The 121,896-nt window shown below is 45.8% G+C and overlaps 10 protein-coding genes and 2 non-coding genes across 23 annotated transcripts; 6 read left to right on the top strand and 6 right to left on the bottom strand.

Moving 5' to 3' along the window:
* Positions 1-7,777: 7,777 nt before the first annotated feature.
* LOC118510347 (N-alpha-acetyltransferase 35, NatC auxiliary subunit) lies at positions 7,778-11,003 on the bottom strand. The gene is made up of 11 exons (XM_036052040.1): positions 10,857-11,003; positions 10,647-10,783; positions 10,431-10,576; positions 10,142-10,365; positions 9,816-10,050; positions 9,688-9,726; positions 9,498-9,618; positions 9,238-9,419; positions 8,974-9,168; positions 8,121-8,900; positions 7,778-8,050 (listed from the first exon to the last, which is right to left on the bottom strand). Exons 1-11 carry the CDS (start codon positions 10,892-10,894, stop codon positions 7,907-7,909), a joined length of 2,241 nt encoding a protein of 746 aa, XP_035907933.1. The 5' UTR covers positions 10,895-11,003; the 3' UTR covers positions 7,778-7,906.
* Positions 11,004-11,299: 296 nt separating this feature from the next.
* LOC118510334 lies at positions 11,300-15,970 on the top strand. The gene is made up of 6 exons (XM_036051992.1): positions 11,300-14,047; positions 14,107-14,148; positions 14,214-15,213; positions 15,271-15,422; positions 15,489-15,659; positions 15,734-15,970. Exons 1-6 carry the CDS (start codon positions 11,400-11,402, stop codon positions 15,891-15,893), a joined length of 4,173 nt encoding a protein of 1,390 aa, XP_035907885.1. The 5' UTR covers positions 11,300-11,399; the 3' UTR covers positions 15,894-15,970.
* A 486-nt stretch (positions 15,971-16,456) lies between these two features.
* LOC118510372 (fumarylacetoacetase) lies at positions 16,457-18,459 on the top strand. Its single transcript, XM_036052097.1, has 4 exons — positions 16,457-16,776; positions 16,849-16,932; positions 17,004-17,739; positions 17,909-18,459. Exons 1-4 carry the CDS (start codon positions 16,696-16,698, stop codon positions 18,256-18,258), a joined length of 1,251 nt encoding a protein of 416 aa, XP_035907990.1. The 5' UTR covers positions 16,457-16,695; the 3' UTR covers positions 18,259-18,459.
* LOC118510361 (glutamate decarboxylase) lies at positions 18,421-34,393 on the bottom strand. The gene is made up of 7 exons (XM_036052069.1): positions 33,943-34,393; positions 33,784-33,865; positions 28,787-29,026; positions 25,091-25,659; positions 24,933-25,000; positions 22,651-22,729; positions 18,421-22,010 (listed from the first exon to the last, which is right to left on the bottom strand). The coding sequence occupies exons 2-7, from the start codon at positions 33,845-33,847 to the stop codon at positions 21,492-21,494; spliced, it is 1,539 nt and encodes a 512-aa protein (XP_035907962.1). The 5' UTR covers positions 33,848-33,865; positions 33,943-34,393; the 3' UTR covers positions 18,421-21,491.
* On the bottom strand, positions 29,248-29,320 carry Trnaa-agc. The gene has a single exon. It is a non-coding gene; the product is annotated as a tRNA-Ala (tRNA).
* A 3,815-nt stretch (positions 34,394-38,208) lies between the features above and the next one.
* On the top strand, positions 38,209-44,144 carry LOC118510385. The gene is made up of 4 exons (XM_036052136.1): positions 38,209-38,422; positions 39,238-39,476; positions 40,355-40,482; positions 42,147-44,144. Exons 1-4 carry the CDS (start codon positions 38,417-38,419, stop codon positions 42,410-42,412), a joined length of 639 nt encoding a protein of 212 aa, XP_035908029.1. The 5' UTR covers positions 38,209-38,416; the 3' UTR covers positions 42,413-44,144.
* A 431-nt stretch (positions 44,145-44,575) lies between these two features.
* LOC118510367 (uncharacterized protein F09G8.5) lies at positions 44,576-65,968 on the bottom strand. Of its 10 annotated transcripts, none has more exons than XM_036052078.1 (11): positions 65,807-65,968; positions 64,794-65,253; positions 63,110-63,175; positions 50,083-50,191; positions 49,727-50,005; positions 49,361-49,441; positions 48,549-48,662; positions 48,120-48,209; positions 46,703-47,028; positions 46,532-46,625; positions 44,576-46,454 (listed from the first exon to the last, which is right to left on the bottom strand). In XM_036052078.1, exons 2-11 carry the CDS (start codon positions 64,871-64,873, stop codon positions 46,344-46,346), a joined length of 1,350 nt encoding a protein of 449 aa, XP_035907971.1. In that variant the 5' UTR covers positions 64,874-65,253; positions 65,807-65,968; the 3' UTR covers positions 44,576-46,343. The 10 variants fall into 10 exon arrangements, with proteins under 10 accessions (XP_035907971.1, XP_035907973.1, XP_035907972.1 ...); XM_036052080.1 differs by having other exon boundaries at positions 46,541-46,625; XM_036052079.1 differs by lacking the exon at positions 65,807-65,968 and adding an exon at positions 65,660-65,794.
* Positions 65,969-66,512: 544 nt separating this feature from the next.
* Positions 66,513-70,347, top strand: LOC118510339 (ribosome biogenesis protein BMS1 homolog). The gene is made up of 3 exons (XM_036052010.1): positions 66,513-66,672; positions 66,737-70,008; positions 70,075-70,347. The coding sequence occupies exons 1-3, from the start codon at positions 66,615-66,617 to the stop codon at positions 70,294-70,296; spliced, it is 3,552 nt and encodes a 1,183-aa protein (XP_035907903.1). The 5' UTR covers positions 66,513-66,614; the 3' UTR covers positions 70,297-70,347.
* A 129-nt stretch (positions 70,348-70,476) lies between these two features.
* On the top strand, positions 70,477-73,574 carry LOC118510348 (lebercilin-like protein). Of its 3 annotated transcripts, none has more exons than XM_036052042.1 (6): positions 70,477-70,713; positions 71,408-71,606; positions 71,675-71,931; positions 72,001-72,220; positions 72,283-72,447; positions 72,522-73,574. In XM_036052042.1, the coding sequence occupies exons 1-6, from the start codon at positions 70,691-70,693 to the stop codon at positions 73,431-73,433; spliced, it is 1,776 nt and encodes a 591-aa protein (XP_035907935.1). In that variant the 5' UTR covers positions 70,477-70,690; the 3' UTR covers positions 73,434-73,574. The 3 variants fall into 3 exon arrangements, with proteins under 3 accessions (XP_035907935.1, XP_035907936.1, XP_035907934.1); XM_036052043.1 differs by having other exon boundaries at positions 70,478-70,884; XM_036052041.1 differs by lacking the exon at positions 70,477-70,713 and adding an exon at positions 70,953-71,343.
* Positions 73,575-73,726: 152 nt separating this feature from the next.
* LOC118510394 (DNA-directed RNA polymerases I, II, and III subunit RPABC2) lies at positions 73,727-74,376 on the top strand. Its single transcript, XM_036052150.1, has 2 exons — positions 73,727-73,864; positions 73,933-74,376. Exons 1-2 carry the CDS (start codon positions 73,836-73,838, stop codon positions 74,297-74,299), a joined length of 396 nt encoding a protein of 131 aa, XP_035908043.1. The 5' UTR covers positions 73,727-73,835; the 3' UTR covers positions 74,300-74,376.
* On the bottom strand, positions 74,359-76,373 carry LOC118510355 (protein downstream neighbor of son homolog). Its single transcript, XM_036052056.1, has 2 exons — positions 76,041-76,373; positions 74,359-75,981 (listed from the first exon to the last, which is right to left on the bottom strand). Exons 1-2 carry the CDS (start codon positions 76,271-76,273, stop codon positions 74,433-74,435), a joined length of 1,782 nt encoding a protein of 593 aa, XP_035907949.1. The 5' UTR covers positions 76,274-76,373; the 3' UTR covers positions 74,359-74,432.
* Positions 76,374-87,875: 11,502 nt separating this feature from the next.
* On the bottom strand, positions 87,876-87,948 carry Trnaa-agc. Its single transcript has one exon. It is a non-coding gene; the product is annotated as a tRNA-Ala (tRNA).
* Between the last annotated feature and the right edge of the window lie 33,948 nt (positions 87,949-121,896).

Here is a 121,896-nt window from a genome sequence, read left to right as displayed (position 1 = left end):
TTGGCTTGGGGTTTCTTTCCACTGCCCGGGTGGAAGAAGCGGGAGTGATTATGGAGTTGCGCTTCAATGTCGCTTCCCGAAAAACCAGAACACCCGACACACCCGCCCGCGGTCCCAACCACCGGACCAGTCGCTTATTTTATGTGACTGCAGGGACAGGAACACAGCATTCTACGGTGCCGGTTACCGTACGCTACAACACGCTTGTGTACTTGTAATTTATTTCCGTACAATATTTATTTAACATTCGCATGTACACGCAGATTACGTGCATCTGCGTGTGTGTGAGAGAGTTTGGGAGGGGGGGGGACTGTGGGGATGGCTTTCCGGCATGTAAGTGTGCGCTTGTGCCCCCCTATTACAACAGCTGCCACGCTGTTCCGTGTAGCATGTGTGACCTGTCCTGTTCGATGTTTATTTTCTTCAACTTCCCTCGATGCTGGATTTAGCTGGCCAGGACTTATAGGCCAACAAAGAGGGATTCCCTCTGTGTGGCTTTACAGGAAAAACAGGCCTGTTTGTCTTAAGATGTTGTCCAATTTCGTAATAAAAATTAACCAATTTAACCACCTTTAACTCGAGCTTTAAAAGCTTCAAGTCAGTCACTAAAGCGTCTTAAAGTTTCCATACTCTACAACTGTTCCACACACACACACACACATGTAAAAAGGTCGGGTTCCCTTCCTATCCGGCATGCTAATGGATGAAAGCTGGCTGATGAAACAGTTTCGCTAGATGATGATACCTGATATGCATGTCGATCGTTACTGTCGTGCACCTAATCGCATTAGTGGTACGCGCAATCAGACATCTACACTAATTGCAATTTATATCCCTCTCCCTTTCTTTCCCCCTCCCTTTCTCCCCACACATTCAGCCACATGTAAAGTGTGCAGCAGGACAAACGGGCACCCTATTGTGTTACCTCAAGAAAACGGAGAACCGCTTCGTACCACCACCTCTGTCTGCGTGGCTTTATAATGATTTCATATCAGAGGGCGCATTGCACACACACACACACGCACACATAGAAGAGAGGCTTGCATTACATGGGGCCAGGCCCGGGTGACGCTTCATGTTCATGGTCGGTCCATGCCATGCAAGTCAACCCAGCAAGTCAAAAAGCATCAAACGTATCCGGCCGTGTCCGACCGTGCTCCGGTTCGGGAAAAGGTAGCCAGCCAATGGTGGCCATCGGCTGTAACGGCAAGGACAACGACTAATTACTGTGTGACGCATCTCTTGTCTTTTCCCTGCTTGCACGTATGAAGGTGCGCTTTCATAATCGCTATGATTGGAATGATCGATGAAGCCCTCTAAAGGGGGAGAGCGTGTACTGAAAGGAAGGGGAAGATGAGTGGTAAAAGGTATTCAAATTTTCTCTAGACTCTTCATGAAATGTAGTCGATGTTGAAAATCTTTTCAATCAATATCCAAATGGAGATCCTTTTTTACCTAGAAATAAATCCAGCAAGAGAGAATAGCGTTCTTGGCGACATTCTTGGGATTTTGTGATGATTTGTGCGTTGCTGATCAACCACGCTCGTGATTTGAGCTCGAATGATGGTGATTGTAGTAATCAATACGAATTCAACAAGATACAAGGACTCACCTAAAATAATTTCGGAGCGGTCCGAGGTGGCCGAGGCAAACAGCGGTGCCAGCCTTCACACGCAGGACTTGGGTTAAAAGCCGATCTGGATCGCCTTCCCGTACGCAGGGCTGACTACTTTGCTACGGGTAAAATCAAGTCGCAGAAAGCCAGAAATGACAGGGCGAAACCTTGCAAGGTTGTAGTGCCATCAATCCCATCCCATCATCACAATAATTTCGAAGTGTTTTGTTGTATTTTTGAGACCTCACACTCACAACTCCTTTCGTGGCTATGAGTCGTCAATACTTCCTGCAGTTCTCCTACAAACCGTGCTGTTATATTGCTCTACCGATTCCCAAACTATCCAGCAAAGAGTCATTTAAGGCAAGGAAGCTAGCAATTGAACCTCGAGGAAGCAGCAGCAAAGCAGAGGATAAGCTCTCGTAGGATCAAGGCCTATGCCAACCAAAGGAACTAGAGTTGTTTCTCTTGTTTCTACGCTAGCTTCTAGCAGAATTAAGTCCATAACGTTCCCAGTCTCTACAAGCGACTAAACACCGTCGATTAATCTGAAAATATTATTCTAAATCAAGAGTCTCTCTCCACATCACTTGCTATGCTCATGAAGATAACAACACACTTACCCCCTTTAGAAGCCCTTTAGACGAATTAACCACCTGCAAAGGAGACGACTTAGGACCAAAATTCTACGAATCCTCGCCAGGATCTTTGGGAAAACTTTGAGGAATTAACCTTCATCAGTCTAATGTACGTAATTTGCAATGGTCAGTTCCACAGAATATTTCATCGATTCCGGAGCTTATTCCCATCTGATTGACGTATAGCCTAACAGTTCGGTCCAGCCGAAAATTTGCACAAAATTCCACCAACCACCAGTTGTTAGCCCTGCTTCCCAACCTCAACCCAATCCGATGCCCGAAGGCAACAAAAGAATACACCGAAAATGGTAATGAGTTGCGGTTTTCCGATTGTGTCCATCAATTGTTGGAAAATATAGTTATCCGTACACACACATACACACATCAACAACACACGCAGTGAATTACAGGAGGAATGCAGCTACGCACAAAACGCAGCACCACTTCGAAATTATGCATTTATCTTCACCTGCTCCTGCTGCTCCCACGTGGAGTGCTCCCCCCACACAGAGGAATGTCCAGTCACCGTGCTTACCGCGCACCGTCGGTATGGGTATGTGTCAATAGCTAAACGCTTTATCAGATAATGATAATAATTCGATTTACGTAACGTTTTCGGAGACCGGAGCCCGGGTTCCAGGTCCCGGCAAAACCCCGCTCGGAATCCTCACTCCTCAACCCCATTCGCTCAACCGCACACGGTCGCAGTGAACGGTTATGCGTAATAACAGCAATTGAACAGCTTCTTGTGGCGTTGGGCGAGTTCGGGAGCGCAGTGGACGACGTTTCCCTTCGTGGCCAATTCTCGTACGGTGGCGACCGGAAGCGGACAAATATTTGCATAAAATAGCTTCGGCTGAATCACACACACACACACACACACACACACATGAACTGCCAGGGATGGAGTCTGATCTGGCAAGCTCTTCACGGCCGAGCATGGCGAACGGCGCGAATGTTTGCACAACGACGATTTTCGCCTTTTCTCCCTATCCTGGAGCGAACGTTGTTTGTGAACGTTTGAGCCACTTTGTTGTCTTCGGGTCTTTTGCTGGTTGCAATGCGAACCCTCCAGGACATTCGGCATTTGCATCACAATTAGATATAAACTAATTCAGTGGCTGGCCTGTGCCGCCGAACTCGTACGCGAGCGGAGTCACCGTGTTAGAGCTGGCGTACGGCTGGCATATGGGAAATGACATTTGCCATTTTGCATTACACTTTCATTTTCCCCTCATGGAGTCCCTCACGTGGAAGACACAAACGAAGGGTCATGCAGTAAGTGGCTGCTAGCGTTTAAGCTTGGAAGCAGCCTGATGCTCGAGGCCACCTGTAGTTGACATTTCACAGAAGATAGAGGGAGAGAGAGAGACTTCTCGTTATGGGAACTTGAACTTTGTATCAACCAATCCCAATCCCAAACCCAATTCCCATACCAACATCACTGTAATGAGTGTTGTTTGGCTGGTCTAATTAGGATTGTGGACATGAATGCTGCCGAATGCCTTCAACTCCACCAAACAATCATCAATTTGAGGTACACATTTTAAAATCAATCATTCACACACAACACCATCCCACCAGCCGATCGGATACGGTGAATTCACCCGCGTCGAAAAATTATCCAATTGCACTGGAAATGCGAATGCAAACCCGCCTGGAACCGATGCGTCCGGATGCATTAGGCCGTAAATTGAAATCGTAAAATGATAAAAGCGTGACCACCGGTGAGGCGAGTCTGGATTTGTCGTCCGGCCCAAATCGTCGGTTCGATCGTCGGTACCGGAACAATTGGGAACCGGCGGTGGCCTCTCCCGTTAATGAGCCATAGGATATCCCGTTTAGCTCGTAATTACAAAACCAGCACCGCTACGTAACGGTGGGCACGAAATTAATTGCCCCAAGCCCTGTCCCGGTGGTCGGTCGATTTTTTCCCCGACAAACGGCGCAGCGAGTGTGCGTTCCGAAAACGGGCGAAAAAGATTTATCGATTGTGCCGAGCTCCAGAATCGATTGCACATTCAAAACCTTGCGATCATCGGTCCGGGTCCAGAATAAACCAAAAACTGGCGGAGAATTGGAATCTTCGAACCCGATGTTGTTGATACGTGTCGCGCGCTAAAGTTCGTCGCCGTCGTATCGTTAAATCTGATGGGCCCGCTAGCCAGCACACCGACCACGGTAACGGTCGGTGTCGCGGAACAAGTCTAATTAATTTATCATCATAAATCCATTCGTTGGATGGGCCGGGCTGTGAAGCGAACGCCGAACCGGTAAAGTTACACCAACGGAACTGACTGCATAGCAACGTGTGCGAGGTGTGGCTTTTATTGCCAAACAGGTCATCCTGGTCCTGGACTCGGGAGCAGCATCTTGATGCAGATTTGGCAACGCCGAACCCGTGTACATCGGAGATATCGGGGAGAAGGATATTGAAATCTAATTTACTTGCCACACGTTGCCATCGCAACCATGCGCTTGCTTGCATTTTCCCACCTTTATTCAGCCACTAATCAGGCTTAATGAGTTTCGTTACATACAGCTATCGGTCGGTCGTCGGGAAGGACGGCGATCGATTGATCCGATCATCTGCTTGAATGTTGCGATTTTCCTAGTTTTTCGCAGTGTTTTTGTTTCCCGTTCGGTGAATTAAAATTTGTAAAAGTCCTTTCAATATTATCCACCAGCAAGCACCTGATGCTCACAGCTCGCGGGCAAAGCCCATAACCTCCAAAATGCCACGATTATGCAAAGTGCACACTGGCCTGTTTTAGCCGGAGAGGAATTGCGTACACTGCGTCCAGTTTCTGTAGAGCCACCCTTATTTTTGTATCGAAACTGTTTTACTCCCGGGATTTAAGTCCTGGATCCTTCCTTCAAGAGAATGCGTCATGTCACGGCGTGTTGGACGAGACCTCCTAGACAAGACCTCTTGAACGAGTCCTGATGGACGAGACCTTTTTGGTGATACCTCTTGGATACACCTCTAGAATGAGACCTCATGGACTGAACCTATTTGACGAGACCTCTTGGACGAGACTTCTTGCACGAGACTTCTTGGAAGAGACCTCATGAATGATACCTCCTGGGCGAGACCTCTTGGACGAGGCCTCTAGGATGAGACCTCTTGGACGAGACTTCTTGCACGAGACTTCTTGGAAGAGACCTCTTGGATGATACCTCCTGTGCGAGACCTCTTGAACGAGGCCTCTAGGACAACACCTCTAGGATGAGACCTCTTGGACTGAACCTCTTAAACGAGACTTATTGGACGAGACCGCTTTGATGATACTTCGTGGACGGGACCTCTTAAACGAGACCTTTTTGACGCGACCTCTTGGACGAGGCCTGTAGGGCAATAACTCTACGATGAGACCTCTTGGACGGGGCGTCTTGGACGAGGCCTCTGGGACTAGACCTATCTGACGAAGAACCTTGGACAAAGCATATTGGATTAGATGTCTCAGATGAAGTTTCTTGGACGAAACCTCGTAGACGTGATCTCTTGGATATAATTTCTTGGATGAGACCTCTTGAACGAGCCCTCCAGAACAACATCTCTAGGATGAGACCTCTTAGACGAGGTGTCTTGGAAGAGGAATCTTGGATGAATCATATTGGACGAGTATAATAGAAGAAGCCTCCGGGATGTGATATTTTGGATGAGATTTCTTAGACGAAGCTACCTGAATGAGACTACTGGACAATGCATCTCTTGGACGAGATTTCTTGTCCCCTCTCGACAAGGGCTATGAGAAATTTTAGCAATGTTAGGCTTACTAATACACCTGGCTCTATGGAAACGGGACGCAGTGTATTGCTTGCGTGGGGCAAAAATAATTTCCACTTCACGCACGCCCCCCACGCATACACGCACTAACACACACACACCAAAAACCCATAACGCACATCACCATCATTCGATGATATGGATAAAGTTCCACCAAAACTCCACTCGGCAGCAATTATCGTTTATTCGTAAAGTGCAACTTTTTCTGCCCGCCCAACCTTGGAGGCCGTTAGCAGCAAAACAGTAAAGTGATATTAGCCTGTCGAACACGCATTACACTCATATATATACACATATACACCCCGGAATCATCGCCAACCATATGGGGCGCAGCACTTTAGACTTTCGCCCAAAAGGGGACGACCAAAGCGGTGCAGCTGATAGTGAAAGTTGTAGCTTGCGAGGGATATGACGCTCGTAGCATCTTTCACCCTCGGGTTTAAATGCAATTATTTCCAATTGAATGGTGATGGTTGGTTGGGCCGGTGCTCTAAGCACGAAATTGTTTAACAACATTTCAAAACTTGCTTCAGCTAACCAGACAATTATTGGCATTAAACAGTTCGACTTACAGCTCGTTTCCATTAGCCACAGTGCAACACCAGTCGGCGAGTCGGTTCATTAACATGCATGCAAAACTAAACCAACCCGAAACCCCGGAGACGTTCCGCTCCTGCTTCCTGTACCCTCGAGCTAATGGCCATAAAACGTAACCGATTACCATGACCGTCCGTCTGTGTGTGTGTGTCTATGTGAGACGGTCCTGGTGGAATTCCAGGATAAACTAAACACCCTGCATCTAAGACTCTGGTGTTGGTGGGTCGGTGGGTCACAGCCAACTTTACGACATGACGACACGATACGAAATATTCCCATTCCCATCATCATCATCATCCGCACAGCACACCCCCCCGGCAGCTCATCTGGAGACTAATAAAATGATACATTGCAATGCAAGCTCTGGACGGGATGAAAACTTTCGCCCATAAACGCGATACAGGGATCATTTCGGTGATTGAATTATGTGTGCCCTTCTCCTTCTGTCCTGTGTCGCAACCGGTTAAAGCCGTTTGAGATGGGTAGGTTTGACCTATTTCAACCGCTGTACCGCCCGGGAACCCTCGGATGCAGTAAATCTTTATTTTCATAGGTTAATCCGAACTCATTTGCATTTGCGGCTCAAGGAGGATGGAATAAAACATTCCCCAATCATGGATCCATTGGATTAACGAAGGTAGAAGTAGTTTTCAATAGTAATTGTATCATTACATGAGAGGTGAAGGAATATGAAGGATTCTCAGGGCAGGCCAAAACTTTGGGAACCGACCGCTAGAAGTCGTTCCCGATCTTGACATACTGATCAATTTTAAATCATAGGTTTGAGACTCTTCTATGTAGCAGCAGCTTTCCAAGGAACCAGCGACCATGTTCTGGATTTTTAAAGTCGTCCATAACTTCGCCTGTCTTGGCGAAGTCATTCAAAGGATCTCGTACAGAGAGACGGAAACACCTTATAGCCCAAAGGTCCTCATCGTCCAAAACTTAAACTCGACAAGGCTCCGAGAATAACACCGAACATCCTAACCTGGGGTTGACTGAAGGCGACACTATACCGTGAGCGGTATTGAGGTCTCCTGCACTAGTTATTGAGTAGTAGTAGCAATGAAAAAGATCTTACCGTTTTCTCACCGGAATCGTATACTTTCTCGGCTTGATTCTAATTCGATCGACGTCTTGATTTCGAAGATTTCCACCCAAAAATCGATTTATTCACGGGTATAGCTTCCTACTGAAATAAATTATAGCTTGTGACGAGCTCAACTAGCGAATCGAGGACCAATCCAGTCCACAGATATCGTCCTTTCACTTTCTCTGCTTAATGATGGGAAAGTATCGATGGCAGGAAAAGTCAAACTCGGGCGGCAGCTTCGACTGCCGACTGTGCCCACTGGCCAGCAGATTCATCATGACAAAGTTCATCTTGGCCACCTTCACTATGTCGTGCCACTGTGGAAGGGGGAAAAATCGTAATTTAGTTAAATCCTAACATACTCCAGCATTACTTCCAACGCAATACCTCCTCGTCCGGGTTGGGAAACGTTTCCAGCAGTGTACGGGCCTCGTGGAAGTGTTTCGCCGCCGCCGCATACAGCTCGGTCGCCGGCGACTGCAGCATTATCATTTTCATCTGCCTAAACTCACTGTACGGCATCGGGGGCGGTGTGGTCAGGTTCGCGAACGGCGCAAACCGATGCTCGAACCGTACCTGCTCGTTGTCGAACATTGGCAACGGTTCCGGGATGCGACCTTCCTTGATAAAGCCGGCCAGCGCCTTATAGTACCCACCGCACAGTGTTTCCATCGCTTCGTTGAAAAGAATTTCCTTCACGTCCGTTTTGGCCTTGCGCTTCTTGGGCTTCGGTTTCTTCTGGCTCGCTTTGAGCGCTTTCGGATCGGCCGAGTACTCCTGCTCGGCCAGGAACGTTTCCGCGCGCGTTAGCGCCGATACGATCCAGCTGAACAGGTACTGATACAGATACCAGAAGATGTACAGATACTCGTGCACGCTGTACAGCTCGAGCTCTAGGCCGGCCAGCAGATACAGGGACATCGCCCGCAGACAGTGATAAAACACCCACGTGCCAAAGCACGCCAGGTGGCGGGAGTTTTCGCTTCTCGGCGTGAGCGAGTGTAAGTACACGTCGACCCGTTCCGCGCCGTCCTGCAGGTCGGCAAAGCCGAGCAGTATCCAGCCGAGACTGTCGCGCTGCCGGGCCTGGTTGTACCCGCAGAGCGCAAACAGTGTGTAGAAGCTTTGTTCGTTGTACTCAAAGAATGAGTTAATGCAGTTGATCGCCTGCAATGAACAAATGCATTATAAATACGAGCTAAGAGCTCGACAATCAGGGGAAAGAAAGGATACGACATACGAAAGGATTGTTGTACAGTGGATTGTCCGGGCGTAGTGCCGGTGGGGCGATGAAAGCCTTAACCGATTCCTTCAGCACCTCCGTGAGCGGTTTCACACCGAACACCATCCGGCCGACCGGTAAGTACAGCGTTTGCGGTATACTCCGCGACAGCAGACAGGGAGTGAACTTTTTGTTAAAGTCCATCAAAAAGTTCTGAAGAGAAAAATCAACATTTGAACAAGCGGAACGATGCAGATGTCAGCGCTCGCAGGTAAAACTCACCAGCGCAGCATGGTAGCTGGTGCAGTTGATAATTTTGCACCCGTGTTTGATGCGCTGAATTAGATCCGCCAGGTATTGTATGCTAAGGTGCCGGTCCTTAATTTTCGTACTGCGAGGAAATGTCGGTGGCAGTAAGCGTTGGTTGACCATCATGGAAAAGCCCATCGGGTTCGGTGCATCCGCTGGAAGAAGGACCCGAAGGATAGACGAACGATCGCTCGTGGAAATTACTGTCCAGCTTTAATACAAACTGTACTTACATCCTTCCTCTGGCTGTGTCCCTAGTTCGATCGACTTTTCTATCGCCTGTGCAAGCTCCAGGGCTCCATTCAGTGCTTTTACGATGTCAATCATTTCGGTCTTCAGCGAGACGGTCGATTGCTGCAAAAGAACGATCAAAACTGGATCAGTTTGGGCAAGTTTTTGAGCATTTTTGCGATCCTAACATACCGCTGCGACTTCTTGACCATGCTGCCAGGTTGTACCTTGCTGTAGGGACACAATAATTCAACATTCAGCTACATTTTACACTCTCTCTCTCTCTCTCTCTCTCTCTCTCTCTCTCTTCGTTTGCTTACCTTCAGCGGATACAATCCCACCAAACTGAACAAAAACAGGCGAGTGAAACGAACTCGTGCCAGCAGTGCCTGCAGTTCTTCCTTCTCTCGCTCATCCTCGGAGTCTTTCGCCTTCTTGATGAGCTCCTCTTCTGCGGCTTTTAGCATGTTGATCGCTTTCGTCTCCGTCACTTCCGCACTCAGATTGTAATCGAACGAGCTGTGTTGAAAGTCTTCCTCCTCGTACACATTAGCTCTGTCGCGATAGAAAAAAACATAACAAATAAATTCGTAAATCATCTCCTCTTCGGGCTTTACCAAAGGGACAACAGGTGGCTCCACTTTACCTGACAGCGAAATTTCGAATCAGATTAATTATCTTCTGTATAGCGATCGAGAACGATTTGATCGTTTTGCACTCGATTTGGTGCGGTTTGTGCAGATACAGGCAGGTTAGCACCGTTTGAGCCATCGAGTGTCCCTCGAGCCAGGATATCGTGCACGAGTACACCGCATCGATGATGCCGATCGATTCCCTCGGCAGCAGATTGTTAAGCTTCAGCTGCCCGGTCTGAAATGCGATAGAATGCTGCCATTATCATCGTCGCTGCAACCCGCCAGGCGTCAACTGCTTACCTCGACCGCTGTATCGAACGTAAGCGGTGTTGCTTCCCGGTTGCAACTCATGCCAGCATCCATTTTCGGGTCCATCATTTCGATAGCCGACATTGCCTCCAGCAAACCGAACATCGAGTCATGCACAAGCTCTCCCAGTTTGAGCTCTACAAGAAAAGATAGTGAAAGAAAAGACAAATAGTGGCGATACAGCAGCAACCGCATGCTCTTGCTTACCTTTGACGCAGTCGAAAAAGTCCTTTGTAATATCAACAAATTGTGCATCATCGTGCGGGGCAAACTTTTCAGTGACCTTTCCCACATCAGCCTTTGATGGTACAGGTGGTGCAATTTCTTCCTCATCTTTCGAGGGTCTGGAAAAATCAATGAAAACACTTTAAGTTCCAAATACTTTTGGTAATATCCACACCAGGAAACAATATTCACCCTTCGAACAGCACTTCTTGCACTGGATTTTCGTTCATTTTGCCAGGAAATGAGAATTATTTTATTACAGAATTTACGAATGTAAAATAAAAAACAGGATCGTGCCTTGGATGGCTGTCAAACTGTGTTCCTCACCAAAACAATCCATCGCACACTGGAACACGGCACGAAAAGGACACATATTTTTTGCCGTACCGTAAAATACCTATCACGAGTTATTTTCTAAAATACAAATAAATCGAGCTTGATTTATTGAAATTTTTAATATTCCTGGAAATTGCATGAGAAAGCTTTTTTGTGAAAAAATAAATAAAAGGAAATTTTGAAACAGTTTCACCCACTGTGCGAATGTGTATACGGAGCCGAATGTTGTTTACCTTCTCGCTGTCAAACGATGTCGTACACACACAGCCAAAAGCTACGCTTACCTTCTCACACACGCACACTACCGTACCCAGAAGCCGCATGCTCGCTCATCTGTCAACGTAAACAAACAATCGCCCCGACAAAAACACCCCGGAACTACGCTTTCACCCCCGGAAAATGGGTTTTAAAACAAAGTTTGTGCAAGATTTATGCACAACCAACACGGAAATTTACGAAGAAGTGATACAGTTCGTGCTGAACGAAAGCATTTTTCTGCAGAATGTACAAAACCTGCGGAAATCGTCGCTCGAAGCGTTGGTGTACGTGTTGCTCGTGAAACAGCGCGGAAAGCTACCCGGAACGATGCTTAACAGCGACCAATTCAACGTGCAGAGCATCGTATCTCTCATCAATCTCAACTATCTACGACTTCAGCAGGATAATGAAAGCTTCCGATGGATTTTAAGTGCCCTAACGCTGATGGTTTTGATCGAGAAGGATGAAACCGATCGCTCACAGTTGACCTCAATCGTTGATACATTTGATCGCGAGTTGCACGAAATGCCGCTCTACTACGATGTGCTGCGAACGTTACTGATTTTAGCTAAAGAAAACCCCGAGCTCATCCCCGTTTGCCGTGGACTGGATGGTGAGCTGATGGTTCGACGATTGGCATCGGAATCGAGCGTGATACGAATGAAAGCCCTGGCCTGTCTGCAAACGATGATGGAATTCAACGCCGGTCTGTACCGACAGTGGCTGGCACTGCTGCAAGATACAAAGCTCTTGGCCGAGAGCAAAGTTTTCATGCTGCACCAGTTGATGGAGACCTTGCTGCGGCTGCACGATAGAAATGCTGACATACTGACCACGTTGCAGTCGGATCACGTTTGGTGCATATGTATCGAAAGTTTCACCACCAAGCACCTCGTAACGCGAAAGGAAACGTTAGCGTTCGTACAGTACGCTATCGGATACGCGAAACAATACGGGAAGAAGCTAGTGGGCCAATATTTCCATTGGTCCGCCGAGCAGGCCGAATCGGACCGTCTCAGCAACGCGTGGCAATCGTTCGTAACCGTTGTGGAAGCGTTGAATGAGTCCCAAACGCATCTGATTTTACCAGCACTGGAACTGCTTGGCCGGGTAGATCCGCTCGCCGTCGCGTGGAAAAACGTCCTGCTTCGGTTGATTCTACAGCACGAAAACGCTCGTGTTGTGAACCATGGATTGCACTACTTTCTCAAGAAAAGATCGTTCGATCCCACGGAAACGGAACTGGAGAAACAATTTCTGGACACATTCAACCGGATGGCTGTGTTTGAACATGTGCCGGAAATGGTTTCCAATCTCACCGAGTACTACAGCACACCGGAAGCTTTCGTCTATCTGTTGAATACGATTCCAGACATCGGATGGAACTCGGTACCGTACTACTGCATCGTGAGCGTGATACACAACCGAACGAATGGAGCTGATCCCGTCTCAGGAGCGAGCCTTTCATCGCTGATAAATTGCGTGAAAATATGTCACGACGTTAAAAATGTTTCGCTACGATACATCACTTTCGTTTTACTGCTCAAGAGTGTACCACGCTTTGTGGAAAATGAGCAAGATTCGCCGATTCTGCTCACCTTAGTGAAGGAAATCGAGAAGCATTCATCCGTATTTACACTCTCGTTGGACCAATTCCAGAATGAAGTAGGCTCCACGTTCGGCGATTATATTACGACCGATACGCTAATGAGCTCTTTGGAAAATGTAACCGTTACTGATACGTTTTTCATCAACCAACTGTTAGTGAAGCGCCTTGAAGCGTTATCCGAGCTAGAACAGGATCAACTCCTTAACGCATTGCAGCTCTCTAATCAACCGGTTTATTTGAATTTGTTACAAAAGCTTCCTGAGCTACGAACGACCCATTTGCAGCATGTTACCCGCATCATTCACACCACAATGAGCAACCTGATGAAAGCAGAGGAAACGGGACAAAGAATCCCTTCCAGCGTATTCAACGTACTGGCCGAAATGATCGGATTGATGCGATCGTCTACCGAATGCCCCAACGAATGGAACGAGCTGCTAGCGTACACGGGCAAGCTAGCAACCAAGCGCCTGACATCCTTCGATTACGAACAACCGGTTGCCATAGAAACGATTCAAATGACGCGCCTGCACGCTGTATGCATGGACGAGCACGTGCTAGCGAGCAAGTTTTACGATGCAGTTTCACTGAAAGACCTGAAGGACAGCTTTCAACGCCGTCAAACGACGGAACCTCCAACGATCGATGAAGTGTATGGAATGATTACGGACATTTACCTACGCCACTACCAGGCCCGGGAACAACGCGAACGAACGACTGCAGCGGAAGACGATTGGTCGAAACTGATCAGTTTACTCGACGTTGGAAACATCCACGTTTTAACGACGGTGATTGAAATTCTTCACACCGACACAGGATCGGGAGAGGATGGTTACGATGCGGGACGATTTACCGTGGTGGATCGTTGCTACAGGGAAATTCTAAACTACCGCAAATCGGATCATTTCATGAAGCTTATGGAGAAGTTCGTTGAAATGCTGTTCAAACCGTACGCTCGTATGACCGACGAAGCGGATCTGGATGCGGTGGAAATTCATCCACGCGTTACCGAGTACGTCTGTATGTTCCTCGAGCAAGCGAACACCATTTATGGGCTGGCCAACATTGTGTTCGAAGCGCTGTTCCAGGTGCCCGTGGCAATCGCACTGAACTGGGGCAGTTTTGGGAAGCTGCTGCTGCAGGGCATGATTTTTGGGGATGTGCCGAAGCGAGATCAAAAGTAAGTTTGCGCCCCACTGTCTGGATTTGGATTGTATTTTTCTTTTTTCTTTCCTCCAGGCTGGAATGTGATGTGATTGATCGGTGTGGGCTTAACGTTCCGTGAGTAAACGAAAGAGTTTTATCTGCATATCGTTCAGCGAATAATTTAAATTCAATATTTTCAGCTTCAAACACCGCTCACGCTACCTTTCCCAAGCGGACGCCCGAGTACGCGTGCTTTGCGTTCAATTCCTGTACCGCATCGTTAAGGCCAACCATCCGGACGCGGTGCTCTTCCTGCTCAAACTGGAACGCATGCTAATCGAACGGTTCGCACAAATTACGAAAGCGAAGGAACGCTACTATGCCGATTCCATCACCCATCGGCAAAAGCTTCGCATCGTGCAGGCCCTTTGCGTCGTGCTCAAACTTACCGGCACCAAACCGTACCCGCTGCTGGAGGTCATGCTGTACGAAACGAATCAACCCAACATCAACTACCTCATCGAACTGATCGTCGCGGACAGCGCGATCGATACGCTCACCATCGCCAACTCGCTGCGCAACGAGAAGGTTAAAGTGTCCGGCATACAGTCGGTGTTTGTCATCCTATGGTTGCGCTGCTGCCAGTCGAATGTGCTCGATGAGCAGTACATCTATCTGCTGCTGCCCTGGACAATGGCACAAAACTTTTCCACCCGACTGTACGCACAAATAACGATCAAAAAGCTGATCGTGAAGTTCGCGACCGACCCGCACGGTGAGGGACCGTTTCGGGAGATCTATGCCGCCGTTAACAGCTACCTGCGGCAGGGCAATGTGGAGCGAAACATTGAGAAGTGTATGAAAGATTTTCGGTTTAACAGTGTGTTTGATTACGGTAATCTGCTCACGATGGAAAATGTGTTCCACAACGTACCGAAAGTATCGGGCGCGCCCGGGGAGGATATCGTTGGGACGGCCGTCCTGCGGGACTGCTTGCAAACGCTCGGGCTGGGTGAAAGCAATCTCGGCCAAGCGCTTGAGTTTGAAGCGCTACAAACGGAACGGCGTGAAAATCTGTTCCTCGCCCAGTCGATCGGTGGGACGGACTTTGTGCAGCGGAAGATCGTTCCGCTGAAGAGCTTGGAGCCGAGCCAAGAACTGCTGCTCGGTTTGCCACAACATCTCTGTGTTAAAAAGATGGTAAGTAGGAGGAAGCAGATAGGTGAAAGATCGAAAATTAGCGCTTGCTCCCTTTAGGACTCCACCGAAGGATTAATCGTGGTAGCGAGCCTGGTAAATCGGGCCCCCAATCTCGGTGGACTTGCGCGAACGAGTGAAATCTTCGCCGTAAAACAGTTCGTCATAAACTCGCTGCAAGACATCGATAACAAAGAGTTTCAAGCGCTTAGGTAAGTCCAACTCGGATGTAAGGGTAAGCTTAATTTAACGCTCATTTCGCCCTCACCCACCTGTAGCATGACGGCCGAGAAGTGGCTTAATGTGGGAGAGCTAAAAGCCCACAAAATAGTCGAATATCTGGAAGAGATGAAGGGGAAAGGATATGCGATCGTTGGCGCGGAGCAAACGACCGGCAGCAAACCGATTCAGCAGCTACAGTTCCCCAAAAAGTGCATCCTCGTGTTGGGGTACGTACGGCTGTTGGTGCGGTCAAAGAATTTTCGATAATTTGTGGCCATTATTTTTTTTAAATCTCTTCCAGACACGAAAAGAATGGACTACCGGCCGAGATTATACGACATCTGGATTTGGTAGGAGAAATACCCCAGTTTGGCGTGGTCCGATCGCTTAACGTGCACGTTACCGGAGCGATCTTCATGTGGGAGTACGCAAAGCAGCATCATGTCGTCACGGAGTTGTGAAACAAACGATCAATTGGTGTGTAGAATAATAATGAGAAAGAAAGGAAGGGTTTGACTATAAATGCTAAAACAAGAAATTGATGTCTAAAAGCCCAAGTTTGTATCTGGAAAGAAATCCGTTCTATACTTTGATGGAGCGTTTGTGTCGGTCAAAAGCTTGATCTGTAACGTCGCAAGCCGTTGAGACAAGCCTCCGAAAGCGAGAATGCAAATGAGCTTATCTCCGGTTGACTGCGCGACGCTCTGTTCCCATGCGATAAACAACATTAGAAGCGCACATTCCACACGCGATCTCACAAACACCACAATAACCGGTCTCACGGTTCTAGACTAGTGATGGGCGGGTCGGAGCCATCCGCAACCTGTGCCGGAATCGTTCGGATCGTATTCCTAGTTCCAGCGAGTTCCCGAACTCGCTGCGCCCACCGGTCGAACCCGAACCCACGGCTCGAATTCGCGTATCCCTTGCTGAACCTACAGGTTGAACTCGATTCCGGCTCGATCCGGTTCGAAAGAACCGTATCGACCCATCACTATTCCGAACTCACCTCGTAAACAAGTTGTGCCGTCCTCCAGCTCCCGTCATCATCTACGTCGTCACCGGTTGTGTGTGGACGCGCGCTACCCGAGCTGTACGGTCGGATCTTGTGGATTTCGATGGTCAGTTATCTACCGAGACCGCTATCGTAAGGAAGCAAACAGAATAGCCGCCCGCTTGTGGTTGTCGACGCTAGTCACTGTGGTTTGTGTCTGCATTCCCTACTTCTATCGCTCCGTGCCTGTGCGTTCTTCCAGCAGTACCATGTCGTTTGTTGCCGTGCCACAGGGAAGTGATTTCCCCATCGAAAATCTTCCTTACGGAGTCTTTAGCACCGCTGGCAATGTAAGATATTAGAAAACAAAAGTTATTAAATGTAAAGATGCTAAGCCTTCGTTTTTTTCCCCCCTTGAATAGCCTAAGGCTCGCGTTGGAGTTGCGATCGGTGAGCAGATCCTCGATCTTTCGGCGGTTGTGAGCTTTTATCCGGAAAGCGTACGGGTAAGCACAGTAAAAGACATTCCTAAACAAAGAAATAACAAATCGCCCATCAATCCCTTCCCCTTCTACAGAATGCCCTTCAAGCGACCGTGCTGAACGATTTAATGTCACTGGGCTGCGACGCGTGGGCCGAAGTGCGACGCATCACCAAGGAACTTCTGCTCGACGGTTCTGCGCTACACAAGGATGCCGCCCTTCAGGCCCGTGCGCTGGTGCCACAAGCCGATGCGAAAATGCATCTTCCGGCCAACATTGGAGACTATACGGATTTCTACTCCTCGATCCATCATGCCACCAACGTCGGGGTTATGTTCCGTGGCAAGGAGAACGCCCTCATGCCCAACTGGAAGCATCTCCCGGTCGGTTACCATGGGCGGGCCAGCTCGGTAGTCGTGTCCGGTACACCGATTCGCCGTCCGTACGGCCAAACGCTCCCGGTGGACGGTGCCGAACCAGCTTTCGGGCCCTGCCGCTTGTTTGATTTCGAGCTCGAAATGGCCTTTTTCGTCGGTGGACCACCAACCGTGCTGGGAGAACGAGTGTCGGTGGGGGACGCCGCCAAGCGCGTGTTCGGCTTCGTGCTGATGAACGATTGGAGTGCACGGGACATACAGAAGTGGGAGTATGTGCCGCTCGGCCCGTTCACGGCGAAGAATCTCGGCACGAGCATCTCGCCGTGGATTGTACCGGTGGCAGCGCTGGAACCGTTCCTGGTCGACAACTTCCCGCAGGATCCGGCTCCCTTCCCGTATCTAAAGCACGAGCAGAAGTTCAACTTCGACATCAAACTGGAAGTCGACATTAAGCGTAAGTCGTGTTCTGTGCTGCGACGCGAGCGAGCTAATCCGGTTCGGGAGCATCGAAAGTGAAACCTGTTCTGGGCGCGCGATCAGTCGCCGCGCATTTGAATACATTCCGATTCTAACGTGTTTCCCTTTCTTCCCATCTTTCTCGTGGTTCTGCTCGTGCGCAACAGCGAAAGCAACGGGCGTAGCAACGACGGTCTGCCGCTCGAACTACCGAAACCTGTACTGGACGGCGTTGCAGCAGATCGCCCATCACACGGTTACCGGGTGCAATCTGAACCCGGGCGATCTGATGGCGTCCGGCACGATCAGTGGCGATGCGTCCGATTCGTTCGGCTCGATGCTGGAGCTAAGCTGGAAGGGCACGAAACCGGTTCCGCTGGGTGGTGGGGAGTCGCGCAAATTTCTACAGGACAACGATGAGGTCGTAATCCGCGGCCACTGCTTGACCGAAGATGGGCTGAGGATTGGGTTCGGATCGTGCGTCGGTGTGGTACTTCCGGCAACACCGTTCGAGTGATGGCCGAATCGTTACCGGTGGTGCATATATATATATTCCAGTTTCAGTTGTGCATGTATTGGGAAATGTGATTGAAAGACGGAGAGAGAGAGAGAGAGAGAGAGAGAGAGAGAGAGAGAGAGAGAGTGCTGCATGCCATCGTCCTTTTGTTTCCAACTACGATTTCCAATACATATATTATACGCCTTTATTAATGCATTATCCTTCTTCGTTTGCACGATCTTGTTGCCATCTTTCGTTGCTTCTTCCATTTCCGTTCATTCGTTTCGTTCATATTCAGTTTTATTTAGTTTCTTTTCAACAACACATAACATCTAGGTAAGTGGGGGGGGGGATTCGTTTAATGTTTTCTGTTATTGGTTTTTATCTGTGTGTTTTTCTGTTCTCTTGAGTGTGTTTTCTTCTATACTTGTTTGTTACTTTTTTTCTAATGACACCACAACCTCGAAAGGATTTGGGGCCTGCTATTCCTGGCTCCTTCCCTCCGTGACTTGAGTTTGAGACCCGTAGCAGTCAAAGCCCTTCGAGTATGAGGAGGCGGCGGTCTGGTCTGGATGGGATTTGAACCCCGGTCCTGCCCCACTGTTTTGTTACTATTACGGGGCAAAGGTGTCCATTTTCTATGTGATTTTTTTTGTTGTTGTGTGCTTTCACTACTTCGGCTGCTGTTACTTAAACATTACGACTGTTGCATTCGACTATTGCATTGCGTTCGTTGGCTAATAATGTCCCGGCTCTCGTGTGGGAGAGACCATGGAAGTTTTGCGGAAAGGATAGTAACACGTTAGCGGCGATTACATGTCTGGAGCTGTATTGCACCAATTCTCGTGTATGTAGCTGTCCGTAACGCAGCCTTACTATGTTATACCTGCGATGCTATACCGGATAGCAAAACGGAAGCGAACCTAATAGCGCGTAACCTTTGCATGTGTCAATTGCTAATCGTATGGCGATCGTTCTTCCGTCCCCCTCGATCACGGTTCACACGGTACGATTAGCATAAGGAGCTACTGCATTGTTTTCGTCTACTTTTGCATAATTCACTGTTTTCACACCATTATACATTACATAAAACGATTCACATCACTTTCGAGATGAAATATACAGACAGAACGGCTGTTTGGGTTAGGCGACCTGGCGGCCGCACCGTCCCCCGTCCCAGCAAACGAGCGGTATCTGAGAGTGAGCGCGAATCGTCGATTAATTAACATTTCATTTGAAGGAAGACTTTGTGATTTTGTCGTTCGTGTTTGTTTGTTTGTTTGTTTGCTTTTGGCTTCCTGCCCCTCCGTCCTCAGGCCATACCCGGCACGGACACGGAGCGGAAGCGTGACTTAAAATTAGAACTCTACTAAAATCATACAACGCTTGCTTGGTGGAGCTTGCTGTTTTGGAGGCTGACGGTGTCTCTACTAATCGTACAGGGCCTCCACGTTGGCACGCGCTCCTAACCACTCTCTCCCATCATTCATCGCGTAAATGCTTGTAGCGGCGGTTAAAACGTATTCTAAATAAAGGAACGGAGCTCTGTAACGGAACGGAAAGTAGCTAGCCTTAAACCTATGCGCGTAAACAAATACAACAGGAAGGGATGCAACAGATTCGTGCGACTGGCGAAACACATTTGAATGAATGGCATGCCCATCAGTCCCTTACCGCGACTAGACTCTGGTACAACACTTAACAACCGTTCTAAAAACCATCTCGCAGATTACACTCACACACGGGGATCATTATAATCCTATCTTATCGGGGGAACCAACTCTTGTCATGTTTTTTCTACAGCACAGCTCGTTCAACAATTATTCGCGCGCATTTGGGCGATAACATTCTCAGTCAGGGTTAGCTCTGTCTCTACGTTCCATGTGCCTCTCGGATTTTATCTTGGCCCTCACTAACCGCACACCGTGTCTTTGGACATTCAGACGCAGACATCTTTCGGTTCCGGGTTTCCCTGCTCACGGTAGGAGACTTGAAGCATTAACAGACCTAGAAGCCTAATTATTTACATATCGTTACATACAATTGTCTACAGCTGAGCAGCGTCCCCGTGTCGGACACTGGGGACAAAAGATACTTAAACTTAAATGCAACACGATAACCGATAAAATGGCAGCTCGAGTTTAATGCGCAACTGGTTAATAAATGCATTCTGCTGTTGGAACACTCGAAACACTACACAATCGTCTTTAAAATGCCTGTTTAAATGCAAGGATTTGTGACCGGTTTTCCACGCATGGTTTCCCACCTCAGGAAGGATTTTGATCTGTCGGTTCCGGGGGTCGTTCCCTTATTAAGTACAGCGATGATGAAGATCGGTTTTTGGAGCATTTCTTTTAGGAGAAATAAGGAACGTCTATGCCAAAACAACCTCAACTCGGACAGACGGATCCGTCACTTTCAACTTCTTCCCGTAAAAGGCCAAATAGGGGATGGCGTGGTATGGCTTGTTACAGTTATATTCCTTTTTCTGCGTGTATATATATGTATATTGAGATTGTGTACATATGTATATATATATTTCTCTAGCGTTTGTATGCTTTGTTTTCTTTGTTGGTTGTATATATATTTCTTCCCCGCTGTTTTTTTCTTGTCGGGCGCCATTATGGGCTCAGAGGGAGAGAATTTTTAACAGTCAAGATTTCGAGTAAATAGTTGATTTCGGAATGTGTGTATGGGCTGTTACCGTTGACTAACGCTCGTGATCTAATTTCTGCAGCGCTAAACTTAAACTATCACCGGGAAAGATTTAAATGCATCCGTTTAACAAGGAAGGTGATTCCAAACCAGGTGATATGTCTTTGACATAATTTACTAAGATATAGAGAGGTAAATAAACTATTAGCAACTATCTCGTCTAACGTTGCACGTGTCTAAGTAACGATTCAAGATGGCTTCTCCAAACAAACCTCACAGATCTGTTAAGATAAATAAAGCTGGATTTGAGGGGGGGAAAAGGGCGGGTTTTTGGCATTTAGTTACGCTTCTCTCGTTTTGGCGTGCCAACACAACAACTTGGTTGAAGATATTGATATGTCTTCACAACTGATACTCATTGGTTGATTTCGATTTTTAAAATGCAACTGCTGCCCCCACGATTGAGCCGTACCCCATCGCCCAGGGTTAGGGAACTCAACCGGCGGGCGGGCAGTACGATGTGCTCAGGACGACTTCTTCTCTGCCTTGTCCTGGCGTGAACAATTTACTGTGTGCGTGTGTGTACTACTACCTTCTTACAGATCCTGACCGAGACGATCGATCTCGTTCAGCATAAAATCAACGTCCGCCTCCGTAACCGCCACGGACGAGATGATCGAGCGGAAAAAGTTCGGACGACGGTCGTCCGGCTGATAGCCAACCATCAACGTTCCGGACTGCATCATGCGCGACTTAATGATGGGACAGATCTTAGCGAGCTCCTGCACCTTCTTCGCATCGTGCGGGACGCCTCGCAAGCGTTTCGGAATGTACCAGAACGACACGTTCACGCACTCCGGTTCCATGATTAGATAGAACTTGTCCGACTGCTGCTTGATGCGCTTCACCTCGTACTCGGCCAGCTCCATCAGGTGGTCCATATGCTTGCCGAAACCTTCCGTGCCCTTGGAGCGCCACTGGAGCCACAGCTTGAAGATGTCGTTGTGCCGACCGCACTGGATCACCTTGTCGCCCGTGTCGTAGCTAATGTCGTACAGCTTGTCCGTCATGAACAGGTACTCGGCCGACATCTGGTTGCAGCTAATCAGCAGACCCTGGAGAGCGACAGGAGAGAGACAGGATAAATAAGACAATCAGCACTTCTTCAAAGTTTAATACACCGCAGTGTTGCGACAGAAGCACTCCTTGTTTTAAAAACTTCCACCATTAAAGGCAACCGTTGCCGTTGGAAACCGACACATCTGGTGTGCAAAATGCGGGCGCCTACTCAGCATCCTACCCAGTTCCGCTCGGTAGCAATCAATCGCTAGCGCAAATAACTGCCAGCTCACCGAAAACATGGTTCATCAATTTACGGACGTGTTCATCATCAGCAATGGCCACAATTGCCGAACCTCCGGAGGAACGCCTGGGATTTACGGATTACGCGACTAAACTTTCATCTTCGTCGGGCGTTGGAGTTGATGCCACGAAAGAAAAAACACTCTCTGCCAACTTTGATCGATTTTCTCCGTGTTTTTGTTTTTCCCACATCGCCTTTTGCCACAACCGCCGTCATAACGATGGGTAACGTATTGCGCAAATTAAATACGCCTGATTTATGAGGCACGCCCGGTGTTCCCGGGGGGAAAAAAAAGGTTTTCAAAGTATTCTTCTAGCTCTCGGGCGAAGCGCCAGCAGTTGTACAACTATTTCAATCACTGTAAATGTAAAATTTCCCCTGACGGTACTTACATCCTCCTTGAAGTGAATCGTCGAACACTGCAGCAGTGCACCCATCAGCTTGTGAGGGTTCCATGTGATCGAGTCGCATCTGGAAAAAGGGAGAGCAGAACATAAGGGAGGTTAGCAGTTTCTCCCTTCGGTGTAAAAAGAGCTGACATTTACACCGGCGTGTGTTGCGTTGAACATATAAAGAAGGGGTTCCCGGTTCCCTACCATGGCCTATGGTGGTGACAAATTTTTCCCAGCATCCCGGCAACCACACTCGCAACACCCAGAGGAGTGTTTAAGAATTAATTTTATGTACACAAACGGATGGCTACCTTTTTTATGAGCTGAGAGTGCCGAATTTGCATAAACAGTCAGGCTCGCTCGCGTCGCTTATCAGTGTTTGCTCAGGAAGGTTGATGGGGTTTGCAATGCAACTTTACTTATCAGAGCCATACGCTTTTCCACATTAATAAAATTACTGTTCAAACTGAGTTCGAAGAATGGTACCTTTCCTATTCAAGCTTCAAACTCGGCCGAAATCCTCATTCGAAGCGTTCACATCTGAGTGCATCCCAGCGCAAAGTGCTCCTGATAGCACAGGTGTGCCCATTTCTCGTGCAGGGATTAAACAAGTCAGCCAAGTAATGCTACCAGCCATTTGCTAAAACACCAGACACACACACACACACGTTCAATTCTCATAATCCTACCAGACGGGTTCTTGTAATTCCTACAGTGTATCGTGCCGGATATGATAACTCTGGCAGCGATTTTAATTATTGCAGCGTCCCACTAATCCCTTTGTGACAGGTAAAGTGGGCTAAACTGCTCTTCATTTTCCATGTTTTTTTCCAGCAATAATGGATTCCCGTTAATTACATTTAAAGCAATAAAACTTAATTTCATAAACGGTTTGCTGCACCACACGCTAATTATTTGTAATTTAATTTAAAATTTACATTTACCCCACAAAAAACAAGCTAGCCTTGGAAACTCCTCCTGGATGGCTTTGGCGCGACTCGGTGGTCTACCGCAGAAGGATTATCATAAAATTACGATTCATTTTCAAACAATTACTTTCACAGCCGGCTTTCACCGGGGCCGGGTTTTTGGGAGATTTTGCCGAGCCGAGCGAGCGTCGTCAATCTGGAAAAGCTTTTAGGCTAATGACGAGGTTTCAGCCACCGGTTGACGACTCACTGATGGAGTGGTAGTGTTAATGATTGGACAGATTTTGGGCCGCTTGTGTTCTAAGCGTTCAATTAACTTTGTGGCCTTTTTTGTGGAGTGTAAGGCTTTTGATTAATTGTGCATCAATCGAAGCAATTTGGAGTTCCAAAATTGAAGCCACTCTGTATGAGATATTTAGGGCAAATATTAAAATAAAATCGAAAAATCCTGTCCATTACTGGCACATGTCCTGCAAGCTGTTACACCGATCCCATCCCTTCGGTCTGGTGGTTCTAGAGGAATTTAATTTCGTAACAATTAGTTACAGCAGATTCCGTTCCATTCGTTCCGTTCTCGTCACGCCGTAAAATCTGCACCCGGCATGCGATGCGAGATGAACGAAAATCAATAAGCATTCCTTGGAGGGAAACTCTGTAAAGGGTCGCGTTTTTCTACCGGATGTTGCCAGTTGGGCGACCATCACTTGGCGTACCAAACGGTAACTTCCTGACTCTTTTACGGTTTAGGTAGTTTAATTTTCCTTTCGCATTTTTCTTCCGCACCAAGGGAAGCACATAACAAAGAAAAGATTTTTCCATACAGACAGGACTCACTCTGTAAAGTGAGCAGCATAGCAGCATAGGAATTGAATGCAAACGCAAATGCACATCATTCGGGTCCGGCTTCTTCTGCCGCTACTATCAACCTGCTTCACAGCATGACCTGACAAACATAATGCGTCCCCGGGACACATGGTGCACGACGATGGAAAAGGGCCTTCCAGAAAACAGGGCCTAGCTGTCGACCCTTCGACCGACAACCGTTTTGACAGTCGAGTGAGTGATTAAAGTCTCCTCACCGACATAATAACCTCGCGCCAACAGCTGTGACCGGGATCGGGAAATTACTTTTTTTCCCTTCGCTTCCAAACAAACGGCGCTAGAATTCGGATTCTGAACTCTACAACGCTGGCATGCTTCTTTCACTGTCAATTGTTTGCTTTCAGTGGTGCGTTTACGGGGCCGAGAAGATTAAAGCGCGTTGTTTTGCTAATTGCAGCTCTTGACTGGTGTAGAAGGACGAGTCCGGAGGAAAGGTTTGGAGAGTATGGAATGGTCCACCACCGTACGTACCTTTCGATGCCAGTAAAGCGTGGATGACGGTATTTTTGCGACAGCAGCAGTCCACCACCCCATGCGGCCTGAAATGATCGAGAAACGGGCATTGAAATGGGCTTTCAACTCGTCTTCCTTTACCACTGGCGCCTAAAAGTATGCAATCGTCTACTCACATCCACGTGGAACCAGCATTTATACTTCTCGCAGATGTCCGCCACCGCATTGATCGGATCGAACGCTCCCAGCACGGTCGTGCCGGCGGTCGCGTTCACGAAGAACGGTATCTGTCCCCGTGCCTTCCGCTCCAGTATCAATCGCTCCAGTTCCGACGGGATCAAACGGCCATGCTCGTCCGACGGTACCATCACACAGTTGTCCGTACCGAGCCCACAGACGGCAGCACACGACTTCACCGAGTAGTGGCACTGATCCGACGTGAACATGACCAGCTCGCCGGGCAGTGCACGCGCTCCGTGCTCCTTGTAGTTCGGGAACATCTTGTGCCGGGCGGCCAGGAAGGCGTACAGGTTCGAGATGGAACCGCCGGGCGCAAGAATCGAATCACCGCCGTCCCAGCCGATAATCTTGCGCATCTTCGACAGCACCACGTTCTCCATCAGAATAAAGACGGGAGCGATCTCGTACGTGAACATGTTGGTGTTGGCGGTTGCGGTAAGCCATTCGCCGGCCATCGACACCACGTCCAGACCGCACGACAGCTGATTGAAGAAATGGGGATGTCCTGAAAGCAAGCGATACTTTAATACAGTTCTATCCGATCCAATCCATCAAGCTGCTCAGCATTCGCTAAAGAAGATCCCGGGGCTTTAAGGCTTTAAGGCTGAGATCATTAATTATGGGAGTAAAGTCCCTTGTTCGGGACCGGGGTTTTAGGGCCACTGGGCGCCCAAAGGGAGCCTTCAAAACAATCACTTTTCCTGCTAAATGTTGCGTAATAATCCAACCTGCCTGCCAGTTCTTGATGAGCCAGTAGTAGCATCAGCGACACTCTATCAAATCAAGCGAGCTACCCACACACACAGACACACACACACACACACACAGTCCCATCTACTGGATGGAAAAACGATGTCCGCTTGCCATTTTATGCCCACAACCGCACTCCTAATTCTATCATTCCTCCAGAAGCGAGGCTTATGTAAATCTCACTCAACCACTATCGGACCGAAAACAGATGCTGGCCATTTTCAACATCCCTTCAGAATCGTGCCCTCAGAAAAAAAGAGCTGCCAGCAGACAAACACTGAAGGGGAAGTGTTTCTATCTGTTTATTTGTTTGTGAAAAGGATTAAAATCTCGCCGAAGTCTCCGCGATCGGAAGCACGGCAAATGGCTAATCTATTGCTGTTGCATAGCTGGAGAAGATGGAGAAGAATGTCAACAATCAGCGGCAGCTTCCCTCGGGAGAGTGACACACTCGCTTACTTACGCAGCAACTTGGAATGGGTGGATTACACTGATGTTAGGCAACCCTTGCGACCATAATCTCGACCACGAGCCCGGACGTTCGATTCAATTCTCATCGATAGCCCGAGAAGAATTCGTCCTGATTACTATTTCATCGAGCCGAATCGAATATGCGATGAGGAAATCAAAGTAGGCACTCGATCTCTCCTTCTCTCTCACTCTCGCTCTCTCTTGCTGTATCTTCCGTTCTCTTCTTTCGCCTGCGATATAGTGATCAGTTTAACAATTCTCGTTCCTGAGGAGGGTCCTTGCAATGTTGCATCATTCCGACACTTCCGGTTAGCCGGATAAGGGCCGTCGGTATCCTGCCGTGTTTGAAGTGTTGTAATTCAATTGTGGAGATTGAATTGAAGGGAGAGCCGACCGAAAATTGAGCTATTTTGTGGGTTTTTGGTTGCATTGAAGGTGTAATAAATTGATTACAAGTCAGAGTTCTAATGAAATGTTTGTGTATTTCTAATATAAACAGGCCTTCGCTTAAAATCTCGCTTGACTTCCTACTGTAGTAGCATCCCCAGAGAGGCCGTTTTTCATCACACTCTAAACTCATTCATCATTAATTAAAACAGGAGGAGAGTGCTCTTGAGGTGATAACAAAAAACCGTAATCAATCACAACGCGCCACAATAAACACTGGCAATTGATTTCCATAACACTTGGTCGCCGCAACGTCAAGAACTCTTGGTGGTTTAAAATTCCCATTGTCCTTCGAGTGAAGAACCACCTCTTTCACACGCTCCTGTGTGGTCTCATGCGGCGAGAATTTAGCCTCAAGCATAATGGAATTAGGTGGTAATAAAATACATTCAATCTGCTACCCCCAAGGACTCTCCGACCCGACGTCCCGATGGCAACGTCATCAACGACCTTTTCTAATGGGTGAATGAGAAACTCAGGGCTGCCCTTAAAAAACATACACACCGAGAGAGCCGAACGTTCCCAAATTTAATCCTCATTCATCGTACATTAACATATTTCACTTGCCAGGCCTCACCAAGCCAAAGGTTCTGCTGTGGCTGACGTCCTCGTCATACGCATCGCTGGCACTTGCGACGCGTTGTTCCCCTGTGCTCTGACAGGAAATGTCGGCTTGCGTTTTCCCCGCTATTTATTGCTGTTTATTGATCTAATCTTGGCCACGTGTCCTTGGGATGAAAAGGGGCCCCCTTTTTGACGGTAACCAGGAATGCTGTTGAATCGGGGGAAACAGCTAGGAATTTTCTATTTAAAAGAATATGTTTGTTGTTTTTTTCTTACATTCTCCAAATTCAATAAAAGAGGAAAAGGAATTGTATTTTTATCCCAAAAGTGAAAAATAATTCAAAATTGAGAGGAAAAAATAAATCTTCCCATTCAACCCCTTCTGTCACTTTTTGACACATTCAATAGCGCGTCTGTGTCTACTACGATCCAAAATATTTTCCTCTTTCTAGTTACATCACTAGCTCTAGGGTGATTTGGAAGTTGACTTCGGTGTGTCATATCTTCATCATACGCGACTCATCCTTCCCGTTCTCGAAAAAAGGTGAAAAGAAATCAACCAGATTATGACTCTTGCGGCCAGATTTATACCCAGTTGAAGGGGGTGTCGAATTTCATCCCCCAACAATGTTTTAGCTTCCCAGCTCGAGAGGGATCTTATCTGGAGTGAAAAAAGCGGAAGAAGCTTGTGGCAGGAAGTATCCCGAAGCAACGACGCAGGAAGACACCAGCCCTGTGAGATAAGGTAGGCAATATCCGGGGACATACGTTCCATTTTTTTGCGTTGAAGATGTAATGGAAACTTCGCACCGCCGAGAGATAAGAAGGCTTGCCGAGGTTGTTAAGCACAGCTTTTCTGAAGAGAAGTTAATTACTTCTAAATGGCCAAACTAATGAGAAAGTTCCTTCACAGCAAGGTGGCGTTGTGCACAAGGTTAACCGCTTACCTTTCCCACTTCGGTAGGTTTGATAAATGATTTTTGGCACCCTCGTATCTAATGTCCTCCACATTCTGTATTCAATCACCGTACATTACGACACATTGTGAGGAAGTTCCAAGCTGTTCCGGACATCCGCTCCCGCTACACAAATGCATTAGTCCTGGACCTGTAACCATTTCGCTGAGCACGTCCAACTGTGTACGGATAAATCTCGCCAAACAGCCCAATTTGTTGTTGTTGCTCAACTCGAGCTGTACGGCTCGGTTTGATGTTGAGCCGGATTTACGTCTGTTTTCACTTATTTTCCCATTTCGTACCCAAAACCCGCATCATGGCGCCAGCTTTGACGCGCAAAAAACGGACACCCGGGGAGTTTGCCGTGTTCGGTCTGAACAATGGCCGGGTCGAGATTTAATGGTTGCGTCCGTAGCCGGTCTGTTCCGGTCCTCCCCTTCTTACCTGTCTTCACCTGATACTTGAGCGTCATGGCACAGTCCTTCACCAGCTGTTGCAGTGTGACCGCATCCTCCGGGATGTCCAGCGTGAGCAGCTTCTTCATGTCCTCCGGATGGTGGAAGTCAAGGATCTTCTCCTTCCGGTCATTCTGTATGTTAACGTAGTCGACCAGCAGCTCGGCTATTTTGTTCAGGAACTCGCGCGTTTCCGCCGAATCGGCCGATTGTACGCACGGGATGATGTCTTTAACGGGGAAAAAAGAGAGACGAAAAAAGGGAAAATTTTATTGAAATGCCCACTTTAAAGCTAATAGCTATAAGGCTAGAAGGTTTCGGGTGATTGACACTGTGTTATGAATAACTGATATTCAAACTCAAATATAGCTTCAATTTTTCATTCACAATAAACTCACCATTCATTCACCGCAATCTTACCTAACTTAAAAAAGATTGATCTTGCGGCTTTGGAGATGCCGGGTATCGATCCCGGTACCTCTCACATGCTAAGCGAGCGCTCTACCATCTGAGCTACATCCCCTGGTTGAATGGCTTACCATTGTTTTGGTACATTTGCTAACCATAACATACTTTTTCGATCACCTGAACTGGTTTAAAGCACTCGCGAACCGATTAAACGCCCCACCTTCACTGTGGGGCGAGAAAGGCGTGCGTCAGCATAAATACAGTATGCAGCGCGTGGTACTGTAATCGCGTAATCAACATTCGCGTCGGGTTGTCATGAACCTCCGCGAGTGAAAGGCCGCCAATGCCGAGACACATGTGCCTGGGTGTGGTGTTTAAAAATAGCCTCGTTCAATGTGATCAGTGGGGATACATCTAAGCAACCCATCGGTACTAACCTCCGACGGCGCTATGACTAGCGTTTTGTCAATGCGTACTAGATACTAGAGCAACAAAAAAAAGTCATTTCCTATAATATAATCCTTTGGTTATAAACTTTTGCTTATAAAGCCAGTGCAATAAATTCAAATATTTCGGGTGGCTTTAAAAACTATTCGCAGAAATCCTCAATTAGAAATTATTTGTGTAACAAAACCTTTTCGATGGAGGAAAAGAAAAACGATGCTCAGTATAAGGGGAGAACCGTCTGCTTGGTTTGGTATATTGTCAAAAACCCCCCTTGTGGAACTCGTCGGTTGAACCTTCGGCATTTCTACCACCTCACTGCTGACTCCGCCGAGTGGATTGTTCCTTTTGCGCCCCGTTCGCCCTTGCTAAACGTCAAGCTGTGACGCTCAAGAGACGACCCTGTGCAACAATTCCGCACTCGAAGGGATTTTAATATTAAAGTTCCTGCTCTCGGTACGGATCCGTTCCTGTCCCCTTTTGTGCAGAACTCAGAACTCCACCCTTGGTTTTGCTTGTGACATGGCGCAGGCTATTTATTTCCCTATTTTCGTCTATCAACGTGCTAAACAACGCACTGGGAATTGAATGCCCCCGCTCGACAGCGAAAGAATGTGTTTTATTTGAGCAATTAGTGTTGATATCGTTTTAATTAAGGATTGCCGATGGAACACACGCTAGCTGGGCTAGCTGTGTTGGGTGCAAGCGGATCGAAATGATTTCGCACTGCTGACGCGAAGGACAGTAAAGCCCAACGACCCATCATCCCATCTTAAAGCCGCACTCGACCAAAGCCACCGAAGCATCTCTCTCTCTAGGGAGCCATCACCAGCGCGGGCCACCGACCAGAGGATTAGATAAAAAATGAAGTTCAGTATTGACAGGTACAGTGTGGGTGGTGGTGTTTTCCATCGGGAAAATGGTGAAAAACGATTTTTATAGACTACGGCACTACGGTTGACTTGCCAGACCGATCCCTCTATACGTCTATCCATCATAGGGATCCTAATCCTGGTGGCGAATGAATAGGAAATTGATTTTCTTTCGTTCCCTCCAGGAGGGCGACGTTGTTTCACGACGATTGGCATCTGGTTGGGCAATCCACGAGAACCAAACTCAGATAACCTTTGCTTCCTCTGACCCATGAAGAAGAGATGACCTGTGCAGCACGGTTCTTGAACCGTGCTCGGATGCTTCTTTGTTCCTGCGATGTGCCATTTTTGGACGTCGAACGCCGAACAAAAGGATCACATCCTTTCCGAGCGGTTATCATAACTTACAGGATTATGTCTATAATGATAAATCTATTTTGCACCTTTTCGCTATTGATTTTCTCCCACTTGGCCGCACAAGTTTCTAATGGTGTTCAAAATTTGATATCAAACGCAACAAAGAAGGGAGGACTTGTGGTTCGAGATATTACATTGTGGTTTTGAAGTGTTTGTTTGTTTGAAGTGAGCTCTGCTCCTTTTTATGTCAGTTTTGTCTGTTTCCTGTTTTTCCGTGTTTTTAGTGTTTTGTTTTTCAATTTTTATTCAATTATCCTTTTAGTTTTAGTTTGTTAGTTATGTTATTATCTCTTTTTTGCCTTTATCAATTGTTTTATGCATATAATACTTTCGAAGTTGATTATAAGCGATTTTTATGTCTGGGATTTTAATTTTTTATGTGTTGTTAAAGTGTCTTAATGGTTTAAATTTTTTTATATAAAATTATTTCATATTATTATTATGCTAAGTGTATCCTGCCATCAAATCAACAGCCATGTGCTTCCAGCCATAAACTCCCAAGTCCATTCTAAGTTCCTGACATCTGTCCTCTTATCTGCCAATGCTACACCTTCATCTGCAAAACTTCATCTCATGCTTTGTACACATTCTGCCCAATACAATACAATATGATTCTTGATAACAAAATCCTTCGCATGAGTGGTCACTTCAACCGAACAAGGTAACAAACACCGTCGCCCAACCTGTCACAACCGGATGCAATCGAGATCGAGACCGGGCACGGGTGGTACATTTCTTCGCACAAACTTTCCCCCCTGGCACAAGAAATGATGATAAGCAGCGAAGAAACAAAACCTGTGGGATAGTGCGTGTCCTGCATTTTCCTGACAGGTCCAAGCGCATTTGCAAAAACCCGAGAAGCGTTATGGCTCGTGCCGTTTGGCTTCTGGTTTGTTGTTCTCGTTCGGTACAGTAGCCCTAGACCGACGCCGCTGCCTCTTGGCTGTCGCGCACGAGTGATTTCAATTATGTCTGCAACTAACGATCCGTTAAAGTGTAGATAATCGGTTTTATATCGGTAGCCAAATATTTGCGTCCCCGTCACTGTACGGTGGCGAGTGACACGCACCCGATGTACGTTGCACGACCCTCAGGCTTGGGAAATTGTCGCTTTCCAGTGCGCACCATAGATGGGGTGCCTGTCATGTACGATTTTTCCTGTTTTTCCTATCAACTGTTTCCCGTTGAAATATGTGCAACGTGGAATGCAGAACGGAAAATGGAGGGGAGAACTATTTTTCTTTCCCCGTCACTCACAACGAACCAGTCACGGTGGAATGTGTCGGGCTGCATGCGCTAGGAAATGCTCAGGGAAGCAGAATTTAATAAACGGCCACATTCTTCACATTCCTTTACGCAGTTTTCTTCCCCTTCACTGTGTGGCAATGTTTTTGGCCGCCGTGGACAAAGAGAAAACATGAGTCGAAACATCCTGTTGCCCGAGGGTCGTTATTGGACAAACATTTATTAAAGGATTCTTTACAAATCGCACGCCGAATTATGAGAAGGAAAATCTCAAAACATTCCACACAGAAATGATCCCCTAAGCATCAGTATCGCCAGCAGGAGTAATCAAAAGTGAATCCTGAAGGGACACGGTTTTACAATCCGGTTTTTGCTGTACGTCATTTGGGTGACGTACTTCCTTTGCCTTTTTATCAGTCGAGTAGACAGACAGACAGACAGTTACCCCACGCGCAACACTTCAAACCCCATAGGCAAACATTTTAATATAGCAAACATGGTTTTCCAGTGGGCGCAATCTGTTCCTGGCGGAACGGAAGTAACACTTGTGACGAAGTGCGTCAGCATTTGCTCTGACAGATGTGATGCGTGATGGCCGATTTTTTGCGTAGGCTTTGTAAGCTTCAAACGACTTAAAAACTGTTGACTAAAATAATTCTTAGTATCAATTGTTGGTGCCCTTCACTGACGTAACCGTCGTGAAGAAGAATTCAAATTTTGGGCAACCTATAGATGTGTTTACAAAACCGCAACCATTTCTGACCCAGTACAACACATGCGCATACTCAGCAAGAACTCGTTCTGTGTTATGCAACATCCAGGAACCAGTCGAAAAAATTCGCTTCCTCCCAGACCAACAACATCCGATGACGTCAATCGCATAGTAACTTTGGGCAGCCTGATTTACGCCGTCCAAGGACCATTTCTTGATTCTGGGAAACTCCTATTAGGATCCTATTCCTTAGTACGTTATTTTATATACAGCCTCTATCTCATGAAGGCCTATCTCATTGGAGTTGTATGTCGTAGCCATCCAGCAAATTAATGGAAGCTCATTTCCGATATCAATTTCAGCTGCTTACAGCAACGCACAGTTTATGGCGCATGAACCGTTCGTAAGATCCTGCGCATCGTACCAAAGCCTTCTAGAGGACCATACATGGCTTTTGGGGCATTAAAAAATCAACCTCCTTTGCACCCTTATTGGCGTCCTGAATGAAGGTCATTAAAAGAAATGGGGCTGGATTGTAAAATTAATGAACGATCGTTATAAGCCCCAGTCAGGTTGGTAAAAAGCATCGTAGTAGCCGTTTCTTTACAGCAATACTAAAGCTTTGCGTTTACAACATGGTGGGTGTAGAGTTGAGAGTCAAACAAGAGGCGCCATTTCAATCGAAGCAGGCCATTTGTACATTTTTTCTCTTCGAACACGTGGATAAGAGTAAAATGATTTTCAAATTATTAGTTTTTATGTGTTAAGCCATTAATCTATTGCGCCATTTTCTTTTCGGAGCAGTTTTGTTTTTGCTCTTATTGCTGAATTTTTCCATTGTTGCGCAATATGTCTTTCCCATGTTATGTAATGCATTCCAGCACTTACCTTTCGCTGTGAGCTTTGCCGTTTTGTCGGACAGTTTATACTTTTCCACGTTTATCGACGTCATTGTGGCTGTTTGTTTGTGCTTTGGAGTTTCGAAAGGAAGAAAACATTATATATTATTATATTTTGATAAAATTAATTTTTTTGAATTTATTCTACCTTTTGATAGCGTTTCCTTCTGGCTAGAGAGTATTTGCAGAGTAAATTCCTTCTAGTAATTAGATAGTTGTTTGACGACTTTTCACACTAGAGATTGTAACGATTATGTAACAGTTCTGCAACGCACACACACGCAAGCACACACAAACTGTGTGATACGCTATCACAACCAGGCCAGAAAATGTCGATACGCGAAACAACCCCTAACTGACCCCTAGCGAGTTGGGAAGTTTTGGGGGTACAAACGGACTTTGCTTGGAGGACTCAATTCTCAATGCCGTACGCGGACACGCACAAAATTCACCTTGCTTTCACACTCACGCGTATCAATCGCACACACACAATCACACTCCTTATCCGGACGGACCACACAGAACTGAGATCTCCGAAACAAAACCGTACTGTCCGACGTTCTCGCGAGCTGTGATGGCTGTGCAGGATTTCACCAGCGAGCAGAACGATTCTGCTGGAGCTTTTCGGGTGTCAGCCACCCACATAGAATCCTAACCGCCCAGCATCCATTACGTCATCGTTCAGCACTACGGTTGAGAGCATTCGCAGCCTGACCTGGCCGGCCGCCATCATGGTTAAGGCGGAGCTACACACCGACGTGCCGTGCGCACACCGACAAAGGATCCCCCACAAGGACACGCGTTCCCCTCTTCAACTCTAGGGGAAAGATGAATATTTTATGTACTTTGGCCACCCACGCGGTTCCACAGGATTGTGTGGGATTGTGGGGAATGGCTTCTGTTTGCATCGAAATCCACCGACGGATCGGCCGACGCCAACGTGTCAACGGTGGAAAAATGGTTACAACCGAGTTGCAACGGGTAAATAATAAATAGTAATTCTCCTCTGCCAAGAGCTACTACAAAACTGTTGGCCGACTTTTTTTTTGTCCGTATGCTGTCCCACTGGACTTTCTTTTGAAACAAACATGCTGCAGGTGTTTTTGGCACTAAGCATTTTCATCCGGGACAATTTATGCAAAATGGTGCCCACAAGGGTGACGGGAATCCTTTCACTGGAACACACATACAAAACGAGCATTAAAACGATTTAGAAAAAAGGGACGAAAAAGCCTCGTTCGTACGCAAAAAAATCGTACCACGTTTGAGGTTAGCTGTTTTCGTCCACATCCGGAACGGGAAAGCCTTTCCGGTGTCGCATCCAATTATGGTTGCTTTTATGGTTGGAAAAAGTGTTGGCTGATGGCGTCCAATGACGTCAAACGAATGTGGAGAAGAGAAAGCTCTTCATGTGGTCTATATGGCTTATCACGGTCCATTTTTTTATATGTTTCATGGTAACAATTAGGTATTTTATATTATTTCAGATACTTTTGACCAATTCAAAACTTCTATTAATGACATTTTAAGCTTCACATCACTTTGACTCGTCAGAATTGCTTTGGTCCCCGTCTAGAACTTCCCTAGCCTTCCTCCAGAGTTATGTAAATGGATTAGCGTTTAATTACTTAACTTTTCACCTTATTGCTAACTCTAGAAAACACCAATTTTCCACCCAACCAAGCATCAGTAAAGCACATCAAAAACAAGTCAATAAAGTCCACAAAATGCTACAGCAGCATCGATTCTGTTTGGCTCAACTTTAGCGCCGATAAGCGACACCGCACCAGTGACCGCATGTAAACGGATTACCATTTTACAACGCTAGCGTCCCACCGCACGGCACTATGTTTGTGCATTAGTGCCACGAGCGTTCATCCAATAATCCTGGCGACAAATTAACCCATTTTCCCAAAGCTCAAGCCCGGCCCATAAAGTCCCGGCCATCTGATGCACCAGTTCCACCGTGTGCCCAGATGTGACATCAGTGAATCAGTGGAGTTGAACTATCCTGCTCTTTTTTTGTTTTGTTTTCTGGCTCGCCATTTGCCACAGACGAGAGCACGATAAGTGCGCTACACGTGTGAGAACCCCTTCCCACTGCATACAACGAGACTGTAAAAATCGATAAAAATACATTGTGGAATTTACAAAAAAAGGAGAGAAAAAAGATAATGCAGGCAGTGCAAATTTGTACTGCGTCTAAATGGCATTAAATGACGCAAGTGGATGTGATAGCACCCTTTTCATAACACTGCTAGCTGCGCTCTCGACAGATATTGGAGGTTAAAAAATCGATACATGAGGCACCAGACGAGGAAAGTGGGCGATTTTATGAAGATGAACGCGAAATCTGATTAGGAACGGAACTTTTACGGTTATAAATGTTGGACGAATTCTTTAAGGATGTAACATTAACATGAATAGGTATCTTAATGACATGCATGTTATGATTTCTTAGAATACATTGGTTTGATTAATTTATTAAACTGTTCGAATTTATTAATTTGCTGCAACTAGTCAAACTACTCATACTACAGCTTGTGGAAGCTTCTCCATTCAAAATACCCGTCCCGACGGACGAACCAATACTCGCAAACGCCTCTGAGAAATGGACTCTGTCCAAAACTGACGAAACATTCTTTGCCACGTTCGAGAGGGAGATGCTCAGAAGGATTTTTGGCCCCGTATGTCTGGAAGGACAATGGAGGAGCCGCTTTAATGACGAGCTCTACGAGCTGTACGAGAATGACACCGAACAACCCAGCCTGTAAAGTCCTTTTAGACCGTCCATACGGACAGAGGAGGCGTGGTAAACCCAAAGTGAGATGGAGTGATGGCGTTGCTACGTCCGCCAGAACGGCGTGGATAATCGATTGGCAGACGACGGCGCTGGACCCTGACAGCAGGCCAAGACCGTGGAGCGGTTGTAACGCCGGATAAATAAGTAAGTAAATCGAACTACTCAATATAGTTTTTCTTAACCTCCGTGTTGTACTACAACTTCTATTACCTTCGTCGCTGGTACTAGCATTACTACTACAACTACTACTTCTGATGCTGCTGCAACCTCTGTTACTGTTTCTACTATCTACTACTTCTAATACATTGAGTGCCGAGTAGACACTGAGGTCCACAGGTCATGTAACCGGGTTCACATCTTCTTCAGGGCGCAGCCGTAAAATTTTGAGACGTGAAACAGGAGCATAGGAATTGAGGCCCTTGCACGAAGCCATTTATACGAGAGTCTTTATGTATGGCCTTGTCTACTACTAAGACTTCTGGGATTCTCTGCCTGACGAGGCCCCTGGCGGCCGCCAATTCCGCTCATAGGTTAGTACGCTACTGACTTCAATAACTCCTTATGTTTCCCTCAGTTTCCTCTACTAACACTACTGATTTTCTCATGGAAAATGTACCGATAGGTAGCTGAAGTCATCTAAAACTTCACCTATCTCGGGTCAAAAGGAAACCCCATAGTAAGCCTACAGATGTCGGGTACCTACTACCAAAGGTTCATACTCATAGCCTCAGGAAACATCTCCACTCACTTATGGAAACATGAGCTCTATACGAAGATGTCTTGAAGTACTTCAAATGACTCACTAGATTAACATTTGTGTAGCGTATTAGATCTGGCTGGCTCTAGTGGGTTGGTTATGTCATGAGAAGAGCACCGGACGATCAAACCAGTCTTCTTAGATGGAGATTGAGATGGAGCGATGGCGCTAATGTATTCGCCAGCAAGGATGAAATGTTGGATTGCCCGACGGAGACTCTAGGCCGTAAGTGATGTCGAGGGCTTCTCTAGACCACGTTCGCCTGATAAGTTCCTTTCAACCTTTTCAACCAACTCTTCACTCTTAAACTTGTTTTCGTGAGCAACTTAAATTGCTCAAGCACATCGATCAAACCGTTCTCGCTCGCCATTACATCACATTCATTTGCTCAAAGATAATTCAATTAAACCACTTACGATTTAACCAACAACTCGCTATCCACCACAACGGGTGGATGAGTTCAGATTTATTGATACGACAAACATTGTGCTAGGTAAGTGCTTACCTTAAAAGCTTTTCCACTCCCTCCCGTCTTCGATAAGGAAAGCTCAGTAATCGGAACAAACAATTCCAACAGCAGTTTGCTACATTTGTTTTCGTACCGCACCATATGCTGTGTTGTGCTTCGGCCTGTTCACGAGCTTAGGATAGGCGTCGTGGCCAAGATAATCGCTACGACATCGCTTCTCCTGTGTGCCGTGCCGTGATAATTGATCCCATCCCGATACGGATCGATACGGAACCGGTGTGGCTCGGCGGGACGCGACACTTATCAGCCCGCGGTGTCGGGTCGCACTGATAAGCCATTTGAAGGAGCCGTTTTAATCTCCAACCGCGGATGTGATAGGCAATCGGTTACAAAAAGTCGGCCCGTTCCCGAACGGCTCGTGCAGTGATAATCGAGGTGACCGATCGGGTGCACGCAGAACACCGATTTCTTGTTTCGCCCTACAGACCCGGCATTGCTTCAAGCGCAAGGGTTAACGAGAGTATAAAAAAGCTGCCGCTGTTTGCCAAAAACTGTGCCGCTAGAGACTGCAGCAGTGCATCAAGCTAATTAACATGAAAGTGAGTAGCATGCAGGTGGTGTTTGATCACAAAGAGACGGCGCTGTAAGAGCTGTCAAAGCAAGCTCACGGTGACAGAACAGTGCTAGAACAAATCCTTCCTAGTCTTCCGTGATTGTTGGAGCAAAGTGTGTGGAGATACTTGAAGTGATACGACACACAACACTTAAAACGCGTCTTACAAATCACGGCTTAATGCTCGGTGTCGATAAGTGGATTAGCTGGTTCCCTTACAATATCTAAAGCTTCTTCCATATTTTGTGCCGTGAAAGCAATGCTTTGGATGACAAGCACGTCATCCTTCTCGGTTCTTAATTAATATACAGAGGGTTTGTACAAATTATTTGCCATTTATTGGAGCATGAATTTCATCTCCAGAAAAGCAGCAAAAAACAAACTAACAATAGTCATTCGGGTTCCGTATTCATTGGACCATGGACTCGGTTGGAGCATCAGCTCCTAGAACTATGATTTCCACATAGCTGATCCCCCCCCCAGTTTGGTCAGAGATGGAATTCGTTTTTGTTTTTCTTTCGTTGGGATGTCAAAAAAACACCACCACGAATCGATTCCAACACTATTTGCCTTGAAGACAGTACCAAACGCGGGGCCCAAGGCAGTTAAGTTCCCGTGCTGGTGCTGAAGCAAAAGTTGATCTTTCTCCTTTGCCGTTTCAAATCGTTTTCTTTTTTTTCTTTTTGGTTCCTTAACCATTTTGTACATAAGATTTTGCAGCCCTTGTCCCAAATAATTGAATTAAATTATCCACGCCCAATCGTTCACCGTGCTCCTGGGTTTTTCCCCTTTTCTTCGCAGCCTTCGATAACCTTTTTCTGTGTGCTGGGATTGGAGTTGCTGCTGCTGGCCAGTGTCACGCATGCCCACACAGAAGGGAAGGCCAGTGCGCAGGATTCGATTGAGGTGCCGCTTGTCATTGCCAAGGATAAATCGAAGCCCGACCAGCAGCATCCACCGTCGGACGAGGCTAAAACGGACGAGCGCGCCGGAAAAAGCGTAGTTGTGAACTGGAAGCTGGCCTGCAAACAGCTCTGCAGGTGAGTAGTCGTAGAAGTTGTGTGCGCTGCATGGCCGGGAGCAATCCTTGGCCAAAGGGCGTGTGTGTGTGTGTGTGTGTATGTGAGTGCGTGTGTTAGAAATAGTAGTGACCAGGAACGGAGCGAGTGTGATTTTTGCCGGATGATAAGCTGGTGTTGTCGAATGGGAAAAGTTGGACATCCGGAGGGAAAAGTCGTTCCATGTGTCAGTGTCCGTGTGCAAAATAATTCAAATTAGATAACACTCAACGCTTTATCCTTGGGCGGGATCCTACCGCTTCTGACGGCAAAGTGTGCAAAGTGTCCTAATACCGGGAAGCCAAGGCTGGGGATGATTGATCGCTTTTCATTTTGGCACGAAGTTGGTTCGGGCCTTGTTGAACTTTTACAGATTGAATGCTGTGTCAAAGTGTCTGGTGAGGCGGAAAAATTGATTGCTTCACCTTCTTTGTGGCGTAGAAAAGCCGACGGGATTACAACTGAATTGAAGTCTTTTCAAGTAAATATTTCACAAGACTCAGATGTACACTTGTGACGGTTTTTATTGAAATATTTCACTACCGATTGGTCTCGTTATCGGCCTTCAGGGCGGCAATTACGAGCACAATTTACTGGCTACCGGTAGCGGCAATAAAAATGATACAGACAACAACACCTGAACCACAGTGAAACGCACATCGTAACGCTTTACATTCCTTGCGCGATAAACGGACGTTTGGGATCGTCGAACAGCTTCTTAGAGTAGCTCTAGACGACCAGATAAAACTGACCCAATGACACGACGGATTTTGCGCATTTTTTTGGTCCTACACAGTGTCCTGCAAATAGTTTGCGAATGGGTCAACTACATCTCATGTCTCACCTTTCTATCTCCACAGTGCAGGGCTGGGCGGTCCCAGCTGCGGGTCAACATGGCTACGCACCAGCACTTCCAACTCACCCGACCTGCCCGTGGATAAGGACACCCTGGCTGGGGTGTGTCCTGCGCTGTGTGCCAATGGGTTAGGTAAGTAAAAGTGCCCGAGAGCACGTCAATTCCCCAATACAAGTATGCGTCAGAGCAATGGGACCACGGGTCAAAAGATCAGTCCCGCTGACGTCGGTCATCAGCTGGACGGATGGTTGTAAATCAATCCGTGACCGTGCCGTGGATCTGTTCCCGATTGCACCTTATAGTGTAGATCTCAGATCAGATAGGCAACGGCGCGTGATTGTGGTCAATATCTAAATCCCTTCCAATAATTGATCGCCTTTCTGGCCCGTCAGTTACACGGGCAAAATGGTGCAAAAATGTTGTGGCGAACGACAAAAAGGGGCTCGTCTGCAGGAAATCGATCAAAGGTTAGCTATCGCCAATGATAAGCAGGCTGGATAATATTCTGGAAGATTGGGCAATGGGGTTTACATTATCAATTCTAAAAAGTGGATTTCATTATAATGAAGCGATTAACCTCATAGCATTAAATCCTAGACTTCTTCTAGTCAACGTTATCTCGTTTGATCATTTATCCAGTGGATCAATTTGAAATTCGAGACTATAAAATCCGTCGGCACATATTCTAAGGTTTCAGAGACCAAACTGAGTCTATCTAGACTGATTTGATAGCTTTATAGGGATCTTCAGAACTGCTCGAAATTTTAACTGACCTTGTCTAAAAACTGATGAAATGTTCAGAATATTTGTGCTCAGTTTTAGTAATGAAGTTTTAGGACATCTTTCCTGGGCAATTCTTTTGATCGTTTTTTTTTTTTTGTAAAGTTTGAACCTTTGGCAATGACTTCGTAGGATTCATAACAAAGACTGGAGAACTATAAATCGTTTAATAGTATGCAATTTTTTCTTTGAGATGATATTACTTTCTAGGTTAGCTGAACACAAGGAACACAATTTTTCTTCTAATTTGATTCTAAAATAACCATGTAAATGGCTCAATTTTACAAATGAATTAGATATGGTCTCATGGGGTGTCGGACAATATCGGCTATGCTACAATCAGTACTTCGCTAGCACGTCATATCACTAGTCTAGCTTATTGTTGCTAATTGATTGATTGTTTTGATAAGTAATTTAGAATTTTTCTGCACTAAGCTTGTTTAAAATCAAGGCGATCCAGTGCCCAAGGGTTCACACGGCAGGACCGGGGTTTTCATCCCGTCCAGACCGCCTCTTCTCGTATGCAGGGTTGACTACCTTGATACGGGTAAAATTAAGTCACAGAAAGCCAAAAATGGCAGGCCGAGACCTTTCGAGGCTGTAATACCACCGAAGAGAAGAGAGAAGATTGTTTAAATGGTACTATAGTTAGCGACCCTTTCGTGTTGATTTCCATTGCTCTCGCTAAGTAAAGCTGTAGAGGATTCATAGACTCAGGATAGGGTCAAATAGTTCAGTCACAGTTGATCCTCTTTGGGTATTGTAAACTAGGAGCTTCAGGATATATGACCCACAGTTTTCGGTCCCGAAGTAGCACAGAAACGACCACGAAGCTACTCATTTCCGCATTTGTAGCGTGATATGCCTCGACAAAAAAGAAGAATCTTGGCGCTTGACACCGAAAGCGGTCTTGGTGGCCTTCAATCAGCTTCAGCAAGTTCTTCAGTGATATGAGCCTAACTGAAAAACGGCGTAAAATAACCGCTTTTGCCTTCTTCTTATCCCTTATCCTACAGGTGTTTCGAAATGTAGCTGCAAAAGTTACAAGCCGAAGGTACAGTTCAACCAAAACCTCATCTGCGAGGCGTTCTGTACCGTGGCCAACGTGCAGCTAGCCGGATGCAGCAGCTGCGAAGGAACGGTCGACCCCAGCCAGGGCACGCTCGGAGCGATGGGAGCGTACGAAACGACGACGCCCAACTGGGACGAGCTGTGTTCGATGTTTTGCAAGATGGGCGACGGCGGGACACTGTGCAACTGTGATTTGCCACCGTTCTTCTAGATCCCGGGCGGGGCAAATCACGCCGAAATATGATTTCGTTCAAAATACACAAACATTCCGTTTTCCTATACACACACACAGTACAAACCCAAAACAAAAGAGACCTCTTTTAATTTTCTTCCTTTAACGAGAGCGATAATGCTCGAACGCGGATAGACGGTCGGAACGGATGCATCAGTGAGCATGCGAAACATTATCATTACATATCGTGAGCTTGTGGTGCAGGTGTGGGTCACACCCCACCGGCAAGCTCGCACACACGTTCCTGCTTGTTTGAGTTCCTTGCGTCTGCTGTCTGATTTTAAACGACTAGGATAAGGTACCGTTTGGAGCGGGATAACTTCACCCGAAACCATGAAAAAATGACAAATATCACTCGAAAAGGGCTTCCAGGCGAATGAGTGGGAGATGAAAACCAAAAACAAAACAAAAACCGGACATGGTCAGCCATGTCCAAGCGAACGTAGTAAAGTGTAGCGGTCCGTCAAGATGGGTCAGACCACCCTAGCGTGTACATGTCTTGATCTAGTTAGGCATTTTTGTGTTACAAAGTTTTAGTCCCTTTTTTTCCGGCGCGCCATCAGCGACCGAAGCTGTACACGCCCCGGAGGTAGCAACAAGCAAGAAAAGCGTCACGGCGTACCACGGGCCACCGTTGCCCCACTGGCGTCTGCCTGACGTTGACTTCCCTTCCATGTGTCAATTTGTTTAGGATTAATTCTCTTACGAAACCTGCTTTCGAGCGCTGCCAGGATGCAGCGGAACCATTTTGATTACGATTACGAGCACGTTAGTCATCTCTGTTCAGAGCTGTGCTGAAGCTTACGGTTTCCCAGTTTTTGAAACTCAACACCCCCGTTTCCCCCTTTCCTGTCATCCCGTTTTATCCACACAAAACAAAATCCCCATACAAAGAAAAGCGCGATCATCGGAAGTAGAGATCATCTCATATCATCATTGAGTAAAACAAAATCATTGGAAGAAGAAGGAGAAATCATACAAAAAGTTTGACAATTTCTTTAAAAAAAAAAATCTTACGAAAGCACGCAAACTACAGAATTGCAGAAAATGCTGTGAAAGACAATAATAAATACCAAATAAACCATTTGGCATGAGAGAGTGTGGTGGGAGATTTGAACAAAAAAAAAACACAGTAAATGCATTAAACAAAAACCCAACTTTACAATTATGGCTAAATTAAATTGAAAAACAAAAACAAATATACACACACGCACACAAAAATAACAAACTTACACTAAAACGCTTTAACTGGATATCTAAATGTTGTAAATGTTTCCCTTATTCCGTGCCCGTGATACATACAAACTCGCAAAGAGTATATTGTGTGAAACTGCGCTTTGTTTGGTCGTCAGCGGGTTGCACAGAAGCGTAAAGCATTCAATCTCGATCTCGTTCTCATCAGACAGTATCTGGAGGATACTGGCGAAAAAACAAAAAACAGGCAAACTACCAACAGAGCCGGGTGCCGATTTCGCGCAACTGAAAATGTGTTTTGGTGTACATTATTCTAATCCGATAGGAGCATTCGATGTACGCAACAATACCAGCCTATGTGTATTACATTAGACAAAGCAAACCGCCCGCTACGGCAAACGGTCACAAAATGTTCGTTCTGTGGGTTTCAGATAACAGCAAAACCCTTTGAGCCGTTTCGTAGCATCGGGTATTGGTGTAGGCAATGTTTAAATAAATGTTTACACTGACTAACTTACGCGGAGAGTATGCTTTTAGTGTGTAAAGTTTCCGAAAAAAGTGGGATAAAGTTTAACCGAAAAGCTTATCAAGCTGCTACTAAATTGATATAAGAAAAAAATCTTAAGATTATTTAAAAAAAGACCCAGTCTACCCCAAACATGCTTAAGAAAACATAAGAGTAAGAAAAAAAACATCAGAAAATTGAACCAGAAACGCAACGGATAAATTCAAATGAAATAGTTGCACTTCTCACACATAGATGGCGCTCGCACAATACAGTGTGGAACACGTGTAATGGGACAGATGTTACAGTTGCATTCGAACGGAGCAATTTTTCATACAAAATTACACATTTAACGCATTTTTATGAACATTTGTAATTACACTAACTAAAAATAAATTTCTTTCCTCCTTTCCTATAAGCAATCGTCAATTCTAACCCTCCCGTACCTTGTTATTCTATTAGTACCTTTATTAATAGTGTATGTTACAAGAGTTTCAGTTTTCACGAATTAAATTGTTTTTCTGTTTCCCCCTTTTTTCTAAGAAAACTTCCTTTGCCTCTGGCGTTCACTTCCACGTTTAAATCTCTCTTAAAATAATAATATTCCTAGCACTGTTAACCGAAACCTTTCTCCTCAACACACGCTCACACATCCCTAAAGCCTTTCGTCTTCGAAACGAGAACTTAAAAAGAGAAAGCGCAACTCAACCGGCAGTTGTTTTTCTAAGATTATTAAAACGCGCAGTAGAAAAAAAACCATTAATTCCATTCTATGGATGTTTCTGCCAGCCGGGTGGTTGTAACGGACCCTAACCCACCTAGCGCTGGATTCGGATTGCACACATCGGTCACACATTGGCCGGTGGACGGTTAAAGCACGATCAACAGCAAATTAACACCATCATCGTTCCCCGGCCAGGCCGGCATTACCATACTAAACTATCCGGTAGCAAAACGAGCAAACTAAGGCTACGGCGACGTGTATGGACAGTGCGCAGAATTGTGATGCTGTGCTAACGAAATTTGTACTGCCATCGACTGAAAGGTGGCACACGGTGGCCCTCCGTATAATCCCATCATGCTTAAGGGCCCATCCAATAAAATGCAACGCGTCTGTTCATCTCGCTTAACCCTGTTCCATTTCCTAACTATAAAAAAAACCGTACTTCCCTATTGTTATGCACACCCCGTTCGTTTAACTTAAGAAGGCAACAAGCTAAAGCATTCATTTTCCGGCGGTTCTGGTATGATTGACGGTAAGCTAGCTTAAGTAAGTAACAGACAAAAGAAACTGAGAGGAGCGGTAGGAATAATGTAGTCGCAATCGAAAGGAAAACCCTCCTCTTTTGCCATATCGAACCACGACGATTCCTGCTTGATTTTGTTTCCTTTAGTGAGGTTATTTTACATTAGTGTAAGAATTTTCATATTGTTTCTACTGTTTTCAAACTACCACAGTTTAACTACCGGCGGCTACGACTACCGTTTTTTTTTAATATTGTTGGCAAATTGTGCTTTCCTGCCGCTCCTTCTCACAGAGTTCCCACCCAAACCATACCGCACCACATATCCCCACATCGATTGCATGTATGTTCTTCAACCTACTGTAAGGTTATATTTTTTCCCCGGTAATTGTTATATTATTAAGTCTTTTTTTCCTACGCTCCGGTATACGCTCGGTACAAAAGAACTGAATCGTATCCTTCTCGTTCCCGCGTCGGCTCATCTTAAATGATTTATACAACCGCGCACTGTTACGATTATCGATTAGAGCGGAGTTATTGCTTTGAGAACATGGTTGACATCAGAAATCGGGAGCAAAGACGATCGAAAAAGGTTAAGGATATGCTACACCACGGTGAGAGTAGTAGCAAGTGGTAGCAGCGTTTGTTTCTAATTAGTTATTTACCTTACATCGCTTCGTTTCTCAGTTCTGTCTTATATTCCTTCTGTTTTCGCGGAAGACTTCGTACACACACACACTTCGGCGTACACTTCGCTTGAAGAATGGAATGAATTCTGATTATACATCCTGTACGACGTAAAACAACTGAGTGATACAATTTCTTCTGCGCTTTCGAGTAAGCTTCCATCGACGGAGTGGTTAGGAGAACGATTACGAAAAGAAAAGGTACATTAAAACCGATTAGCAACCACATTAGTCCCTCTTCTGGCGAACCACACACACAGGAGGCAGACAGGAGGATGGCTCTACTCTGCCAGCTCATCGATGCGACATCGGACCGCGTGCTCCACAACCTCGAGGCTTGGATAGTCGAGTTCCTTCACCAGACAGAGGGTGGCCGAAAGTAGATTTGAGTTCTAAAGCAAGAAGAGAGGAGCAAAGAAGACTATTATTTTCCCTCCGCTACCAGGGGCAAACACTCTCGCCGACGTACTCTACTGACAGGCCTCCGATGAACACCGGCAAAGTGGTTCAGCAGTGCATTGGAGATGACGCTTGCACTATCGTTGAACCGAGAGTCGGATCTCCTAGAGCAAAGAAAGAAAAAAAACGGATAACAATCATGAACTCCAAAAGCAGACCTTCTCCTACTCTTGCTACTCACCTATTTTCATTCCTTCGCCGATCGACATCCTCCCATTCGTCACGCGATTCTGGGCCCTTGCCGTTTCCATTTCGATACTGGTACAGCTCCCGCTCGTTCACTGTACTGCCGGCGATGCTTCGTCGGTTCTGTTGATAGTTTGATTGACCGTGGTGATTCTGTTGCTGCTGCTGATGGTGGCTGTTGGACGAGTGCTGTCCGCCGTTGTTGTTATTATTCTGATGATGGCCGGCCGGCGATGATTCGTCCCACTCGGTTAGATCCATCTGGCTGTGGCGGTAGTGGGCGGGTGGATTCTGGCGCTGATAATCCGATTGGTAGTATTCCTGTGGAAGGAAGAGTTTTGTTTGTTAACGAGTGTGTTGAAGAAGCAACCTAACTTTAGGCGATTTTTCATGCGATGATCCTGCCGTCTATCCATGGTATATCGTTCCTTTGGAATTCGTTATCGATTGATTTGGGATATCCAAGGCTAAAAGAATAAAGCATCTACGTTTGAAGAATTGTTTGTCTCATCAGATCTACTCTCAAGCGAAGAACTTGAAGGTCCTGAGGAAATTCCTATGGGAGTCCTCCAAGAGACGCTCTCTCTTTTCAACATCTGCTTCTTTGCCAAATAAGAGCCTAACTACAGTCACCAGACAGTGTTGTTCGCTCTCGGAATTCAACATACACTGACAAACTCGTGGACCTAGTGTCCTTACTGTTTCTCAACATGGGTCCAGGAGTTGGAGCATCTTGGACCAGATGAAACTCTGTGTACAATTGTCTCAGTCGACTTCGTCCATGTCTGAGCAGTGGATAACCTTCCTACAGCCATCATTAACAAATCGTAATAAATTTAATTATTTCATAACTTCCTCCTAAACCCAGCTAGTAACTCCAAAGACCACCCGCAACTTCATTACATCATCACAAAAGCAATAAAACCCGTACGCACCGCAACATCGAATCGTTTACCACTAATTAATTTGCCATAAAATCGTTAACAAACTTATAAGAAAGAGAGTGTATAGTGAGGTAGTGTGCCTTTAACTTTACGGCATCTTGTCTCCGTGTGTCATGGAAACAAAACGGGGGAAAACAAGAAAAGCGAATGCCCCCGAAGAAGCCTCCTTTCCAATCGATGCCCGCGATCGGGGCGTGTGGCGCTGGGCGATGTTTGGAAACAAAACGTTAACATAATGTTTTCATTTATCACTCCCTCCCCGACTTTCTCCTCGACTCTTCCGGGAGTTTATTAAAGGCATTCCCGGCCCAATCAGTGTACCCTAATGCGTAATGCAACTAATTACATGGGAGTGCAACCGGTGCGTACAACAGCATGATACGTGCGTACTGGACCGCATCACTTCCGTTTCTGTACCGATTCTTCCTGTTGCATCACCGTTTTTGTGTGCTCGCGCGCCGTTCTCACCTTCATCGAGTGCGTTGACATACTAGGTGCAATCGGTACCCGTTCTCGGTAGCCCGACATTGGGCTGTCCTGGTCCGAGCCTGGTGACCTCTGGTTACAGTGATGTTGCAGTGGGTGCAAGAGATGAGTGAGATCGCGGTCATTGTCGTGAGGTTATTTGGTTGGTTGATGAGTGTAGTTGTCGTTGTTGTGAAGGTGCAGTTGTTTGTCGATTAGCAAGTAGTGTACCGCGCGATGGACATGAGGAAATAGATTACATTAGTACATTCGGCTGAGTGTAACTGAGCGTGTTTTTTTAGAATCGATTGGAATTGGAATTGAAAGCAGGAATAAATAATGGAAAAAGCTCTAGCGATATCTAGCTTGTACGGATTCTTTCCCGGGTCTAATCGAAAGCAAATCAGATAAACATCAAGCATTACTCCTTACATCGTACTGCTGGTAGGAACCGCGGTGATTGTTCGTGTTGTAGTGCGAAGAGGCATGCGAGTTCGGTGCCTGTGTCGATGGTGGTGAGTAGCAGTCCCTGTTCGGAGGGCTTCGCTGTAAGAAGAACGGAGCAATTCGAACGTAAAAACAAAACACAACACATAACGACGTGCTGTCGATATAAGGAAGATAAAAAAATGGGGAAAAACTAAAACTAAACTCATCTACTCGAAAAGAGGGTGAAATGGTGTAGTGCAAACGTGCAAAAGAATATGCGAAACATAAAGCATAGCATAAAGAAAGGAAGCAAGCACATAAATCGAAAGATGAAAAACCCCAAGCATGCAACAGGGCACAGTACGCCCGGAAAGCATTAAAGCTAGTAAAAACTCTAAACACCACTATCGAACAGATGAAGTTGTCGGGTGCTAAAGTAACAAGCTGCCAACGGTAGAGCGGTTCGCCTTAAAAACTAACAGAAGGAAAACATAAAAACACACTACGAGCACCGGAGCACCGGACACAACATAAACTTGCAGCAATTTACAGCCCAACATAAACGAAGCACCAACCCATTTCCGGGGCAGCTGTTTGCATTCGACAGTGCATTCGAGTGGCCGAAAAACGGAAACGAGCCGGTGCTGTGCCGCTTGGCATGGAGTTGGTGGTTGGTCGACAGTGAGGGGGCAAAGAAAAAAGTCAAATAGCCAAGCCGGACATTCGAACGGTAAAGTACAGGATGCATTCAGGTGATTGGTAAGGATCCGCCGGTTTTTGCACAAGCCGCTCGTAACGGTGGTGCATTTTATTACCTGCAACGGTGAGGATGGGATCGAGGCCCGATCCGCCGGATCACTGATGCACTCGGATTCCGTATTTTCTGGACTCATCTGCTGCTGGCATGTGATGATGGTGATGATGGGGTTGGATTGGATTAGCACAAGACACAAGTTTTGGTTAGTTTTCGAGACGGGGACGAGGACGACACACACACATGGGGCGACATCATATGATCGAGAGTTCGGTTAGTGGCATGAAAGAGACAAACGAGAAACAGATACACAAGACATACAATTTTAGTCACGTTATTGGGCGATGGAAAGAGTTCATGCGATATGCTAATGCTACGATCGATTGGTTTAGTTGGTTGACAGTACCAAGTAAGTAGTGTGACCAACCTCTATGACAGGACTCTGCTGACGGTACTGTTGCTGTTGGGACACTGGCGGTGGCTGTTGCTGCGGCGGTGGCGGTGAAGGATTTTCGTACACCTCGTGCCGTTGCGGTTGAGCGACCGGCGCCCGCATCGCTTCGGCTACCTCCTCCGGCGTCACATCGACATTGTCCAGCTTCTTGAGGTTTGGCAACGCGCGTAACACTATCTGCCGATAGCTTGGTCCGGCACTGTCGACCAGCGGATTTTCCTCCAGCCAAAGGTATTTCAGCTTGGGAAGATTCTACGGCGAGGGAGAGGGAGAAAGTGAGATACGATTATTTCAATAAAGTTATTTAAAAGTTTCGTTTGGTAAGCTACCTGCAGATACACCAGCTCATCGATGTCGGTCAGATTGTTCTTCCTGAGGTACAACTCCTGTAGATTTATACAGTTTTCGAAATCCGCTAGTGTACTGATTCGATTAACACTGAAATGAAACGGAAACAGCAGCCAAAACAATTAATACCTTCCCTTGCAAAACCTTCCCAAGAGCCCCATTTTGCACACAAAAACATGTGTAGTTGGCCTCAAAACGGTGAACAAGACTCCCCAAAAAAAAGCATGCGGACGAGCGTGGTGCGGTTAATAGAAAACGGTCGATCGCATAACAACGGGGTGGTCTCTTTTGCTTGCTCTTTGTGCCGAAGCGACCGAATCCGCCGGCGCCACCGCAACTTCCGGAAGATCTTTGTCTGCACATCTCCCCCAAGAGCCTAGACCTAGCAGAACACACAGGCACAGGCGGGGGGGCACACGTTACTGGTAAATCCAACCCGTCTTTCTTTGCATAATTCATGATCAAGCGCAACAAGCTACTTCTACCGCAACCAGCAGACAAAGCCTGATGATGAAGACAAGGTTTTCCATCGGCATCATCGCTTCTGGTTGTGTTGAAAAATTGGGGAAGAAAAGGTTTGGTTCAAGTTCAGCTTGGGTGAATCGAGCCAGAAAAAGGTCTTTTGAGGTCAATATTTACCGAATGAAGGTTGAGAAAATGGTTACTATTATTATATTATTGTATGAATTTCCCAAAAAAAAACTTCGTGAGAAAACAACTCACAGGAAATATTAAGCTCACGATCACGATCTAGTATTGCTGTTTCCAATCTAAGATGAAAAACTAAACCCGATTAATAGGAAAAGATAACTATCATTTGCTGCAATTTTATCGCTTGAGAAATAGGCTACAACATTTGCTACAAATGACTTTGAATGACTGTTAAATAGCATTTTCACACAAACTCAGTCCGCCAGCGAGCCACCCAATTTAGCAGATATGCGTTGTCACTTAAGGTAAGTATTTTCCATCAACTTAAAACGAAACAAACCGCCACTGATTGTGCTCTGTGTGTGGGAAAACCAACCCGACCGACGAGAAAGACTCTATTCAACAGTCGTTAATGAGTTCTGGTTCGGGATATCTGGCAAATTGCGTTGAAAATCAACGCTTTGCCAGTGAGTGATTGGCAAGGTACGGAAAAATACTCATCTTCGCTTCGAGCTTTTGGCACCCAGTTATGTTTGTTCCACACACACACACACACACACACCCCACTTTTGGGGGTAAATCATTAACTATCTTTGAGGAAGAAAATGAGAGCAACCCGGTCCATCCCAAGGGAGCCGCCGTTAAGGGAAAGGGCTCTAATAATAATGTTCGCTAGTCATGCGAACTTGTCCCGGGCATTAGCTCCCCCCCTGAATGTGCTAATCATGGTGATGGTTGTGCGTTGAAAGGAAGCAGGAACTCCATCTTTAGATGGGTAAAGACCCCTTTCGTAGCCACACAACGTAGCCTCGGTGTGGCGTTTGGGTTCAGTACGATCGATCGAGCGGTTTCCCTTCCAGGTGATTGATCATCATTAGGCTTTCAGAGAGTGTTGGCAGACAACCGATAAACGAGGAGAAAGTGAACCCGTCTCTGGACTGCATTTATCAAGCGTCTCGGAAAGGCAAAGGCAGGGTTTTTTTGGTCTAACTCAGATAAAATTGCTCAATTAACTGTTTGTGAGGGCACAACTTCTGGAGAGCGCGATTCGTAACAGAATCTTTAAAGTCTCTAAGTTCAGACTAGGTTTATAGGAACTTTTCTTGGTGTGGTCTTGCTGCTGATTACGATCGCGCTTCACGCTCAGTAAAGCCAACTTTCAACGTGTTTCATTTCATTCGCGAAAGGATCATAAAAAGAAGGAGGTATGATTTATTAGGCGAAAGCTTTTCATCTCCACCTTTGAACTACTTCAAACGATCGTGCTCCGGTACCGGATCTGGTAGCGGATTTAGAGTGCAGCTACTATGAAATATGAAAGCTTCTGTGGCGCGATCTTTTGACGTTTACTCGAGCACTCTAGCTCCTTTGGTCGGATGGAATGAAAAGGGACAGAAAGCTCACCACGATCGTTTCCGATGCAATCGGATATTTCGTCCGAAGCTCACAGCTATAATATTTCCCTCCCAGCTCTCCATTCCAAAACGGTTGTTGAGTGAACAAAGTTCACCCAGTTGGCGGTAGGGTTTTTCGAAAGTTCGTCTACATTCTTGAGCGCCATTCAGAAACTTTCCAACTCAACGTACTTCTTGCCCTACTGCGACGAGGGGTCAATGGACCGAGTAGCACTGTTGCACAACATGCAGACCCCAGCGACGACTTCGGGGGGAAAAAACGCACCAATCGAACCCAACTTCACTCGAGTTGTAGTGTAGCAGCATAATTGGTTTTAGCCTCAACGACGGAGGTGACGATACGCCGATTTACAAACCACCCCGGAAATGTTTGGGCACTGATGGTGGTGCACGGCTTGCAGTTCCAGGGCAGCCGACTTTCTTAGTTCGTACGATTAGCATTCAAAGGATTGAATTAATTAACAAACCGGCGGACGTTTCCGGACCAAAAATCGATTGCTTGACGGAAACATGAATACAGCAAACACTTTTGCATCTAACTTCATTAGGCTTAATACATAAGTAATCGGATGATATTAACGTATTACATTCCATAAGTGGATTATGCCATGGCCGCTTCTACTAGCGGACACGTCTCATTTGATCTTCTTACTACGATCCCTTTAAACCTTCCGTTCCGTAACGGCTCGGACCAACCCCCGCTTTATTGGTACAATCGTCCAACGCCAAACCGATCCGATTGCCCACGTGTTCCGAGATAGTGAAAGTGATCTGCAATCGTTCCATGGGCTTAAATTATTCCACCCACCGTTCAATATAAAAATCACAATTTCTCTCACCGTTAGCCTTCCGCTAACCAATTGCCATCTTACAAACGATCGCTTCAACGAACAACCCCAATCCCCCTGATTGATTGATCGATGAATTTCATAACGAAATCCAATAAAACTGCGTCATTGGAGAAAGTACCCGATTCAATTGCTGGCCAGATCTGTAACCGTTCGGTTGTGTAATCGGCCCGCTTAGCATTCGATCTTACTGCCCAAGCTTTAAGGTGAACGACTCTCGATACTTTAAACTTCCAACTGCACACACCACTGAATGTAAAAATAAATTTTCCTGCTGGCAAATTCATAATGAGTTGCAACAAATGGCCATTATTTTGCTCCAACCTCCTACGGTGCCCTCTCTAATGTTGGCTCATAAAATTATGTTTGCAGCCCAACCCCGAGGGAAAGGCCCAACCGTACATGGAGAGGCGATGACACAAACACGGGTTGGCAGTGGTCCCGAAAAGGCAAACCATAACAATTCTATTCTGTCTGCCTTCCTTTCCGTTGGGCTGGGAAGCAAGAATTTATAAACCCAACCCAGAGCGAAGGATAATTGAGGCTCTAGCATCATTATCTATGGTAGATTAAAAATTTATCGTAACATTCTTCGCGGACTTTGCGATGGGTTGGGTCGTGTGTCACCGAATCGCGACTTTATGCCTGTTTTGGAGTAAAGGGAACTAAAGTTGCAGTTGCACTTCTCCAAGCGTGCAAACTGCAGCACGTCAATGCTGGTTGATTTCCGGAGAGAGCAATTTACCGACATCCGAGCCATCATCGTTCCTGACCATGTCCGGACCATGCAGCCGGTCGTGTTCTCTCATGCAAAACCACAGGAATGTGTGGGAGAAGAGTGACGATCGTGTGTGTGTTTAGCCGAGCGCTTCACAGCAGACGTTTTGTTGAGCACTTTTATTGGTCCGCTCTTCGGCAAAGGGCATAAATTATGCATGGCATACATTCGGAAACAATATAGCTCTGGAGGTGAAGAAGTGAAGATGTTGCTGCTACCGTTGCTCTCAATATGTGCTTTAACGTAGGTTAGGTCGGGAAAAGCAGTCTGGCTAGGTTTCCTCAGGAAAGTACATTTAGTTGTTGCTCTTTAAGTTTGCTAGACTACTTCATATGGACTTCCCTGAAGCTTCCTGAACTGATGTTTAGACATTATGATCTTCAATAATGATAGGATCTGACTCACAAGTTACACCATTAATACCCAAACACGAAATACGAATAATATTCCTCATCTAGACCTTCGTACAACCTTATGAAGTTAATCTGTCCAATACCCAACCAGCCATAAAAACAGAATAATCTCATCAGCCCGAATCGACACACAACAACGGCTCACCTGCATCCGAGCGGAAGCTTTCACACCCACCTGAGTGGACCTGCAGCCCCAAAGTCCAGTGGCAACTAGTACACCAGTACAAAAAAAAGGGGGAAAAGGGTTACAGCATTTACATATCAGCTGTTAACAACAACTATTCTGCATCCGATTAGCCCACATCTCGGCTGCCAACGACCCTGAGCGGCTAAAACCACTTCAAAGGCGAGAATGTGACGAAGGAGACCCCTGAGCACAACCACAAAACAAACTTCACTTGGGAAGCTTCCAATTCCGGTCAACTTTTCCCTGTGCCCGCAAGCACCAAAAACCCATTTTTAGTGACTTCATAATTTAAGTGACCTTCGAACGCCACTTCGGCAAACTTTGGGCTTCAAAAACGGTTGTAATTGTATGTTTGCATTATTTGGAACGTAAACACCCACTAAATCACGGTACCCTTAATGTACATACCGGACTAGTTTCCAGCTCAGGGTTAACCAAATAATAAAAAAGTGGGCCTCCCACTAGCGGTGTGTGGTTGAAAAAGCGCGACCGCATGGACAGGCAACTTTTTAGCTTTAGACCTGCAACCGCAAAGGTCAGTGACACATGGCACGCAATTTTTCAACGCCACCCCTCCCAAAGAAAAACGGGTTTTCCCCAGAGCCTAATAACTTCAAGCATAACTCTGCAAAACGAAGCATGGAATGTTGTAAAGGGCGACAGTAATTGCTGAGGTACCTTGTTCCTACACGCGGGAATGACACAGTTCTGACACAGTTTTTGTTCCACTCTTCACGAATTCTCGTGTCATATTCCCAACAACCACGGCGTAGGTAAAAAGCTTTATCTGAAAATAATTACGTTTGCGCTCGGTGTGCGTGCGCTCCGGGGTTTCGTTTCATTCAAGAACTCGCCAGTGTCCCAAAAAATCGATCCGTACACAGACCGTAAGTAGTGAATATCACCGTAATGTGATATTCATAATTCATCAGTTGAATCAATATTTTCCTGTGCTGTTTAGCTTTCTTTTGCGCCCACGATCGAACTCCGTCCGCGGACATGGACATGGGAATTTTGTGCCTGAATTCTTGAAATCGTTTTGAGCAGCCAGGTGATATGGAGAGAGAGAATCCTGGTGAAGCACCCATCCGTACACTGATTGATGAATGTCCTGGGAAAGCAATGACAAGCCGGTGTTGCCCCTGTTGGACGGTTTTTCACTGTGGAAACTCATCATCTTTTCACGCACCATGTACGCGATGATGGATATGAAAATCATTCCTAATGAGTCATGCTGCTCATTAATTCAATCTATACCGTGCCTATTTATCAATGTCCTCCCGAGGAAACCATTACAAATTGGGCTGAATTAAGAAAGGATTCGAAAGGGGTTAGATTAATAGTGGAATTTAGTGGCTTGTGGATTTATTCGCATAAGACAAGATATGCTATAATGGGCGTTCTTCTTCTGCTTCTTTCTTGGCCTAACAACCTCCTAGGTCAGGACTGCCATTTCTGGCTTACTAAACTTATTGATACCGCATAGCTCACTACCGTAGTCAGTCCTCACTACTGGGGAACGGTCCGGATGGGATTTGAACCCCGGTCGAGACCCGGAAGACCGACACCGTTGTCCTCTCTTCCATCGGGCCGCTCCACTATGAATCAACTATGGAATATCAAACATGGACAAATTAAATAGAACTTCACTTAGCACTTTGCAAGACTCTAGAACACAGTGTACAGTGTGGGCTCAAATGTCAACTGGACCAGGCCGAATGGGAGTCCTGACCCTTACTCAGACTCAGACTCATTCCGCGTACTGCGAAATCCACCCTTGACTATGCCTCTCACACGCAGAATTATGTCTTGACCATGGATAATTGAAGTCATAAATAGCCAAACGTCATACCCATATCACTTCAAGACCGACAAATGATGTCTGATTGATAAGAAATGTATATCCTCTACCTCACAGTAACATCGAGTAATAACAGACTACCGGCGCTACTAAGCCTTGCACACATCCATCATGCATCCGCTTCCGATAGCGTCCAAGTAAAACCCTTCTCACGTGCGTAAACGAACATACTCCTACGTGCACTAAATTCATTTTACATGTACCTCATACCACTGCAGACACTTCTTGGAGGCAGGCAACAAACAGGGACGGGGGAGCTACTTATTTGCATCCAAGGCCACTGCCGTCTACAACAAAACCACTCTACGATCGAGGAGGATCGGCATCGGAATCGATGTCTTGGATTACTAATTGTGGCAACACATCACCACCTACACCGCCTTCTTCCCGCCCGGTGCTTTCCGGTCGGGCCCGTTTGCGGCGCAATAAAAATTCGCGATCACATGTCGGCGAGGAAAAAGAGAAGGAAAAACATTGGTATGCAAAAACAAAACAAAACCACCGACAGCCGTACAACGATGATCGCGCCCGTCGATCGCGTGCCACAGCGTGCTGCTGGTCGCGGATCGCGGAAAATGAAACGAAAATTCCACGATGATTGTTTATGATGTTGCTGATGCTGATGATGATGATCGACGGAAGGTGTTTAATGCTTGATTGATTGATGTGCGGATAAGAAGCGACCATTGAATTGGGGTCAGTCTGGTATGTTTCATTCACAGAAAAGCCACTCCACCGAACCGAGTGTCTTTCCGTTTCCATAATGAACTGTAAATTGCTTGTTAACTGTCTCGCGATATCGTTAGCTTCCCTCGTCTCGGTCCCCGGTTTCGAGTGCTCTCCACCAAATGACACGTCTCACGCACACGTTTAGACGACGTAATGCAAGGCACCTACCCCGTGCGTCCAGGTCAGACACGCACAACACACAGGACAGTGTCAAATGTTTGGTGAAACAAATTAAATTACGATCGATCTACTGGAAGCGACACCGACCAAAGTGTTTTCTTCTAGCCCGGCTGCAAACTAAAGCGAATTTCAACCATGCATAATGGATCTAATGCAATCGACACCCTCGGCCGGCCGGGAGACTTTGTTGTCTATGTTACTTCATCCTCGGGGTGGAAAAGCTTCACGATTTTATGCTTGTGTCTCGACGGTTTCGTAATTGAATTGCTTAATGCTTTTTGCCGACTTTGACTTCCTCCCATGGTGCTATGGGAAGCTTATTAGCACGCTCAGTTTTACGGTCACATTGTGTTTCATTGCAGACCGTAACAGACAAAAACATAAGCGCCATTGTTTATCCACTTATTTTAGGTTTATCTTCAAATTTAGACATCTTACTGTAAGTCCCCGATTAAGGATACTTCTCTTCTGCCCAAAAAAGGGAAAAGTTTATTTACCGGGTACTCTTAAATTAAAGTTGAAAATAAGTTCCCAACAAAAATCTTACCCACGTCAAATTCTACGTCAAAGCTTGCCTGCGACAAACCTGTTCTACACCTCACGTCCAAACCTGGAGCTTGGCCCGTACCATGCGGACCCTCGCTCGGATCGACCAAAAAAGGAAAGGATGTTGGATGGTTTTGCTGGGCGGGTTTGCGTCTTTCGCCGTGTTTCAAAATCAAGGTTACCTCCTGGAACCGGAATCCATCCAATAATCCGTCCCCCGGCGTCTGCCCTCTCTTTTCACCCCTATCATGCCGGCGAAGCATATTTGCGTATCTTGCGTGGGTGCGTCGTACAGCAGAGCGTACCTATCGCCGCAAAAAAAGGTGTCGAGATCTAGTCGGTTAACTCTGTTGACTCATAGCTTCGCGACGTTGTTGCGAAGTGGAGCCAGCGCAGCACTAACCTAACGTTTGGTTGGTTTCGGTTGCGAACGGAACGCAAAACCACAAGTAAAATAAAATAAAATGCTTCGAAGCAATTGCGAACCGTTGGTCGGCTCCTTTTCGTTAGAGTTTCTTTCGGAATTGCCTAAGGAAAGGAATTGCCAACCACGAACAGGCAAGGTTCCCCTCTATCAACGCACACTTTCACTTGCACCGTTTGACACTGCGCTAGGGCTAGGCAATAAAAAGCTTAGGAAGACGACACACCACCAGCAACAAATGCAAGACATTCTGTGGCCGGTAATGGAGGTCGGCCGCAGCATAAGAAGAGAGACAGTGTGCCTTTGCGCCTTGCCGTGGTTTGGTTTGTATAGACGATGATTTTAATATCTTGGTCCCGTATTTCAATGGAAGCCTTTTTTTGCTATTCATTTATTCATGGTTGGATATGTATGCAAGATAATTGCAAACGTAAGCCACACACACACTTGTGGGTTTCTTGGGTGTCGTAGGGAAGCTAAATAAAATGCTCTTTATATGGAGAAAGGGGAGTAGAAAGATAAGCATAAAAATAAAGCAGTGTAATAAATAAGTTTAACGCCTTCATAGACCGCACCATGCGAGAGGAGCGCTGCAATAAGCTAAATCCTTAGACATGGCTGTCGTAAAATAAATGATCTCTGTTCCCCAGCTCTTTTTGAGCCGCCATGATTATTTGCTATTCCAACTTGACTACTTAATGATTAGGTGAGGTCCTCCGATAGAGGTTAGCCAACAATTTCTCCTGATCAGCCAGTCTGGTTCCTGGTTGAGTTAGTTGAAGCTCAGAAGCTTGAAGCTGAATGTCAGTCACGGATTCTGAGTGATTGGCACATTGATTTGATTGATTTGTGATTGTCCTCATCGTTCAGACACATGCCCTAAGCCCAGGATCAACACTTCAAATCGATAAAGCCTTCGAGCAATTAATCCGGAAAAAACTTATGAACAACTTAAGGATAATCTTATGAAGCATACCTAATAATAAATTCACAGCTAACGAATAAGATCGAAATATCTGTTAATGAAGGAAAATGAAAATAACAAATCCATCATCAAAAAAGGCCATAATTGGTGTCTTACGCCTATAATTAATATTAGCTGCTCAAATATATACACACCCTTATCGCTTGCATACGTCCGCCTCAATCCATCAATTATACCTTAACTCCATTAATTAACAACTTTAAAGAATTATCATTCCTTTCTTCATTTGTGCTTTTCTTCCCCAGTGCCGCATGTGGTTCTCATTTTTCCTGGCCGTTCTTTCTTCATAATCACGAATCAGGTGGTACCCCCTTCGTAAGTCGTCTCCACTCGATTCCTCATTTCCTAGTCAGCAATTATCATTATCAATGCTTCTCCGACTTTGCCAACCACACTGATATCGTCGGTTTCCATGTTTTATCGCAAGCGAACCGTACCATCACCTCGTAACGCTTCAAGCTACACACCGAGGGGAAGTCGCTCAAGCACACCCAACGTATAATGTCCACCGACGGAGTTCTTGTAGCTTCGGTACTCTCTCCGCTACGCACCAGGAAACTTCAACACAACAACCATCCCCGAATGATGAATTTCCCATTTTCCATCCTGCGAACGCTAATGCATCTCATTTGCCGCATTTAAACAACAAAACGATGCACGGAGTCAAGCGATGCTCAGATCCACCCGGGGAGATGCAACTCGCCCTTCGATGGGTTTGCTTTTCATTGCTTTTTACCACTTTTCTCCCTTGTATTTTCACACCTAGCCATCGCAGAAGGAAAATCGGACAACCAACAATGTTTTTGTTCCACGTTCCACCGATGTGCTTGAGCCTAGGAAACATACTTTCCTTTACACTTGCATGAGACGACATCACTACTGTTTGGGTGATGAAAACGGGAAAAATGGAATGTGATTTGGCCCCGTTTTTCCCCCTTTTTTTGCTGATCGAAAGGAAACGATACGTTAAAGCAGGTGTTTATTTTCTAATGGCAATGAGTAAGCCTTTCTAGCCTCTGCGCTCTATTCAAATCTGCAACACAAGCAGGAATAGGCATTCAACATTTTCCACTGTTTTTTTTTCGTCCCGAATAAGGACTTTTTTTTTGCTCCCTCAACCCCTTAACTTCCCATCACGATTACTCGCCTAACCTTAATTACACCTACGTGTGGACAGCTACGTCATGGGAGTGCTACTGGCTTTCCCTTGTCGAGTACAGACTTCGGTCAGATTTATGCCACCAGCGATCGAGAGTAAATAAAGCTCCGAAAGCTACGGCGATTGGCGGCCTTGGGTTTTTATTTCGTTCTGTGGCGATGATTTGTGGCACACCGTAATGCTAGCTTTCAATTTGCATGTAGGTTGTTATTACTTGCCCCAGAAGTTTCATATTTTCAAGGCAAAACTTTGCGCGTTCGGGTTCGGGTTTTTCCGCCACTGATTTTCAAATGTCAATCGTGGATTTAGCCACAGCTTTAATACGGTGTTCCTTTCCCTAGATTTTCCTTAAAGAGACATAAGCTACTAATCGAACAAAACACAAATATCCTCTCGCATCGGGAGCATCCGTATGTCGTTTAATAGGTCGGTCCCTGTCCTGCCGGCGAAAAGCCAGCATGATAAATGATGGCACCATCAGGGCGTGCCATTTGGAGCACGTTTTTACTGTCACCCTTTTTTTCCTCCACTGGCTCAAGCAAGCATTTATGCCAAATGATTTTACATCGCCACCGCGAACTGGACGGGCAGGCAGAAAGCATCAGAATGAAGTTGCCAACGTTTCCCTTTTTTTGGGTTGTATTACAATCGATCGAACCCGACGACACCGATTCCGCAAGTAGTTTCATGCCCTTTTTCTCGAACATGATTAAATCAGCTAAAATCAAAACGAAAACATGAATTAATTGAAAAGCGAATTGTGAGAGTTAAGCATTTCCCGACATGAAAGACAAGCTCAATCTGTATTCCGGCCACAAAACCCGGAAAAAGGGGTGAAAGTGAAAATATTCTAATTTTCTCTCGCTGCAATGCGTGCAACTCGTTCGTTCACTACACTTCGTATGGGAAGCAAGTTTCTGCTGGAATTAATATGAAAAAAACGCTATCATCTGGGCGCACAAAAACAGCGACGACGGCGAGTAAAATAGAAAGTTGTCGTTCGGCCGGAAACAATTTACGCGACCATTTTTTTACTCGGGTTTTTTTTTCTGCGCGTAACCGACGACGACACAGAGAGTAACCTTTAGCCATAACATAACCCATTCAAGTGATGCCACACTATGGGACACGCTTTGTACAGGAAGTGGATGAAAGCATTAATGCACTGACATCATCGGGTGGCCAACGGTCATAATGTCAAAAGTGGTAGTAGAGCGTCGCCTTCATTTCTGGGATAAATTTCCTACAAACTCACCCGTCCACCGTCCAACGATGACATCACCGGCTGCGAGGGACCAACAGTCCCCCGAAACACCCAACACGCGAATCGATCGGAAGGTGGTGTTTTAAAAATAAGGTAGATATTATGGTAGGTAAACGGTACAGGAGGACCCAGAAAAGTAACCATTTTCTACCTCCAATACCCAGAAATGGGGAAGTCTGTGAAACAACCCTCGAAACGAGTGGTCTAACCACCACGCAAAAATATTCAATGTGCTTAGGTGTCACAGTGTCCCCAGCCGCTCAATAAAGCCCCCACGTAGGGACAACATGTTTGGTAATGTCCAGGTCCAAAACAAGCTGTGCAGGGTAATGCGGTGAGTATTGGATCAACCGTTGGTAGATATTCGAGGTTGTTTCGAGGGGCAACTAACGTCCACATCGGCCTAAAGCAGCAGTGAGTCCATTAAATTAAAATAAACTATCGAATGCTGTACTTGATGTGCGTATTTGGGCAAAAGGAGAGACAAACAAAAAAAAAAACTTCGACAGACACGTGCCAGAAATTGTGTTAAGTACATTCATACATCGAGATGATGTCACTGTGGGGGGTTCTTTTGCGCGGCAAGAATAATTACGCAAACCTTGGACACCATGGGGGAGAAGGCAAAGAACCAAGCTGCACTTAGCTTAAGTAATATAGTTCTCACCTAATAAGAATATGCAATTTACCCTCTCCCGTGTGAGGACATGCACAAATGCTAATAAATTTATTAACAAAGGATAGTTTACTGGAAGCTAGAAGCGCTCGCTGATGTCTTGTGCGAATTAAGAACAGTATTGCAGTAAGTAGACGGCTGGAGCCACTTAAGTCTGATGAGTGTCATGCAAGCGTAAGAGCTTGTCACAGTTCAAAAGGTAAATGCTCCATTGTTCTAGCCAACGTCCGCGTGGCACGGTGGTGAAGGAGAGATTTCACTCTGCAGCAGGCAGTAACACGTCATCTAACGTGTGCAAAAATTGTTTCGTGTACGGCCAGGGAACCCCTTCTTCCCGTGACTTTGATTAACCACACACTCTCTTTTGGCTTAATTTAATTCATATCCACTTGACTCTCAGCTGAAGCAAGCAAATTGCCAACGAAGCGTTTAAAACTATGCAGCAAAAATTGGGGGCCCAAGTCCCTCATCACAGCTTTAACTTCTTCTTAAGGGAGGCATATGCTCAAGAACCATCGCCGTTGCGTGACTTGATTTGGAGCGTTTGGAGTGAGACTTTTATCGCAAAACTTTTGGCCCTCGCTCACAACGGACCAGAGCACGGAGAATGGCGTGCGGCGTGTTAGTTTTGCGTTTCACCCATCACGTTCCGCCTCCTCGTTCTCGCCACTCCTGTGACATTGAGGCGGTTCTGGTGCTTATCCATTAACGCGGGGCTGGGGCCCTCCGTGAGTTGCAGTTGCGGGCGATCACATTAGCAAAGAGTGAACCGTTTTCGACTAATTTGAGCGTTTAGAGGCCATCTTAACACTGAGTGATATTGGGGAAGCGAAACCATGTCCTTTCCTTTGGCGAATTACAGTGTGCAGGACCTGGAGATGTTGGTTCTTACCTGAAAGCAAGCACTTCAACACCACGCATGCGTCGAATGATGGAAACGTCGCTCAGTTCGCTACCCCTGGAAAGAGAATAAAAACACACAGAAGCGATTAGTAGTGATTTACGCTATCAATGATCGTGGCTTTTTTGATAAGAAATCGCAAGCAAAGCGACACTTTGTCGCTAGGAATTATTAGATACAAGCGTTCAACTTCCTAGCTGCTTTACTGATAAGACGCGAAGACACTCAAGTGTAAAGTGCCTCAGGCTGTTGTCTTTACAGACAGTGTTCCTGACAACCATCGATATCGAGGAACAAATTGAAGCATTTATTTGCTTCTGTTTAGTGATAATGTAAATCAATGAGTGGATATTAATTGTCGTACTGGAAACCTATCTCGACGAAGACAAATCCGATCAGTTTTAATCCATCGATCATAAAATGTCACGTTAAATAACTTCCAAAAGCTGGTATCTGTTGCAAAAGGTTACTCCTCTGCTGGAGGTGGTGGGCTTAACTTGATCTTGATTGATGGCATTAAGTCCCGATCGTATCGTAGACGATCAGAACATCCATCGACATATGTGAGAATACGTTTTCTTATGAGTGATTTACATTCGACGCTATGACTCAGGCATCGATCTGAAACCGAAACCCTGACACGGCTTATGAAATTACAGCCATGTTTCTAAGACATTTTCCAGTGCCCGTGATCGTCTCGTCTCGCGGAATGCAACTTCCCGAACACAAAACCGGTTGAGGAGAACATTATTGCTACAGTGTAGGCATTGCCGTTTGGCTAGGGGGGGCTAGACAAGTTTTCATTCGACGATTTTTCGCTCCCTCTTTTTCAACTCCACCTCGAGTTCAAGCTGAAGCAGTATTAAGGGCATTTTTGCTGAGACGGGAGGAAAAGAAACAATTTACCCATTCGCTTGCAGATCGTGATTTTACGATCGATTAATAATGGGTCACACCCTGCGCATAAAAAGGCATTCTAAATTTAAAAGTTTAAGCTCATAAACACGCACCAACTATCTTAACTTTTTAAACTATCTTCTAGCTCTTCAACTTGATCAAACAAATTCCCGCTTCATCCCTTCAAGTGGGGTGGAGATGGAAGATAATGAAGAGGAAGCGGGGGAAAAAAAACCCGTTGCATTCTTTGATCGGTATCTCGCATATACGGGCCCGGCTGGGCATAGTACGGACCGGTGGCGAAGAAAGGGATAAACCGGACGCGCAACGGAAAGCCGAACACATCTGTTGCGAATGGCAACCACCGCCGTCCGTCTAATGAACTTCCCATTGAGATTATCAGTGTTTGTGTTGTTTGGCCGTTCCAACGAGCCCCGTCGTTGGAGTTGGTCTGGTGGTTCCTACTTCTCCTACTGCTTCCCAACCCAGCGAATCATCATCATACATAACGGTACCGTTCCGAGGGGGGTTCTTCCGAGCATGATGTTCCCTGTAGCAACGTGTCTCTCTTTGGAAGATGTTTTTGTTTCCAAAATATTACTCCCAACTCTTCGACTTCAAGTTTTGCTCTATCGTTTCATTCACTTTTGGGAAACCAAAAACTTGTACCTTTTTTTTGCGGCTAAGATTTTTTTTTTCTTCAAAGCTGAAGAGGAAAAGCATAATTTGTAATGTAAACAAAACACAGCATATGTGTGTGTAAGGGCGAATTACTTACCAACAGTTGAGCTTCTTGATAGCGGCCAGGTCCGATTGCTTCGAGCGAGCAATGACCATTTCTTCCGTGAGCCGTGCCATGATGTCGTTGCTCGGTGCGTACCGGCGTAAACAGTTTCGCGGCTGACTGTGGTTAGTCACACAGCAGGATAAACAGACAGACAGGCGGACAGACGGACAGACGGACAGGCGGAACGGAAAGGCCTACTCGATCGATTTAAAACACACAACCAGCTTGACTGCTGCTACCGGAATGGTACTTCATACTTTTCAATCACACGAATCACAGCAACCCTTGGCATCTAAGTGTAGATATTCACTGCTGGGGGCGGAACACCAGGTGTGTCCTTTATTGCTCACTGAGGAAACATACACACACGCACACTCGCATACACTTTCAGGATGTACTACAAGAACACACTTTTACATCGTTGACGATGTTGATGGTAAAATAAACGGAACTGGTGATAGAAAAAAAAAACAAAGAACAAGGAACTTGGTAAGTACCCCGCAACACTATTTTTGCTACACTACACAAGGGCCCAGCTCATCGAACCAACTTTTCCTCGCTTTTGGGTTTTCAGACGGAAGACCTTGCTGTTTTTCCCTTTTCCCGATGAAATCATCTAATCACACAAAGCGCCCGGACGGTGAAGGTGTCGCGCCGTCGATGTGTCAATGCTGCTCAATGCTACACATATAAATCACAAACCACACCGCGCCACATCCTCAAAACCCACTCAGCAGACACTCAGGTTACGACGGACCCAGACTGAGACTACGATTTTCCCGACCAACACCTATTGCACAACGGAAACGCACGGTCGCATCGCTTTCGATGGGGAATAGATTCTACTGTGAGGAAACCTTTTCGGGCCAGTTGAGACACCACCGTCGTTGTTTGCTTTCGAGTAAGCAGATAAAAAACCACGACACCACATTCGCGTAACTACACACGCACTGCCCCCGGGACTCACGACTATTCACGCAAACCGTGGGGTGTATGGTACTTACTAAAATAAAAACACCTGCAGCAGTAGCCGATGCAGCACTTGCAGCGAGGTGGAATAAGCTGATGCAAAAACGCGTACGGGATGCTGTAAAATATCACTCGCGGAAAAACGGGACCCGCATCCACGCACATCCACTCACTACGGCTGCCAGAGATACATAAAAATAATACGAAAAATAACACGCTGTAAACAAAGATCTCGAAGGTTGGCTTTGTTGAGAAACGTCTTGTCACAGTGATTTGATAGTTACGGAACTAGTCAATCGATAAACAATGATTTTGCTTCTCGTTTTGTAGAGCTATGAACAACTACAATTACAAAAAAATATATTTATTTTGTAAATGTTCCATAATTCCATTATTCGAAGAGAAATTTGAGCATGAATTGCATTTCTTAAATTAATGTTGTATTTATCATGGCCGCTTTTTTAACAAAGATGATGCAGTCTGCCATTACGCTCGTTTTACGGGCAGCTGTCAATTATCAAGACGTCAAACTGTCAATATTTATGTTTCATTTCTTCTTTGCATCATTTAAATTAATAAAACACATGTAAATATTATACCAGAAGCATTATCAGACATTTTTCTTAAAGTTTATTAACTTTTTGCTCGATCTTTGACAAAAACATCGAATCGGACAACATGGCATAACCTGGATTCTGTTCAAATTTGAACAAGGCTGTCAAACCGCAAACGTCACCGCCACCAATGTCAACAAACTCATGTGTTTTGAAAGCATGCGGCATGGTGAATTGCGTGTGAGCGGCATTTCTTTTCTGAAAACGGTGTAAAAATTCCCATCAAACCATGGCTGACGATAGTTCCCATACCGAGACCAAAAAGGCCCACAAAAAGCGCCATTCAGGTAAGTGGAGAACACTGGAATGTGTATTTTATCGCAGTTTTAAACGCACCACATCCACTCGCAGGCGTGAAGGCGGACAAGAAGAAGGCCAAAAACAAACCAACCGAGCGGACGAAAAACCCGAAAGCCTTCGCAATCACCAAGGCCCGCTCGGCAGAGAAGCGATTCCGGCGTAAGGAGGATCTAACCACCAAAAAGCAACATATCCCCATCGTCGATAAAACACCGGAAGAACCACCGCCCGTACTGATCGCAGTGGTAGGACCACCGAAGGTTGGCAAAACCACGCTGATCATGAATCTGATAAAAAACTTCACCAAAACAAACGTGACGAAAGTGAATGGGCCCATTACGGTGGTTACTTCGAAGAAGCGGCGCATCACACTGATCGAGTGTAACAACGATATCAACAGCATGATCGATGTGGCCAAGTGTGCCGATTTGGTGTTGCTGCTGGTGGATGCGAGCTTCGGTTTTGAGATGGAGATATTTGAATTCCTCAACATCTGCCAGGTGCACGGAATGCCGAAGATTATGGGCATACTGAATCATCTGGACATGATCAAGAATGCAAAGGCGTTGAAAATGCAGAAGAAGTTGTTGAAGCATCGCTTCTGGACGGAGGTGTACGATGGCGCTAAACTGTTCTACCTTTCGGGGCTTATTCATGGTGAATATTTGAAGAACGAGATCCGGAATCTGGGTCGCTTCATATCGATTATGAAGTTCCGGCCGCTTACCTGGCGCGGTGCCCACAGCTACCTAATTGCTGACCGCATGGAGGACATAACGAACGCGGAACAGATTCGTTTGAACGCCAAATGTGACCGTAACGTGGTGCTGTACGGGTACGTGCGAGGCGTACCGTTGAAGAAGGAGAATATGGTCCACATCGCAGGGTTGGGTGATATGCCGATCGATGAGCTTAGCACACTGCCCGATCCGTGTCCGCTGCCGTCGGGTGAGAAGAAGCGTAGCCTGATGGAGAAAGAGCGTCTGCTTTACGCACCGATGTCCGGCGTTGGGGGAATCGTGTACGATAAGGATGCGGTGTATATCGAGCTGCAAGGTTCGCACAGCCACAAGCACGGGCCGAAAAACTCCGAACAGCAACAGATCGTTGATTCGTTCATCGAGAAGAAGGAAACGTTCGATGTGACGATCGACAATCAGGAGTTCCGGCTGTTTAGCGGCGGTGCTGTGATTAAGTCGTCCGATTTCGTTGACGAGGCAAAACCGGTTGAGCTTGAATCGGATGAGGATGAGGATGAACGGGATGATGAGGATGACGACGAGGAGGAGGAGGAGGAGGAGGAAGATTCCGGGCTGGAAGATTCTGACGATGAAGAAGAAGTGGGTAAAGGCGCACGATTGGGCTGGATACCGGATGAGGGCGATGGTGGTGAGGATGACGAGGAAGAAGGTTCCAGCGATGAGGACGATGAGGATGATATGAACGACATGGACGCACTAGGCAAAAAGTCTCGCTCAAGCGGATATCTCTCGTCAGACGATGAGCAAACGGCTTCCGGCAGCAACACGATGGCCTGGAAAGATGGGCTAGCAGCTCGCGCCCGCAAAGACTACCTAGAACGGTTGGCCACGAACAAAAACCTCATGAAAATAGTGTACGGAGTGTTCAGCAAGTTCCACAAACGCCAGCAAGAGCGGGAAGCAGCCGAGGCCGAAAACGCCGAATCGGAGGACGAAGACTTACTCGGCGGAATATTCAAAAGCGTTACCCAGAAGCAAACGGAACTGCAGAAGAAAAAGAGCGTCCAGGATGGGGATGAATGTTGCTTTTTCGAGGAGTACGGTGACGGGGTGCGGGATTGGACGGCGGCGGACAATAAGGACCTCATAAGGAACTGCTTCGTGACGGGCAAATGGAAAGCGTCGGAAGATGCGGAAGAGCTGCTCAAGCTGGACGATATGAGCGATGGCGATAGTGATGTGTACGGTGACTTTGAGGATCTGGAAACGGGCGAAAAGCATGAAGCTCCGAAAGGCTCTAAGGGCTCCAAAAAGTCCGACCAGGAACCCGACCCCAGTGAGGATGGCGAGGATGGAGAAGCGAAGGAAGGTGATGGTGCGAAGGGCGTCAAGCGGAAGGTGACACGGATCGAGGAGAAAAACATGTCCCGCACCGAGCTGATGGCAAAGAAGATGAAGCTGAAGGCAAAGTTCGATTCCGAGTACGACAATCCGGAAAAGGACGATCAGCGCATCGAGGGCGATCATCAGTACTACGAGAAGCTGAAAGCGGACGCTCTGCGCCAGTCAGAGCTCAACAAGAAAGAGTTTGCCAACCTGGACGAGGATGTGCGGCTAAACATCGAAGGCCACCGAGCGGGGCTGTACGTGCGCATGAGCTTTAAAAACATTTCCGCCGAATTTGTGGAGCATTTCGATCCGGCTTACCCGGTACTGATCGGTGGCCTAAACATGGTGGAAGAGAACGTCGGGTACGTGAACTGCAAGGTGAAAAAGCACCGGTGGTACAAGAAAACGCTGAAAACGGGAGATCCCCTAATCATTTCACTCGGCTGGCGACGGTTCCAGACGGTCCCGATCTACGCCAAGGTGGAGGATGATTTTAAGCATCGCTACCTCAAGTACACACCGAACCACGTGACGTGCAGTATGAGCTTCTGGGGTCCGATTACACCGCAGAACACGGGCATGATGGCCATCCAGACGGTGGCGTACGATCAGAAGGAGGTACGAAAGCTTGGCTTCCGTGTGGCGGCAACCGGCGCCGTTAGCGAATCGGACAAGAACGTGGAGATTATGAAGAAGCTCAAGCTAATCGGAACACCGGAGAAAATCTATCAGAAAACGGCCTACGTGAAGGGTATGTTCAACTCGACGCTCGAGGTGGCCAAATTCGAGGGCGCAAAGATACGTACCGTGTCCGGCATTCGGGGTCAGATCAAGAAAGCCGTCCCGCCGGAAGGTTCATTCCGTGCCACGTTTGAGGATCGCATTCAGCTGAGCGATATCGTGTTCTGTCGCACCTGGTTCCGGGTGAATGTGCCGAAGTTTTACGCACCCGTGACGAACCTGCTGCTGCCGCAGGAGCAGAAAACTCAGTGGATCGGTATGAAAACGTTGGGCCAGTTGAAGCGCGAAAAGAACATTCAGTTCGAGCCGAAGGAGGACAGCACGTACAAGAAGATTGTGCGTGAAAAGCTTTCCTTCCGGCCGTTGGTCATACCGAAAAGCCTTCAGAAGGCGCTGCCGTACAAGGATAAGCCGAAGCTGGGACCGGTGAATCCGAAAAAATCGTTCGAAAGCGAACGTGTGGCGGTGGTTCTGTCGCCGCACGAGCAGAAGGTGAGCTTCGGGTGATGAAAATTTGCTGTAATCAACTTGCAATACTAAATTTTCCTTCCTTTCCAGGTGGCCAAAATGATGAACATGATTAAGACCAACTTCAAAACCAAGGCGAGCAAACAGCTGCGCCAAACCAGGGAACGGTCAAAGAAGTACAAGAAGCAGCAGATGAACGAAAAGTTTAAAAAGCTACAGCGCCAGAAGGAGCTGAAAAAGAAGGTGTTCAAGGCGATCAGTAAAATGGATGCGAAAAATGAGGAGAAAAAGAAGGGCGGCGTAAAGCAGTGAACGAGTTTTCCCTTTAGGGTGAAATAAAGAATGTTTAAATAATTTAAAAAATAAGTCTTGTTCGAAACGTTCGAACGTGTTCGCCCTATTGTTCGAACCACGGCGGCGTTACCATGGAAACGTCGGAAAAACAAACAGCCATTGGCAAACAGCTGAAATTTTCCTACCAGCCTTCTCACTTTCAAGCTACGTTTCTGTGGTGAAAGACGTGCACGTTGTGCCGAAGTTTCCCTTGTGCGAAGCGGCACCTGTTCCTCTGTGGTAGTTTCCCTCCCCCTGTTTTTCCCTCCCACTCCGGAGGTTTTTGCCCGTGCCGCAACGAGTGTGTTTTTATCGGGCTTTTCTTTGGAGCTTAGTGTGAAGTGTGTGAAATTTTCGCGTGTAATCACCAAGAATGTCGACGGCACTGCGTTCCTCGTGAGTATTTTCCGTAACGGTGTGCGTGCGTGTGTGTTTGTGGTAGGGAAATAAGGTCCTTTGACCCATCATGTAACAGCGAAGGGATAGTGCGAGGAATTGCTGCTGTGCATCGTGTTCCTCGCGCCCATTTTCCTCTCTCAATTTCCAATAAAGTTCCAAGAAAAGTTGGTGAGTGATAGATATCCAAACGAGTAGGAAAATTCACCCATCTCATCATCATTTTCCCAACAATCACTTGCAATTTTCTTTTCCCCAATTCAACCAGTGACACGTGAATAGGTCCCGCTGCCGTTCGGAGTGGGGCGAGAGCTGCTTTATGTTCCTCCCCGTACTACCCATTTCCTCACCCGCCCAATCACTTTCCCTTAGTAACGTAAAAACATTTCCTTTTCGATCGCGTCTGGCGGCCTTTCGCCAAACGGCACAACATGTTAGCGATTGGATGGCAACTGGCAAGGACCTTTTTATTTATCAAAGTAAACATTGCCTTGGTCAGTTGCGCCGTCAGTGTCACCGCTATCGTGATTTGTTGTACTGCCGCTCCTCACTCCTCAATACCATATATGGCTTGCGTATCATCGCTTCATCGCGTCCATTGCTGTGCTTTGCTTTAGTGGAATTCATGAAGTTAATCTTCAATCACAGTATGCATTGAGAAGATTGAGTAACCATTTCCATTGCACCGCTTCAGATATTCGATGCAGAGTATGGAAAGTCTATATTCGAACAGTTCCAAGTTTTCCGCGCTTCATCGCCGCAAGGCGGCTGCTAGGCAACCGGCCATCGTGATTGCGTCCAACAGCGATGTGCGGCACCGGGTAATGTCGGCGCGAATGTTGCGCCTGAAGCAGATGCAGAACCAGCTGGAGGCGGCCAATATGGTCATTGCGGTAACTAGTCTGAGACTTCGGGTACAGATTTTGTGGTAACACTCTAACCTGCTTTCCATCTGCGGTAGGAACTGACCAAGGATAATCGTCTGCTGAAATCGGTACAGAAACGGCAGGATTCGGCCCTCTCCAAGTACGTCAACTCGAACGCCGAGCTTCCAAAGCTGCTCAATTCGCACGCGGAAGAGATCCGAACCTGGCAGACCAAGTATCGGAACCTCCAGAACCAAAACAGGGAGCTGAATGGGAAGCTGAAGGCAAAGGATGCACACATACTTACGATTACGGATCAGAACAAGCACCTGGTGCAGCTCAACAAAGATAAGTATGTGCCTCCCTCTCTAAGTGGTCCCTGGGAGGGCTCTCAATAATCTGGCCACTCTTTTACCGCCAGACATTTGGAAGAACGCGAAAGACTGGCAGACAGGGTACGGTATTTAGAGAACAGGCTGATGGAGAAAGACAACGATGCCAAATTACTCGCTAGGAGACTGCAGCTGGAGACGAAAAACTTCAAGGCACAGCTACAGCAGGAAGTGTTGAAGCAGCGTGAGATGGCACAGAAGCTCGAACGGGCACATCATGAGATCAATCGCTTGAACTCTGTTATTGAGGTAACGGGCATTGGGATTATTAGTACGTTGTTAACTTATATATCTGTGAAACTGTCTTACAGATATACGAGAAACGCACTCCTTCAACCTTACTGAAGAACAGCAGCTTTCTGATGAAGACGACACCGAAACCATCTTCGGCCCAGCAGCAGCAGCAGCAGCAGCAGCAGCAACAGCAACAAATTGTTCGATTTTCAAACGGCACCACACACAAGTCACCTTTTCCGGTAAGAGCTCCGGACTCGTCCTTAGCGCTCTGTATACAGGCCACTAACTCATCGGATGCTTTACCTACTTGCAGAACTTTTCTGAACCTTCGCCTGTGACGAATCTGGACATGAGTCCGAAAATCAAACCCGTCCACGAAGGCGAAGGCGATAACAAATCTCCCGTTCCGAGTCCAAGAACGCTCCAACCCCTATCACCACATCATGAGGACACACCTCCCGTTCCACAGAATTCATCCAAACCCAGAAAGAAACACAGCTCAAGGAAGCAAAAGGCGGACAACCACTCGGATGAGGCCAGCACCAATGGAAAGCCGGATGAGCACCAGTACGACGAGGGCATGTGCACCGAGTTCAACCAGTACGCGCTGGAGCAGGAGGCCGAATTTGATAAGGCAATCGCGTCGGAACTGTTCCGTTTGCAAACGGAAATGGGTTCCGGTACAGCGAAGCTACCGAAAAGCCAAACCTCCAACCGTTACAGCGCGACTACGGAAACATCGTACGAGGATGATTACGAAACGGACCGATCGCCGGAAAAGACCGTTGATCATCTGAGTGAAATATTCAAGCATAAGGCACACATCAGCGAAATCGAGGAACAGTTCCGCGAGGTTAGCTCCTCGGCCACCACGAATGGTTATTCAACTGCCAAGGACAGTGTGAAGCTGCGGAGCGTGAAGAAACGGATCGTCACCTCGTCCGAGACGAACGATTCGGACTCGATCGATAGTGCGAGCCGTTCGTCGGCGGTGAAAGATTTGGAGGCGATGAAGCAGGAAATGCATCAGAGCATCATGAAGAAGGAAGCACTGCTCGATACGTTTTGTGACGAGTTTAATGGGAAGGAGGTGGTTCGTGCACCGCCGCCACAGCTGAACCGACCCAAGCTGGACAACACGAAGCGTGCGCCGATAGATCCTAAAAAGAAGCAAAACTTGCTGGAAGTGCTGAAGGCAATCGATGGTGATAGTTTCGAGAAATGAGTGTCCTTTTCGTGCAGGCGGGGTGGGATGCGGAAATAATGCTTGAACGATTGAAATTGATGTATCCTATTTATTGGCCGTATCCGCCAGGGACAGTGACAAAGATTTATTTTATAATAAAAGCGTATCTTTGAATGGAAATGCGATTGCTGAGAGCTTGATGAATATGATAAAAAGAAATTAAATTGAAAATCGTGTCTTGTAGCTCGTAACGGTTTTTATTGCAGATTTGAACTAGAGCACTGACAGCACAGCATTTTATACCAGCATTATACCACCCTGACTGACAGTTGCGTTAGCGTGCACGGGAAACGTCAAACGAATCGTAAACAACGCATCGGCAGAGCAGCGCGTGTTGTGATTTTGGTGGGAATTTAGTGGAATTTCGCATACTATTTCACCATGGATGATGGCGATTATGATCACGACGAGTAAGTATTGCGCTCAGCTACCGCTGTCCAGTGTTATCCTAACCAAACCCCCTCGTTCCACTTCCCAGTGTCGGTGGGGATGACTTCGATGATGTCGAGGAGGATGACAACATCGACGAGCTGAACCAGGAGGAGGATGGAGACAACATCGAGATCATCAACCCGGGCCAGGCCGGTGGTGGCGTACCGAAGAACAAGCGCATCACGACCAAATACATGACCAAGTACGAACGGGCGCGAGTGCTCGGTACACGCGCCCTTCAGATTGCCATGTGCGCCCCGATCATGGTCGAGCTGGAAGGTGAAACGGATCCACTGCAGATAGCGATGAAAGAGCTGAAACAGCGCAAAATTCCCATCATCATACGGCGCTACCTGCCCGATTCCTCGTACGAAGATTGGAGTATTGATGAGCTAATTATAATTGACCATTAGGCGGATAGTTTTTGTAAAGGTATTGTAATTGTAAAAAGTGAAGAAATACACGAGTGGAGTGTGTTGAAGAGCGTAAAGTGCAGCGCACGACTTTATTCAGCCTCATCCGGTTGCATGAAAACAGATCGCTACGCTAGCTCCAGCTAAACCCACCGGCCTCCTGGCTGTACAGCAGTCGCTCCGTGTCGAACACGGAATCCTTCGTCGCGCGGCACATGTTTTCGACGATGCGCTTGTTGAGTCCGCAGTCGGAAAGGTTCTCCTTGCCAAATACCGGTCCAGCCAGCGCGGACGCATCGTTCTCTTTGTCCGAATCGCTTATGAGCCTCTGGGACGCATCGCACAGTGCGGTCGTGCTAGGGACGGTCGCTAGCGTAACGCTGAATTTGTCCTTACTTTCACACAGGAGATCCGTGACGTACGGTAGGATGTGGGGCAGGATGACTCCTTGCAGCTCTGTGCTGTGGTATTCCTCTCCATCCATTTGGATCTTGGTGGAACGAGTCTGCAGGGTGCGAAGTGTCGCTCCGGCGAAGGACACCGGTGCAAGCAGGGTCGGCGGAATGCCAGCTAGTCGTCCGACCTTGGCGATGGTGCTTTTTGCGTTTAGGAGAAAGTTGAAGAACGCCTGACACTCGGGGCCTTCGATGAGGACAAGCGATTGATCGCTGTAATCGGCACCACATTCTCGCTGCTGCTGCTTCTTGCTGTGGTTGTCACTGATCTTGCGGATTTCCGCTGCATCCACCCCGAGACTCTCCAACCACTGCTCACCATCCATGTCGTCATCGTCCTCGTCGGCGTCCGCTTCCAGCGACCGATCAGCCGTCTCCTCATTCGTTGTCGTCTGGGACTGTTCTTCGGACGAGTTGGAAAAGCTGCTATTTCCGATACCGGATTCCGACGAGCGGTTTAGATTGTCTCCTGCCGTTTGAGCTGCTTTCTTCATTGGCATTGTGAATTCAATCTCCTCCTGTTTAAGGGCGGCCCGCATTCCCCGTGTGGTTGGTGTGAGTAGGGCGTGTGTTTCGACTCGTCCACCAATACCGGCCGCTCGGAACAGTACGGTGAATGAGTTCGCACACAGGTAAAAGTACGGACAGTGCCGGGCACGGACCAGCTGAAACAGATTCCGAAAGCTAATGATCCACTCTTTGGCCAGCACGGCCCGGACGGACTCATCCAGTGGGGTTTGCGTGTGGTTGTTGCGGGAATTTCGTGGGAAAAGGGTGAACCACGGAAGATACGGATGCTGCCAGTAGAGAGTGGCCTGATAGAAGCGGGCACCGGGCGAAATGTCCAGTCCGGTGGACGATTCCTTCGAATCGATGCAGCGTACGAATGAGGTTAGGCCACTCGCTTCTTGGTTCGTTTTCAGATTCGTACCGGGGATCGGCGTTCGACAGATGATGCGCAGTTTGCTCTTGATGCTCCAGTGGATCGGGGCGAGCTTGCTCATTTTGGGAGGTTCTTCTTCTAGTTCCGGCGGAAGCGATTGCGCGACGGGACAATGCTGATCCTGCAGGAACCTAGGATCAATGGCAGCTTTCGTTTGTGGCGCTTCCAGGTTTGGTACGACTACAGTTTGTGGTTTGCTGAGTAGACTGAACACTGTATCTTCTCCTGCGTCCAGCTCACTCGAGTGAGCTTCCTTCTGTCGTTTGGGAGCTGGATCTACGTTTCTGCGCCGAAAATATCTCATTACAATAGGAAAACTAAAACAAACTATAGCTTCCCTTACCTTGAGAAAGGATTCTTCCGTTTCGTATTAGCCTCGAACCGATTCACAATCGGATCCTCACTGTTACCGCTGCTGCCAGTTTGTATCGATTGCGTGCCCGACGCCTTCGAATGATTGTTCATCCGATCCTGCAGCGCTCGCTGTTTGCGTTTGAGCCGTTGCATTTTTAAAATATCTTCCGGACGCTTCCATTGTGATGGGTTCGACAGTATACCTTCCGTGTTGGAATTCATTTTTCGCGATAATTACGTGGACTGTTCGTTTTCTGTGGGCAAATAAGCGCCAGCAGCAGCAGATGATGCGGACGCGTTTGTTTACATCAGCAGCGTCAGCTGTCACTTTTTTCTGCGAAAGGAAGAAAACAAACGGAAAATCGTGGTTTGTGTGCGTTTCCAACAGATGACGCTTGCGTTGAAAGACATTTGAATTTGAATCGTTGTGCCGTTGGTAAACGTTTTATCCGTGGTTGAAGATTGGGAGTGACTTTCTTTAAGTGGAATAGTTAAAAATTAATTTCTTCTCAATGAAACGTGCGTAAAATGATGTAAATTCGAAATTTCAACCAAAAGAGTGAAGAAAATATATTGAATGTTCATTTTTGGCGCAATATAAACCTGTAGCTGTATATATTTTGCCACTGAATGCAGGGCTATTCAGAGATGATATTTGATACCGCTCACATTTTGTTACTATCGAGCGTCGTTTTTGCTGTACTGCCGGTACACTTCATCACATTCTGAGCGAAAAATCCCTCTTCTAGTCTGAAGTGGTCAAATCAGGAATTACCTCACTTCCAAGGGAATTAGTTGCCCCAGATGGTCGAATCTGCATCGCACTGATATGGCTTTACTACATCCTTTACTCGATTTACAGAAAAGCCATCACTACCGGATAGTTCACCACCACCACCTCTGGACAAGCGAGGATTTCTTTGGTGCGAAAGATAAAGCTATTAAGGTATTAGGGCCTGTATTTTTGCATTTCTCCGCCGAGTAACATCCAACACCTTAAGAAATTCCAACACCCTCAATTTTTTTCCCTTCCAAAAGCGCTTATCCTCGCAAGGACCGGATAGAAGGGTACAATTCCTCTACCAAGCGAACGAACGGCTAAAGTACTGCAGTAATGCTCACTTGAAAATACACACACACACACACCGAAAAAAAGAAGGAAAACCTTACTGGATGTACATCAATGTCTTCATTTGGGAGTTTATTTTGTGTGGAGGGCCTCCCCCCCATTTTTTCCAAGTCTGTCCCTATCAGCAGCAAAACTGTGAAGTGGTTGATTTTTACTTCACCAACCACCCGCCAAAGTTCATCATCGCAGGTGAGGGCATCGTGAACGTGAGAACCTGCCGGGTAGTGTGCATCCAGCCGCGGACCGTGGCCCACGAGGTGGAAGCGAGTGGTGCGACTCTAAAGATAGAAAATACTTAAAGTATGTTTCTAAATCGTATTGGATCTGCATAAAATTTGAATACGCTTAGGAAATGGAAGTTTTTCCCGCTTTTCCGCATTCGTTCCGGGTTGCCTTTTTTGTTGTTGTTTCCCTTTAGCTTCCAACGTGATGACGTCTGCGCGCGGGTGACGTCTTAAGGCCGCGACAGGTCCTGCCTGGTTGGTGTTTTTTTTCGCGCGTTGAAAAGGACAGTTTGTTGCTTTTGTACCGCCGACATGTCCTGCGACAAGGCAACCGCTTCGGAGGGTCAGAGTCGCGTGAAAGCGGAACGAATGCTGGGAGTTGGATGGGGGACACAGCGAGGAGGGACACATTGAAAGGAAGCCAAAAAAAGCTTTAAAATTTTATTTATTTGTCTGCTGATTTTGGCTGTCTGACTTCTTGTTGCCGTGTTGTCGCAGTGGGTACTCTCTCTACCGACGGTTCCAACGGTGGTTCCTTTGTAACATCTTCCGGATTTAGCACGGTTTGTTCGGGTTGAGATGTCTTGGGCTGGCTTTTTTGTTGGTTGAGCATCTTGGTTGACCGGAGCTGGAGGGGACAAAAAATATGTTTCAATCTGTGTCACTTTAACGCCCTCGATAATGGTGCGAGTGACAGTCGGGTCGGGTACTGCTGTTGCCACTTTGTATCGGACGGACAGATGACAATCGTAAGATAAATCTATCTACCATCGGTACAAGAAAGCTTTGAGGGTTCTAGTAGCTCGAAGGAAATGGTTTTTCTATGAGATCTTGTCCACAGCATTTCTTTTCACAGTTAAACTATCAAAGGCTTCGCTCCAAACTTCAACTGAAGCCCTCCGATAGCTACCGATTTAAATAATCCATGTTTTTGCCCATCGCCACCCCAAACCACAACACGCCAAAGTGCGAAATGTTTCACTCAATTTGCAAATCGACCGTAAATGCGACATGCGACACATGACCCGACACGCACCGGGACACTAAACATGCCTGTCAGCCAGCGTCACCCGTCAGCAAAATACCGCACAGGGCGAAGTGTGGTGCCCACTATTTATTCTTTCTTTGCTTACGTTTGGACGTTGTTTAGACACAGCCCCTGTCGGTGTGGTTGGGCACGATCCATCAAAATCACCTTCCAACCATGCGTTTATCAATCTTTTTTAAAACTGTGTCTAGACGGGGCCCAGGTATTACTTGGGCTCGATCAAGACTCCAGCGGGAGGAAAGTTGCAACTCACTTGCACCGCTGTTTTTCACTTGTCATAATGAAGTTAAGGCTTGGGCGAGCTTCTCCCCGAAAATAAAAACCCCAAAAGAAAATTCCGCTTAATTCATTCACTGCATCGGTTAACACCTTTTGTTGAAAATTGTGATAAATTATTTATAAGAAAATACCGAAAGTATCTCAGCAGTGTGTACTCGCCCTTCCCCCCAACACTATCTGTTATCCAATTAAATCTAATCATCACGTTTAAGAGCAGAAAAAAACAGACCCGAAACCTTGGAGCACCCTGTTGTAAGTGTTGCCGATTTTTTGTTTTTTGGAGGCCTTTTGGCGGTGCGTGTCCCCGGTGCCCGAGTGACGCCCGAGATGGATGAGTCCGAAATTAGTGACTTGGTTTTGGACGAGAGAGTTTTGGAGCTAGTCCCCTGCCTTCAAAGGTTCGCTATCATTAGCGCAGGAAGTGGAGTGACTTTCTACACACTTTCCGCGGCATTGCGGGACTGCGGGAAATGGCCACTAGCACCCGACCCAGAGCTTACCCCTTTACACGTTGGTTTGTTTCGAGGTTAATGATGGGTTATGGGTTACCTATCCGGTTACCGTGGCAGGAAAAAAACGTACCACCGCACCGTGAGCGAGTACCGAGCATTAGGATTAATGGTGGCAATGTTTTCGTTGTTTTATATATACCTTGACCGGTATAAGCGGCGGCGATCGCGTTTGGTGGTCTATGATTATAAACGTCCGCCGCAGAAGGTGAAACGTCCGATGAGCACGGATTCGTCGCAATGAGAACGCCACTGGGGGAGAGGCCCTAGAATTAGGAAGGAATTAGTGGTTCGATGACCGGATTTCGTAGGAAGGCTCTTCTAATCAAATATCCGGCTAGGGGGGGATATTACCTCAGTAAAAGTAATAATGCTTTACCCGCTAGATGTTGATTATTAATATTTTTAAAAAAGGTTCACAATTTCTTTACAAACAGAAGGAAGGTGGATAACAGCTCTACTTTGCTTGGCTCGTAAGGATATCTCTGTACTCCGGCAAAAAAAAACAACACAACACAGGAACCAAGTAGGTCCTCATCGATAGCTCAATCCCTACCGGTTCCGAACCGAAGAAAGCCATTTACACCTAACGGGGCCGTAGCATTCCCGGCGGCTGAACCCGCAAAAAAGGGCAACGAAATAGAGTAATTAAATTTACATAATTTATTTATATTCTCCCACTTTCTTCCGAGCCCGAAAACTTTGGGCAGGAAGCAACTTTCGCGTCCCCGGTATCCGCCATTGGGCTGAAGCAAGGTGTGTGAAGCAAAATAAACACACATCCGATTGGGCTGTGTGGAAGTGGCCTGTGAAGTGTCCTGTGAAAGTTAACCCACTAATAGATGAATAATAAATAGTTTCTCGATCGTAAATCGACCACACCATAGCGGCTCTAAAGCGGCTGTGTAGCAGTGTGTTTTTGTTCCAAGTTTTCAGCTGGTAACGGTGGAAGCACGGTGGCTGAGGAATTAGCCAATTATCCTGCCAGGAGGAACAGGAAGTGTGTGTGTGTGTGTGGCAGGTTGATTTACGTTCGATGAACCAGTGATTACCGGGGACATTCGGTCGACCGTGGTTCGCAATCGTAACGTTTTCTTAAACTTTATGATTAGTGGGTGTTGGTCAATCAAGGGCAGAAAAGGAAGGAAACGACCCGGTGTTAGGGTGTTAATTTTACTTAAATATTGTTTATGTTTTTATTTTGGTGAAATGTATTACAATTTGCACCTGTTCTTACTTTGAAAGACATTAATTTTGTTGCTCACGTAGAACGTTTATTGGTAGCCTTTATTAGAAGTTCAACGTAACACTTGCGATCTGGTGAATAGCAGTGTTGGTAACGCGTCCCTCAATGAAAAAGACTGTTCGATCGGTTTGGGCTCAAATCTCGACCGGACAGCGGATCAATTTTTCGACACACGGGATTTTTCATTTTCAGCTATGGACTACGCTACTTCTAGTAAGGTCAAGCTCGTCAACAGTCAAAGGTAGTCATATCATCATAATATCATCAAAGTCCAAGGATTTGTAATGCAAAAATAAGAACATACAGTGTATTACACTACTTTCTGATTTAATTGTCTCCATGTTTAAAACAGTATGCCATATACATTTGCTTTATGCCTTTTTAAATATATTCAAATTTATATTCAATATTCATCAAATATTCAATTAACCAAGAAGATAGGTATGACTAGTTGGATGTATCATCAAAATAATACAATATTTTTGATTGCATTATTCAATGTGATTTGAATTCAATTATCAATGCTCTTCTCCAAAATGATGTTCTAACTCCAAAATGCAATCTCCATGGCAACCATATGTCAACCGTATCCTGTCAGTTTAAATATCCCAGTCGAATTACTAGCACAGTGTTTATTTATCCAACTTATTAGTATACGATCGTAATTGCTATTCTTTTCGGCTAGTGTGGAGGTAGTGAAAATAATTTAAAACTCTGTTTGTTTTTCCGTGCCATCTTGGCGGACGCAATTGTCCAATGTCCTTTCACAACCGCAGACACGGTGACGCAAGATGTATGCGCACAATTTGCACAATTCCATCCCTGCTACTGCAGCAGCAGCAGCAGCCATATTTAACTTTTTTCTTCAGTGGAAAACAAAAACAGTTGCAATAAACAAACGGGGTTTAGTTGTTATTTCGGGATAGTTTTGTTGTTTTCGTCTCGGCATTGCGGGTGGCTCGAGCAATTTATCTGCCAACCGCTCGGAAGAACGCTGCACTGTAGTTGATTACCTTTTTGCGAAGATTAAACCGAAGATGTGTCATTCCAAACCACCACCCCTACTGTGGCGAACAAGATATTGCCACTTGCCCTTCTTCACATCTCCAAAGCCCTAACTATCATCTTCCTGCACTCGACGGTGATAGTTGGAAATAATGTGCGTGATGAAAATGGCCGAGCAGGGGAACGGGAACGCAATTTATGGCCACGGTTCGGTCACTCGTGTGTGTCGGCAAGGATGTTGCGCAAGGACCATTGTGGGGGCGAGAGTGAACGAGATAGCCGGGCAAACTGCGCTGCCCATCTTCGGACCGTCGTGGGATTCGAACCTTTTTTGTTCACCTTCAGCTGTCGGCCGGCGAGCAACAGCAACAACAAAAAAATGGGGTGTGGTCCAAAGAGCCCTGGCACAAACTCAACTGGCCAACTGGACCCGAATTGGGTTTGGCTGGTGGGCAAAAACGGTAGGTTTGAAGTTTTTTTGTTTTTTGGCCTCGCTCCGCCATTCCTTCCAATGCTCCGTTGACCACGGTCGCTCGGTGAGAGCTCTCGGCAAGGTTACTACTTCCTTCGGGGTTATGAGATAGCTGCTGCTTGTCGCTCACACGAGGTCTCCGAGGTTCGGCTCTCGTCCTTATGGTTGCGCTTGATTGGACTTGGAAAGGATTCCTCCAATAAGGGGGACTCCTCCAAACGGGAGCGGGAGTCCTGGGAATTTTATTATTTCCTAGTTTTTATTTCCATCCCATTAGGGAATCCTCCCGCACTGGCTGCATCGGAACGGTCATCGGAAATCGGACCGAACCGGTCAACCGGATCTGGTCAGGCGTAACCACCAATCGGCAACCGACCTTCTCCGTGCCGTGCTGGGAATGTTTGCGTTTATTTTATGTTAGTTTTTCTTCTTCGTCCTTTGCCCTTCCGATGGAGTATCCTCCAGCAAGGAGTACTCCTAGTAGAGTAGCCTTTTTGGTGGCCTTTTTTCCTTTCTCGGTAGCAGTTTCGGATGAGCGAGAAAAATAACATAAAACCCTTGGGTCCTGGGCGATGTTTTGTGCCCGGCGCGGCACCCGTCCCGATGACCAGTGCCGTCCCCTGCTGGGTGGAAAGATTTTCGTCTTTACGGATACAAACACACACGGAAAAAAAAGTTGGGCTTCGAGTTGGAGTACTTTGAAGACAGCATAAAAATTCTTTGTTTGTTTATGAGTGGTCGCTCGCTGGGTGGTGTGTCCTGTCGCGAACCCGAAGGATATACGTGCAAAGGATGTCCTCCCGTTTTTTTTTTGTGGGATCATCATATGGGATGTGGTTTTGGTTTGGCCAACGGAGAGGAGGGTTTATTTTTTACTCATTCCGGGGGAGCGAAAAAGTAGCTTTATGTTTGTAGTTGGGTGTATAAATTTTACCCGTTCCGCCCTGCAACATCTTCCCGGCACATGAGGATTTAGGACGCCTCGAAGAAGAGTTTATCTAGTCTTTTGTTGCGGGTTTGGAAAATCCACACTCTACTATTTGGTGCTGGGTTTGGGGAAAAAATAAACATTCCAGCTCGGGAAGGATGCCGAGTACCAATGCCACGGAAAACAACGCACAAAAACAATCCGACAGTAGGAAAACTGGGTGGCCAGTGGAGGTTTTAATCTCGCTTTTGGACGCGAATGTTGCTAAATAAACTCTACCAGCGCCCAGAGCTTGTTTCTTTGTCCCGAGGGCACCAAGTTCTTCAGATGGCCCCATATCATTCTTCGCTCTTTTTCCCAACGTGTGGTGTGTTTTGTTAGTTTGCAGCTCATCCCGTGGTTGGTAGAAAAGTTCGCGAGGTTCCCGCAAAAAATAAATCTCATCCACTTCCCAACCGTTGCGCCATTGCGTTACGATCGCCAAGGACATAAATTTACTGACAGAGCAGAGTGGTCGTTGTTGTTGTTGTTGCTGGAGGAGATAAATCTTTCCTCCTGGGCGGCTTTGAAGTGGATCGCAATCGCTCTGCAGAATTGTTTTTATTTGTCGTTGCCCTTTTTTTTTGCCCTGTCTATGCTCCTGCGTGTAATGCGTATCGGTTCTCTGGCTAATGGCGACCGGGATGGCCAATTTTCTTGAGGGGTAAGGTATCGATAGCGATACATTCTACTGCAGTTCCGGCATATTACCGATCTTATCACGGTCAGACAATCGCATGCTCTAAATAATTGAAATGTGTGTGTGTGTGTGTGTGTGTGTATATTAATAGCGCAGCTTTAGGACCGATTTTATCGGCCAATCGGGTTTATTTATCTTGCCGAAAGCGATTTGTCAGTAATTAATGCGTTGTCAAGGACCGACTGTGGTGTGGCGTTCTGTCTTAAGCTTCATTATGCAAATGAGTGCTAAACATCGATCGATAGTGATGGAATGGCCGGAGACATTCCCGGAAATTTACGTTTTCTATGGCGTGAAATATTAAAATCAAGATTTTTCATTCACTGGCCTTGTGTTGTGGATGTATTTCCTTGGTTACTGTAAGGGAAATTAAATATGGAGGTCTCTGCTTCATCAAATCTGCTGACAGAGTGCTTCTTAGTCCACGCACTGTTAATCTCGCCACTGGTTCTAGCAGCCTAAAATCGCTCTAAATTGCTGTGACCAAAATAGTCCAAAAGAACCACAATTGAAGGCTCATCTTGACGACTGATTAATGTCGCATTGAGCTTTAAAGCATCCTCTTAACTCTGGAGAAAAAGGAGACAATTTTATTTATTATTTATTGTCATTATAATTCAACGAGTCACGCAGGGCCCTCTTGAAGCCTAATTGCTAAGACACTTAACAGTTACAAGGACGGACGGATCGAATACAATTTAAAAGCGCAGCGCGTGACATGTCCGGTTGGTGACGATTACTGCTACAATTATATTCACGGCACATCCGGAGAAAGGGATCAAAGGTACCAAAACGGGTTCGGCGATCCTCTACGTCAAGCAGCGTCCTTGGGCGAAGCAGCCTGGTTGGGACATATAAGTTGAGTCCAGAGAGTAGTGTTGGAGAGTCGATCCGATAGTCCAAAATTCCCGCAACAAATAGTCTCTGGGTGTTGCAGTTACGCTGGTTCAGCGACTCGATACCCAAAAGTGCACAGCGAGCGCCGTAGTCCACTTGGACCCTCCTGAAGCGCGAGATGCGAACCGGGTGAATTTGCGCTGGACGGATTCCAGACGGGCTAGGGGCCGAGCAGCAGATGGCCACCATACAATAGAGGCATACTCCAGCACCGATTGATGAGAAAACTCGAGGCTCTATCGCATGGTGGCCTTATCATAAAGACTTCAAACTCTAGAATGTTGATCCAGGTGTCAGAAAATTCGTCCAAAAATAGGAGAATTATCTGGGTAAGATGGACATACAACTGGCTGAATCTGGCCTTGTTACATTCACTCAAAATAAGCGATCCTTCCTTCGATCCAAGAGACTTCCAGCTGAACTCAGTAGCGACCCTTAGATTATATTTGGGGCAACCGCTATCGTAGGATCTTACCCGAAAAAAATCAGATCGCGAGAGCCCAGAAAGAGCTGTAATATTCAAATCATTATTTTAAAAACAGACTTGACTAAGAGGTTGTAAGGCCACAAGGGACCCTGAGGCAATATTTTTGTAGAATGCTTTTTGACTTTACATTTTCAATAAGGAACGTCATTTAAGCTTGTCCAAGATTTTCCAAATTTTCCCACCGAGAGTCTTTGATCCACTATCTTCAGCTGTAAAGGAGGGGGTAAAACGACACGCATTCTTAATAATTTCTTTAGCCAAAATTATTCACGAGAATCGATGGAAAATTTCCAACTGAATTTTCCACCAATCTCCTTCCAATATTTTCATTAATAACAATCTTTTGGCAAACAGTACGTAGCACACACGCCATCTCAACACGTTCGAAGAAGAATGAAAACATTCGACCCGTTCGATCACGTGTCGTTCTGCCGGCGGGAAAAACTGTTCCGAACCAACGTTAAGATTTTTGCTCCCGCTTTGGGGATATTTTTTTTTTAATTCAAATTCTCAGACCAACCGACGCGCTTTTGGCGTGTTTGTTGCCCAATTTTACGCTTCATCAAGTCGAAATAATTATTACAACCGGAGGCATCCGTTTTTGATTATCTGCCCGATACGGGCGGGCAGGCTTCGGCGCGTTGATTTGCCGATCGAAATCGGGGATTGGGAAAGGAGCCTTCACCGAATTCTAATGTTGTTTCTTTAGCATTTTGCATCGAATGAATTGCTAATAGCAACACACACACACGTCATACAAACACTCGCAGACCTCCTCCACCCCGTTTACCTATCAGAGTTAGTTGGTGAGTGATTGCTGGGCCGGCTGATGATATCTAGCCAATATTTACGCCATATTTCGCGAACATCACCACCGCTGCAAGATTGATTTGAATTATGATGTGGAAAATGTATATGTTTTTATTTGAAGCTCTGTGATAGGGGTTTGCTAACGGGGGGAAAAGCCTCCCGGGAGTCTTTTACGGCCGCAAAAACGACACGAGATTCGACGCCACAGCGCACAGCCCGGTGATGTGTGAAATGTGTGTGATGGTTGCGAATTTTCATCCATTTTCCCAGCCAATCCTGCTGTTCAGCTATTGTAACTGCGGAAAACCCTTTTGAGGGGGAGAAGAGGTTTGGATGGGGCACGTTTGGCTTATGGTTCTAAGCGGTGCGTAAATGATTTGGTTTATGTTACCGTCACGGGCCATCGTGGAATCGTGGTTCGATCTATCCATCCATCCAGCGTGTTGAAAGCTGATCCATCAAAGCAGTTGTAGGGGCTGTTGGGAGCTGCCCCAACTCGCACATGTGAAGTTTGGCAAGCAGTCGATGAATTTTGTGCCTTTCCCGATGGGATGCCCGTTTGTTTGTGTTTGTGCACGGGCGTCAGTTGTGCGTGAAATGTTTTATGCTGGCGGATTTTTGTGGCAAGGGATGAGTGGGAACCCTTTTTTGGGGAGGGATGAGTTTTTCGCGAGGTGGAAAGAGTTTTTCCATCGCGAGCAATTGATATGGTTAAATGGAATGAGCACTTCTTTCTGTAATTGAGTACCAATTGAAATTAGGACGACAATTAAGATACTCTGAGGGAGTATCTCTCATTCCTTCACATCACCACATCAAAACATCCGTACGTCCATCGCTCGTTCGGAAGCGACACTTTACATGACACAAAGTTTAATGAACCGTGCAAATACTCCCCAGCGGATTACAGAGCTCCACTGATCCACTGCTTGTCAGCCAGCTTGCCGGTTCTGCAGCTCGTGTTGTGCCGTGAAATCGTTTTGCCAACTGAACCGAACATGACCGATTATATATGGTGTCAATAAAGAAGGATGACACATCTGACACCATCGTCCCGGCCGTAGATCAATTCTCTCTCCGGGAGGATGATTTTTATGTTTTCCCCCAAGATAGTCTCACGCCGGGCGACCGCTCACTTTTGATCTTCTCGCCGGCGTTGGGCACGCGAAGGCGTTGTCTTGCCAAAGTCATTGACACGTCATCGCCCGTCCGACGACGGTCTTGTGGTAGCCAGGACGGAAAATTGTATTTTTATGACAGTAATGGCGGTCCGGTGGTCAATAGAAAATAAATCAAAGCTCGCACAAGATGCACACCGAGGTGGGGTTGGGTTTGCAGATATCCCAAGGATTACGCTGAAGATGACGTGGTTGATACGTGGTGTTTGGGCCGAACGGACATCGGATGTGCGCGCGCGAGATCAAGACCAGATTCTTACCGTCGGGGCGGGAGAGATGTATCATGATTTTCCTGTTTTTTTTTGTTGCTTTGTCTGGTGGTCGTTCCCATATCCCGGTGGGAGATAAATCGTTTGTGGCGTAAATTGATGTTACCCCGCCCGGGCTTCTCACGCCCTCGTGCAGAAAAAAGCAACCAAAAGAAAATCGCTACTAAGCAGAGACACCGGCTCAAAGAACGCATCAAAACCGCAACAAGGACTCATCGTCGCCTTCCAGACGTCGTCGTTTTTTATCGCTTCCCATCACCGACAGACGTTGGGTTTGCGAGTGAAGTCCCCCTTGTTGGGATGGTGTGTCCTTCTGCGAAAGTTTGTTAGTGTCACTGTCTATTTTTCTTGCACCGAAGAAAATGATCTTTTGGCTGAGATGTAGCGTGGATGTGGAGGTTAACGAGAAAGATGATGTTGGTGGATGAGTTTTCTTTGGTTTGGATGTTTATCTGCTCAAGTTGGCGATGGGGTGACTGACGGTTATGATAATGATAGGAAAATATTGGGTTTGCTGCCGCCTGCTTCTTTCGGTACGTTTGAAGTAGAGACACATCGATTCGTAATACTTAGTGAGAATGAGGAAAAAAGAGATAAGTTGTTTTGGAGATGCCGGGTATCGATCCCGGTACCTCTCACATGCTAAGCGAGCGCTCTACCATCTGAGCTACATCCCCTTGGTTATGGGAATACTGCATGCTAAGACTTCAAGTCGCGAAACAATTCACCCTGGTCGCCAACAACTGCGGCACGGTCTCCCCGCGGTGAAAGTCAACCACGATCGGGGCCGATAAATGTCGCACGCACCACCAAAGCCCGACGGCTCTGGCGTGAACGTGATATCTATTTTTAAGAGGCAGCTTGGCCCCTGCTTGGTCAGCTCACAGTAGGTGGGGAGTTGGTTGCGAGTCGGTTGACATTAAAACGCGTATTTTTAGACCCACCTTGATCGGGCAGCAGTCCGAGCAGTAGAGAAGGGATGTTGCGCGATGTCTTTGAATGATATTTTTCTTATCAAACAAGGTATTAATTTGTACAAGATAAAGTACGCACCAGCTGGCAGTCCTAGCAAGCGTCGTCTAACAAATAGGCAACAAATTTCGCTTACACTAATCGGGTACAGTTGCACTACTCTCCACTACCCGATGCCTATCTGGAACGTTTGTTTTGGGGCTTTCCAAACATTTCCGGCCATTTTCCTGCGCCCGATGTGCAATAAATAAAACGAAGCTGAATTCACCCGCCGGACATGGGATCGCTTTCGTCCGGCGACCTTTCGGCACCCAGGTCCACCAACATCGGACAGGTACACTAAGCCTGCACAGTCCCGTGGTGTAGCGTCTTGTCGTGTCCGTCCCGGACTTCGCAAGGGATTTGCAAATGAGCATCGAGGAATAATTAAAATTAAAGCAAAGAAATGGAAATGGAGAAACAGAGGGTGGTGCTAATGGGAGCTGACATGATGCTAAAGTCATTAGCAGACTTCACAGGTTTTCGGTCGGCATTGGGCCCTCAAGCCAGGTTAGGAATGGTGAAGGAGTGGGGAACTATTTTAAATAGAGTCATGCAGGAAGTGTAGCTCGGAATTCCTGTTCCGGCAATCGCAGCAACGTATGTGGGAAATAAATATTCGTTGCCATTTTTATGCACGCTGGCTGGCTGCCTGTCGGTATGTCCTTGCTGTGTTCCGGTAGGTGTTTGGTTTTGGTAGACAGAGGCTGGTAAATGAACGAAACGGTGTAGAAGTGCTTTAAGGAAAATTGAGAGCAAAACTAAACTCTCTAAAAATTTCTATAAAATAATGCATTAAACGTACTCTTGAAGGAAGACTTTCAGATAGCTCGCTAAACGTTTGTGTCCTTTTTTCACTGCCACTAACAAGTCCATTAGCAAATCGAGATAAGACTGCAGAAGGTTGTTCAGCGTTTTTTTTCTGTATTCCTTTCGCCAACCTGCTCTATCGCTAGACCCTAGAAACACCTACAAGAAACACACGTGCTGTACACGAAGGCGGTGGACTAACCTGTACATCTGGAATTAATTAATGTGCTTCCTTGCGCTCATCCAGCCCGACGACGATCTTGCGATGGTGAAACATACGAAACAGCTACCGAGCAAGATAACACCGGACCTGGGAGGAGCGGAAGAAACCTGCTCAACCATATGCTAGTACAGGAGCAAGTACAGGAGACGGCAAAAAAGAAACAGTAGAAGCTAGGCGAACGAAATGTTATGCAACAGCATGATCAGCTGGAGCTGGGGGCGGGCAGACCAATGGTTAGCTAGCCGGGAGCTTATGTTAATGAAATGTAGCTAAAATGTGCGCATCATTAGCAGGCAGATAATAAAGTGGATGAGTCTTTAAGAGGATACTTTGCGCTGAGAAGAGAAAGCATAACCTTTTTTGGGAAATCATACATCAAGCAGCTTCAAAAGGTATGAAGTTAGAAGAAGAAGAAAAAGGGAAAACTATGAAATTAATTAAAGAAATTCTAAATTAAAAACCAAAATGATAAAAAAAGGAAAATACTATCAAAGGACACAAAAAATGGAAAACAAATATAAAAATAAGAAAAATTATAAATATTTTTCTTAAAAATGGAAGCAAAAAAATCATAAAAAATTGATCTGAACAATACTTGAAGCGATGAGAGAAAAGGAAATAAAAACAAATGAAGAACAAACAAATCAATATGAAAACAAACCAACAGCCGAAGAAAAGTGAAAAAAGTACAATTTGTGAAAGGAACTAGTAAAAAATAAAATAAAATAGAACACATATATTCATATAACATAATAAAACTTCAGCAATGAATAAAAGGTATAAAAACTCAAGAAAAACTAACAACAAAACTAAGCTATGAAAGTAGAAAACCAAACATTGAAAAACACGGTAAATTTAATGCAGTAATAAAAATTATTATAAAAAAAACAAATTATAGTATAAAACAAATTATTACAGGGTTTGTCAGTTGATAGGGCAATAGCATCCATTTTTATGGCAGGCTCCTTAGATGAAATGGCAAACAAAGCTAGTTTATATGGAAACGGCTTCGTATGACAGAGAAATCAAACATATTTTATTGTGATGTCCTCAGATGATATTCTCATAGTAGCCGTTGATATTGTACACGTCCTTTCAGCGCTCGGGTAAGTGCGATCGTATTTAAAAGTAAGTAAACACAGTACATAAGCCAATTAGAGAAAGAAGAACTATTGCAGACGTATAAGGAAACAACAAGGAAGATATTATTATTTTGAACAAATTTATCAAAATAAACAAAACAAAAAACCTAATAATGATGAGCTAGGGACATTGTTCGAACTATAACATAGTTCGCTATGCGCTATTTTTTAATCAAACAATCTGATCTGCTTTTTTGTAGTAATAATTTTATTTTTCAAAGACTTTTATGTTACTTTAGATCATAAATCAATCACAACCACATTCTAAAAAAATAGTGCGGAATTAGTTTTTCTTCCAGCTCTTCAATCAATACAACTAGCACCAAGTTTGCCGCCGGAGTTTCTAAAGAGCAAAAACTCGATCAAACGATTTTTGCCATAATTTTTCCTTTTTTTCTTTGGTGCCGATACGCCGCCCTTCGAGAAAGTGGCCGTAGCTTCTTTTGATCTTTCTTGGCCGCAGCTTCGACTAGTGTGCGTGTGTGTGTGTTGGAACCGTCGTGTCATCTTGGCGCTCTAAGTTCAATAATATGTAAATCGTGCAGAGAAAAAGAATATTTACCAGGTGCAGCGTGTATGTGCGTGTGACGCGGACCAAACAATGATTTAGATTGCAAATGCTCTAGCACCGGCCCCGGTTGACGGCTAACGGGGTCCGCTAGGTGTGCAATTTGTGCGCAATAACAGTAAGAAGCAGGAGGAAAACCCATCATCGCGCCATCGTGTGTTCAGGACCACCCGGCACCCAGCTAGAAGGTGGGAAAGCGCACCGGATAAGAAGATACCTCCGTGATATGCGATGATCGGGCGGGTCTACCGACATGTGTATTCAAAGTGCCGCGGCAAGCTTCAAACGGATGGCAGCAGGCGCCGTCGAGCGCATCGGTGTGGCGTTCGGGCTGCTCATCAGAAGTTTCATTATGCTGCCGCCGATCGGGTGGAATAATGATGTATTGAAATTGGTCTCGCAGAACCTGTCGCCGCCGCCGCCACCGCCTTCGCTACTACAGCTTTTGGCACAGTTATTCGCATGCACCGAAAGCTGAGTAAATAAACTTTCAAATTCAGGCTTGTACACCTTCTCACATGCTAAGCGAGAGAGGGGAAAAAAAGGAAGACATTTTGCATGCAATTTCCATGCCCTGCTGTGACGTCCCGTATCGTGTCGAATAATTTTGGGCATGGGAAAGAAACCTTCTTACACCGACGCTTTTCCATCGCGGCCGGGAGTGAGTGTCTTGTAAAGGTGAATTCTAACCTAAGCAACTCCTCGCGGCGAGATGCTTAAGCCGGGTTGATAGAACAATTTTTTTTGCCCGTGGTCTAATCTGCATTTATATTTAAAAAACGAATTGAAAACCAACATAAAGCCCGCACGCGACGGTCCACCGATAGCGTCTTGAAGCTCGATATCTCCCCATATCGAGGATCTTGTTATTTATCAGCGAAGAAGGAAAGAAGGCGAAAAAAAAAATCGTACCAGTTCGCCGGTGCCCTTCCATCTTTTGCTATCAATTCCGAAATCGTTCGTTATCTTCCGTCCATCCCGGACGTCTTGTCGATTTGAGCAGCCGGGCAGAATCCAATTTATCTATCGCTTTTCATTTTCTAGGATAATAAAACAGACGGTAAGCTCGCCCTCCCCCCTCTCGAAGAGGGTACCCTGAGGCTGGTGGTTAATGGTAGAAATCAACAAAAAATACACACACGTTCGGCCGGGCGCTCTGTTTCTCACACGAGTGTTGTTTTTTTCTTCTCCTCCTTCTTCTGCTGTGTCTCTCTGGCTGGCTGGCTGGCTGCTTTTCATCTTCTGGCACGGTGGAAATGGGAAACCGCAATCCATCTATTAAGGGAGATTGATTGGATTCTGTGGAGCATACTATTTCCCATGAATTTATTTCATTAATAATATTGCCGTACGGGGTGGAAATGCAGACGAGCTGCTGGAGAGAAGAAAGAAAAAAAAAACAGCGCTCCACCTTTCCAGGAGAATGGTTTCGGTGGAAGAAAACGGCCAAGCGAGTGCGCCATCTTGTGTTGAGCATTATATGAGGATTTTAATTTAAATACTTTCTCTAGATATTTTGGCTATTTCAGTCGCAAGGTGTAAGCTTTGCTTTGTCCTGTCCAGAATTTTGGTCCAAACAGTGCAAATATAAGTCAATTTTTAGGATCCTTACCATTCGATTCAATTCCGAAGGGATCCTTCCGAATCAATGACTATTCATCTTCTTATTCGGTACGACAAGGCTTTAGAACCTTCAGAGGTCCTTCGTGACTTGATTTTACCCGCACCTGGATAGTCAAGGGCTACGCGTCCTGGGAGGCAGTCCAGATGGGATTTGATCCCCGGTCCTGCCATGTAAAGACAAGCGCTTCTATCGCCTTGGTCACCGGAATGCCTCAGGAATGACTATCCAATTTCAAATTAATAAAGTCAAGGAAGTGAGAGACCTGCCAAGACCTCCCGAGGTTGTAGTGCCAACTAAGAAATATAAGGGCATTTAAAAGCTCGAAACCTCTGCCTAAGCATCACAGTCTAGTTCCAAGATTGTTCAATATCAGTCCATAGCCAAAGACTTTTATATCAAGTGATCTTATCAATACAGCTCCGATTTCATCAATCTCGAAAGGTTTTCTTTAACAAATTTCAGGTCTTCCTGCCAATCTTTAAGCGAGACTTCAATCATCAAAGAAGACTTTAATGTAACTTGAAAATCTCCTGTAGGATTTACACATCATCGTTTAGTTAAGATATCCCGTGTATCGATCTAAATTATTTATATTCTTTGATTATTTTCAGTCTCCTCTCTAATTTAAGTTATCCTTAAAAGACAAGAAGACAAGAAAGCTCACTGATTGAAGTAAGCGCTTCACTACACTCGCGCAACGTGCGCCTGTCTGCGTTACTTGCGCTGTAACGAATTTTTTGAATTCAAAACTAAATCCACGCCTACTTCTGCTCGGATAATAAATGCTCACATCGAAGCAAAGGGCCTTCTAATAGACCAAATGTTGCCATTTAATGAAGCGAAAAAAGGAAAATTCTGTTCTCCTCCATCTATATTCCTGAAATTAAAAGTAATGAACATTTTGAGTTCCTGTCGCTAGTACCGAACCGGGAATGGGAACCATTTTGTAGCTTTCATTACTGAGAGAGCAGCTCTAGTATTTTTTCCCCCTTTGCCGTTGCCCTCCATCACACAAAGCGCTGCCCTGGCGTTGCGATGAAAATCAAGATGGAGAAATCATAATGGTTCGGCGCCACTCGACGCCCCGACTATCCAATCTAATGAGACACTCAGCGGAAGTGTGCACTTCTGAGACCACTCTCTCTCTCGCTAGATGAGGATGACGACGACGACGACGAGTACTGATGATAATGTTTTGCTTCCAGTGCTATCGCCGGTGACGAAACCGAATAATTGCTGCACTGTTCGGCGCGTCGATTCGCTCTAATCACCGTGGCCCGGTCGAACTGCGGCGGGCAACATAATAATGAGCCGGTCCCCTTGGATTGGCGGATGGCCATTGTAGCGGAGTGCACTTAGCTGAAGCATCGAACCGCATCGAGACCGGTGCGACGCGTTGGATAATGAGTGAAATTAATCACCCCTCCAGGCCGTTGACAATGACACGCGATGGGCACTCGATAGAACCGCCCTCGTGGAGAATGTGAAGAATGTGGGCCCAGAAATGGAAATCATCACATGCGGATGATTCGTTTAACCACATCAAAGCACATTCGAGTGGGCGATTAGAATACACGCGTACACGGGTTTTTTTTTCTCTCTCCATAATCCATATTTTCATACGGTCGTTGGGTGTGAAATATTTCAAAAGAATCCTGCTCGTCGCTCGCTGTGGCTGCGGGAAAATTTCCATTCTATCGTCAACCGTGAAGTGGAAATTGTGGTCGTCCAATCGAAGTACCGAAGCAACCTGCTTCGGCCAGGACCTTCAGGCTTCAGAGCTAGCGGTCGACACTTGATGTCGGATTTTCGTGTAAAAGCATTCAAAGCGTGTCCTCAACCGTGGTCGTGAAGGGGTTTTTCGCCCAGCAAGGACACAATCAAAACACATAACGATACGCCGGGACGGCGTTCTCGACGGCGAGTCCTTTCTCGAGCCTTTTTGGCACCTTTCGACGCTGCTGACGCTGACGAGACGTATTCAGAGTTTTAAATTGGCGGAAAATTGATAATAATCTGTTCGGGATTTGTGTAGGCATGCGGTTTCAGACTGTCCTGGTAGCTAAAGAGAGAGGGTAGAATTTTAAACGCTGGACTTGCTAAACTATTTATTAAAATTGTAGAGATTAGAAGAAAAGGAACAAAAGTTGGGGTTGGGACTATCTATAGGGTCCTAACAAATTTGAACAAATATTTTGATTATAAATCTGAGGACTTAAGAACCAGAAATTGTGTGAAAAATCTTTGAAACATAAATACTTGACTTACTCTTTAGGTGGATTTTTTACAACTCATTTTCCCGTACGCTAAATACTCGAATCTTAACAAAACCGTGCCCGTAACGCCAAAGACACACGCACACACACGCACAAAAATATGAAAATTAAAATCGTTTGAATTGGAGTGAAAATTGGCACGGCACCAGCGTGGTGTCCAGCCTTTTTCCTTGCAGACCAAGAACCTCGTTGCATACACTTTGTCCGCGCGCTTTATCCCGATGCGGCCGTTCCGGCGAATAGATTTGAATGGAGAAATCGCTCGACGGTCGCGGACCGGCGCTTTGTCAGCGATTTGTATGGTTGATTGAAAGGTTTTCGGCTAACATTCGGCTAGCTTACCCTTTTTGGTTGGACTAGCTTCCCCTGGACAAACAAGCATCGAATCACCCGTTTTCTTTCCGGGGCCTTTCTGTCGGAAGGTCGAGGAGGATGGTTGACTTTCGGTGTGTTGGTGTTTGCACCGATTTTTCATTTTCCCTTTTAAAGTGTCTTGGATTTCGTTATTTCAATTAAATATGCTAATAATGCATTGATTTGGCGCCCGGGTAAAACCCACCACCGTTCGAGCGCATCGCGAAAAGCTAACAATGGCGAACGAGAAACACACACACAAAAAAGCGCTTGGAAAACCTTTTCCTCTTGGCTGTTTAAATATTGTGCCTTATTGTTGGACGAGACGGGGGTCGTCACCCCCAGACCGCATCTCCTTTCCAGGCAGAGTCTCCAGACGAGGACGAGACTTTTGCATCAAACCGCGCCCTCGCTTGGTTTTTCCGATCCGTGCGGGAAGTCGACCGACGGCCGGTCCGAGTGGACCAACATCCGGGGGAAAGGCCTAGAAAATCGCGCTCAGAAACAAATTTATTGCTTTTTTGTCCAGTGCCCGTTGTTGTCGTCGATTTAAAAATAAGCTCCCAGCAGCAGCAGCAGCAGGTGACGACGGTTTTTTGGGCAGGCACAACACCGGGGTAGGATCATGGTGACAGAATTGCGCCAGTCGTGCGTTAAGAAATTATGCAAATGTTGCAGTTTTGGTTGAGGTTTGTTTTTTTTTTGGGTTCTCATCCCTCATTGCCTCCGGGATTTGGTGACAGGCCGGAAAAGTCTCCGTTGAAAGATACTGTTGCTTCTGTTGCTGTGTGGTGTTTGGTGTCTTTTGTTTTCGCTTCCGACGCACTTCGGGAAGGAGTCCCATTTGTTGGGAATCAGTGTGTCTTTAAACGGGGCTTTGATTATCACATCGTTTTGTGGTTGGACCAGAATTGCGTGCGTGTGGCCGTTTAACGTTTATCGATTGAGGCTGGTTGATCAATATCGGCGGAGAGAGAGAGTCGTTAAAGCGCATTGGTGGAAAATGCTTTAAATTGGGTGTATTGTTAGCCAGAAAATTGGAAAATCCGAAGGCCCAAAGGAGTAGAAAGACAGATTAAATCCACGAATGTTTGGGATTAGTAGGTGTTCAGGTCAACGAAGCCTTTTTTAACGTCGAGAACTCCTGGAAGTCTAGGTCTAGGCTTTAGAAAACGAGATCAATAAAATTTTGAAGTCCTTTAGACAATGAGCCCCTTTCGAGATGAGGTTATTTAGACGATGAAGCCTCCTGGAGGACGACAACTTCAAGACTGATTCAACTCTGATCAACTCACCAAGAAAATGCAAGCAAACACTTCCATTTGCTCCTTGCTCAGGACAACTAATTTTTGTGAGCAAATTTAGTACAAAAATCAATGGAACAACCATTTAGCACACCCTTCCATCGAACGATGCCCCCTCGTGCACCATGTTCCCGACCACAAACAATCATGCAAACGAGGCAAAACCCTCGAGCCAAAACTTTCACACCGTCGCCCAATTAGCAGTCCATTATCGAATGACAAGTGACTCCGATTTGTCCCCGAAACCGAAACCACAGCACACAGCTGGCGCAGGGAACACACAGCGCCAGACCACGTAGCGATGTCCCATGTTTCCCCCTTTCGCCGAATCTCGCTGTTGATTAGGAATTCAAAGTTTCCCAGCTCGTAAGGGAAAAGTCAAACCCTCGGCAGTCACAGATGGAACACGAGCCCACACGGTGACAAACCCTTTAATGGTGGTGCTTCGGAGGACTTTCGGGTTTGTCGCAGGTTGTGTGCGAGTTGCCGTAACGAATCGGTGACAACATCGGCCACAACAAATTAGAACTTTTGGCAGGAGGTCCGGTCCGGTTAGGTAGAGCGGTTGACAGTTTCATCAGCGTTTTTTTGACGGCTCGCATACCTACCCAACCGGCACCGGCTGTGCTGGACAGATTCTGGACAGCAGGCTTCCCACTACGGTGGATCGTGTTGAACGAACAACAAACTTCATCCTTTTGATACACTATCACAACTTGCCGAACAACAGCTGGACTGTCAGCGTACTTCATCTTGTCTCCGTGTCTCGAGGATAGGCAGGATTGGTAATCAAATTAAATAAGGTAGTAAGGAATATTTATTGTGGAATATTTCAATTTGACTAATTTGATGTGACCACGGACGCCCTATAATAAGCGACGGAAATGGATAGGCTCTTCTAACAATACCCCCGAAAGGTCGGCTCCGTAACAGTTCGGACTGTTTGCTTGAATGTGTTTTTAAATTGTTACGCAAAAGCTGTAAAAAAGGGAACTAATGGAACTGGATAGAGCACCAAACAAAAAAGGAAGCATGTATTTTAGAAGAAAACTACGTCCTACAGGCATGGGGAATATAAAAAGGAGCATCCCGGAGAGTATTTCGTTCAATCCAACGGGATAAGGGATAAGAAGGGATTCGGGGTTGTTTTTTTTTCTTTCTCCCGGAAGCATAAACAGATAAATGAACATAATAAACAGGGGTTGATGGGTTCATACACACTCATAACCGATGACCCCTTCTCGGATGTGTTGTGCCGGGCCGGGTTTTATTTGCTTTCCCCGCTACCGGCGGTGTGAGTCCTCGTTCGTTCAACGATCGAAAATTGTTTGAGTGGGAGATGATAATGCACAAAAGAAGAGAGAGAGAGAGCGAATCCCCACCACCCGGAAAATACCCCTATGGCGAGGGAAAAAGGACTTAACGCAAAAAAACGGCATGCTAGATCGCCAATAATGGTTTTCGAGGCTTGTGGGCAGAGTGTTTTTTTTTCTGTGGTTGTTGTTCGGGAAAAGTCACTACTACTTAAGATGTAAAAGGGAAGTTGTTATTCTTCTTCCTGGTCTATTTCTTTTTCTGGACGATCGGTTACAAATGTATAGCTGGTAGCGGTGGTGCTCCACGGGATGTCTTTCATCGGAGCGTTAAGAAGTTAAATGGCCGATATTGAGTTCTTGGCGATTTGAGCTTCAAAGGGAAGATTAGGCGACGTTTTTTAAGCTAGATCCGGGTTTATTAGAAATATTGAGGCATCAGTAAACTGTCCTGGACTATAGACTTTTAGTAGGAGAGCAGTTATAGAAACATTTCTCGATAGTTCACCAGAAAATCGATCTCCAAATTACGGTTCCCATCGATAAGGATTTAGACCCTCGTTCGTACCGAAAACAACCCTTTTTTTTTACTCTGCACCTTAATCGTTTCATCCCTCGGACCCGGTGGCGGTGGCCAGCATCGTATCGAATGATTTTAAATTAAATCCCTTTTCATCATCTCAGCCGAGGGGTTCGGTTTTGGGTTAGCCCAACCGAAGCGCCAGGCACCGCTGTATACTTTCTAATTCGCTCCATCGATCAAGCTAATGTCAATAAAGTGATGTGCAATAAAAAAGGGGTTTTTCGGCTGCCCGGTTCGATGCTGGCCAGTGGGTGGGCAGTGAGGTTCATATCATGCACGGGAATGCATCCTGCCGCGAGTAGTGATGACCGCTCGCAGATCTCTCCAAAATAAAAATGGCCTACCCGACCCGGGCGAAAAATCGCAAAACAACAACCGTGTGTGCAAATGTTTATCCAGCTCGTGAAAGATTACAATTTTCACACGATTAAATCGCGTAACGTGCCGCCGGCCACAGGCCCCTCTTGGTTCGGTTCCGAGCCCGTTTGCAGCGTGTTTCATTTATCACCGACACCCGGGGGTTGGGTTTTATTCGGGAACCGATTTTCGCGACGATGGATGAGCCGCGGTGAATTCGCGTAAAACTGAAGATAAACAACCGGCCCAACATCCGGACGCACAGTTGGACGGATGCCGGGGGTTGGTAGTAGTCTCTGCCACTGTAATGGTGGTGTGGATAAATGATGGCTTTTGGCAACATGGACCAAGCAAAAAAAAAAGGTGGAAGTGTGTGTGTATAGTACTGTAGTGAAGTAGAATTGTATCTAGATAGTCACAAAAAGTCACGCTCACTTTCGTTCCGCGGGAAATCGGGATGTCTTTTTTGGCTGTTGGTTGGTTGGTTGTTTGTGCCGTGCATCGTCCAGGGGGTTTTTGTTGGCGATGTCACCATGACTAAATGAAAATAATTCACACAGAATAAATCGTTCCGGATGAATGCTGTTGATGGGCCGTGCGGCTTCTTGCGACGGACCCAGCGATAAAAACGCTCCAGTTACGGGCGAGAGTTGTGGGCTGTCGAGGAAAAACTATTTGGCACCGGAAGAAAAGCCAGGGTCCCGTAGCGAAATGTATCGTCTTGAGTGAGAGAGCAGAAGGACAACTGCACTTGAAATATGTAGCAGCTGTATGTGATTTGGCGTTTTTTTTTTTCTCAAGTCGCTCAAGATTATCTCAAGTCGCTCCTTTTCAAGAGTCTTGGAATGAAGTTACACTTGGAAACATAGTCTGTCCTTGAGTGAATAAATTCTTGATTTCTATTTTATTATCCAAGTGCCTGGGTGGAAGTTTAAGTACCGCGCGATAAGTCAGAATGCGTCGTCCTAATTACTGGATTCATTAATCGACAAACCTTGTTGAAGTTTGTCGATCATTAGCAAGAAGGATGGTTCGATTCTTCCTTTTTTTTCAAGAATCGCCAATCTCTAACTCCCTCTGCGATTGTTTGCTTCCAAAACTGCGGCAGATTTTATTGTCACCCGTGGAAACGCCTCGCCCAAGCTCATAAAACACATCCCAGAAAGAAAAATTGCTTGCCGTCCGATAAATAACTAGAGCACGCGCCAGTTAAGGAGTGAATCACGGGGCACCATTATAGCCCAACAATAATACAAAAACCCGGGGGACAGTACCCAACAGCGGCTGATCACAATCGACGGCACGGCATACGTCGGTCCAAACCACGGTAGCGCTGTCGCGAAAAGTGTGAAGATTTCAATAGTCAAACGGGATCGGGGCGGGATTTTCGTTAAAATAACGCAACACGCGTCAAATATCGGTAGGTCGCTAGGTGGCGCAATTGAGCCTGCTCACAAAGCAAAGGGGCGACTCGGAGTTCAATAAAAAAAAAGCTGTTAGGGGAAGCCGCTGTGTCGGTGTAACTGATGCGTAGCTGAACAACAGAGCCTAATATGAATGTGTCACACGCGGATACGCCGGCAGACACACGGTTCACGCTTCACCGTGTTCACCGATTGTGGTGGACGGGATTTGTTCTCGATGTTCGCGGTTCGGTAGCTGCGAATCCACACACACACGTGGAATAAAAACCCCTTCTCTTCTAACCACGTGTACGCGCGCGTGACAGCTCGACGAACACAATGGTGAAATGTCAAAATATTTAACCAGCCTTCTACGCGGTTGGACGAACCAATTTCCATCACGTTGGCGGTGGATTTTTGCCTAGCACCAGCATCTCTATTTCACTCTACAGAAAGAGAGAGAGAGAGAGTGAGAGAGAGGGATGTGGTGCGAATCATCCACCCAAAACTTCAGGGAAAATGCTGTCACTGACAAACGACGGTGACGATGACGTGGGAACTTTCAAACGAGTTTAATTAATTAGCGTGAGATTGAGACGTCAAAAGCCAGCCGGCAAAAAGTCAGGCAGGCGGAAAGTGAATTCTTGTTTTTTTTTGACTTTCCTTCTGGCCAGTCAAATAGTATGATCAACCGCTGCTGGGCCAGGGATAAGGAAGAGCTTGTTCGGTGGAGCTGTTGGGGGCTGTGAAGTGATAAGGATCGTGGGCCGTTGTTGCGTGTTTTTTGGAGCTTGCTCTTGACGCCCGGTTGTCATATTTGAATGGGGTTTGAAATGTGAACAAGGATCGCTAGGAAGAGAATCATTTAATTAGAGCGATTTCAACGGTGGAGATAGGAATTGGAGTGATAAAACGTTGGAAAGAACCCCTTCAAACAACTCAACCAACTGTTCACAATAAGGTCTATACTATATCTTCAGAAATCTTAATCAAGGCTTTACATTTCACAAATCCCGTCGATTTATTCTGACGGTCATCATCGGCCACGGCCACGGCAACAGTCTCAATCCTCATTCGGCCAGGATTGATGGAGATCGATCGTTATCGGCAAGGTTTTCTGAGCTGGAGAAGGAAATATTGAATCCGTAGCACAGTAATGACACTAACGCCCTGCCGAAGATGATGATGGAGTAATATTTGAGACCGTGTTACGAAACGAATCATCATTCAACCCGAGGGTTTTTTTTTCTTCTGCTGCCGTGCCTGCCGTGAGCATCAAACACAGTCGATGGTCCGTTTGACGTGCCCACGTGTAATGCAACACAGCTTAATGGAGAAATAATAAAAAAAAATGCGATGCGACTGACGGACTGCTCCGAATTGGTCGCGTGTGCCCCTTTGCAGTCCGTGTGGGATGACCGAATGACCGCCAGGAAGAAAAAAGTAGATGAGCACGCGCCACACACACACACCGGCCCACTTTGGCAGAAACTTTATGATAGATTTATTATGTATTACATGTTTCGCGCAGGATATCAAAAGATCATTAGCCGGCATCGAAATCGTTTCGGATGGATTGTGGCGACTACTACACTGGACGGGCGCGGCTTTCCTTTTTAGCAATCTGGCTCTCTGACCGGAAAGGATCCGAATCGTAGCTGCCGCCATTGGATGATAAATTACTGGCGCATTCGGAGAAAAAAAAAGAGAGCGTGATGATGATTTTTGTGAAGAATAGTTTGTGAATCGTTTTGTTGAGGATTTGTTTGTTTTTTTTCCTGTTAGATCACTCTTCAAGGGCAATCGTTTTGTATCGGTTTTGTTTTGCCACGGTTATGATGCATTAAAAGCATTGGAATGAATAATGGAATGGAATTGTAATTTGTTACGGTATCGGTTTATCAGTGCGAATGATGACATTCGTGCGGCGCAAAGTCAACATCGGAAGCAATCTGTATCGCCGATTTGTTTTGGCTTAATGGGCGGGGTTTATGTTTGGTGGATGTGATTTATTAAAAACTTAAATTGATTTCAAATCTTTCATCGCAATTTGTTTGATATTCGAAGACAGGAGCAGAACCGCATCGAGTATGGGGAGTATCTGTTTAGAGCTCTGCTTTAATTGATTCGTGTATTATAACCTTCTTTGTTAGCATCTTTGGTTAGCTTGTTTGTAGTGTTTTTTTGTTTATTTTGGCAAGTTTTATCCTTTTATTCTTTATTTTTTGCTCTTTTTATATTTTCATATATTTTATTGCAGACTTTCTCAGTGTTATACATGTTTTCTATCACCTTTATCCTTTTATTCTTTAGGTATTTTTAAAGTTTTTTCACCTCCATCTTGGATAAAAGATTTTTTAGGTTATGGCATTGTCTTTCTATATTTTTTCCCGAATCCACAAATCAGAAGGTTAGTCAGAGTCAGAGGACTGATACCAGGTCCTGCCGCGAGTTCCAGGAGCTACCAGACTGCCTCTCATTCTAAGCTTTAACTAATTTAAAATATTTGGATGAGATTTGGCTGATCCGTGCCTTTCCTGAATAGAATAAAAATAAAAATCGTTCGAAATTTCTTAACACCGAAGGTCGTTGAGCTCGGGTCCTTTAATTCCCATTCCAACCTGTAACAGCTGTTGTAATGCTGTGGAAAGCCACTTGTTCCTTCCCTTTAAATATCACCTCCAACCAAATCGGTTCCTCGTAGGAAAAGCCCCGTAAAACAATTACTACACAATTTGCCATCTTGTCCTGTCTCGCTCACTGCAGAATCCCACAAAGAATTTTCCTTTAGTTAAGGACGACGATTAAGGACACTGCAGCAGTGTAATATACAGCCAAGTCCCTTCTTCAATGGTAGAATCGCCATCGTCTTATCTTATCCCGACTACACCTTAAAATATAGGCCCCAAAAACACATTTTTTCCCTCTTTAAAACCCCGGTGCGTTGTCCCCAGCTCGGCAGGACCTATGTCGCGGGAAGAAAAAGTTTCGCAAGAATTATCTCCAATCCTTGAAGCGAGCGAAATTGTTACCTCCAAAGGATATGGGCAAGCCGCGGGGAAGATGCGCGACACAAAAAAACGGAACTTCAGTTCAGCAAAGTTATGAACTACCAAAGACGCTACGAACGTGCGCCACGTGGAAGGCCACGTTATAGACTGGGTGTCCGAAAAAACTGCTGGCCGAAAAAAAATCAGAGTAAAAGATTAGTTTGAAGTTCGTCCTATGGCATACGGAGAAGAAGCAAAAGAGAAAAAAACAGAACAGCCGGCCCGATGGCTCCAAGCGTTGGGGAGAAAAATCTGTTCTTTCCTTTCCGGGAAAGAACGTTCGTGGGAAGTGATGTGGTTGCGTGTTGCGTTCTCGTGGAACGATCCACCACGTGGCTAAAGCAAAGGAAAAGATGATTTAATGAATTTGGTGATGAATTTTTCTAATTTGAAATATGCTAATTTCGGGGCCGGCCTCTGTCGGCTGGCGAGCGGGCCCGGGAAGCTTACCCGCGAGAGGGCGAGATTTTCTTTCTCTTAACCGTAATTTTTGTCCTGCTCGACCACCTCGACGACCCCTTTTTGTCCGTTTGCCGGGGATGCTCTCCAAAATGTGCTGTTTATCCTTCGGATCGGGGGGAGCTCCGGTGGCCGGGAGGCTGTCCGGACGGTTGTCCCTCGGTGCAGGAGTTTTAAGTGAAATGGTAACGAGCTGCTTTTAGGTGAGTGTTGATTCTGGACGACCATTTCCTGGTGCCCGGACCGGGTACCGGGCTCGATCAAAGTCGTGTAATGCTGTTTAAAGTTAGATTGCAAGAGTTTCGCCACAAACCGCCGTCCAGCATCCAGACCGGTAATGGTACTTTAAGTGGATTTCATGAGCAGTTAAGGGACTGTGCGCTCTGGAGGACGTTGCAGGGCGACGTTTACTTGGAACAGAATTACCTGCGAGAGTTAATATTAAAGCTGTGCTAAGGTGGATGAGTTGATTTTTTTGAAGAAAAAGCGATTACTTATATTAAAAGTCTTCCTGTGTTATTTTGAGCCACCGGGCACTTTTCCTAATTAATCGAACCAATTTTGTAATGTCCTTACAGAGGACCAACCGAAAAAAGCGATGATGCAATCACACTGGAACACTTTAACCTAAGTGCACCATCATCGTCGTCCTCGCGTTCGCTTTACACATGTTACAAAAACCATCGCAAATGAGCACCCATTTACCACCCCAAAGGAATCGTCCGGCGTTCCCTGTGTGTCCCTCATCGACAGAAAGCACACTCACTCACAGCGGCTATCATGTGTAGGGTCATCCCGAAAGTTGGTCCGACGCTGGTAAAAAGCCATTAATTTGCCATGTTTTACATTTGCTGTTCGTGCGGCGAAGATGCGTTACCGTGATAAAACTAGCAACATTCGGTCGGAAGTGTCCATTAAAACTATTGTCCACGTCACGGTGCTCAGCCAAGGGTTGTCGGAGGGAACACAATGTTGCGCAAGGAGGGCTTTTATCGTTGATTGGACCGAGCGCGAGCGGTCGAGTGATTTAATGGAATGTGACAGTTGTGGTTTTACGGGTGATTGTGGTCGGTCGTGTAATTTACTGCCCCGGAGCTAGGCTGGTAAGGTACAGCACTTGTGCACCTTACTCACCGTGGCACGTCGGGCTTCTTTGGTCGGGTATCGTTTAGCAGCGTTTGATTTGATTTGGTCGATTGAACCGTGAGAAGTGCTATTGAAAATTAGTCAATTAATTAATTGCTTGCATCATTTTTTTTTGGGTGGTTGAAGTTGACTGATAATGGAAAAAGAAGCAGCAGCAGGGGAAGAAGCCACTTGTCGTAATAGGGTCGTAAACGAGAGAGGACAAATTGACACTAGGAAATTCGATTTGTGGCTGGGTGAGAATTGATTTACGTTGTTGGTTTTGTAGCATTTATATATTTTTTCTATTTAGTTTTTCCTTCGTTTTTTGCAATACTTTTTTTATTCTCTTGTTCCTTTTTTATTTTTTGCTATTTTGTTTTGTTTTGTTATGGTTGTATTCTATGTTTTTTCATGTTTTTATTCCGAATTTATTTAGATTCTACCATGATGAGTCATAGTTTTCAAATTTTAGTTGATTTATTTTAACTTTTTGTATATTATGTATTCTTGTCGATTGCTTATGTGCTCGTCGTTTTGTTCAGTTTACTCAATCCTCTTTAGTTTTTGGATGGTTTGAATGTTGTTTACTTGTTGACGAGTTATCTTCTTTCTATTTCTTTTTACTTTATTCATTCTATTTTTTACGGTTCCTTTTTATGTGGCAAGTTTTTTTGTTAAATTTTCAAAAAAAAAATTAAAGTTTTACTATTTTAAAAGTTTTTTTTAAAGTAGTTTTTAAGTTAAAAAGTTTTACTATTTTGTTTATATAAGATTTGTTATTTCAAAATGCTATTACGAGGGATTTTTCTTTTCCAGTAGAAGGTATATCTCACAGAATATCGAAAAGAATTCCACTCAACCACTTTGCCTTACACAGTAGCGAAAACGATGCCCAAATAGCATTAGAATTCCCATTTTAACTGCTCGAAACTTAATAACGGCTCGCCTCCACGCCAGCGTAAATCATCGTATTACCGGACGAAGAAAGTAAAATTTATTGATCACAATGGAATGGCCGCCCTGTGAAACCCCTTGCCGGTTGCGGTTGCCTTTCCAATTGGCCAACCCGATTGACCGCTCAGTTTAGAAAAGCGGCCTGCGTATCAGTCGACTCTCCAGGTGGTGATACATTTGCAAAACCCCTTTTTAGCAATTTAAATATATAAATGCTTCCAAGTGGACGAAGTATCTTTGCCCACCAGCCAAGGCCGGTTCTGGTGTGGTTCCTCTGTCCGCCCAGCACCATGACTGAGTTAGTGCCAACAACAGTTTTCCGACTCGTTCGAGCAAACTTTCTTTCGTGTTGCAGATTAGTTGATTAATCTCGTTAATGCTGCTCAGCCGCGGGGGGAATGGCTGGTGCGTGGCTGTTGGGAGAGTTTCCAAGCGTCCAAGAACAAAGGGGTAGCGCTTCGGGCCGTTGTTGAAAGTGATACCATTTTGTGGGCAAAAAGTTTATCTTGTCTGAGGGAGTTGGGCGTTTAAATTGAGAAGAGAAGAATTAGAAGGAGTTGTGGTTCTCTTTGTTGATAATTGATGGATCGATATCTTTATGCATTGATTCTAACGATTAAAGGTTGCGTGTTTCGGTCAGGAAAAGAATTCTTATTCAGAAAATCTTTAAGGAAACTCTTCCATCCTATCAACACATTCTTCAGAAGAAAATTTAAAGTACCGACTTTCCATCCACCAATCCCGCAAGCGATCCGAGCGCTATGTAAATGCAAAGTTGCTCAATTAAATTAGTTGCTTAACTCAAATTAGAAACGAAACACCTAGCAGCGTAACCACCAAAAAAGGGACAAACTTTCAGCGTTACCGGAAAGGATAATATTTGCCGAACGCAACTATATCGCTAGCAGTTGGAGCCCGTGGGAATTTCCCAGCCACAAGCAGAGAGAAAGCGAGTGAAAAAAAAAACTGTTGCGATGTTGTTGAATCGATTTAACTTGCAATGCAAAACCCATCCTTCCATCCATGGTGCAGTGTGGCTGATGTCCAGTGCAGCTTCCAGCTGGAATTGCGCCTGTTTTTCCCTTCCAAGGCGCACCCGGCCCGTCCGATGGGGGTCTGGTTTTAATTATATTTGGTGTCACAATTTTGGAGAAGTTTAATTAAAATTTTCGCACACTGTGACGAAGTGTAGTGGGGGCTCAACCCACACGCGAAAGGACACTCTCTCGCACCGGTCTCGCTCTCGCACTCTCAATGGGCTACCGGGAAGTGGGATCATCCCGCTAGGTGAATTAGTCCGTGGGAAAATGTGTTCCCACCCGAAAACACGCCGCTGGAAAGGGCAGAGTTGGCCAAAGTGGCCAACTGGGGGGAGGTATCTGCATAATATTGCCCGGTTTCGATGTTCCGGTGTCAACTGCAGGCGCCCTCAACATCATTTTTCGGTAGTGGTCCGCTTCTTTTACAGCGACCTTTTTTTCCCATGCTGTAGGTGGGGTCGATATGCAGATATGATGTCTCGGAACGAGCTGCCAAGGTGCAAAGATTAGACCGTGCTGATGAGGTGATAAGGGAGCCGGAACCACAAAAATCACACATAGTTATCCTGGGTTGGGCGTTGGACGGTGGTGGGAGGCTTTTTGGGGTAATTGGGAAATGTGGCTGCTCGGAAGGGTTTGGGACGTTGGAGGAAGAAGGCGAGCGAGGTGACAACGAACTTCAATCCAAAGGCCGGTGGTTTGGATGATATGAAGATGATGGCGGTGATGGTTTTGATGCCGCGTAGCTTTACGATTCGGGTTTCGGTTTTTGCGAAAAGCTTAAGTCATTTGCATTCTAATGAGTTTGTTTTATTTTTGTGTCGGGTTTTTGGGGCCGTGTTAATTATGGTAATCTTTCGGAGACGCAGTCACCTGATGTTTCATTAAGATGTTTTCCTTCTTCTTTTTTTTTGCTGTGACGCGGAGATCAGGCAAGGATCATACCCTGGTGGCCCTGTTGAAGTCAAACTTCCTAATGCGGGTGGCGCACGTGAGAGGAGGTTGTAAAATACTACAAGTTCGCAAACAGCTCGTCAAACAGACAGGTGACAGGTGAAGAAGCAGCGTGAAAGAATGTTTTGATGGGATGTTATAGCCCGTGTATGGGTGGTTGTGTGATGACAAGCGTGGGAACTTTATGGAAAATGGTTTAGCCAGGAGTAATAAGCGTTATGGATTATAAAAATAGCAGTTATAATGGAAAAATACCCCAAAATTGTTTATTTATTTAATAATAAATGTGAAAATGGATCAAAGATTGGTTATCACAAATTTAAAAAGGTATAAAATATTTATAAATATCATTTTATAAATTATAATTTCAGTAACTATTTTTCTTACTTAACTCTAAATTCAACATTAATTAATTGAAAAAAGTTTTACATAAAACCTACCATCAGCAAAAAACGTCCTCACTTTTCTATCCATTTCCTCCCGATAAGCGCACCGGAAGCGGAAGGTAAACTCTCGCCGGCAATGGCGCGGCGAAAGTTTCACTGCGCTCCTTGGGATATCATTATCATTTTAATTACGACCTGTTAAGATTGTAATAAATTATGAAATTAAAACAGGACGACGACGACGACCGCGCGACCAGGACGCTCTAGCTGGACGAAGTTTTTGTTATTGCACCGAGCTCGCCCAGATAAAGCGGGGAGCATTTTCTTTATTTGTTGACATTGGCGAAGGAAAGGAAAGTCACGCTAACGCCAGCTGTGCTCCGGGCACGAAATGCATCTGACAGGAGGAAACGAGATGCAAGTGCACCCGAAAGAAAAACCGGTGTGAGTGAGTGTGTGTGTGTGCGCACTCTTCGCAAGGCGCGTAGGAGGGTACCGTAAGCGTAAACTTTCCGCTGTGCGAAAGGAAAACTCTTCGGCGTGAAAGAGTGCACCTGATGGAATGCCGGCCCGTAGTAAAAAGGGTTTTCTTTACCTTCTTCTTAAGCGTTTTTTTTCTTTACTGCCTGTGACAATGTTATCCCGAGCTTGCGAGTACGGCACCGTAATTCACCCCACCGTATGCGGGCTGTTGTTTGTTTGCACCTTCGTTGTGTGTGTGTGTGTGTTTTTTTGTTGTTGCATGGAACGCATCAAACCTTAGCAACCTGTTCAGTGTGCGCTGCGGTGGCGAAGTTTCGTCAACCACGCCTTTTTTCCGTGCATCGGCGCTTTGCCGGGCAGGGGTCGCCTTCCATCGAATGCTTGGTACATTTTCGAATCATTTTGTTGCAGAGCTGCTTTTTGTAAAGTTGAGCTGGGTGTTTAACGGTTTAAAGTTCTGATTATTATAATTTTTATCTTAAAAAATATTCTCGTGTATAAAACACCGGCTTAGTTCGAGTACTTTTGATACAAAATAAGAAAAAAATGTTAATATTTAGAAGACTATTTGACAAGATTTTTTTATTTTTTTCTCTGCAATTGATAAATAAGGTTGTAAATAATTATTTACGTCGGTTAAAAATATTCAAATTGATGGTATGACTATTACAACGCATGATGCCTGTAGACGAAAGGACTTTAGACAAAATTATATCTTCGTGTTTAACAATAAATGTCAAATCACTGGTAGAAATACGATTTATTTTTAGTCTGAACTATTCGGAAATAATAATTCAGCTACAGGTATAAAATTTTAAATACTTAGGATGGCTGGGCTGATTTCTTCTCCCGTGTGAAAGAATATCAACTCCCATAAATACTGTTTTAGAGGTGTCGAAAAAAAAAGTAAATCAGTATATAACCTTGCACGTAGTTATCTGCTTAACCAAGAACAATTTAATATTGATCAGCTAACACCTCTTGAGGTTTTCGAAAAGACTCTAAAAAAATTTCCTTCCTGTAATAACGGATCAAAGAACGAATTCCTGGTAAGCTTAATGGTAGTACGAGAAGGTAAAAAAATGTCGGTAATATTCTTAAGTCGCATCATTCTCAAGATTTTTTTCCTGAAAAATTAAAGCTTAATTGGACATTTTTCTATCGCACACAACAAAATAAAAAGTAAGCTTGAAATAAATATTCCGAATTTAAAATATCATTCATCATTTAACAAAACCATGATCGTAAGAAAACAAAGCCAATATCCCACCGACCAATCTGCCCTACAACCACTGCAACGATGATGGTCGGTTTTTCGGAACGCCTACAACACACGCCCGTTTCTCCATTGGCCAGTCGTGGGCGCCCTTTTTCGGTAGGTCCGGTCGCTAGCCAAGCAGTGCCGAACAAAGATAGCGATAATGCGCTACGGTCCGGTCCGAGATTTGCGGCCCGTTGATGAAGATGAACATCATCGGTATCGGGCGCAATAAAACTTCGGCGCTGAAACCAACAACAACAAAAAAGTTGCAAAAGTTGTGTAGCAGGAACTAGCAGGGTAGGTAGAAAGGGTATTCGCTGTTTGGAGTTCGTAAAAGCGGGAAAGATATACCAGCATCTTTAGTGGGAAGATGCTTTTTAGGGCTTTGTTTTGTTTTTGATGGTTGGCCGTTGGTTTATCAAACTACTGTTCAAGGCTGGAGAAGATCGCTGGCGTCAACAACTTGTCCCCGTGGTGACGGATGAGTACGAGTGTTGTGCAAGTCTTTCCTATTTCTTCTAGAAGATTTTTAGTCGAAGATGTAGCATTCGAAAACTAAAAGTAAACACTCGTGAGAATTGTCATATGGAGGGTTTTGTGGTTAAGTTACTTACAAAGCTCATACAGCCAGCCAAACGTAACGCCTTTATAAATATCCAAAATATGTTAGTTCAAGGGCAAAGAACTTTTGTTCTTGCTTCCCAAAAAGTAAAATTAGTCGGTCAGCATTTCATCGCTTCTTGATGAAGCAACTAGCAACATCCGGACGTTGTGTTAACTATAATCTGGTCGCACTTAGGGAAATTCAACACACACCCAAACCTGCCATTCGGACAAATTAACTCATGTTGTTTCGCGATCAGTCATAACTTCAACCGAAATGCACAATTATAGCGCCGTCTAATGCTACGCGAAAACATGACGTCCGCTAGCCTGATTTCCGTGCCCGATAAGGTGGCCACTTTAGCGAGCTTAACAAGCATGCCGGCCTTCCCGAATGACCATTGCTTGAGCAGATTCTCTCGCTATAGCAAATCGCCTGTGGTCAAAGACGTTGGTAGGTATATTAAGAAACGGCGGCTTATAGTAAACCTTCGCTAATCATTACGCACTGGAGGCGCCCTGTACCATTGAAAGCGACCGGCCCAACGAAGGTAAATAGTGACTAAACCCTTTTTAAACACGACATTTTACGAGCTGCGCGCACAACAATCCGGTCGGATTATGGCGGACTATAAAAGTGTAACACGGACTCGCGAGCTTCATCTTGGCCTGTGTTCTGTTTGATTAAGAGTGGACGGTGTAGATCGTCTAACAATTTTATATCCGTTGGCTTTTTTCTTTGGGCGAGAAATTTTGTGGGAAGGTGTTTCGTTCTTTAAGTTTATAGTTTGTTAATTACATAATTTATGCCACGCACTTGGTCCCCGGTTTGGCCCCTTTCAGTGGTTGGGACGGAGGCCTCTAAGCAAAAACCCATGAGCTGTGGCTTTTTCCTCGGGGTTATTTGAAGTGGCTCCTATTATTTTGAGGCTAGGAACCAGGAGGACGATTAATATTTGGATTAGAGACTGGTAGGTTGGCCGGTTTTATTTTTCACCCCCAACGCTACAAGCCCGTGAAAAGCTGGAATAATGAAATTTTCTAAATATAAGAGAGAGAGAAAGTCGAAAAAATTAATGTCCCGTAAAACAACATGCTCCGGCAGCGGAACATCGGTGGAACATCGCTGTAGAACTGGGGACTGGGGAGAAAGACGGTTGGACACTTCATCATGACTTATACGCCCGTGGTACCGATCGTAAGGCGATGCCGTTTACCGTGGTTCCCATTTCCATCATGCTGTTTGCAAAATAAATCGCAAATAAATCCTCAAAATTATGAACGTAATCCTAATGCTGAACGTGACGCTGCAAGGCGTCAGGAAGGTGGACGAATGCTTCATTGTAAATTGTCATTTGTTTCGCGTTTTTTTTTTGTGCCACGGAAAACTGAGCTGCAGCTTACTGTTTGATGTGGTAATTTTTCTCTTTGATTTACCTTGGAAGAAATATATTTCTTGCACACGATAAGAAGAAACGCTCTCAGACTCCAAGCGCTCAGGCACTCCTACAAAGCTCCACCTTTTTTCGGCTTCTACTTAGTTTTCCTTTTCCACGCTTTTTTTCCTCCCCGGTACAGCAAAGTAGTGTCAAACTACGGAAACTTTTCCCGAGCATGCTCTCTCATGGCATGCTGCGATAGTTGCTAGTCCCAGCAGCATCCACGAGCATCGGCACGCGGCTAGCAACAGGTACACAGGTCCGCCTTCTACGATTCCAGCGTATTCCGATTTGCTGAAGGAATTGCATATGCGCATTCGAAAAGCGCCCAACAGCATCCAATCGAACCCGTGCGAAGCGAACTCTGCCTCTCCGAGCTGCTACGGCCGCAGGAGATTTACTCTTTCTGCCAGGAGATGACCTCCACGCGTGGAGGGCCGTCCGATTAAAAAGCCACACACGCATACGATTTTCGTAGTGCCGGTTCGATTAGAGAAGTTTGACACACTTTTTATACCGGACAAGACACCGGAGTCCTCAGGTTCTTGCAGCGAAAACAATCATCTACAATGCATCGATGGTAATTTTCATAAATTATTTATCTCCGTTCGAGACTGGCGCGATCGATTTCGTCGGGGACGGACGAATGCTGATGCTCTCCAAGATTCGAAGATTGGAGCTTGCGCAGTTGTTTGGAGCCCGAGCGGATAAGCAGGACGATACGCTGGGGCTATGCTCGGCTAGAGAACGATAGAGCAGGCAGACGCGAGCTTTAACGGGGTAGCTGCTAGTCGGCGTGAGTGGACAGTCATTAGTAATCGATCGGGGTGGGTTTTTGTTTTTGGGAGTGTAGGAAGGACTTTGGAGAACTCGTCTTAAGTAAACAGAGACATAAAGTAGTTGATTTACACTGAAACGTTTTGCAAAGCTTTCGAGCGGTCTTGTGAGCATTTTTGATACGAATAACCTCACGATAACGATAACACCGGTTAAGCGATGTAGTTCCACAATAAAGCCTTAGCATTAGAAAGGGCAAACAAAGCTAAGGGGGCCCGTTTCTAGGCTTAATTGATAAATATTCATCCACATTAGGTGTAGCGTATCCAGGAAAATTTAAACAAAAATCTACTAAAACCAGCCCGCTAATGAAATTCATCTGGCTGATGATGTTGATGATTAAAAAGAAAGCATAATCATGTGCTAATGGCATTCGGAAGGCCTGCCGAGAACGAGTTCGGAATATATTCATTCCACCGTGCAGGTCCGGCACAGTATGTGAACGCATTGGTTAGAACGCAGCCAAACCTAGCGGCACCCGAAAATATCTCCCGAGCTGGCCCCCCGTTTGTTTCTGTTTTCCTCGTTCCATTATTTCAATTCTGGTTCATTAACCACGGCGCGTACGCAAAAGGAACCCCATTTTTTGAGAGACCCTTTTTGGCAAGTTTTTTTTTCCCGGTAGCCGGGCAGGTGACTATTTAATTAACGAATTTATAAGTCCCCCCCGAATGAAGCTAGAAAGAATGCCTAGAGACGCACCGTAACAGAACCGGAAACGCTGACAAGTTCTAATGAAATCAAACCAGGTTTTTCCTTTTTTCCGTCGACGGGCAGCAAGCAATCCGAAAGGTATCTCAATTATTTCTCAGATCATTTAATTCCTAATTAATTCCTACATAGGTCCACCTGAAGACCTTCAAGACCTTCAAGACCCCCGCTTCGGTACCTTATACTATGCACGCATTTGCACCAAAAGCTTTTGCGCATTTTTTCCCCCATTTTGGCATGCTTGGGTAAACCAGGGGCGTGGAAAACCTCCAACAAATGGCACGCGGGGCCTAACGTTCGGGATGAAGTGATTTATTTCTCGTGCAACATTGTAGTCCGACAATGCACCGCATGTACATGGGGCCGGAACGATGATGATGATGATGAAGATTATGATGATATTAATGACATTTTAATTGAGTAGTGGTGTGGTGAGTGCATGATTTTCTATCGGACGGGAGGATTCCGATAGCCAACCAGGTAATGAGCCCTAGAGAGAAGAGTGATCAATCATGGTTTAGTTACTTTGTAAATGATGTGTAACATAACTCCAGCTTCAATGCCTTTGATGTGTTTGGCAGAACTTCATTAAACAACTTAAATTTTCCTTGAAATTTTCGAATAAGTTCTCACGCCTCTAGGCAGCAGGAAAACTGTTGCTGACCTGGAGGAGGAGGGGAAATTGGAACGGTCGTTCAGCTCGTGACGCGACGCGAAAGTGTTTACCAACATGCAAAAGTGCAATCGGTCTGCACGTCAGGCGGAAAATCGGTATGCAATGCATACATTTTTCCCGATTGTGCTGTTGCATTTTCATTGCCAATTTCGGCCTGTACGGTCCAAGGCACGACGTTCGTCACAACTCGTCGGGCTTTCGCGTGCATGCAGGCTGCCGTTGACATGGTCGGGTGGCACTGTGACGGGCGATTTTCCATCAAACCCTTCACACGGAAAAGGAAATGTCAGCAAAATGTTGAAGTTGAGTACGTTTGAAGGACATTTGGAGGCGGTGGTTAGTAACCAGGAAAGGAAATGGATTAGATTGCAGTGGTTTTTGAACTAGTTGCTAAAAAAACGCTATTTGTTGAAGGATTAACCAATCAAAGGTTAAAAGGAGCTGAAGAGTTCTTCTGGACTCTATTAAAACCCCAAAAAAACCTGACTGCGTACGTCCACATACTACCATTGTGTCGGCATAAAAGCTCGGTTGCTACAGTTTCGAGCATACGAGTCTTTGGTCAACCGATTGGCCCTGGTTGCACGAAGACACAGACCGCGAGTCCACCGGTGGTTAGTATTCATTTCACATACCGCTTGACAATTTATTCACAACCAAACCGTAGCGTGGGTATGTGGCCGGTCAACAAACAAGCCCAAAGCTCACAAGAAGCGGTCTTCGAAAGAAGCAACAATCCGAGCCGGAGCAGATCGTGTCGTTACTCAAATAGAAACAACAAAAACCACACACCAAAAACCGTGCTCCGTTCGCTTCCTGCTTCTGTGTTGGTTGATCTTGGCCACCAGCAAACTGTACGGCCAGCCACGGCCACGGACAGACGCGCGATGGATTAAAAGTTGTGTAGTTAGTGTAGCCCATTAAAATGGGAAGTTTATGTCCACCCCGGTGCTCCCGGTGTGATGAACGTTGGCAAATTGGTCAAATAGACTTTGTTTTGTTGTGTTGACTTTTGGAAAAAAGTATCCCACTTTTCACGAGCTCTTGAATTGGGCACTTCACATCACAAGTTTGGTGCAAAACGGTACAAGATTTATGTAAAACCTGTGACCAACCGTTAGCCGGAGCAGTTGAGGCGAAATTGATTAACCAACTAAAGCAATAAAATGTTCTGTACTACGCCTTGACGCCTGACAACTCGTGGAGCAGTTTTTTTATGGCGATGTGCAAGGCAAGGCTTTGGAATGCAGAGGTCTTGAAACGTTTAGGCACGTTTTGTCGATGGAATGTAAAGGCTGTTGGAGTACCAGTACGTACCAGTGTTTGTGTTTGGTAAGGATACAAATATCCCAAGAAGAGCTCTGACTGGTTAATCACGAGTAAGTTAAAGGGTGAAGCTAATTGTGAAGCAGCGACCTTCATGACTTCTTTTAAACTAAATCTCTTATGGGATGAGAGCAAAAACAAATTGGAATTCTAGAGAATCTTGAGATATATTCTAGCACGTAGTTGGATAGTCAATCCTCACTATAGGGGAACGGTCCCGGTGGGATTTTAACCCCAGACCTGTCATATGAAGACCGACGCCGTTGATGCCTTTATCCACCGACTGACCCAATAACAACATAGAGTCCAGTGTTTTAATTCTCTAAAAGTCCTTTTTGTAGAGCTATTCTCGTCTTTATCTCCACTGTGATAAACACGAACTCTTGTGAAGGACTTGATCTTTCCTAGAGGCATGGTGACTACCTCATCATATCACCGATACATTTACTAGCCATCAGTTTGAAATACTACTGAGGACTCCGAGGGCTGAATGGTGATCAGATAGTCGTGGCGTCAAGTAACCAATTAGTCACCGAGTAGCGTCGGATCTGGACAGGCGCAAGAAGACGTATGATTCGAAGTTTCTAAAAAGCAACAAACCAGCTTGGCGTATTGCCATCTTAACCTTAACAGTTCAGTGAATTGTTATGAATGTTTTCCATGAAGAGAAACTAATACGATCAAGCCATATTCTTGAGCCAACACCTACCGACTTCGACAATGATTTGATTGGATTTTCCTAGTATCATTAACCCTTGTCCTAGGCTATAATAGGCGGGTTTTTTAATTTCTTGTTATGAGTCATGTTTTATTATTTTGCCATCATTAACCTTATTCTCTGTTCTGCAATTATTTGCGCTAATATCACTAGGAAAAAGCTAACTTTTTTGTGATAACTACTGGAGCAACGTAAAAGGTGTTCACACACACACGCAGGCGATTTTCCTACCAATTTGCTGCCACCAATGTACCGGTGTTCCAGTTTGTCTGCTTCGCCTAACGATTTGTTAACGGGTTTGTTGTACGAGGTTTCCGTACGCATCCCTCATCGGCGCTTTCCCGGAACACTCCCTGCCTCTTTGCGTACGGAACGGTGGGGCAATTTCACACCCAACACAGCTGCGTTGCACAGGTTAAACGCACCGGCACAGGCAATCATCAGTCAGTGTTGGGCGGAAAATTGGCCCATCGCCTACACACCATACGGCACGCAACAGTCACCGACACGGCTGGAAACATGTGTTTTGCAGATGTTTGAGCAGCGAATTACCGGAGGCCTGCTCTTCTTCCACGTCTCGCGTCAAGGGTGCGTTTTTTGACGTGCGCGAATGTGCAGCGACTGGGAAAACCATTCGTCACTGATAAGCGGAACGGGCTGGCCTGGCTAGCTTTTTTCTTTTTCGGATGCCCATCAACTCCTCAAACCGCGATCCCCAAAGGGATCTCCTACCGGTGGGGAGGGCGTTGTGCTCTGCTTTGCCAACACCTCGTGGCGCGTGATACATCAATCAAGATCAGGCGAGCGAAGGCACCGGTCGCGCAAAGCGGTTCCTTAATAATTGCAAATAATTATGATAGCAAATGTTTAGCATTATCGCCGCTTCTTACAAGCGTGCCAGACAAAATATGCGTGTATGCGTGTGTGTGTGTGTGAGAAGGATGATGATGTTGATGATGGTACGGTACGCATGCAGCCATGTGTCAGTCAAGTGCTCGTTATGCTTAAAATGCACCGCTGCATATCGATGGCTCCGATGGAGACGGTGGCTGAATCCAGGGCACGCACCTCACACCTTGCGCGTGTATTTGTGTGTGTGTGTGCAAATCGAGCAAATTGAAGATGCGGATTGTTTTTTTTTGTTCGAGCAAGTACAACGCACGATCGCGTACACTGATGATGGATGGGCGGATGATCTGGGGCTTGTGCTTGTGTTGTGCTGTGTGTGCGTTCAGCGGCGAAATCGATTCACGCATGCAAATTGGTGCGTTGTTGTTGGTGGGATGCACCAGAATTAGTGGAGCAATAAGCTGTGACAGAAGGGAAGCATACGGAGAGTCTTGAAGGGTCTTGAGCATGGGCAGAGACAATGAAGACATCGATCGGACGAATGACAATGGGCCGTGAAAGACAGTTGAAGCAACGGTACCGATGCAGCAAGATGTTCAAGAAGCTTTTCCTTAACTCTTATTTAAAAGTAGCTTAATTTTTCCAATAATATCAGTTAAGTAGTTTAAAACACTTGTCACCTGTCAATAATGACTAATCTTATATGTTCTTTCATGTTCTTCTAAATGACGTCAATTGCATAAACCCATTGCATGCACTGCCCTAACGGTACGTCGGAGTGATGCATCGAGGCAGAAAAACGTCTCAGTGGTCGCTTTGCATGCAAGTATGTTGCATCAATTTGCGTCGCGAACGTGTCGAACCAAGCCACGACCGTGTGTAGATCATCATCTAGAATTCCAAGCTCGAAGGGGTTGCGGTACGTGCCGTAGGCTTTTAGCTGCAACATACTCACAACGATGCACATTTGCTCGATGGAAGAAAGCTTTCTGCTTTGCGCGAATATCGAAAATTTGACAGGAAACGTGCCCACTCAACGCGTCAAGAAATGTGGCCAAATTTATGGGAGTTTTACGCGATCGAATAAATCAAACAGTTCCATGGGGAATCGCAATTCAAAAGGTGGTGCCCGTTCGTCATGGAAAATATTTTGATTGAATTTCATATTTTGACTGCTCGCGCGGTATTTGGGGGGATTTTTGGTTGCAAATTATACGTAAAACAGGAATTTGAAGACATTCTGTAGGTTTCACGGCTGTTACGAATTAATCGAGTCGTATTGAATTTTATCCCCGATTTTTGCATCAAATAAATCCCAAATTAAAAGCCTCACAGGATTAAGGAGAAGAATGAATTATTAAACAAGAAGCAGAAACGTGGATTAATTTTTCCTGCAATTCGAAATTCTTGCGTTCAATAAAATGAAGCGGTTTTGTTAGCACAAATTATGCTCTGCTTCGGGTTCAGCCGGTGCGTATCCTTAGGTTCACCTGCCCGGCCTGTACAGCTTATCGACGTGCTTCGATCGCTTTTCATTATGAAAGCCAGCAAGCGAATCGCCAGGAAATGAGACTCACCAAAGCAGGCCAGAAAAGCCGCTCGGTTGATTGCTGTTGCGTGATGGTAATGGTAACCCATGTCTTGATCAACCATTCCACCACTGATCACTGATTAGAGTCCCCTTCTCCCTAAGAGTAGGAAAGAACAAAATATTTCGTTTGATTTGATTTATGTCGAACTTGGTAGCGATATCGTCCACCATCGGGGGGGTTTTTGAGTGGTCGGTAATCCTTTTACCGACAGGACGAACCGCGTGGAGCTCTTCCGCCTCAGCTCTCCCCGGCCGGTAGATTAATTAGGCATGTAAATTAGATCTAGAGAGCTTTATCAACTCACAAATTCACACCACGATAAAAATCGCTTACGGGCTGGTTGGTTGGTTAGAGGTTGTTGTGGGTTTTTCGGTTGAGTGGAATGTTTGCTTACGATTGTAGGGGAATCCTGGAACACATTTTTTTTTGGTAGTTTTTAGACCACGGGATTAATTCCTTGGTCCTAATACGCCGTTCTGCGGATAGAATAAAATTCTTATTTTTCATGATGAGCTTATGACATCACCCTTGTCTTCGATTAAAGAGCGACAATTTCCTTCTATCTTTCATGCCCCTTTTCGGTAAACACAACATGCCAAGGACACAGGGCGGCCTCAGACAATGCAGCTTCAAGTAACGCCGGGACGGCACAAAAGTAATGATTGTAATTTTATGCCGGATCTAAAATATTAAAATATTCAATTTGCCTTTGCCACAGAGCTGTACACTCACGGCATGTGTTTTGCAGAGACAGGCAAGGAACAGGTCTGGGCTCGTTGTGGTCATGAAGGAAGGATTTATTTTAGAATGAAAGGAATCATTTCCAAAGGTAATTCTTAAGGGAAGGCACAAAAGTAGAGAGGCTCATTATGGGGAAAGTGAGTGTATTATTAGAAATATGATTAACAGATTGAATGTGCGAGCAATCGTCTGCACAATGTCAAGGTTGCTCAAGAGAAAATAATTAATGGGATAACTTAAACGATTAAAGGTTCAATAATGTTTTGAAATGGAATTCTTACAGTTTTTAATGTGCTCAATAAGGCATAAACCTATGAAAAAATAACTAAAAAATTTATATTTATTAAAAAATAGAAAATAATGCCTTGATAATTTAAAACATGTGCCTGTCTTTTGCGTGGATTGCAAAAATCCTCTGAATTTCAAAGAAGAAACATCATTCGTACAGCAAACACAATTTTTAAAATGTATCTTCTCCTACCACCTCTCAGAAAAACCTTTTTAAAAAACATTAAACCACAAAACGAAAGAAAGAAAAGCAGAGAGGTAGAGACAAAAAAAAACCCGCAGCCAAAAGGGTAAAAGGCGAAGATAGCAAATAAAACCCGGGTCCGCAAATAAAAGTGTAACAAACAACATTTTTGCCAAGTTGTTTACGATGGTGCACCGAAGTGTATGTACCTGGTGCTGCTGTCTGTTGACTTTGACCAAACAGCGACCATCAGCGGCCACTTCCGGAGTATCCTTTTTCCCCGAGCAAAGGGAACACACGACACGGCGACCGGGGGGTTTCTTTCCATTTCTCGAAATTCGCGAGTAATGGTGCTTGTTGAAGAGTTTTGTTTCCCTTCCTGGAGGTAGGATTTTCCCTTTCCCTCTCTTTCTTTCGTTTTCACATCCGAAATTGCAAAGGAAAAAGTATTTTAAATTATGATAAATTTATGCAACGAGTATATTTGGATGATGAAAATTTCCGTTCCCCTTTGCGTTTTTCTACCTCGCTTTTCCGCCCCGGTCCGAGCATTTCTTTGTTGTCTTTTCGGAATGCAGAAATTGTCAAACATGTTGTTTAAGTAATTCATTACTGTGTACTTTTGTCGGGGCGCTTATGCTCCGGTGAGCCGACTCCGGTCCGGCATTGCTTGTGCAATTATAGCATTATGTCGCACAAAGGATGGTGGTGGTGGTGGTGTTGTTTAAAAGCAAATGTGTATGTGTCGAGTCGTGTCCACTGCGAAGAAAAATGTCGTCTCCTTGTGCCTCGACGCTTCCAGGTTTCTGTCACTCGCAATCTTTTTCCTTTGGTGGATGCATTTGCATAATGATGATTTTTCCGCTCATCTGAATCCATCTGGATGGGAATGATTTTTCAACACGAGCATGTACCATGGCCGGGATCGTTTGACAGGCGCATAATACTTGTGTGTGTGTGTGGGATCCCGCTCACAAGGCTATTGGTTGCGCTCTATTTCCTTTACCCAATGGAGCCTGAAGGACAGCGGGGGAGGGAAAGAGCTGGTGCGAGGGATGGAAGAGGCCCGAAGGATATAATGGATATGATTTATGATCGAAACTAACTTCAACTGACCGTTAACAAGCCGAGAAGGCAGAGGGAGGAAGGTTTGTTCCCATTTTCTTAAGTGAATCCCGCAAGCCAAGCATCAACACAACATTATCACATCATCATCATCATCGTCATCGAGACAGATAAATCCGGCACCAGCATTTTCGTTTGGGTCCTTCTACCGGCCGGAATGGTAGAATTCGATTCCCAGTCCCAAACCCCAATCGCGGGTGTCCATTTTCGTTCTCCGTAGCCAGTAAGCTTACCCGGAATTTCCCGGAAAAACCACTTTCTAGCGTGGTTTGAAGGAGTTGTGTGTCGTCTGGTGCGAGAAATGCTGCTGCTTCAAGTCCCAAAGCTTTCCGCCACTTCCGAGTGCGAGTGTGTGTGTGTGTGTCCTAACAAAGAAAAATAAATATCCCATCACTGCTGAATAATTCATGAAATTTTATTGCATCGAAACTGTTTCTCTCGCCGAAGTGAGTGAGTGAGTGGGTGTGTGTGTGTGTGTGTTTTTTTTTCGCTTTCCTTCTCAAGGGTCTTTCCGAACAAGGATTTTCCGTCTGGTTCGCATTTGAAACCCGCTGCTACACATTCCCAATTCCCGTCAATCGCTCGCAGGTTAATGTGCTTAAGTGTCCAATGCTCGCAAGGGAAGCTGATGCGGCTTCCGGCAATCCGGCAAGTTTGTTAACGTTTGGTGTTCCCGGCTATCCTGGGCCGAATGTCACAAGTCACTACCAGCAGCAGGAAAACTGAATGCAACAAGGATCTTTCGGCACCGGGATTACATGTACATACCATTACATTAATGATCCTCCGAACAGCGTCCCTTATCACACACCTTGGGTACGATGGGAAGAAAATGTATGCAAGGAAGAATCGC

This window comes from Anopheles stephensi, chromosome 3, assembly GCF_013141755.1.
Source record: "Anopheles stephensi strain Indian chromosome 3, UCI_ANSTEP_V1.0, whole genome shotgun sequence".
NCBI lineage: Eukaryota > Metazoa > Arthropoda > Insecta > Diptera > Culicidae > Anopheles > Anopheles stephensi.
The sequence above is the reverse complement of the archived record's forward strand: the minus strand, read 5'-3'. Positions and strand labels throughout refer to the sequence as shown.

What these genes read in the sequence shown, in the direction of transcription:
- LOC118510347 (XM_036052040.1), bottom strand. Translation starts at nt 10,894, where the DNA reads ATGAACGAAAATCCAGTGCAAGAAGTGCTGTTCGAAGG. An exon ending in CGTTCGATACAGCGGTCGAG is followed by an intron (nt 10,366 to 10,430) that starts GTAAGCAGTTGA and finishes ATCGCATTTCAG; the next exon opens with ACCGGGCAGCTGAAGCTTAA. An exon ending in TTCCCAACCCGGACGAGGAG is followed by an intron (nt 8,051 to 8,120) that starts GTATTGCGTTGG and finishes CCCCTTCCACAG; the next exon opens with TGGCACGACATAGTGAAGGT.
- LOC118510334 (XM_036051992.1), top strand. Translation starts at nt 11,400, where the DNA reads ATGGGTTTTAAAACAAAGTTTGTGCAAGATTTATGCACAACCAACACG. An exon ending in ATCTCTGTGTTAAAAAGATG is followed by an intron (nt 15,214 to 15,270) that starts GTAAGTAGGAGG and finishes TGCTCCCTTTAG; the next exon opens with GACTCCACCGAAGGATTAAT. An exon ending in AAAGAGTTTCAAGCGCTTAG is followed by an intron (nt 15,423 to 15,488) that starts GTAAGTCCAACT and finishes ACCCACCTGTAG; the next exon opens with CATGACGGCCGAGAAGTGGC.
- LOC118510372 (XM_036052097.1), top strand. Translation starts at nt 16,696, where the DNA reads ATGTCGTTTGTTGCCGTGCCACAGGGAAGTGATTTCCCCATCGAAAAT. An exon ending in TCTTTAGCACCGCTGGCAAT is followed by an intron (nt 16,777 to 16,848) that starts GTAAGATATTAG and finishes CCCCTTGAATAG; the next exon opens with CCTAAGGCTCGCGTTGGAGT. An exon ending in ACTGGAAGTCGACATTAAGC is followed by an intron (nt 17,740 to 17,908) that starts GTAAGTCGTGTT and finishes CGTGCGCAACAG; the next exon opens with CGAAAGCAACGGGCGTAGCA.
- LOC118510361 (XM_036052069.1), bottom strand. Translation starts at nt 33,847, where the DNA reads ATGACGTCGATAAACGTGGAAAAGTATAAACTGTCCGACAAAACGGCA. An exon ending in GGCAAAGCTCACAGCGAAAG is followed by an intron (nt 29,027 to 33,783) that starts GTAAGTGCTGGA and finishes TCCCCGTTAAAG; the next exon opens with ACATCATCCCGTGCGTACAA. An exon ending in AATGCTGGTTCCACGTGGAT is followed by an intron (nt 25,001 to 25,090) that starts GTGAGTAGACGA and finishes CGATCATTTCAG; the next exon opens with GCCGCATGGGGTGGTGGACT.
- LOC118510385 (XM_036052136.1), top strand. An exon ending in GCCTGCAAACAGCTCTGCAG is followed by an intron (nt 39,477 to 40,354) that starts GTGAGTAGTCGT and finishes CTATCTCCACAG; the next exon opens with TGCAGGGCTGGGCGGTCCCA. An exon ending in GCTGTGTGCCAATGGGTTAG is followed by an intron (nt 40,483 to 42,146) that starts GTAAGTAAAAGT and finishes CTTATCCTACAG; the next exon opens with GTGTTTCGAAATGTAGCTGC.
- LOC118510367 (XM_036052078.1), bottom strand. Translation starts at nt 64,873, where the DNA reads ATGGCACGGCTCACGGAAGAAATGGTCATTGCTCGCTCGAAGCAATCG. An exon ending in GTTGAAGTGCTTGCTTTCAG is followed by an intron (nt 50,192 to 63,109) that starts GTAAGAACCAAC and finishes GTTTCATTTCAG; the next exon opens with TGTTAATCGAATCAGTACAC. An exon ending in ATCGGAGGCCTGTCAGTAGA is followed by an intron (nt 46,455 to 46,531) that starts GTACGTCGGCGA and finishes TTCTTGCTTTAG; the next exon opens with AACTCAAATCTACTTTCGGC.
- LOC118510339 (XM_036052010.1), top strand. Translation starts at nt 66,615, where the DNA reads ATGGCTGACGATAGTTCCCATACCGAGACCAAAAAGGCCCACAAAAAG. An exon ending in CCACAAAAAGCGCCATTCAG is followed by an intron (nt 66,673 to 66,736) that starts GTAAGTGGAGAA and finishes ATCCACTCGCAG; the next exon opens with GCGTGAAGGCGGACAAGAAG. An exon ending in TGTCGCCGCACGAGCAGAAG is followed by an intron (nt 70,009 to 70,074) that starts GTGAGCTTCGGG and finishes CTTCCTTTCCAG; the next exon opens with GTGGCCAAAATGATGAACAT.
- LOC118510348 (XM_036052041.1), top strand. Translation starts at nt 71,033, where the DNA reads ATGTTCCTCCCCGTACTACCCATTTCCTCACCCGCCCAATCACTTTCC. An exon ending in CGGCCAATATGGTCATTGCG is followed by an intron (nt 71,607 to 71,674) that starts GTAACTAGTCTG and finishes CATCTGCGGTAG; the next exon opens with GAACTGACCAAGGATAATCG. An exon ending in CACACAAGTCACCTTTTCCG is followed by an intron (nt 72,448 to 72,521) that starts GTAAGAGCTCCG and finishes ACCTACTTGCAG; the next exon opens with AACTTTTCTGAACCTTCGCC.
- LOC118510394 (XM_036052150.1), top strand. Translation starts at nt 73,836, where the DNA reads ATGGATGATGGCGATTATGATCACGACGA. An exon ending in GGCGATTATGATCACGACGA is followed by an intron (nt 73,865 to 73,932) that starts GTAAGTATTGCG and finishes TCCACTTCCCAG; the next exon opens with TGTCGGTGGGGATGACTTCG.
- LOC118510355 (XM_036052056.1), bottom strand. Translation starts at nt 76,273, where the DNA reads ATGAATTCCAACACGGAAGGTATACTGTCGAACCCATCACAATGGAAG. An exon ending in CGGAAGAATCCTTTCTCAAG is followed by an intron (nt 75,982 to 76,040) that starts GTAAGGGAAGCT and finishes TTTTCGGCGCAG; the next exon opens with AAACGTAGATCCAGCTCCCA.